General features: G+C 42.6%; 1 protein-coding gene across 2 annotated transcripts; it reads right to left on the bottom strand.

The window, feature by feature from the left end:
- Positions 1-50,703: 50,703 nt before the first annotated feature.
- SLCO2A1 (solute carrier organic anion transporter family member 2A1) lies at positions 50,704-137,690 on the bottom strand. 2 transcript variants are annotated; one of them, XM_073625528.1, is made up of 14 exons: positions 137,386-137,690; positions 94,413-94,550; positions 91,421-91,583; positions 86,214-86,441; positions 86,032-86,130; positions 85,277-85,410; positions 79,638-79,716; positions 68,217-68,381; positions 67,181-67,367; positions 63,295-63,424; positions 59,625-59,794; positions 56,976-57,040; positions 56,570-56,693; positions 50,704-54,517 (listed from the first exon to the last, which is right to left on the bottom strand). In XM_073625528.1, the coding sequence occupies exons 1-14, from the start codon at positions 137,464-137,466 to the stop codon at positions 54,397-54,399; spliced, it is 1,884 nt and encodes a 627-aa protein (XP_073481629.1). In that variant the 5' UTR covers positions 137,467-137,690; the 3' UTR covers positions 50,704-54,396. The 2 variants fall into 2 exon arrangements, with proteins under 2 accessions (XP_073481629.1, XP_073481631.1); XM_073625530.1 differs by having other exon boundaries at positions 79,638-79,713.
- Positions 137,691-144,179: the final 6,489 nt, after the last annotated feature.

The following is a 144,179-nucleotide window of genomic DNA, read 5'->3' as shown; positions in this document are numbered from 1 at the left end:
TGCAAGGCCTCGTCAAGGCACCCTGTATTACTTGCAGTCCTAACACTAAATTTATAAGTGTCTCCACAGTGGAAGCACATGCATTGAATGGATAGGTGTGAGACAGGTGAGCCAGGAGGCCGCCCTAGCCCCCTTAAAGGGACAGGACACACACTGGACACCCAGCAATAGCAGCAGAGGCGTCCAGTGTGTCCCCGACCCAAATATACAAACGGTAACAAGACACTGGTCACCGCCCACACCCATAACTGGCCTTCACAGTAAGGAGCACATGGAGGGCATATACATACAAGAAAAAGACAATTCCATAGCTCAACTCACCAACCAGTCTGCTGACCAACCAAATTTACCTGTCTAACCGTATGTTAAAAGCAGGGGTTTAGTTAGCACACATTTGCAAACGCATGTGAAAGCTGCAAGGCCTCGTCAAGGCACCCTGTATTACTTGCAGTCCTAACACTAAATTTATAAGTGTCTCCACAGTGGAAGCACATGCATTGAATGGATAGGTGTGAGACAGGTGAGCCAGGAGGCCGCCCTAGCCCCCTTAAAGGGACAGGACACACACTGGACACCCAGCAATAGCAGCAGAGGCGTCCAGTGTGTCCCCGACCCAAATATACAAACGGTAACAAGCACACATTTGCAAACGCATGTGAAAGCTGCAAGGCCTCGTCAAGGCACCCTGTATTACTTGCAGTCCTAACACTAAATTTATAAGTGTCTCCACAGTGGAAGCACATGCATTGAATGGATAGGTGTGAGACAGGTGAGCCAGGAGGCCGCCCTAGCCCCCTTAAAGGGACAGGACACACACTGGACACCCAGCAATAGCAGCAGAGGTGTCCAGTGTGTCCCCGACCCAAATATACAAACGGTAACAAGACACTGGTCACCGCCCACACCCATAACTGGCCTTCACAGTAAGGAGCACATGGAGGGCATATACATACAAGAGTCGGGGACACACTGGACGCCTCTGCTGCTATTGCTGGGTGTCCAGTGTGTGTCCTGTCCCTTTAAGGGGGCTAGGGCGGCCTCCTGGCTCACCTGTCTCACACCTATCCATTCAATGCATGTGCTTCCACTGTGGAGACACTTATAAATTTAGTGTTAGGACTGCAAGTAATACAGGGTGCCTTGACGAGGCCTTGCAGCTTTCACATGCGTTTGCAAATGTGTGCTAACTAAACCCCTGCTTTTAACATACGGTTAGACAGGTAAATTTGGTTGGTCAGCAGACTGGTTGGTGAGTTGAGCTATGGAATTGTCTTTTTCTTGTATGTATATGCCCTCCATGTGCTCCTTACTGTGAAGGCCAGTTATGGGTGTGGGCGGTGACCAATGTATTTTGTCAGCTCCATTGTAGTGCTTACCCTAAGCACCCCCTAAAATGTGTCCAAATGTTATTGTTGTCCTTAAATTCAGGCAGAGTGCAAGAGACTTTTTTTTTAGGCCAAAACTTATTTGGAACCCCCCCCTCCCCAACCTCTAAGTCCCGATACCAATACTCTATCTGCTGACTTTGCCAAACCCATACACTATACCTACCTCTTTTGTGTTCATATTTATGGATGAATTCACCAAAGCATATAGTGCAAGTGCCTGCCTGAATACTTTCAAATGGTACTGTTTAAAGTTTTGTTCTCCTATTATTTTGATAGGTAATTGCAAAATATAAAAATGTGCTTCAATTTGGACAGTGTGTATTCATATTTTTTGATTATGACACTTCTTTCCTGTCTAGTGGGCTGCCAATAGTGTAAGTAAGGAGGGGCTGGCCAAAGTAACACACATTATTTATGCATTCAGCTCTCAATGAAGTGGAGAGGGTTACCTGTCCAAAACATCTCCGCCCCACCACCATACAATTTTTACATTGGGCCATCAGAGGGGGTGAGGAATCTGATAAGTGGACCTTATAATTTTGTCTTTAAATACTCATTTCAATAAATGTTATACTTATGTTGGCCAAGAATGTTTGTCTAATCTGCTTGCAATGTTATGTGCAAAAGTACTAATTTTTGTTTTCTTGTTTGACTCCACAGTTTCCTTCCAACCCACAGGAATGGCAGACTGTGGCCTCCCAATTTGTCCAGCATCGCCCCACCCCCCCAACTTGGCGTCATACTATTATAACTATAAGGGGTAAAGTAGTATTGTGTTGTTGGCGGTGGTATTGGCGACTTACGAATTCCTCTATGTGGACGAGGGGAAGAATGGCCGGATGTCGGATGGTGAAGTCATTGCCCAGACGGAATTTTACAGACGGCTCCAGAATGGCAGCTTGGGCTTGCCACCTCCAGAAGACAATGTGGCGGGCCTCCCATTCGTCTTTGTAGCAGATGAAGCATTTGCGCTGGGGGACCATCTTATGCGGCCATTCCCCATTCCCTATGAGGACCCTCACCCCGGACCAGAGGGTTTTTAACTACCAGCTGGCCAGAGCCAGAAGAGTGGTTGAAAATGCCTTTGGCATATTGGCCAGCCGGTTACACCTATTCATTACTGCAATAAACATGGCAGAATATAAACTAAATCACATTGTTCTTTGCTGCTGCATTTTGCACAACTTTTTAAGAAAAAATGCAGCCAACTATCTGGCCTCAGTTGCGACTGAGGCCGGCTCACCGGACCCAAATATGATGGCACTTGAACCTGGCCGTCCTGGCTTGCCCCCCCCCCCCAAAGTACCCGTGAAGTATTGCAAAGCTATCTGGAGTACTTTGTGGGTAGGGGGACATTTGATATGGCAGATAAAGTTTGAAACCTCTTATAAATACATTTTTTGAGAAAAAATGAACTCCTATTTCATTTGCTTTACTGCTTGTGTTTTTTTTATCTGTCTCCTAGGTTCTCCAATGGCCTTTTCTTTTTGGCCATTTTCTTCAATAGTGGAAACGTAACTTATTTGATACATGAGGTGACAATCTCTTCTTCAGCTAACTATTATGTTGTGCTGTGGGTCTGCTACACACACACACACACACACACAATGTTTTTGTTGTTAATGTATGTAATGCATTAATATAAAAATAATCATCCTTTTCAACTCCATGAATTAATTGCTTGGAGTCCCTAAAATGGCATGATTCTGGCAAATTTTAGAGCACTGTGGGGGTTATTTACTGAAGGCAAATCCACTTTGCACTACAAGTGCACTGCAAGTGCACTTTATAGTGCACTGAAACTGCACTGAAAGTGCTCTTGTAGTGCAAAGTGGATTTGCCTTTAGTAAATAACCCCCATTGTCACTGTAACTACACCAACCTACTTCAAAAACTGGTATTGAGCATTGAAAGAAGAAGCCACACATTGTTGAGTAGAAAACATTTTACTCCAAGCACATTCACATGTGCTTTTTTAAAGCGGGTTTTTTAACAAACCAACATCTTTGGTGTATAAAATGTATGTGTGACAGTATATAGCCTTTTTTGTGGCTAAACAGGCATGTTTAAAACCATAAAACATACACATCCCCAACTCAGGAACTTACAAAGTTAAACTTTGAGAAAGTGAGGGCAATATGAGACATTAGTATGTCAAAACTGTGTTGATTTTTGCCTTCATCAGATGGGGTGATCTCCCCCCTGTAAAAGCCAAATTTTGAAGATGCACACAGTGTGTCAACATGTGCTATCTGCCATAATGGGATATCAATGTACGCATTTTGAGGGTGCAACCCCTTCCTCGCAAATAAAGTAGGTGAGAGGAAGGGATTGCATCCCCGAAATACGTCCATTGATCCCCCATGATGGGAGCTAGCACATGTTGACACACTGGGCCTTATTTCAGAAAGGACAATCCACTTTGCCCTACAAGTGCACTTGCATTGCACTTGTAGTACAAAGTTGTTTTGCTTTTTTGAAATAAGCCACAGTGTGTCAACATGTGCCAGCTCCCTTCATGGGGGATCAATGGACGTGTTTCTGGGGTGCAACCCCTTCCTCTCACCTACTTTATTTGCGAGGAAGGGGTTGCACCCTCAAAATGCGTACATTGATATCCCATTATGGCAGATAGCACATGTTGACACACTGTGTGCATTTTCAAATTGTGGCTTTGCAATTACTTTAAAACTTTTAAAACACAAAAAACACTAATGGCAACATTTAAATTTTTTGTTGGTTCTAGATTTTGGCTAAAACATCAATGATGTTGGTCAGTCTTTTTTCAACATCATTGTTGTTTTCCTTGACCTTCTCTAAATCCCGATTGCACACCATTATTTCACTTATAAGGACTTGTGCACTTGCACTGTTGAAGTGAGTTTCTTCTTCCACAACATCCACATCACCTAAAAATAAAAAAAAACACCATGTATTATAAATATGCAGGCATACATCTATTACCTGAAGCTGTGGTGTCAGACACTGACCTGTTGTGGTCACCATTTCGACCACTTTCTGAACCTCGGAATCCACATCCTTGGGTTGTGGTGTGGTGACTTCCCCTTCTTCTGGAGGTGTGGGGTTCCTGGTGTCCTCACATGTCCTGATTCTTTTCTCCCCTATGTGAATACAAAAAAGGTATACTTAGCAGACAGATATTTGTCGGATAAGTGTTGTCAAATTGTCTGTTTTGGCAGAGTTCCAAGCTGAAGACATGATTTTTTTCCCTTTCAAAAGCTGGAATACTTACCGGTTTTGTTCAAGTTTCACATATGGAGAGACCCCTAGTATCCACTGTAGCATCTGCGTGGGACACCATCAAAAGGTTGTTCTGGTGTCCCACACTAATGCTCCTGCGTCCAGATGTGTAAACAGCTGCTGAGTGTCCTCTCCTTACACTGAATAAAATTTGCATTTCATTATAGTTACAAACACATCTAGACAACAATGTACTTATTTTAATACAAATAGGCATGAACAAATGTAGTTAACCTGCATATGCCAAAAACGCCGTATTAGTGGTCGAACGAATGATGATTACTACGAACGATTACTGTGCCCACGAACCTCAAACTTGCCATTTTAAACTGTACAACAGTAAAGAAAAGCACATGGAGCAGCACTAAAGTAATAATAATGATAGGAACACAGGACAAATACTTTTTAGAAGCACTTTCTTGATCCTTCTATACTGATCATGCTCCCTCAATTTCAGGTCTGACCAGCGTTTCCTCAATTGCTCCTTGGATCGTCGTACCCCAAAATTCCTGTGCAGACTTCTCACAACTTTATTCATGATCTTGGCCTTTCTCACATTTGGGTTGCTGTACGGTCCATACTTCCTATCATAGTCTGCCCTCTTCAAGATATCCACCATCTCTACCATCTCTACAAAGGACATATTTGAGGCCGTATATCTCCTCCTGGATCTGGACGTTTCTTGCTCTGGGCTTTCCTCGTCGTTGCTGCTCTCTGCACACACCTGCTGTGTCTCTGCCATGTGCTCTTTCCCTGCCCCGAAAGAGAAGGGGCGGGGAATACATTAGAAAGTAGGTCGGGGCAGAGTTTCACGCATGCATAGTGTATATAAAGCATAACACGCATGCGTCGTACGTACGATCTGTGAGCGAAGGACGGAGGATTGTAAGCACCTATCGTGCAAACGAAGATACAATTTTAACTTTGGGCATCAGTGGTTAGTGGCCTATACTGCTTATAGATTGAGGTCTATATTGGGGCAAGATTAGGAGAGTTTAGCCTGACATTAGGGTTTGTCTTGTGTGTCTTGCGTGGAAAATGGATACATTTACAGACCCAGACATATTGATCAAATTCCTGGATATGTACAGGGAGCTGCCATGTCTGTGGCAAGTGAGCTGCAGAAATTACTCGAACAAGCTAAACAGGGAGGCAGCGCTGGAGGAACTGTAGGAATTGGTGAAGCCGGTGACTCCCACGGCAGACATCTGTAATGATATCATGTACGGGACATGAAAAGCTGTAGCTAGCTGCCATCTTGTGTGGAAGTAGCCATGACAGTTTGGCTAACCATGTAACATTACAGAGAAATCTGAACTCCCTCCTCCCTTGTCTTAGGAATTCAAAGCTTTTTAAGTTAAACAGAAAAGGTTATCTCAACAGAGAAAACAGAACCAGGCTAGGTCAGTAAAAAACTGCGTGTTGAAAGGGCAGAGTGTTCAGGCCTGTCATAAAACTGTCACCCACTCCATTCAGAGACTTAACAGGCCCAGGTTGTAAATTGTCTGAATACACCTCAGTGGGATAAGTATGAAATTTCAGCATGTTTCATAACTACTGACTTAGTAATAGCACAGCCATAATATGGACATATTTAGTTTCCTCAGATAATTGGTAACATTTCAAGTCCAGACACCACTATGTCAGGTCATATGGGAAACCACTGGTACCACTTATTCCTCCTAAGCAGGCTATACATTATAGATATGGCATGTTTATACTTGTTTTGAAGGAAATCTCACGCTGAATAATAATATGGATATTTGCAGTCTGTAAACACTATAGATGCAGATATATGAATATGTATCACAAAATCTACCTGGGAAGTGGTCATGAGTGTAGACACCTCCCAGCAACCAACCCCTAAACAAGATGACCAGACGATTGGTCACTGGTCGCTGTCAACACCCCCTTTGATTTGACAGAAAAGAGGAGATGCCAAGACAATAGTGAGTTCTCCTTTTACCATCCAAGAAGAAACATCTGCCAAGTCGAGAACCGATTACCTAGCTCATCGATCGAACTCTGATCAACCCTCGGATATTAATTGCAAGTATTCTTTCTTCCCAATTCTACCTTATTGCTTTGTGGCTGTATATTGTCTTTATTTTTTTTGAACATCTTTTTTTCTGTAAATGTTGTATGTGCATCAACTTTGACATTTTCATAATAAAACCTTATGTTGAAAAGTGTTAACCTTGTTTCTAAAGCTCTTAATGCAAGCTATAACAAACCTGCCTCTTGAAGGGCGCTACTGTTGTAGATTAAGACTCTGAGCAGACCTGTCTGTGGTGGCAGTGTGTGTGGCAGACGCTTATTCTAAAATTATAATTGGTATTGCTAAAATTACGAGTCTCCCCCGGCTCGGTCTTTTAAACAGGGGTGGTGGCAGTTAAAGGGTTAATTATGTAATTAGCCCAGTGACAATCACTCTCAGGCTGCTCGCACCTAGTTTGTGGTCCTGCAACCTGGAAAATCTTTGTGCTGGGCGCAGCTGAGAGTGGCATTGTTACGTAAGTGACAGCGTGGTGTGAGGTTGGCCGGTCCTTCGTTGCAAGTTAGCGAGGAGGGCAGGGATCTGATACCCGCGTTCATCACATATTGGCTGGCAGCGTAGCGGGATAGTTTCGCATTAAGAGCATTCAGTGCATTCTTAGGAATTAGCTCTGCACTGAAGGATTGTAACCTTTGTGGAAACAGTCCTTAGAGACAAGCTGGTGCATATTTTTTTTTATTTATTTTTTTTGTTCAAGAGAGACATACAGCAACAGCTCCTTCCTACACCTTCTTCCTATCTCTTCTTTCTGTTCTATCTTTTCTGCTTGCAAAATTTCTGGGTTATCAGCATATAAAAAGATGAGCAAGAATGAACTGGCTGTTGAGTGCACAGGAAGAGGAATTGATGTCGGTGGCAAAAATCGTGAAGGCTTGATACATGCCTTACAGGAGTTTGATACCTGTGCAGACCAGAACCTGGGGGAAACTGGACCAGAAAGGGTTTCCGCTACTCCAGAGCCCAGTGGTTCAGAGGCGGCCTCACCAGATGGGCAAGCAGGGACTGACACTGGAATACCACGGATTGTTACCTCCAAGCCACCACAAGAGCAGGCCAGCATCAGATTGCCTGAAACCATCATAGACTCTCTTCAAATGCAAGAAACTCTACAAAACCTCAGGGAGACGGATCCTTTGGTGTACTTGCAGTTTCTGGAACGCCAGGCCGAGCGAGAGGACCGCAGGACTGAGAGGGAGGCTGATCGTCAGCACGAATTGGAAATGGCTAGGCTCCAGCAGCAGCGACAGGCTCAGAACCTCAGATCCCTAGAGCACAGGGATGCCTCTCTGCCAGTGACCCCGGCAGCCAAATTTCCAGTTATGGAAAAGGACAGTGACATTGACGTGTATCTACTGTTGTTTGAAAAAAACTTGCCGTCAGTACCATCTGCCCCCAGCCCAATGGGCCCGGTACCTGATGCCAGGGCTACGAGGCAAGGCCCTGGATGCTTATGTCGAACTGTCAGAAGAGCAGTGCGACGATTATGAGGCCCTAAAGGACTTAACCCCGTTTTAGGTCCTTGCAAAAGGGGCCTGGGGACTCATACATGGATGTGGTAAGTCGCTTACGCACCACATTCCGGCAGTGGACTAAAGGCTTGAAAACCGATTCTTTTGAATCCCTGGAAGATCTTATGATTGAAGATCAACTTTTGCACATCTGTCCTACAGACATCAGACAGTTTGTGCTGGAGCGAAAGCCAACCTCTGCCAAAGCAGCAGCAGAACTGGCAGATACCTATATCCACTCTCGGGTATCTGACCATCGCAAGGCTCCTCCGAATGGCTTTAAAGGAGGGAAATCACACACGGCAACCCCTCCTCCGCCTACCAACCAAGTTCCTCAGCGGCCGGAACCTGCAGTTCCTGGAGCCAAGGCCTTCCTGACTAACAACCGCAAATGCTACAACTGTGGGGAAGCCGGACATCTCAGGACGCAGTGCCCTGAGCAGAAGAAGACGACATCACCTGGCCATCCGGCCAGCAACCCTTCTTCCGTGTTGTTCGTCCGCAGGAAAACTCGGGTAACCACTGCCAACTTGCAGCCAGTCACCGTGGGCCACCAGATCGTTACTGGTTTCCGTGACACAGGAGCTGAAGTCACTTTGGTCAGACCAGAGGTGATAGAAAGAAGGGACATCATCCCTGGAAAGTTTTTTACCCTCACCGGAGTCGGGGGGACCCGCTCACGAGTACCCCGTGCCTATGTTTTCATTGATTGGGGTGCCGGAAGTGGGATGAGAGAAGTGGAAGTCTCGGAGGAGATCCCCACTGCGGTGTTGTTGGGTGCTGATTTAGGTACCCTTGTTTCTTACTATGCCCCTGCTAAAAGCACCCAGGATGCTCCCACTGAACTCTCTGGACCTACCAAGGTACTGTTTACAGATGTTGGGGTAATATCTGGGCAACCTGTGGATGGACAGAGGGAGGGGGAGGGTGGAGTGGAGGTACAGGGGTCTTCTTCACCTACAGAAGGAGAGGAGGCCCCCTTGCATGTGCCGATATCAAATGCTTGTGTAGCTGATGTTAAGAATGTAATTACTGAATGTAATGATGTTATGTCTTTGTTGGAGGTCACCCACAATGCTGGGAGGGTGGAGAAGATAGAGTCTCTGGTGGCAGAGCCCAGGAGTGGCCCAGGTGGCCCCATTCCTGACTCTGACCCAGAGTATTCTGCCTTGACTACACCCCAGCAGTTGTCCTTGTGTGTCACAGGACGGCTGGTTGGTACTTGTAGTCCCATGCCTCAGCCAGCACTGCTGAGAGACAAAGGCTTTGCAGTGTTCAGCAGGCCAGCTGTTAGCTCCCCTGCTGAGAAAAATAAACAAAAGCGTGACAGGGACAGTGGGCAGAGAGGCTGTACTGGTCTACAGGCAGGAGGCCTGGAGACTGAAAGGGTTAAACAGTTGCTCACTGTGTTCAGTCAGCCTAAGGGGAATGTGTTGAAGGTGTCACCTGATATGGTCTGTGAAGGTCCAGGTGAAATCAGGAAGGCTAGGGCTGGAGTGAAACACAATGGTTTGTGGCCTAGCTTGATGTTCACACAATGTCCCAGCACAGCGCCTGTCATTAGCAGAGACCGTATACCTGAACGGAAAGAGTTAGGTGCCCTGCTAGAAGTGATAGCTGACACACAGGGAGTGGGCTTAGGCCTTCAGTCCCACTCACTTTTCCTTCCCCTCCAGGCACCCATGATGCTGGCAGTGCTTACAGCATGCCGTGTTTGGGTCATGGGAAACCCTGGGAGGGCACCCCATGGCGTCCACAAGGTGGGCGGCCGGGTGTATCCTCCCCTCACCCTTGCAGCCCACCTTGCTTTGCAGGAGGCACAGACAGGCGGGGCAAAGGAGACTGAGGAAATTATGCAGTTAGGGGTCATTCAGGGAGCTCGGACAGCCTGGGCGCCACTGGTAGTCCTGGCCCCCAAAAGGGATCAGACGACCAGGCTTCCAGGAGCCCCTGAAGGGCTGAATGCCAGCCCTGTTGTTGTGGCCTTCCCCATGCCCAGGAACCATGAGGGGTCAGAGCAGCTGGTAGGTGCCCGCTGTCTCACCATCATTGACCTGAGCAGGGGGCATGGACCAACCCCCCTAACACGGAAGGCTCAGGACGAGTCAGCCTTCACCACCCCATGTGGCTTGTCTGCATGTAAGGCAATGCTAGTTGGGGTTGAGAACGCGCCAGCCACTTCTCCGGGGGTCATTGATGACCTACGAGGAGGGGTGGAACCTTGTGAAATAGTCGGCTCAAGAAGCCCTGGAGTGATTGGCTCTGTCTGGGAAGAACACCTGGTGCACCTGTCACAGGTCTTGGACCAACCGACAGCTGCCTATCTGACTGTCAAACCCAGTAAGTGTCAGATTGGCATGACTGATGTGCAGTGCTTGGGACACCAGGTAGGAGGAGGTACCCTGAAACCCGAGACAGGGAAGGTTGAGACCATCCTGGCCTACCCCCCAAACCAAAAAGCAGGTTATGTCTTTCTTGGGGACCGCTGGCATTTCAGGCCTTGAAGGAGGCGCTGGCCAGCGCACCTGTGCTGCAGGCTCCAGACTTCACCCGCCGTTTCCTAGTGCAGACGGATGCCTCTGCCTATGGATTGGGTGCAGTCCTGAGCCAGGTGGACGAGGCCGGAGAGGAGCATCCCATCCTCTACCTGAGCAGGAAGCTGCTTCCCAGGGAAGTAGCATATGTCACGATTGAAAAGGAGTGTCTTGCGATCGTGTCGGCTCTCCAGAAGTTACAAATGTACCTTTATGGACGGCACTTCACTGTGATCACAGATTACAATCCCTTAAGCTGGCTAAATCATGTGGCTGGGGAGAATGGCAAACTACTTAGATGGAGCCTAATTCTGCAGCAATACGATTTCACCATCCAGCATAAGAAAGGCAGCACCCATGGCAATGCTGATGGGATGTCACGACAAGCTGAGCCCACACGAGTCGGTTTCGTCAGGAGGGAAATTGTAGTTCCCTCCCATGCAACCACCTAAGGGGGAGGTGTAATGATATCACGTACGGGACATGAAAAGCAGTAGATAGCTGCCATCTTGTGTGGAAGTAGCCATGACAATTTGGCTAACCATGTAACATTACAGAGAAATCTGAACTCCCTCCTCCCTTGTCTTAGGAATTCAAAGCTTTTTAAGTTCAACAGAAAAGGTTATCTCAACAGAGAAAACAGAACCAGGCTAGGTCAGTAAAAAACTGCGTATTGAAAGGGCAGAGTGTTCAGGCCTGTCGTAAAACTGTCACCCACTCCATACAGAGACCTAACAGGCCCCGGTTGTAAATTGTCTGAATACACCTCAGTGGGATAAGTATGAAATTTCAGCATGTTTCATAACTTCTGACTTAGTAATAGCACAGCCATAATATGGACATATTTAGTTTCCTCAGATAATTGGTAACATTTCAAGTCCAGACACCCCTATGTCAGGTCATATGGGAAACCACTGGTACCACTTATTCCTCCTAAGCAGGCTATACATTATAGATATGGCATGTTTATACTTGTTTTGAAGGAAATCTCACGCTGAATAATAATATGGATATTTGCAGTCTGTAAACACTATAGATGCAGATATATGAATATGTATCAAAAAATCTACCTGGGAAGTGGTCATGAGTGTAGACACCTCCCAGCAACCAACCCCTAAACAAGATGACCAGACGATTGGTCACTGGTCGCTGTCAACACCCCCTTTGATTTGACAGAAAAGAGGAGATGCCAAGACAATAGTGAGTTCTCCTTTTACCATCCAAGAAGAAACATCTGCCAAGTCGAGAACCGATTACCTAGCTCATCGATCGAACTCTGATCAACCCTCGGACATTAATTGCAAGTATTCTTTCTTCCCAATTCTACCTTATTGCTTTGTGGCTGTATATTGTCTTTATCTTTTTGAAACATCTTTTTTCTGTAAATGTTTTATGTGCATCAACTTTGACCTTTTCATAATAAACCCTTATGTTGAAAAGTGTTAACCTTGTCTCTAAAGCTCTTAATGCAAGCTATAACGAACCTGCCTCTTGAAGGGCGCTACTGTTGTAGAGTAAGACTCTGAGCAGACCTGTCTGTGGTGGCAGTGTGTGTGGCAGACGCTTATGCTAAAATTCTAATTGGTATTACTAAAATTACGAGTCTCCTCCGGCTCGGTCTTTTAAATGGGGGTGGTGGCAGTTAAAGGGTTAATTGTGTAATTAGCCCAGTGACAATCACTCTCAGGCTGCTCGCACCTAGATTGTGGTCCCGCAAGCTGGAAAATCTTTGTGCTGGGCGCAGCTGAGAGTGGCATTGTTACGTAAGTGACAGCGTGGTGTGAGGTTGGCCGGTCCTTCGTTGCAAGTTAGCGAGGAGGGCAGGGATCTGACACCCGCGTTTGTCACAACATCAACTATTTGAAGGCCAAAATTGGTAGCCTGAGGAGCACATATAATAGGGAGCACAAAAAGGTCAAGGATTCCATGAGATCAGGACCAGCAAAAGATGACGTATATGTACCCAGGCTGTGGTACTACGACAGACTGTGTTTTTGTCAGACCAGAGTGAACCCAGGCCATCGCTCTCAACCCTTCCTTCCACACTTCCTTCCACATCAGATGAGGCTCCTGAAGTCCAACCTGGGCCTTCCACCTAGGAAGATGTATAGCCAGGTATAGCATTTTTCTACATATTTCTTGTCAAAAATGTAATGATGTTAACTAGATGCTATTATTGATCACTAATTTCTGATTTAACAAAGTGGTTTACATATCAATAGACAGTAGTAGCCAAAAATGATTGGGACAAGAATGAAAAATGCTGTAGTCAGAATGATAGTCTTTTCTATTTGTTAACATTCAAATTGCAACAGTCAGTTCTAAATTGTGTGTGATTGATGACCAAAAAAATAAAACTATGTACCATTTTCATACACAGGAAAGTCTCAGCCAGGAGGTGGCCGTGGCAAGCAGCCTGACGGATTCCCAGGTTCCTCCCTTCCGCCTTTCAACCAAAAGGACCAGGAAGGTGAGGAACCTGGAGGAGTCAGCGACTGCTTTAATTCGCCAGGCTACTGCAGCACTGACAGCGACCCCTGATGTCCATGAGTCATTTGGCTGTGTGACAGCCAGTAAACTGGAACGAATGGAGGAGGGCCAACGCCTCATCTGTGAGGAGGTCATTCTTATTGCTCTTAACAAGGGGATGAGGGGCCAAAATCACGACTAAAAGCCACGTGTGTGTAAGTCGGACCATCCTACTCCTCCACCACCTCCAGCAACACCACCAACAGAGCCACCCAACCAACCACAGCAGCCTGGAAGGAAGCGTGGAAGGAAGTGTTGAGAGTGATGGCCTGGGTTTGGTGTGGTCTGGCAAAAGACGCAGGCTGTGGTATGACCACAGCCTCAGGACATATATGTCATCTGCTGCTACTCCCGATCTCTTGGAGTCCTGGATCGGATTGTGCTCCCTATTAAATGGACTCCTCAGGTTACCAATTTTGCCTGTCAAATAATTGATGTCTGCCCTGGGGTACAAAGGCTTCACCAATTCCAACTGTTTCTCCGGCGTTGCCTTCCTCTTTATTTTGTTATGACCCCTATTAAATTTATAATTTTTGTTTTGACAAATACTTGGCTATGTGTTTTACTTCAAAAAAGACAATTTGTTTGTGAGTGGGCAGGTACATTTTAAAAATACAATGTACAATTAAAAAGGGACACCAACATAGTTGAATTTTGAGTTTAAAAAATACAAGATAATAATGGTTGTGGTAACTTGACACATAAAATGCCAAAAAATATTATGGAGATCACTATAAAAAAACAGGAAATCTTGACAAAAAAAAAAAAATAAAACAATATTCTGGAGATCTGGAGAAAAAAAATGAGATCACTAGAAAAAAAAATTCTGAAGATCTTGAGAAAAAAAAAAAAATTTTTATTCTGGAGATCACAAGAAAAAAACCCAAGAAAAACAAAGATTATTCAGGAGATCACGAGAAATAATAAAAAATCCGTTTGACAGAACTCTGTGAATATCAGCAGCAAAGCAACTTCATTATTATAGCATTATAAAGAAGAAGAAAATGCGCTGCAATTAGAGATTTCAAAATTTGCAGCGTAACGATTGTGCTATCTCCATTCCGAACGCTAGTTTTACTAGACCGAGCGCTTCAGTCTCGTACTTGATTCCGAGCATGCGTGAACTTTTGTGCGCGGATTGTGTACACACGCTCGGACTTTCTGACAACAAAGTTTTGTTGGCGGAAAATTTGAGAACCTGCTCTCAAACATTTGTTGGCGGAAAGTCAATTCAAAGGGATAGCTTAACTTCACTTAGAAGGATTTGAGAATCAAGTCAAACAAAAGCTAATAGAAGGGCAGAAGAACCTTCAAAAGAACTCATATGGATCTTAAAAGCATCTCAAATCATTCTCTGATTACCAAAAGCATGCTTCACCTGCTCAGCTTCTCAAACCCTGTAGTGTGTGAAGAATCACTGGCAAAAAGGAAAAAAAAAAGGAAAAAGGACAGCATTCTCAGATAAACTTTTAGTTTTTTTCAGTGGCAAAAGTTTTTCATATGAGACAGAGTTATGCCGCGTACACACGGTCGGACTTTTCGTCTACAAAAGTCCGACAGCCTGTCCGACATACTTCCGACGTACCTTCGGCGGACTTGCGGCAGACTTTCTTACGAACGGACTTGCCTACACACGACCACACAAAAGTACGACAGCCTAGTACGCGGTGACGTACACCAAGTCCGACGAGACTATAAAACGGAAGTTCAATAGCCCGTACGACACCCTTTGGGCTCCTTCTGCTAATCTCGTGTTTATCTCGTGTTAGTAGAAGTTTGGTGAGAGACGATTCGCGCTTGTGAGACTCGTATTTTTCAGTTCGTTTTAACTGTTGTTCAGTCTGTGCTTGTGAGGTTTGTATCTGCTTTTCAGTGCGTTTGGTCAGTTGGCATTGAGAAATCTTTGTTTTATTGGCCGCTCGTTCCTGATTTTCAGGTCGTTCTTCACAGGCCTTGCTGTTCTTCAGTGCGTTCTGTTTAGTGCGTTCTGACCAGCCGACCGTTTTGAAGCCATGTTACCTGTACGTACTCGTCGTAGAGCTCGTGCATTGTATGTGCTTGGTGCTGTAGTTTATTCTTCAGCCCAAGACCAGTCCATGAACAGGGCGAGGAGGAGTTCATGGACCAAGAATTGGTTGCTTCAGCGTGACCAGTTCTGTCACATGCCTTTGCTCCGTGAGATCCGTGAGAATAATCCTGAGGATTTCAGGAACTTTCTCCGGATGACGGACCCCGTTTTTGACCGTTTGTTGGCTTTGCTGACCCCCTATATCAGCAGGCAGGATACCTGCATGAGGCAAGCCATCACTCCGGAGCAGAGGCTGGTCGCTACCTTGCGGTATTTGGCCACAGGGAGAAGCCTGCAGGACCTTAAGTTCTCGACAGGCATCTCCCCCCAGGCTCTGGGGATCATTATCCCAGAGACCTGTTCTGCCATCATACAGGTCCTGCAGAAGGACTATATTAAGGTAAGATATTTTTCTTTTATTAGCATCACATGTTCTTTTATGTAATCTTTGATAATGTAATGTATTTCTTGCTTCAAACACTACTTACCATCATTGCAATATAGTGTGAATGTCCCCTTTTTATCCTCACACATGCTGGAATTTTTTCCTGTTATTTTTTGTCATGCATGTATATTTTCCTTCAATAACCTTCCCAGCATGAAGTGATGGGAACATATCCACCTAGTCTACTCATTTTGAATGTATTTTGTTTGAGTGTATTTAGTGTGCTTATAATTAGCAATTATCTAGATTTCACAACTCCCCCACCCCCCCCACCTAAACTCACTCCAAATAGTGTGCTGCTAATGAGCAATTATCTAGATTTCACAACCCCCCCCCACCTAAACTCACTCCAAATAGTGTGCTGCTAATGAGCAATTATCTAGATTTCACAACCCCCCCACCCCCCCCACCTAAACTCACTCCAAATAGTGTGCTGCTAATGAGCAATTATCTAGATTTCACAACCCCCCCACCCCCCCCCCCACCTAAACTCACTCCAAATAGTGTGCTGCTAATGAGCAATTATCTAGATTTCACAACCCCCCCACCCCCCCCCACCTAAACTCACTCCAAATAGTGTGCTGCTAATGAGCAATTATCTAGATTTCACAACCCCCCCACCCCCCCCCCCACCTAAACTCACTCCAAATAGTGTGCTGCTAATGAGCAATTATCTAGATTTCACAACCCCCCCACCCCCCCCCCACCTAAACTCACTCCAAATAGTGTGGTGCTAATGAGCAATTATCTAGATTTCACAACCCCCCCCCCCCCACCCCCGTTAAAATTTGCTTGAATGTTCTGTGGTGTTGATTTGTCTAAAGCAAATATATGTTGCAGTTTGCAAAATGCATGTGCACTCTACAAGTGCATTTGTTCCAGTGCTTTAGTAAATGAGCAGAAGCTCTGCTGATTTCCATCATCAAATCATATGCAAGCCTCAAAGTGTTTTCATTAATTGCCCTTGCCTGTGATTGTGTACTCCTTGCAACATGAATGCCTTTTTACATTACCTCATTTACTGTAAGCTGGTTAGCAACTGCACCTGCAGAGTGCGACAACTGCAGTCTTGTAGCCTTTTTAGTCCCTAAATTCCTGCGTGTCCTAAAAGTAATCTTTTTTAGGGATTTCACAACCCCCTAAAATGTAATCAATGTTCCATCAGAGGGGTGAGCAATCTGATAAGTGTGCCTTTCCATATTAGTTATTCCAGAAGAATTAAATTATTTAATGTTATACTGATGCTGGGGAATAATGTTTTTAATTGTCTAATTTTCTTGCAATGTTAGCTTCCAAATTAATTGATTTTGGTTTTCTTGTTTGATTCCCCAGTTTCCTTCAACGCCACAGGAATGGCAGACTGTGGCATCCCATTTTGCCAGCCGTTGGGACTTTCCCAATTGTGGAGGGGCTATAGGTGGGAAACATGTCCACATTGTGCCACCACCCCATTCGGGGTCATATTATTTTAATTATAAGGGGTTCCACAGTATTGTTTTAATGGCGGTGGTGTCGGCACACTATGATTTTTTATATGTGGACGTGGGGAAGAATGGCCGGATGTCGGATGGAGGAGTATTTGCCCAGACGGAGTTCTGCCAGCGTCTCCAGAGTGGTGGCCTGGGATTGCCACCTGATGAGGATAACGTGGAAGGACTCCCCTTTGTCTTCATTGCCGATGAAGCCTTCGCTCTCAGCAAGCACCTCATGAGGCCATTCCCCCAAAGAACCCTCACCCCGGAGAGGAGGGTTTTTAATTACCGGCTGGCCAGAGCTAGAAGAGTGGTTGAGAATGCGTTTGGAATTCTGGCCAGCCGGTTCCGCCTGTTTCAAACAGCCATTAATTTGGCGGAATACAAACTTAATTTTATCATTTTATCGTGCTGCATTCTGCACAACTTTTTAAACAAGCATTCTCCCAATTATATAGGCACAGTTGGGCCTGAGGCCGGACAAATAGAAGCCAACCTTACAGGCCTGGATACTGTCCGTACTGGCTTGGCCCCCCAAAGTGCCCGTCAAGTTAGACAGCAATATGTTAATTATTTTATGGGTAGGGGGGCCATTGCAATGGGCCAGGATATATAATTTTTTACAATAAAAAAAATATTGAGGAAATCTTGCATTATATTTATTGCTTGCCTTTCTTTTGGGCTGTCTCCTAGGTTATGGTCGAGCAGTTGTAGTGCCAACTGTATTTTAATTTTAAATGTCTAAATAAGCTCCATTGCCACTGTAAACAACTTTTTTACAATTATAACCAAACTGATACTGAGCCTTGAAATAACAAACCACACATTTATTTAATTCCTATAAGGAGATGTTTTTATTAATGGTTGTTATGCATTCAGTTCTGCATTTAGTATAAAATGTTCATAGACAAAAATATAATGATATCTTAATAATGTAGAAAAATATAATTATATTTAAATATTTCTACCTAATCCACAAAAAATATTTTTGGCTTTTTGATTTTCGCAAACAGGCTTTTTTATTTTTTTTTGGGAAAATCAAGTTTTGTTGTTTTTTTTTGTTTTTTTGAAAATCAAGTTTTGTTGTTTTTTTTTTTTTTTTGAAATCAAGTTTTTTTTAGTTTTTTTTGGTTTTTTAAAATCAAGTTTTTTTAGTTTTTTTTGGTTTTTTAAAATCAAGTTTTTTAGTTTTTTTTGGTTTTTTAAAATCAAGTTTTTTTTAGTTTTTTTTGGTTTTTTAAAATCTATTTTTTTAGTTTTTTTTGGTTTTTTAAAATCAAGTTTTTTAGTTTTTTTTGGTTTTTTAAAATCAAGTTTTTTTAGTTTTTTTTTGGTTTTTTAAAATCAAGTTTTTTAGTTTTTTTTGGTTTTTTAAAATCAAGTTTTTTTTAGTTTTTTTTTGGTTTTTTAAAATCTATTTTTTTAGTTTTTTTTGGTTTTTTAAAATCAAGTTTTTTTAGTTTTTTTTGGTTTTTTAAAATCAAGTTTTTTTTATTTTTTTTGGTTTTTTAAAATCAAGTTTTTTAGTATTTTTTGGTTTTTTAAAATCAAGTTTTATTTTTTTGTGGATTTTTGAGGTATTTACGAGAAACAGCCCTCCTTTTTTACATTAGGTTAAACAGCCATTTATGTTCTGCCAAAAAAAGAAAGAGAAGGCCCAGAATGGGGTCAGCAAAACAGGAAATGAAGGACATGATTGATGTTTTGGGGTTTAAAAAAGGGCATTTAGATTCGACCCAAAACATCAGTCATGTCCTTCATTTCCTGCTGCATACGATCCAGCCGATTACGCATTTCATCGATGTCTTTATTCCAGGCCATTATTTGACCAATTAGCCGTTGGGCACTTTCAGAGGTGAAATAGTCACTTCTTGTTGTACCTAAAGTGGAATGAAACCAAAAAATGTCTTTAGAAATATGCACACATACATAGTTTACCTTACCATAAATAAAGCTGTTGTCTCAGACACTGACCTGGTGGGGTGCCCATGTAGCCTAATTCCTCCACATCCTCGGGGGTGGCACTGTTGCTTGAATGAAGCACAACCAGATCCCCTAAAATAGAGTAGACAAATTACATTAAACAAAAGGCAGCCATGAATAGATTAACGTAAGCTGGTGTGTCAGACACTCACCTGGTGGGGTGCCCATGTCGCCCACCTCTCCTTCCTCCACATCCTCAGTGGGACTTGGGCTGATTTCCCAATCATGTTTTGCTTGGGGTGGACTGTCTTCTTGTTGGCTGAGTGATTTTTCCCCTATGTGAAACAAAAAATTATTAATCTACTTAGCACACAGATATTTTAGTACATAGTAATTTTGCAACATTTGTAGTGAAGTGGTTTGTGTAGAGTTCCTATTTTACCTCAATATTTAAAATTATAAAGACATATCGGATAGATAGATATCAATATCTCAAAATATAGTTAATAATCTTTTGATCTCTCTCTATATCTGGAACAAAATCTCTAAATATCTAACTAAATGTAAAGAAAAAAAATTAAGATAACTTAAAATATTCCAAAAGAATGTTTTACATTTCTATATCTATCTATCTACCTATCTCTATATTTCTCTCTCTCTATATATTTCTCTCTCTCTCTCTCTATATCTATATCTATATCTATAGATATAGATATAGATATAGATATAGATATAGATATCTATATATATAGATCTATCTATAGATATGTAACGAGGTTTATTAAAAGATCGTTTAAAACGATGAACAAAAAATCGTATAGGAAGGAAAAGCACATGGAGCAGTATACAAGGTAATAAACACAAGAGAAAAACACGACAAGTACTTACTTTTTTTAAGAACTTTCCGGATACGTCGGTATTGATCCGGCTCCCTGAGTTTCAGGTCAGACCATCTTTTTCTCAATTGATCTTTGGAGCGCTGGACCCCAAAAGATGCCTGCAAAGTCTCCACGACCTTCGCCATTATTTTGGCCTTGCGCAAATTTGGCCGTGCGTACGGCCCATAATTCCCATCATAGTCGTCTTTGTGAAGAATGGCCACCATCTCCACCATCTCTTTAAAACTCATATTAGAGGCCTTAAATCTAGGCCTCATAGATTTAGTTGACGTTCCAGCCTCCGGGCTGTCTCCACTACCTGAGGTCGTCAACATTTCAGGTGTCTCCGCCATTCTTTAACTCCACTACGCGCCGTAACAAAAAATGGGCGGAGAACATGAGTTAAAATCGAACGTCAGGGGCGGGCGACGCAGGCGGAGTTTCACACATGCGTAGTGTATAAAGAGGGGCCTTGCGCACGTGTCGTACGTACGTTCTGTGCGTCGAATTAGGGGGCGGAGAACATGAGTTAATTTCGAACGTCAGGGGCGGGCGACGCAGGCGGAGTTTCACACATGCGTAGTGTATAAAGAGCCTTGCGCACGTGTCGTACGTACGTTCTGTGCGTCGAATTAGGGGGCGGAGAACATGAGTTAATTTCGAACGTCAGGGGCGGGCGACGCAGGCGGAGTTTCACACATGCGTAGTGTATAAAGAGCCTTGCGCACGTGTCGTACGTACGTTCTGTGCGTCGAATTAGGGGGCGGAGAACATGAGTTAATTTCGAACGTCAGGGGTGGGCGACGCAGGCGGAGTTTCACACATGCGTAGTGTATAAAGAGGGGCCTTGCGCACGTGTCGTACGTACGTTCTGTGGTAGGTGATAGTGGACCAGGACGTTACAAAACGAAGGTAATTTTAGATATATATTTTTTTGGGTTTTATGGTCATGACTTTGTAGCAAGCGGCCTATATGGCTTGATAGATTGATGAGGCCTACATAGGGAGAAGATGATGAGGGGTTAGCAGAAACCTATAATAAAAGTGTTTTTTGTCTTGTGACTTCATCTTTTCCAGATATAATGAATCCCCTATTTAAGGATCCAGAGTTCCTTACAGCTTTTATTTCGAAATATCGAGAGATGAGGAATTTGTGGGAGGTGAAACACCCTCAGTATTATGCAAAGCATGTGAGGAAGTCAACGCTGGAGAGACTTCTGGCCTTTGTCCAGGCGACCATCCCGGAAGCAACAATGGAGACATTGCTCAAGAAAATTGGGGTCTTGAGGAACATGTATAAGAGGGAGCATAAGAAGATCCAGGAATCAAGGAGATCAGGAGCATCAGCAGATGATGTTTATGTACCCAGGCTGTGGTACTACAATCAACTCCGTTTTCTGGATGACCAGAATGAAGCCAGGCCATCACTTTCAACCCTTCCCTCCACCCTTCCCTCCACCCTTCCCTCCACCCCAGCAGAGGCTGATGAGGAGCAAGCTGGGTCTTCCATCCTGCATGAACCAGATATGACCATCTGGAGTCAGGTAAATTATTTTAACAAATATTTACTGTACTAATATTAATGATGTTAACTGGATGTTATAATTGTCTAAAATAATTTTGCACTCAAAATTGTGTATACATATCAATTGACAGTAGTGGCTAAATATGTTTGGCACCTGCTTGAAATAATTAGGGTGTCTGATTAGACTCTTTTATTAAAGAGATGTATTCACATTGAATTTGCTATTCATGAGAAGCAAACTGTGTGTCATTGATGAACCCAAAAAAATATACTCAAACTATTGTCCTTTTTTTATACACAGGATGAGTCCATCCAGGAGGAATGTGGGGAAAGTGGCAGGCAGGAGGAGACCGGGCCCATGGACAGCCTGGAGGAGGCCGGATTCACCATCATCCTGGAGGAGGTTGGGCCCAGTGTCAGGCAGGAGGTGGCTGCTCCCAGTGAGGTGGCTGCTCCCAGTGAGGTGGCTGGGCCAAGTGAGGTGGCTGGGCCAAGTGAGGTGGCTGGGCCCAGTAGGAGCCTGACCGAATCCCAAGTGCCTCCCCTCCACCTTCCCAAAAAAAGGGCCAGGAAGGGGATGGTCACACAGGACGCATCCCTGCGCCTCATGCAAGAGGCCACCCGTTTTTTAAGGAGCCCCCCCCCGAAGCGGAAGAATCCTATGGCTGCTACTTAGCCAGCAGGCTTCTTCAGATGGATTGGGAGCAGCGCCTCATTTGTGAGCGCCTATTTGGGGAAACAATCCATAAGGGGCTGCAGGGCACGCTAACACAAAACACCCAACTACATGAGGCAGCCCCCCCTCCTCCTCCTCCTCCTCCTCCTCCTGCCACAACTGAAACACCAGAGCCACAGCCTCAAAAGAAGGCTACAGGGAAGGCTGCAGGGCAGCGTGGAGGAAAGGCTGCAGGGAAGAGAAGAAAGTGATGACCTGGGTTCAGTCTGGTCTGACAGAAGACGCAGGCTGTTGTAGGACCACAGTCTGGGGACATCTAGATCATCTGCTGGTGCTGTTGATCTCTGGGATTCTTGGACCAGATTGTGCTCCCTCTTATATGGACTCCGCAAGATCCCAATTTTCTGGTACACCGACTTTTTCCAGCGTTGACTTCCTCTTTATTTTATTTTGACCATGAATAAATGGATCTTTTTTGAGTTTAGCAAAAGACTTTATGTGTTTTCTTTGAAATTATTGATTTTACACACAATGTTAAATTAACAAGGAACAACAATCTCATTGAGTTTGGAAAAAACACACCAAAAATACATTACTAATGTTAATAATGTTCAAGTGGTAAGTCTGGAAAATAAAAAAATTTACATAACCAAAAACGGTGCTTTGGGTTAACTTTATCTAAAAACTAAAAAATAATCACTATAAAAAAAAAAAAGAATAATGGGTTCTTTGTGGTAACTTTACAAACCTAAAAAAAAAAAAAAAAAAAAGGGGAAAAAGTATTATTAGTATGGAAACATTGTTTTTAAAATGCATACTATATCATTCATGAGATCAAAGAGAAAAAGAATCCAGAAATCAGTTTGGGAGAACTCTGATTATGAACAGCAAAACACCTTCGTTCTTTAGAGCACTCGTAAAGAAGAAATAAAATGCGCTGCATTCAACGATCACAGATTTTGCAGCGTGATGAATGTGCTACCTACAATACGAACACTAGTTTTACTAGACCGAGTGCTTCCGTTTAGTTTTTGCTTATGAGCATGCGTCGTTTTTTTGTCCGTCGGACTAGCATACAGACGAGCGGACTTCGGGGTCCGTCGTAGTTACGACGTAAAGATTTGAAGCATGCTTCAAATCTAAAGTCCGTCGGATTTGAGGCTAAAAAAGTACGTTGAAAGTCCGGAGAAGCCCACACACGATCGGATTACCAGCCAGCTTTAGTCCGTCAGCGTCCGTTGGACTTTTGTAGACGAAAAGTCCGACCGTGTGTACGCGGCATTAGTTCTCTGAATTATTTGTAGATTCTGAGTAGGGGGATAACCATGCTTTTTTTAACGTTCTTTTGGAAATCTCAGTTGATTTTAGGGTCTTGGTGTGCCTAGACGCGCTCCTAACGGAGCGCATTCGGCGCAATACAAATCCCATATCAAATCAAATGCTACTTTGTGCTGCTTTGCTGCTTAGTGTTGATTCAGCTTCTGTAACTGTGTATTTAGGCATAAGGAACTCTCCTTAAAAAGTAAAAGCTAGTGAGAACTTGGTGGGTTTCCTAACATCTGGGTACCTAATCTAACACGTGGGTCCATGAGAATATATGTGAAAGTTTAATAAGTGAAGACTATTTTTGAACGAGTCAATAATACAGTATGTTCCAAAGCGGCTAGGGTACAAGTCCAGAGTAATATTGAAAATTGTATAGTAGTGTAGGAGTATATGGTTTTGTCTGGCAGAAACCTTATGCGTCGGCCTATGTGAAAAACAAGCTCATGTGCAAATGCTAGCCCCCACTAACATCGGCCAGCAGAACCATCCTGAAACACATGTGCACACACACACATATAGAAGCACAGGTTTGGTGGTTTTGTGGAGACAAAGTGATAGATTTTCTTTTTCTTTTTTAATGCATCTCCACCATCCTTTACTAAGGATGCATGTGTATCTGTGTTTTTAAACCTAATATCTGTGTCAACCTTTGACCCTCTTGTAAGGGGAGGTAGGTAGTAGGCTGATGACACTTCCTTCATGTTCCCCTCCTCGTTGGGTGCCAAGTGTGGGCTCTTCTGGGCTATGCTAGGCACCTTCAGGGTCACTGCCTTACACATTTAAGTACCTTTGCTTGAATGGATGACTGCATGCTAGTTAACTCTCTTGATGTTAATACACACCACTGCGGTCACTGTTGCATTTAGGAGGGGCACACAGAGCCAATACCCTCTCCACCTGTCCAGCGTATTACCCCACTCAGTCTTTTAGGACTCGAGCATCAAATAACCACCACCATAAACTGTGTCTGCCCGCACCTGTTGGGCGACATTACCCCAATAAAGTTAGAGCCACGACAAGGGGAGGGAGGGGAGATGACAGTTTGATTAAAGATTCAGACTGTTGTGCCAGACCACAGATGCTGGCACCTATAAAGGAACAAACTTTGTCCCCATCGGTTGCTTGCTTTACTTTCAACTTTCACTCTAGGCATTTATTTTTTTGTCAGGATCAAAGCAGGGGTGATCTTTTGGCAATAGCGCTCTTCTGTTCCTTCTTATCAGTGACCAGGATGTGAGGTGGAGGGGGCCAGCAGAAGGATTCTGTACCTTTTATTGTCCTAATTCAATGAAAGCTGTGAACCATGACAGAACAATACAGGAAGGAAAATAAGAGATGGTTTTAGGGGGTGACAAGTCCCATGGGGGCACTTGGTTAGCCTTGTGTCCCTAGCATTCCCGATAACATTAGTAACAGTCTTTACCTAACATCCCTAGTCCCAAAATAGGCTTGATAGCTAACCCAGCATACCTGCACATATCTGCACATTAACTGTAACCCTCCTGGCTGGGGCAGCATAAAACTCAATCTGCTTACACTCTGTTGAGTCCTTGCCCTCTGTGCCCATAGAGTCTAACCCATTTTTCCCACACCTAGCTAATTCTCCTCTTCCTTGACTAGTTCTTTTTTCATATCTACTTTATATTGGCTTTCTTTTTGCTAACTCTTGCATGTGCCCTTCATTCTCATCTCCCCCTCCCCTTATTTTTACTCTCTCTTTGTTCTTTTCTCTCCTCTTTCTTTTTTAGATAACTCATGACATTCTAGTCATATCTACCTAAAATGATACCTCATTAAATTTGAATAGTCTGTACGTACCAGAAAAACAACAATCTCTGGAGGATGATATCACATACTGCCTATCCAGAAGACACACTTCAACTTTCCAACTATCATTACTTTACAGTTACCATCGTTTGTCTGATTCCAGGTCCCAGAAAGTAGGTATGTTCATCTTAAGTCAACCAACTGGCAGATACTAGATTCAAGGACTGACACAGAAAGCCAATTCATTTTTTGAAAGGAAACATCCTTTCACAATGGCAAAAATCTATTTCTTGAACACACACCAGGCTATTTTCTTGAAAAATACATTATACCTTTTGCAGGAGTTAAAAATAAGGTACGTACTATTTAAGATGGAAATTTACTTTTTTCATACAATATTTCCAAAAAGTTGTCACAATATTCTTTCAAAAGAATTAAAAAGCTCCTTGAATGTCAGTTCATTGACATTTGGTACATCCTAATGTCAGAGAGTATACATTTTACACAGCAGCCAGGTTTCCATTTATTAGCTCTCTTGGGCGATAGGGCAGTAAGGTTAGAGGGGGCACCACTAAGCTTCAAAATGTACAGCTTGGGATAACTCTTTCATTATTTTTCTTCCCTTTTCTGGCCATCCCTGACCATTTGAGTCTACAGTAAATAGAATAGAAGAACTGTGAGTGGATAATTGGACATTTGTGTCTGAATTCAGCAAGGAAGCTGTAAGCTGTTAAGTTGAGCCAGACGTCTCCTGGTAAAGAAACATGAAGCCATCTATCCTCTCTCTTGCTTGATGAGATGTATGGTTGATAAAGCTGTACAGCATATAAAGCCAACAGTAGTACATTTGGAAGGCTATTGTCAACTCATAACAAAAAATGCCTGACTGCTGCAGATTTAAAGGTAGAACACTACATTTTAAATTTGCTTGTTTACGTTATATGAGATTTTTTTTGATGGGCTTTACCTCTCAACATTGGTTTCACCAAACTGGTTCACAAACAATTTTTTTGAGAGTATTATCCATCTCAATATAATGATATAAATCTTAAAGTGTTTGATACTCCAACATTTCATATGTTATTTGTATTACTTCCTTTGTGTGAAATCCCTGGTAATCCTGACAGTCCCTCTGCTTCCACTTGTTTATGTTGTATGAGATTTTTTTAATGGGTTTTGAACCTTCTTTACCCCTCCACATTAGTTTCCCCAAACTGATTCACAAACAAATACTTTTTTGGAAAGTATTATCAATCTCAACATAATGATATATCTTACTCAGGATTACGGGCGCTCTCTTATGAAAGCAAAAATGTACTCATCAGGCCTTTCTTCTTTGCTGCCAAAAGAGCATACATAGCTGGAGTCCCTTGTTAGGTAGAGCAGTGGTCTCCAAACTTTTTAAACAAAGGGCTAGTTTACTGTCCTTTAGATTTTGAGGGGGCCGGGCTGTGGCCAGAGTGAGTAGAAAATGCCCTGGCGTCAATGGGAGTAAACGATGCCCATCATTAGTATTTACAGGAGGAATATTGCTCATTGTTGGTAGCGGGGAAGGAAGGGTGCCCCTTCATCTGTGTCAGTGGGAAGAATAGTGCCCTGCCATTGGTGTCAGTGAGAGGAATAGTGCCCTATTGTTGGTATCAGTGACAGGAACTATACCCCGTTGTTGGTATCAGTGGGAGGAAAAATGCCCTAAGGGCCAGATAAAGGTAATCAAAGGGCCACATCCAGCTAATGAGCTGCATTTTGGAGGCCACTGATGTAGAGTGTTGCTTAGTTGTTTCAAACTCCCAGACATCAGGGACGAAATGGCTTATCTTAATCCAATTACAAAACTTGTATCTACCTTGGTCCTCACTGTATTACCTATCCGAAAGACACACTGGGGTTGATTTACTAAAACTAGAGAGTGCAAAATCTGGTGCAGTTGTGCATGGTAGCCAATCAGCTTCTAACGTCAGCTTGTTCAATTAAGCTTTGACAAAAAAAAAAAAAAACACTGAAAGCTGATTGGTTTATATGCAGAGCTGCAACCTGTTTATGCACTCTCCAGTTATAGTAAATTAACCCCACTGCATTCTCACACCATATTATTACCTGAAGAAAGGCACACCGTTTATCGTGTTTCGGCTACTATACAATTTCTTTGCTCAATAGTGTAGATACATTTACAAAAGTATTGCAGAGTGATCACATCATTTAAGCTTAACTGCAACTATCCAGAAAATGTCATAATGCATCTGAATTAGCTGCAGGATCTTTGCCCTAAAGTGTCATTAACATTATTTCTTTTATTTGTTATTTTCTTTAGCAGAATCCAGCAAGAAATGATAAGAAAAAATATAGGTAATCAGCCCATTAAAAGATAAAATAAGAAAACCAGCTTTCGCTTCAATATTCATCTTTAAAGTGATTGTAAGCCTTAGATTTTTTTTTTTTTGATAACAAACATATCATACTTACCTCCATTGTGCAGCTCGTTTTGCACATAGTGGCCCCCGAACATCGTCTTCTGGGGTCCCCCGGCGGCTCTCACGGTTCCTACCCACATCAGATAACCCCCTAGGAGAAGCGCTCTCCCGAGGGGGTTGCCTTGCGGGCGCGCTCCCGAGTCCAGCATTTGGCGTCCATAGCCGCCGAATGTTTGGCTCAGCCCCGCCCCCCCGGCGCCCATGTCATTGGATTTGATTGACAGCAGCAGGAGCCAATGGCTGCGCTGCTATCAATCTATCGAATCAAGAGCCGAGAACCCCGGGCGGAGAGACAGCGTGTCCCCGCCGGTCAAGTTCCAGGGCTCAGGTAAGTAAAACGGGGGGAACGGGGGGCCAGTTACTGCCAGGTGTTTTTTCACTTTAATGCATAGGATGCATTAAGGTGAAAAAACATGAGAGTTTACAACCCCTTTAATGCAGAAATTTTCCCCCAAAAGTACTTTTTTCTGCCACTTGATGTTCTTATTCTGATGGCCTGGATCGTTAAACTCACTTCCTCTGATCTCAGGTCATCCTAGACCCACCCCAGCATGTTAATGGACAGTGAAGAAGAATCAACACAATGAAGAGCTCATCTACCTATCACTTTGCTTTGAATAGCATGAATAGATTGACTCCTTTCACTGCGTCTTCCTCTCACACTAAAACCCTGCTCCAATTTAGAAGCTTACAGTTTACACTAAGAAAATACATGTAGCAATGCATAAATATGTGAATGTACATATTCTTTTGCTGCCATGTTGACATTTACAGTTTTTTTTACTCTATTGTTCGTTCATGTGACCAGCTCTATTTCACATGTTCTTCTAGATAGTGGGGGGGGGGGGGGCAGTCTATTACAATACACAAATATAAATAAAGGACATAAGCCCAGGAGCAGCCATGCATCTCCATGGACTTAACTCAGAGCGTGCCTGCACTTTTTATAAAGTGGCTGAATTCCTGGAATTACATAGTTACATAGTAGGTGAGGCTGAAAAAAGACACAAGTCCATCAAGTCCAACCTATGTGTGTGATTATATGTCAGTATTACATTGTATATCCCTGTATGTTGTGGTCATTCAGGTGCTTATCTAATAGGTTTTTAAAACTATCGATGCCCCCCGCTGAGACCACCGCCTGTGGAAGGGAATTCCACAATCTTGCCACTCTTACAATAAAGAACTGTAACGAGCCCCTTGCTCGCTCGGTTCCACTCTCCCGACACTCCTCTGCAGCTATAGAATCAGACTGCAGATCGCACCATCTGATTGTTCGGTCATCTGATGCTCCAGGATTAGAACTACAGCTATGCAGTGGCGTCACTAGGGTTGGTGTCACCCGGTGCCGAAAAAATTGGTGTCACCCCCTCCTCCACCAACTACCTCAGTACAGACCCCCCTCCCACTAACTACAGACCCCACTCCATCAATATAGCCCCCCTTCCTCAGTACAGACCCCCTTCCATCAATATAGCCCCCCGCTCAGTGCAGACCACCTTTCCTCAGTATAGACCCCCACTAAGTACTGACCCCCTCCCTCAGTACAGACTCCCCTCCCTTATTGCAGACCCCCCCATCAGTACAGACACCCTCCCTCAGTGCAGAGTCTGCAGACCCCCCTCCATCAGTATCAACCTCCCACCTCAGTGCAGACCCCACCATCAGTACATACACCCCCCCTCAGTGCTGACCCCCATCAGTATAGAATCCCTCTCTCAGTGCAGAGCCCCCATTAGTATAGAATCCCCCCTCAGTGCAGAGCCCCCATTAGTATAGAATCCCCCCTCAGTGCAGAGCCCCCCATTAGTATAGAATCCCCCCTCAGGTCAGAGCCCCAATTAGTATAGAATCCCCCCTCAGTGCAGAGCCCCCCATTAGTATAGACACCCCCCCTCAGTGCAGAGCCCCCATTAGTATAGACACCCCCTCAGTGCAGAGCCCCCCATTAGTATAGACATCCCCCTCAGTGCAGAGCCCCCATTAGTATAGACACCCCCCTCTCAGTGCAGAGCCCCCATTAGTATAGACACCCCCCTCAGTGCAGAGCCCCCATTAGTATAGACACCCCCCCTCAGTGCAGAGCCCCCCATTAGTATAGACATCCCCCCTCAGTGCAGAGCCCCCATTAGTATAGACACCCCCCTCAGTGCAAAGCCCCCATTAGTATAGACACCCCCCTCAGTGCAGAGCCCCCATTAGTATAGATACCCCCCCCCTCAGTGCAGAGCCCCCATTAGTATAGAATCCCCCCCTCAGTACAGAGCCCCCATTAGTATAGACACCCCTCTCAGTGCAGAGCCCCCATTAGTATAGACACCCCCCCTCAGTGCAGAGCCCCCCATTAGTATAGACACCCCCCTCAGTGTAGAGCCCCCATTAGTATAGACACCCCCTCAGTGCAGAGCCCCCATTAGTATAGACACCCCCCTCAGTGCAGAGCCCCCCCATTAGTATAGACACCCCACCTCAGTGCAGAGCCCCCCATTAGTATAGACACCCCCGTCAGTGCAGAGCCCCCCATTAGTATAGACACCCCCCTCAGTACAGAGCCCCCCATTAGTATAGACACCCCCTGCACCCACATATACATAGAGTTTACAGACCTCAGAACAGCGCGGATGATACACACAGCCGTGTGTGTCCCTCGGGCTCCTCCTCCTCCTGTGTGGATGTAAACAGAGAGGAGGGGGAGGCGGCTTCAGTCAGCTGTGCTGAGGGACACAGCGCAAGTCCCGTGGAGCAGATCAGGGCAGCGGGCAGTGTTAGCGGTGCGTGCCGCTACCTACGGGTGTCACCCCTCTGGCAGGTGTCACCCGGGTGCGGTCCGCACCCCCCGCACCCACCTAACAATGCCACCCCAGCTATGTGCCGTTCTAACCCAGTTGTGATACTCAGAACAAACACCAGGCAGGCTGTATGTAAGTTCAACCAGGAATCTTCCTTTATTGACAGGAATACAGTCTCTTTTATACAATAAAAGAGGAGGTGCTGCTCATATTACTCTAACAATACACCTGTAACCTAATTAACCTAATTAACATGAGCGAATTAACTAATTCCTTTAGACAACCTAGATGACTCAGACATGACCTTTAGGCCAGACTGGCCATCTTGTAGCTCAGAAAACCCAATCAACATTATCACAATAGCAGAGTTAATTAACACAAACAACAATGGGGATCTAATGACTCTTAGATCCCATACTAGAGACTTATTTACAATACACATTTTAGCAGACAACAGACAGGTAGCTGGAATTGATGACATTAGCATTTAACAGTAGGAGTCTCAACGGTATGAATCAGTCACTATTCCAATATGGCAAATCCAGGGTCCCCAGAGTCTGTGTGTCCTGGGGGACCAGGACCCGCATCCACAGTAATACCACCTCAAGGGTCCCCAGGCATACAGCTCACAAAGAGCACCGTTCCCCCAAATGCCAGGGCCCACGATCGATCGCCAAGAGGCTAGCATTCAGTCCCCTCCAAAAGTCTCTCTCCTGGCTAGGTCTGTCACAAGAACCCTCTACATAGTTTAACGTTAAACCTCCTTTCTTCTAATTTTAATGAGTGGCCACGTATCTTGTTAAACTCCCTTCCGCGAAAAAGTTTTATCCCTATTGTGGGGTCACCAGTACGATATTTGAAAAATTTAAATCATATCCCCTCTCAAGCGTCTCTTCTCCAGAGAGAATAAGTTCAGTGCTCGCAACCTTCCTGCATAACTTATGTCCTCCAGACCCTTTATTAGCTTTGTTGCACTTCTCTATACTTGCTCCATTTCCAATACATCCTTCTTAAGGACTGGTGCCCAGAACTGGACAGCATACTCCAGGTGCGGCCAGACCAGAGTCTTGACCTGTGATCGCTGTTTCCTAAATTTCCCCGTATTTCCACATCTGTGATCAGGTCTGTATTGTTGGTAATCAATAGATCTAGTAACGCTTTATTTCTAGTTGGTGCGTCTACCATCTGACCCATGAAATTGTCCTGCAAGACATTTAGGAACTGGCGAGCCTTATGCCCCGCACGGTCGGATTTTCCAACGGAAAATGTGTGATAGGACCTTGTTGTCGGAAATTCCGACCGTGTGTAGGCTCCATCACACATTTTCCATTGGATTTTCCGACACACAAAGTTTGAGAGCAGGATATAAAATTTTCCGACAACAAAATCCATTGTCGGAAATTCCGATCGCGTGTACACAAATCCGACGGATGCCTATAGCATACTCCCAGTATTTTCCCCTTAGCTTCTTAGCTTCATCCCTTTGGAGCTCTACCCATAAGGATTCCACCTCCTCCCTAGCTCCCTTAGTGATGTCATCTCTCACATTCACTTGTACATTATTCTTGATATACAGGCATACCCCTCCCCCATTTTTCCCCTCTGTATCCCTGCAATAAAGGGTATACCCTTGAATGGTTGCCAGCCAATCATGAGAGCTGTTGAACCAAGTCTCTGAAATTCCCACAAAATCCAAATCCTCCTCGTACAACAGTATCTCTTGTTCGCCCATCTTCCGCCAGGCTCCTGGCATTGGTGAACATGCCATGTAGTTTAGACCAGTTGCATACTATCCTCTTATTGGGTGTTCTGAGATTGCAACTAGGACTTGTTACTATACTTACCTTGGGTTTATGTGCTTTAGTCAACCTACCACTAATGCCCCCAATACTACCCTCTGGACTATGTTCCGCGCTGACTATCTCTACCTCTGGAACCTCCCCCCGTCGCCTACTTTAAAAACCCCTCTTTTTGGCCATTTTTACTCCCAGCACATCTGCACCCTCTTCATTTAGGTGCAGTCCGTCCCTTCTATAGTACTGGTGACCAACTGAGAAGTCAGCCCAGTCCTCCAGGAACCCAATCTCCTCCTTACTACACCAGCTCCTCAGCCACTTGTTTACTTCCCTAATCTCCCCCTGCCTTTCTGGTATGGCTCGATGTACCGCTAGTATTCCTGAGAATACTACCTTGGAGGTCCTTTTCCTCAATTTAGCTCCCATGTCCCTAAAATCGTTCTTTAGGACACTCCATCTTCCTCTGACTTTGTCATTGGTGCCAACATGCACCATGACAGCCAGGTCTTCCCCAGCCCCTCCCAGTAATCTGTCCATCAGATCCGTAATGTGCCGAACCCGAGTGCCCGGTAGACAGCATACAGTTCGACGCTTCAGGTCTTTGTCACAGATTGCCCTCTCTGTCCTTATGCCGCGTACACGCGCTCAGAATTTCTGACAACAAATGTTCAATGGGAGCTTGTTGTCGGAAATTCCAACCGTGTGTAGGCTCCATCGGACATTTGTTGTCGGGATTTCCGACAACAAAAATTTCAGAGCTGGATCTCAAATTTTCCGATAACAAAACCCGTTGTCGGAAATTCCGAGCGTGTGTAGACAATTCCGACGCACAAATTTCAACGCATGCTAGGAATCAAGCAGAAGAGCCGCACTGGCTATTGAACTTAATTTTTCTCATCTCGTCGCACGTGTTGTACATCACCACATTTTTTACGTTCGGAATTTCCGACAACATTTGTGTGACCGTGTGTATGCAAGACAAGTTTGAGCCAACATCCGTCGGAAAAAAATACAGGATTTTGATGTCGGAATGTCCGAGTGTGTGTACGCAACATAAGAATTGAGTCCCCTACCACCTGAAACTGTCTATCCTTTCCCTTCGCTTCCCCCCCCCCCACTCTCACTGGAGGAGTTCTTCCCCTAGCAGCTAGGAGAGTCCCTCAGCTCTAGCAGTGCTGGTCCTTGACTGTTTCACTAATGTCACTCAATGGAGTGTACTTATTGGGATGCTCCAGCCCAGGATCGGCCCCCCTGTCCCTTTCCCCTCTATCCTTCCTGACTGTCACCCATCTACTCTTTTCTGGTGCCTGCACCTCTTTGTCTCCATCGCCTCTGTACAGACCCATGTGCACTCGCAGCCCATGTGCAGTCCCAGCCTATGTGCACTCACAAAACACAGGTACACACCATACACAAGTATACACAATACACAGGTACTAATGATCCACACACTACTCACACTACACAGGTACTTTGAATCTGTTATAACCTCCTGTTTTCAACTCTGGTTTTTAACTCACCACTTAGTCCAGTTCCACTTTTTAAAGACTACAATTTGAAATATACACATATGTGAACACACTTAAGAACAAATATACAACGTATATTTAGGGTAACATACACTTTAATCATTACAAAGTTTATTTTATGTCTGTCTGGAGGTCAGATTTACTGGTTTCAGACAGTTTATGTTGAAGAATTGAATCCTGGATTTTTATATTGACTGATGAAATCACAATAGATTCTACAAGTTTGAAAATATTGGAATAATTTATATTGTTGGGTGTTTTTCCCCTAAATATATTTTTTTATCAGAGAAATTATAGGTTTGATGTATAACGTTTTAAAGGGTTAGTTCAGCTTTTCAGAAAAAAATGTACTATACTTATCTCCGTGGGTAATGAGCTGTCAGTGTCCATGCAGCCAGTGTAGCAGTCCAGGGATTTGTAATCCCTGATTCCCCCCACCCCCTTCTTTCTGCAGGGCTTCCAGGATGGATCAGGATGATTCTCTGTGCTGGTGCTGACCAATCAGAATTGTTCTGATCTGTCCTGGAAGTCCTGTAAAAAGAAGAGGGAGAAGAGCTGGGGTTTCAAATCCCCAGACCGATACACTGGCTGCATGGACACTGACAGCTCATCACCGATGAAGGTAAGTACAGTGGGGACCAGAAGGGTGGAGAGAGTGTAGGGTGTAAGTTCACATTTTCATTTTTTCTAAAAAGTTTTGGTGTTGTGATTATATGTGGGTCGGTTTTTATAGTTTTTTATTTTTCTGCTTTGTTGTGTGATATTTGTCTATTATGGAAATTTGAAAACACATAAAACATGAATTAAAAGAAAGAATTTGATCCAGCCAAGCTGTTTATCTGCAGAGTGGTAATAAAGGGTCTGATCTGAGGCAGAAAACACACTGGTCATGATCTGCCCACTCAGCAACACCCTCTACAGGCTCTGCAAATATAATGTTGCTGCGGATGGGAGATAGGTGGTGCTGGTGGCTACTGAGAGTGACCATCAGGCTATTCTTAGTAGTCAGTGGATTAGAAGGCTTTGTATAGGCGGGTACCCCTAACCCTGGGGATTTTGACTTCATTGGCTGCGCTCGCCTGGCATGTTTTCTCTGTGGAGGGGAGGTGGAATAATCATTGGTCTTTCTCGGTGTAGTCAACTAGATGTAGCAGCATTCAGTCTCATCCTGTACAAAGATTTTCCAACTCGCTGACAACAATCTATGTACCAGAGACATAGTGATCATCACTAGGGCTGGTAAACTCTGCAGTTAACACTTTATGCACACAAACAATAGCTACCAGTGTTTTTCCAGAAACATACATCATTTACAGCATCTGCTTTAACAATTCTGACTTTAAAGTGGATGTAAACCCTCACATATACCCAGTGAAGTGAACAGGCACAGATGATACGCAGAGACAAAACAAATCCTCCTACATAAGTTTTACATGTATATCTGCCGTCTTCAGCTTTCTATATCCTTTAGAAAGTGCACATTGTGTTAGAAATGTTTCTTCATGTTCCAGCAGGGGGAGGGGAGTCTGGGCATACACTATGTGACAGCTGATTGAAGGAAAGGCACACCCCCCCCCCCACCCCATAGGCAGAGGAAGAAAGAAACATGCAGAGCTGTGTTGTGAATAGACAAGCTCTCTGCTAATCTATTCCTAGCAGCCACCCCGACCCAAATTTTCAGCTGCTTTTATCTCCCATGTCGGAGAACTTGTCAGAAGTTATCATGCTGATAACAGAAGAACAGAGCACAAGAACACATGCCACTTAGGACTTTGGAGAGAGATAGGAAAACACTAAGGATATATGTGCCTAGGTCAAATTTCATGAATCAGATTTACATCCAATTTAAAGCAGAACTAAAGGTACCACTTTTTTTTTTTTTGATAGAATAAGCACTGTTTCACACTGCAGCGTACCCACGGTTTTCAGGTGGATACCCATGGCTTCCCATAGACTTATATTATATCCTGGGTTTTTGACGCGTTTTCTGAAAGTACACCAAAAATGCAGCATGCAGGACTTTTGATGCGCTTTCAGAAAAAAGTGACAAAAACGAAGGACATAATAGAAGTCCGTGGGAAACAACGCAGACAACTGCGGGTAACCCGCACAAAAACCCCGCAGGTATACCGTGCTGCAGTGTGAAAGTGGCCTAAAGGATGATTATAAGCCCAGTAAGGTTATTTTTGCCATCTTGTCAACTTGTCATGCGATTTGACGGTCCCAAATCACATGACAAATCGCACCCTATTGTCGACAATGAAACCATTCAAATCTGTGCGACTCCAACTTTGTGGTGTCCCACTGATTTGAAAAAAAGGTTCCTGCACTATTTTTTGTGATTTCAGGTGCGACTTGCATAGACATCTGTGCATGAAGTGACACAGATGTCAGCCAAGTAGCACCTAAAATCGCGCTGACCTGCTACTTTGAAATCACGATACTTCAAGTGATGTAGCAGGATTTAAAAGCAGCATCAACGAGCGCTAAAGGCTCTTTTCACATGACCGTTCCAATTGGTGCTCCTGTCAGTTTTTCAGGTGGACCTGATGGAATGGTCCATTCATCCCTATGGACCAGCGTGTGTAAACGGACTTGTGTATGCTTACACCCGCCTACCTCTGGTCCGGTCCGCTAAAAACAAATGCTAAAAACAGTTAGAAGCTGATTGGTTACCATGTACAGTTGCACTATATTCAGAGTGCTCCAGTTTTAGTAAATCTCCCCACAATGTGTTTAGTATGACCCATTTGCCTTTATTCAGCTTGGAGTTCATCAGACCACAGTGTCGTTACATTGACTACACCAAAAGAGTGTATCACAAGAGTTTGTAAGACCCATTTAAGGAGCTGTGGTGAAAGGTACGTGCAGAAAAGCATCTGAAGAGGAACACCAAACCTGCCACGGCATAACTGACACTAGAGACCATCATCATGACCATCACCTTTGTGAACTGCATATGATATGAACTATACCACCACTTCAGCCCCTTTCCTGACTAGGCCATTTTTTGCGATAAGGTACTGCGTCGTTTTAACTGACAATTGCGTGGTCATGCGACGCTGTACCCAAACAAAATTTATTTCCTTTTTCCCACAAATAGAGCTTTCTTTTGGTGATATTTGATCACCTCTGCGGTTTTTATTTTTTGCGCTATAAACAAAAAAAGACCGACAATTTTGAAAAAAAAAAAACAATATTTTTTATTTCCTACTATAAAACACCCAATACAAAAATGTGAAAAATCGAATTTCTTCAATTTAGGCTAATTTGTATTCTGCTACATAACATATTTTTGGTAATAAAAACCCTAATCATCATATATTGATTGGTTTGCGCAAAAGGGTATAAAATAGCGGATAAAATTATGGCATTTTTATTTATTTATTTATTTTTTATTAGTAATGACGGTGATCTGCGATTTTTAGCGGGACTGCGACATTGCGGCGGACAGATCAGACTCCTAACTGACATTTTTGACACTTTTTTGGGAACCAGTGACATTATTACAGTGACCAGTGCTAAAAATATGCACTGACATTGTACTAATGGCACTGGCAGGGAAAAGGTTAACATCAAGGGGTTAAATGTGTTCCCTCACTGCGTGTTCTAACTGTATGGGGGATGGGCTGCCTGGAACGACACACATATCCATCTTCCTGCATAACAGAAAACAGGATCTCTCTGTTAGAATGGAGATCTGCCTTGTTTACTGTGGCGGATCCCCGGTCTGTCACAGCGGGGAATGATTGCGGGCGGGCGGCGGACATCGAGTCTGCCGCACTTGCTGATTGGCTCCCCTGCTGGCCAATGGGCACACGCAGACCACAGATCAACGTGTATGAGCCTGATGTACACCTACAGCGATTTGCGTAACCGAGCCAACCTGCCACAGTATAAATGAGGTGGCTAGTCGGCAAGCGGTTAAAGTGATATAATCACTACAGCCAGTTGAAAAGTTGACTTTATCTCTTGGTATCTATGTTGTATCAATATCTAAAAGAGGAACCACTGTAAAAGTAAGTGTGACAGATAGATTGATTCAACTGCCAGTTTAGAAAAAGGACTGAAGCAAGTTGCGCTCCCAAGGACAAATATAAAGTTAAATCCAGCCCCTTCTAATAAATTTTAATTATATTCAAAAGCCTTTCCAGCTGTAGGGTAAAAATAATTTAAATGAAATAGCAACAAAAAACATAGAGCCTGGATAAAAATGACAGCATAAGTGCTCGATTTTTGCCACAGGAGGGCAGCATCTTTTTAGAAATACCATAGAATCACTATATACAATAGTAAATAAAGCCAAGAACAGACAGATTTCTAAACAGTTATGATAGCAGAGTGGAAATCAACCTGTCCTCCATGGAACAGCAAAACCTGCAAAAAATGTTTTATCTGGCCTAGGCAACCTTTTAATAAAGCATAGCCCTGGTCAATGAAAAGAGTAAGCCTTGGTTATCTCTTAGATTTTAAACATTCTACAAAATCCTGTGTGAATTGTACAAATCCTATTCTCCTATTCTCCTATTTGTCCAGATTCCTGCTCTTGACCATCAGATTACTTTTCAAATTAGTAAACAGATACGTGAATAGAAGGCACCTATGTAGCATAGATTATGTTAGATTCTTGAGATAAGACCCTCCATTAGGGCTATTGCATTAAGGTTGCTGGTTGACTAATGGTATATTGACTACAGGAATACCTTAAATTCTTTTGTTTGTGACAATTAGAGGCCTATGGGACCAACAAGAGTGCTTTAATATTTTTATTTTTTTAATTTTTGTTTCAAATGAGGAAGTATAATCAGACTGATTATGGTAAGATGGACCCTAAAGTTAATTGTACAGCCATTTTTTAAAGTTTAGATTGGAGTGTAGAAGTGTTAATATTTATCTCTGGTTCATATTTCCATCATCAGGACAGGTTGGCACCATAAATCATTGTCAGACCATGCAAGCCTTCCTCAATCTACTCTATACAGGAATGCAGGCACTGCTTACTGCTTTGTTGTACTGCACAATGACTGCTTCACTGCACCTCTCTCACCCTCACAGTAATGCAGAGGCATGCATAGAGATACAGTTGTGGCAGAGGTGTGTGTGAGGGGTATAATAATGAATAATGAACTAGTATCCCCACTCGAAAATTTGAGGGCAGGTCTTAAACAGCAAGGGGTGTGGCCTTGACAGGAAAGGGGGGGTCATAATTAAATTAGGGGGGGCATAAGTTTAGTCAGTCCTAGGGCAACACAAAACCTAAATACACTACTGGGTGGCAGAGGTATGCAGAGGGGTACAGTGGTGACAGAGGTATGTGGAGGGGTGTAGTGGTGGCAGAGGTATGCAGAGGAGTACAGTGGTGACAGAGGTATGTGAAAGGGTGCAGTGGTGGCAGAGGTATGCAGAGGGGTACAGTGGTGGCAGAAGTATGCAGAGGAGTACAGTGGTGGCAGAGGTATGCGGAGGGGTAAAGTGGTGACAAAGATGTGCTTACAATGCAGTGATAGAAGAGGTGTCCAAGGGAAGCAGTGGTGAAAGAGGTGTTCAGGGATGCTGGCGGTGCAAAGAGGGGTGCGGGGCTGCTGACCTCTGCATTTGTGTGCAAGGGGATCAACAGTCATGTGTATGTAACATGCAGCACAGCATAGTGAGTGCAGCAGTCAGAATGTACAGTGGTGGCCGAGGTATGCAGAGGGGTGCAGTGGTGGCTGAGGTATGTGGAGAGGTGCAGTGGTGGCAGAGATATGCGGAGGGGTACAGTGGTGGCAGAGGTATGCAGAGGGGTAGAGTGGTGGCAGAGGTATATGGGGTATGCAGTGGTGACAGAGATATGTGAAGGGGTACAGTAGTGTCAGAGGTATGCGGAAGGATGCAGTGGTGGCAGAGGTATGTGGAGGGGTGCAGTGGTGGCAGAGGTATGCAGGGGGTACAGTGGTGGCAGAGGTATGTGGAGGGGTACAGTGGTGGCAGAGGTATGCAGAGGGGTGCAGTGGCAGCAGAGGCATGCAGGGGTGCAGCGGTGGCAGAGGTATGTGGAGGGGTGCAGTGGTGGCAGAGGTATGCAGAGGGCTGCAGTGGTGGCAAAGGTATGCGGAGGGGTGCAGTGGTGGCAGAGGAATGCAGAGGGGTGCAGTGGTGGGAGAGGTATGTGAAGGGGTGCAGTGGTGGCAGAGGTATGCAGAGGGGTGCAGTGGTGGCAGAGGTATGCGAAGGGCTGCAGTGGTGGCAGAGGTATGCAGAGGGGTGCAGTGCTGGCAGAGATATGCGGAGGGGTGCAGTGGTGGCAGAGGTATGCAGAGGGGTGCAGTGGTGGCAGAGGTATGCAGAGGGGTGCAGTGGTGGCAGAGGGGTGCAGTGGTGGCAGAGGTATGCAGAGGGATACAGTGGTGGCAAAGGTATGCAGAGGAGTACAGTGGTGGCAGAGATATGCGGAGGGGTAAAGTGGTGGCAGAGGTATGCAGAGGGGTGCAGTGGTGGCAAAGGTATGGAGAGGAGTACAGTGGTGGCAGAGATATGCGGAGGGGTAAAGTGGTGACAAAGATGTGCTTACGATGCAGTGATAGAAGAGGTGTCCAGGGGAAGCAGTAGTGAAAGAGGTGTCCAGGCATGCTGGTGGTACAAAGAGGGGTGTGTCAACAGTTGTATGTATGTATGTAACATGCACCACAGCATAGAGAGTGCAGCAGTCAGAATTATGGAATGTAAATTACATATATATGTAGCGCTGGTAGATTTGCGATCTACCATCTGATAGGTAAATTTAGTAAATTGCTCGTTAGGGGAAGTTAGATTTGCCTCTGTTCCAGCTTGGCTGACGTTGCATGTGTTTCCATACTGGGCCGGTGGGTGTCGTTGTTACTATCGGCTAGTGTTGGAAAGGCAACGTGTCAAAGTAGTACGGTGGAGGTGGTCCTCCGAGTTGCATTCTGGGAGAGGGTATTTATGGGACAGACGCCATGTTTTAGGGTCGTTTTACAGCCACCTGCTGGCCCTCCTGGCCGACGGGTATGCGTTAGAGTGCTATCTCGCGGTCCTCTGTTCTGGAGGGCTGCGTCGCTGCGGCGTGTGGGTGAGCCCAGAACCCTGTCTGGGGCCTACCACAGCAGCAGAGGAATGATCCTGAGCTGTCTATCCAGAGTGAAGAAGCTGGACAACCGAGGAGATCCCAGGGAAGGACCCGTCATGGAAGGATCATGCAGAGTGCTGGTCTGGAGAGGGGCCTGGTGACTCAGTTGGAGGACGTATCCTAAAGTAACTTTACAGCATAGTGTTGCCGGGTTTGGCTTAAAGGTTCAAGCACTGTGACTGACATTCACCACAAAACCAATACATCCTGTGGCAGAGGATTGTACGGGTGCATCCCAAGCAAGTCTGTGGCAGAGACTTTTGTTCGTGCTACGTACTGGCTGCTAGGCAAGTGAGAGTGGCCTATCCAGGCGAGCAAAGAGTGTGTCCCACAAGGGGAGCGCATTCTACTGTAATATTCAACTCTAAAGGACATTTGTCAAGAATCCTACAGAGAGGTATTTGAGCTTCCCTGCAGCTTCCCTTCTGCCTCTTTCCTGCTACTTCCTTTGTTAATTGTTCAATAAAGCATTGAAAACGTACTCAAGTGTTGGTGCTTGTATCGTCCGGAGGTAAACTCAAGGGAACCCTAGACCCGGTGAAACAGAGGGAAGGAGAGTGAAGGTAACAAGCCCGTTTAAACCAGCAGCTCTGCCGAGAGTTATTGCTACATGTGGGCGTGTCGTCCGGGATTTGTTGACCGTCAATTCTCGCAACCCAGAGAAGTGTTTCACCGGGAGTTTACGGTGAGAGCTGGACTTTGTCAAAATTTTGCAGGAAGAGAAGGGGTTAAAGCTGCAGGACTTTATTTCTGAGTGCGTAGGCGGCGGGCGCCAGTGAAAGCCCGGGAGCTACGTGATCAGAGGAACAAGTGGGAGGAGCCTACCCTACTTGATACCGCGTGGGACGCGTGTATGTGTTTGGCGCCAGAAAAAAAGAGAAGCCTCGTGATCGTGCTGAGAAGATCAGAGTGTGGCTATGCCTTTTCCGGCGATGCAGCCAATTATGGGACCGAGAATGTTCCCTGCAAGCACCGTGTTGAATACTGTGCTGACCGGAACCCTGCTTAGGGATACTGGAGTTCGTTTGAAGCCGCATGGGGAGGTTTGTTCTGTATACCTCAGGAGATATTGAGAGACTGGGCATGATCTGCCATCGATGTGAAGGACTGGCCTTGCATCTTTGTCCGTTTGGCCGATGTCCGCAATGTGGAGAGTACTTGTTTGTGGTGGAGCAACCTACCACGTCGCCCCATGCTTATCGGATGGATTGGCCAACAGGTATCGCCACAGTAGAAGCTGCTACTACTACAGAGAGAGAACGGCAGGCTACCACTTTGCCTGTTGTTACTGAGAATGTTCTGGAGAGAGACACTGCTGTTGCCGTCTCATCAGGGGACATTACTGTGATTTTTGTGTCCACTACACCTACTCCTGTTGTACCTGTTCAGAGGAAGGTGGGATATGTGAAGGCTTCCGTGGCCGTGGTCGAGGCCTACCTCAGAGGTTACCTGAACCGGAGTTACCAAAGTCCACATCAGGAACGGGTAAGCCACTGAAGGGGAATGTATCTGGGACTGTAAATAAGTATCTGCCAGCGGAAGAGTTGGGAGATTCGGAAATAGAATCCATGTCGGATCTTTACGGTGATGATGACTTATTTGAGACTATGTCACAAGAACTGTTGTGGTCACAAGGCGAAGACATCGCCTCTGCTATGACTTTCCCTGAATGGACAGCCCTGAGTTCTGGGAAGACGTCACCCTGTGTGAAGCCGCACAGTACTGTTACTTTGTCAAAGTTGCTAGTTCACTACAGACACCGGCTGGGTCTATGGTGAGCAAATCATTGGATTCCTGTGTGCCTCCTGGTATAGGGAAAGACAGATCTTTGCCCAAACGTGCACGTTTGCAGAGAATGTTAAACAAGCGTGTGGCTGCAGAGTATGGTTTGGAATTCCCCTATGTGCCCCAGGATATAATACAAGTGATTGAACTTAACCGGGAACTTTGGTACAGTGAAGCTGTTTGGGACTATTTGTCTGTGCCTAAGCCTTTCCGAAAGACTGGATGTTCTGTTAAAATGGATGAACGTTTTAGTGGATGTTTTATGCACTGGAACTTCGGTCGGCACATCTATGCTGACAAAGTGGTCATCTACAGGCCCGGAAAAGATGACGTTGTCTATTTCATTACCACAGTGGATAAAACGGGAAAGACACTGACCTTGCCAGATCCCCGGTTTTATTGGTGATTATGGACAAAAGAACTTTGAAGTTAGATAGTTAGTTAGTGTCAGTATAAAGAGATCGTCGTGGTCAAGATCTACATATTCTGTTCAGTGTTTCAAATCCCAGGACTTCTTTTTGCTAGCCGGATTTCCTTCATTTAAAGAAATTATTATACAGGGATGGACTCCTTAAGATTATTTTGATGTAGGTAAAAAGGAAGAGAGGCTCATTTAAAAAAAAAAAAGATGAGGCTTTGCTCCTGATATTGTACAGTATATGTGTGTGTTTAATATGTTTTCCTTTTCAGGAACTATTGGATCTCCTATCAGGCTGGGAGGCTTTTCAGCTAGATAGATAGTGAGGTTATGTACAGTCATAGGATGGTTTTGTATAAAGAGATCGTCATGGTCAAGATCTGCATATTCTGTTCAGTGTTTCAAATCCCAGGACTTCTTTTTGCTAGCCGGATTTACTTCATTTAAAGAAATTATTATACAGGGATGGACTCCTTAAGATTATTTTGATGTAGGTAAAAAAGGAAGAGAGGCTCATTTAAAAAAAAAAAGATGAGGCTTTGCTCCTGATATTGTACAGTATATGTGTGTGTTTAATATGTTTTCCTTTTCAGGAACTATTGGATCTCCTATCAGGCTGGGAGGCTTTTCAGCTAGATAGATAGTGAGGTTATGTACAGTCATAGGATGGTTTTGTAGATGTAAGTCTTATAATGTCTTTCCACTGTCTTTCTTCTTTGTCTATCCAAGTTATTAAAAGCTCAAATACCTACTCCCAGGCTTGGGAGTTACTGTCATTGTTTTTGGACAGACGTTGGGGACAACGTCTACTGTAGTGGGGGGAGTATGTAGCACTGGTAGATTTGCAATCTAACATCTGATAGGTACATTTTGTAAATTGCTCATTAGGGGAAGTTAGATTTGCCTCTGTTCCAGCTTGGCTGACGTTGCATGTGTTTCCATACTGGGCCGGTGGGTTTTGTTGTTACTATCGGCTAGTGTTGGAAAGGCAACGTGTCAAAGTGTATGGATGCTTTTCTGTCCCGACAGACGCCATGTTTTAGGGTCATTTTACAGCCACCTGCTGGCCCTCCTGGCCGACAGGTATGCGTTAGAGTGCTACCTCGTGGTCCTCCGTTCCGGAGACCCGCGTCGCTGCGGCACATGGGTGGGCCCAGAAGCTTGTCTGGGGCCTACCACAGCAGCCGAGGAATGGTCCTGAGCTGTCTATCCAGAGTGAAGAAGCTGGACAACGGAGGAGATCCCAGGGGGGGACCCATCATGGAAGGATCATGCAGAGTGCTGGTCTGGAGAGGGGCCTGGTGACTTGGTTGGAGGACGTATCCTAAAGTAACTTTACAGCATAGTGTTGCCGGGTTTGGCTTAAATGTTCAAGCACTGTGACTGACATTCACCGCAAAACCAATACATCTTGTGGCAGAGGATCGTACGGGTTCATTACAAGCAAGTCTGTGGCAGAGACTTTTGTTCGTGCTACGTACTGGCTGCTAGGCAAGTGAGAGAGGCCTATCCAGGCGAGCAAAGAGTGTGTCCCACAAGGGGAGCGCATTCTACTGTAATATTCAACTCTAAAGGACATTTGTCAAGAATCCTACAGAGAGGTATTTGAGCTTCCCGGCAGTTTCCCTTCTGCCTCTTTCCTGCTACTTCCTTCGTTAATTGTTCAATAAAGCATTGAAAACGTACTCAAGTGTTGGTGCTTGTATCGTCCGGAGGTAAACTCAACGGAACCCTAGACCCGGTGCCGGTGAAACAGAGGGAAGGAGAGTGAAGGTAACAAGCCCGCTTAAACCAGCAGCTCCGCCGAGAGTTATTGCTACATATATAACTGCTATACATACCCCTTACTGTTGTATGTTACATACTGTGCATATGGCAAGTGCACTCTATGTTACATAATCCTGACTGCCACCCTTTGTACACTGGTCTGTACATAACATTTTCCTGACCACTACACTTAGTAAATTACATACTCCAGACCCCTGCATTCTATATGCTAGATTGTAATTATATACTCCAGACCAAAGTGTTTATTGTCTCAACAGTTGCAGTTGCTTAGTAGTCACGGACTATTTTAATGAAATTCTTTAAAGTGGATGTAAACCCTCACATATACCCAGTGAAGTGAATAGCCTCAAATGATACACAAGGGCGAAACAAATCCTCCTACATAAGTTTTACTTGTATATCTGCTGTTCTCAGCTTTATATCTTGTTTAGAAAGTTCGGATTGTGTTCCTATTCAACACTGCAGTGAAGCCTGGTGCACCCAGAATCTAGTGTAGCTGTGCATAGTAACCAATCAGCTTCCAATTTTAGCTTGTTTAATTAAAGTGATTGTAAAGTCTGTTTTTTGTTTTCTTAAAAATAACAAACATGTTATACTTACCTGCACTGTGCAGTGGTTTTTCACAGAGCAGCCCAGATCCTCCTCTTTGCGGGTCCCTCTTTGGCTTTACTGGCCCCTTCCTCCTGTTGAGTGCCCCCACAGCAAGCATCTTGCTATGGGGGTATGAGGGCATCCGAGCCGAGCCACAGCTCCGTGTGTCCATTCTGACACCGAGCCCCGCCTAGGCCCGCCCCTCTCTCTCCTCATTGGCTCACTGACTTTGATTAAGAGCCGTGGGAGCCAATGCTGCCTCAGCCAATGGGGAGGAGAGTCTTGGGCAGTATGAGGGGGCTGAGGGGGGGCTGCTTCACACGTAAGGTTTTTATCCTAAAGCAGAGATTGCATTAAGATAAAAAAAACCTCCTGCCTTTACAATCACTTAATGCTTTGACAATAAAAACTGGGAGCTGATTGGCTTGACTGTGCAGAGCTGCACCAGATTCTGTGTGCACCAGCTTTAGCAAATCTTCCCCAATGTGCTAATTCAATACCTATATTCTGTATGCAGAAAAGCACATACATTTCAATTTATAAAGAGTATGTCAATCCAAAAACTTTAGTCGAGTTTGGATAAAGAGGGGAAGAACTGAGTTAGCAATACATAAATCAAATATTAAATAAATGCCTCCAACCCTAAGTGCATTTTTCCTGGAAATTCTTTTGAAATGTTGGCAGCTATCCAGACTCAGGGTAGCCATCAGAAATTTTGGGCCACTTACACAGCTTTAGGCCTGGGCCCCCCTCCCCCCCCAGCCTGACCACCAACATTACCCAGAGTCCATAGTTTAAGACCCCTTTCACACTGGGGCGGTGCACTTGCAGGACATTAGAAAAAGTCCTGCAAGCAGCATCTTTTGGGCAATGCGGGAGTGTTGTATACACCGCTGCTCCACCGCCCGTCATTGAAATCAATTGGCTTTGCTGCCGATGCACCTTCAAAGCACTTCGGCAGTGGCACTTTGCGGGCGCTTTTAACCCTTTCCTCAGCCACTAGCGGGTGCTAAAAGCGCCCTGCTAGCGGCCGAAAAGTGCCGCTATAACAGTGGTAAAGCGCTGCTAAAATTAGCAGCACTTTACTGCTAACGACCCCCCCCCGCCCCAGTGAAAGTAGCCTAATGCCTCGTTTCCACTGAGCGGATCGGTTCGGGTCGGTACAGTTTGAATGGCCTAGAATGGTCTGGTCTATTCTGGTGAGCGTTTCCACTGCAAGTGGGACCACAAGGGGCCATAGAGGGTTTAGATAAAAATGCCTCAGCATAGCACAGCAGAGGGTTTTCTGTCAGCCAATCAGTGGAATGTATCGTAGCTCCGCCCTAACCGAACCAGTCCATTTTCTATGGCCCCACATCTGAAGCAGGACCCTGAATGGAGCGGTATGGTTCAGTTGTATGGGCCGCTTTCATAATGGACACACCCAAAATAGCGTACCATACCGAACCAAACCAAACAGATCTGCTCAGTGGAAACAAGGCATAAGACCCCTTTCACACTGGGGTGCTTTGTGCCTGCAAAGCGCCCTGAAAGAGCCGCTGCTGTCTCTCCGATGTGAAAGCCCCTAGGGCTTTCACACTGGAGCGGTGCTCTGGCAAGATGCTAAAAGAGTCCTGCTAGCAGCATCTTTGGAGTGGTGTAATCAATGGGCACCGCAGCTATACTGCCGGCAAAGCGCTGCTGCAGCAGCTCTTTGCAGGTGGTTTTAACCCATTTTTGGCTGCTAGCGGGGGAATACCCCTGCAAATACGACTAAAACTGCTGCCTGCTTGTAATCTGTACCAAAGAGACAGGAACTCAGCTTCACAACACTCGGACTTACCGCTGAAGAAGATCTACGAGCCGGCTCCTCCTGTGTGTCTTTGCTGGCTCTGGACTGCAGGCTCTGTGTCACCGCTCCTTGAATGCCGGCTGATGATTGGTCCCCTGTCCCCCATGGGGTTGGGATCTCTGCAGCTCTGGAACTCAAGTCTGTTTCCAGACTTTGTCCGCGCTGTGGGGGAAGTGAAAGGAGGATTCTTTCTCTATAGCAGCTGGCCGCCGCGCAGGCTTGCAGCGGCACAACAAGAAAGTTAATTCCAAGGAAGACCACAAGAGAGGGGACCTCCCTGGAAAAAAAAGACAGCTACTGTGGATAAAGTGGGCAATAATAGAAGAGTGAGTAAAAAAATGAATACAAAGTTTATTAGTATATCAAAAGCTACAAAAGTAAAACAATTTGCTTCAACAAAGAATCTGCATGAAGCTGGTCCTACAAACAGAGGCATACCAGATGTAGCAAGGCATGTGGTACGCCCTTGGAACCGATGCACAGACGATAGACAAACAATAACATACAGATAACAAACGGTGCAGGCGCCTAAGTTACCACATATGCATAGAAACCCTGCAGGCAAAACGCCAATAGAGGGGTAAAAAACCAATGCAGGTATCTACAGAGGGAAACTATGCATGTGTGGCGGCCGGGGTGGCGGAAAGACTAATGGAGGTGATGCTGCCAAAGAATTGCTGCTAATCAAGGGATTGCCTGTCTGTAGAGTCTCTAAAAAATGCTGGTAAATAGTTCTTACTGAATGGGCTGAAAGAGATTCAAGATATATAATTGCATGCGCATGCTCAAAATATTTCATTCAAAAATGTCCATTCCAGAAGATAGTTTATAATCACAATGGAGTTCGAATAACTCTAGCAGGAAATATTGATAGTGAGGATCAATACATGATCAGGGGATGCTATGATGACATCTGCCAAATGACAATAGCCTTGATCGGGATGAAGTAGATAATGGTAATTTAGATCTGCCTTTAGCCATCAATGAAACACAGCTAGCAATGGCTCAGTGTCTATCACAGCGGGCTAACCCGGGATCTACATTCATTCCCTGGCCGTGCAGATCATATATTGCAGGGGATCTGTGCCAAAATGCAAGTTTGAATATGTGGTAGTTTTTATTACGTTACCGCCTTCTTTCCTGGTATCGGAATGCTGGCCTAGATCTCCTGCACTTCCACAGCGGCAAATCAGATCCGTTGCCTCCCCGTCTGTCACGGGAGGATTGAGCCACAAGTGTTAATGAGTATAACGTGTAGTGTGTTTGCTGACACTTAATTCATTATTCAGTCACACTGTGGCAGTATCTTTAGGCCGGTCACAGCCTCACTGGTAGCAGCTTCATCTATATGGATTAGATTTTTTTCTTTCAAAAAGTCCTCGCCTCCCATTTGGATTGGGAGATCACTGTAACGGCGTCTGCTGACCGTGGTTACGTTGATGCGTTTCGCAACGTCATGTCGCGTAGCTTCAACTGGACGACTTTTTTTTTTTTTTTCAGGGAGGTCCCCTCTCTTTTGGTCTTTCTTGGAATTAACTTTCTTGTATGCTGTTTTTTGGCTACGGATATAGCCTCCTAATTTGAGGAGTGGCACCGGGTGAGAAATTACCATCACATAGGTGGCACGAGGTGTAAAGGTGGTCATCCTTTTGGTTTCTTGCACAAAAGGTCATAGATTTCATGTGCTGCTGTAGGTGGAGCGGGCCCTGGCCAGCCGGGCCCCTTAGGATGCTCGAGCCCCTCACTTGAGTACTGTCTGTACCCCCCTGATGGCGGCCCAGTCCAGACTGGAATTGAGCAATTGAAGAAACCAGGTGCAAAAATCAGCTGCAGTCACTGTACGGGTATCCTGACAGCCAAAGATGCTGGCTATCAAAATACAATAATCGACAGCAGATGAATCATCCATTCAGCATTGATGGGGGAATCTATTCATTTACATATATGGCCAGCTTAAAGCGGTTGTATACCCGCTGTCTTTTTTTTTTTTTACACCTGCAAGGGAAAAGGCATAATGAGCTAGTATGCACCACATACTAGCTCATTATGAGATACTTACCTTAGAACGAGGCGCCGGCATCTCACCCTGTCCACGCCGAGGGAGCTGACATCTCCCCTCAGCGTGTCTTTCGGGTATCGCGGCTCCGCCGCTGTGAGTGGCCGGAGCCGCGATGTCGTCACTCCCGCGGATGCGCGCAGGAGACTTCTGCCCGGCAAGCTCCGGAGTTTGCCGGGCTGTCAGCCGAGAGTCCCCTGTGCGCATGCGCCGCTGCAGTCAGCGGCTCATTGCGAGGGGAATATCTATCTATAAGCCTTATTATAGGCTTACCTGTAGGTAAAAGTTACAAATAAAGGTATACAACCACTTTAACAATCTCCATTATACAGAGGTCAAATAAAAGGAGCATTTACATAAAAAATGATCAAAATCTGTAATAGCATGCAAGCATGTCAAATCTCAAAGTTACTTTAAGATAAATGTTACAATAACAATTGTAGTTACTAAAATGCCTTATAGCTTCCGTTAAGAGTGATGGTTTGAAGAGCATAATGTAGAATGTAGCTGCATTGTGTATGTTGGCTACTAACAGGATTTTTCTCCTCCTACAGGCCACAAAACAAACATGGTTCCTACCTACCTACCTTTTTTTTCTCTACCTAATTAATCTTTTGGAAAGCAATAGTAAAGTGCTTTCAGTTCACTTTTGTATTAGGAATCATTCAGACAATTGATTAAGCCCATCCTCTGTGGCTGGCAGATGCATGTGCATCCACCTCTGGAGCTGCGTGCAGGAAGCCCATGGAAGTGGGTGCACATGCAATGGCTGCACACGCAATAGCTGCACGGACAAAATCACTTGTCTAATTTTGACATGCGGGCAGGAGCGGGTGCACCCGCTCCTACCTGCACGTCAAACTTTGTCATTGCAATTGTGTCTGTGCAGCCCCTAAGTATGCATCTTCTTCTATGGGCTGCCTGCACGCAGCTCCGAGGTGGATGCATGCGCATCTGCCAGTGGCTGTGTATAGAGGATAGGGGGCTGTTCGCCCATCTGAATGAGCCCCTATAGCTTTTTTTATTATGTCTGACAAGCCTCATTGAAACAAATGTATGTAGCAAAGCTAGCCCTTGCTTCTTCAAGAAAACCTCTGCACTGTACCTGATATGGTTGGTGAAAACAGTGAAATTTTTGCAAATGAATAAAAAGACAAAGAAAAGCAATTAGGTACTTCATTATAAATGTTTATATATAATTTACATAACAAACATATAAACAGTTTACCAGTGTTAGGTTAACAGTGTACAATATTGTATCATAGGAAAAGAATGCCCAAGTAGGAGTAGGCTATGGGAACAAGAGAAGGCCTTCATAATGCCTGACTTTACATAGGAAACAAGTCTGTGTGTAATGCCAATGCATATTTGGCTACCTATAATTCTCTTCTCAAGTTCCTTTCAAACATACATTTATAAGGTTTAGTTTACATGGACGTAGAGCCCTGTACAGCGTGAAAAGACATTTCTTTACCTTTTAGATCTTTGGGCAGGAAGTCTATATAAGTGAATAGAGATGCAGCAGCTGTACAGACTCACCCACACAGCCAAGTTCAACAGGTACGCCAGGACTGGTGTACAGACCTAAATGCAGACAGTGTGCATTGGCGGTCATGCACCCGTCCCTGAGTACCTGTTAAACTCGGCTCTGCGGGTGAGTCTGTACAGCCACTGCCTCTCCATTCACTTATATAGGCTTCCTGCTTACATCTCCTCCAATGAAGCCAAATAAGGAAATAGAAGTAAGGCAGGTAAACTGCTGCCATCATTACAAGTTCACCTATGTCTTGTCTTCCTGTGGTAATATCACAACAGCTGTACACATTACCCAAACAAATAATAGATATGGGCCTAGGAGTGTATTTTGTGCCCAAAGGCCTCAGTACAGCAGTTACTATCCAGTACAATGGCATCCTTACATAGGTGTGCGCAGCCTATTTTATTAGGGTGTGCACCCCAAAGCTCCAACACATATGAGTTTGACATATTTACCGGCCTCTTCCCCACTCTCCATCCTGAAACAATGGGAGGAAGGGGGAGCCAGGGAGCACACAGGGGGACCCGGACAACAGAAAGAAAAGTAACAGGGATAGAAGGGGTGGTGGGGGTGGCATATATTGGTACCGATTCCTTGTATTTTCCTCCTGTGGCAGCTGAATGTCGACGAGAGGGAGAGGAGGAGAAGCCTACTTTCAGCTGCTGCAGGAGGAAAATACAGATCGGTTCCACTAAATTCCACCCCCACCACTTTTCCTGTCCAGTTTGAGGGTTGGCAAGGAAGGATTGCGTTTTAGCTGTCACCTGCTCACCATTGATGGGTTGCCAACTGCAGGATTAGGGTGTGCCCAGGCACACCTGGCACACCCCTTGTGCACGCCTATGCATCCTTACATGATGTCTTTGTGCAATCCATGGGAAGGCACTGCTTGTTGTGCTTGTGAATGAGGGAAATTTAGAACAGTTCTGCTCATGGCAAGGGGTTCCAACCCCACCCAAGCCATTCATAGACATAGACTGAGTGTATGTTGAAACCTGAAAGCAATCACAGACATTTTGGTTGTCACCTAAATGCCACAATTGTCTGGAAGAGCATAATCTAATGCAGCACTGGGCCAATCAGTTTGATTTTTAACGCACCAAATACAGTCTCTGACTTCTTGGAAGGGATCTACAAAACATTATTTATTTATTTTCTTGGCAATATTGGAAACTGTATTGTTCAACCATAATTATTAATCAACCTGTATTTTGTGTGGTAGAAAACCTTCAAACCAGTAGACAGTACTGGTACTGCTAATAAGTGGGGAGTAAATCCCATGAATATGTAGAAGACAGTGCTGTTACAGGTCTGCTTAGGTAAAGGGAGAGAGTAAAAACAATCTTTAACACATATCTTTTTTTATGATTCATGTCACCAATGGAATTTTAGAGGGTAACATGATGCAAAAGGCTGCAATTGATCTATTGATTGTTGGTAATTTTATTTTCTTCTTGCAATCAGCAGCCTATGACAGCAAGAAAGCTTCAGTGATGCTACATTGAATTGCCTGCATAGCATTCCATATCTGTGTGAAAACACTCATTCTTCATTTTAATTACAAAACCTCAATACAGGCCAGTGGAGCACCATATCTCATGAATAAAATACTGTGTATATTAAATTATAGCTTGGTAGATTTTATAGGCTCAGTTCACAAGCTTTCAAGCGGATCTAAACTCACCTTCCCTGGCTCCCTCACTGCCACCAAATGTTTACCCGGGTTCAAGATTCCTGGCCATCCTGAGTGGCTGGGCCAGGATGATGTAGCATCTGTGCATGCTAGTTAATGCATTCTGGCACCGATGTGTGTCCAGAGTATACACTAAGTTGCCCATGTGCAGCTTGGTGTACTTCATGAAGGAAACAGCGAACAAGCAGGTAAAACACTCTAATTTCAGCTGTATTATGCCCTGTACACACGATAGGATTTTCCAACAACAAAATCCATGGGATTTTTTCCGACGGATGTTGGCTCAAACTTGTCTTGCATACACATGGTCACACAAAGTTGGTCGGAAATTCCAAATGTCAAGAACGCGGTGACATACAACACGTACAACGAGCCGAGGAAAATGAAATTCAATAGCCAGTACTGCTCTTCTGCTTGATTCCGAGCATGCGTGACACTTTGTGCGTCGGAATTGTGTACACACGATCGGAATTTCCAACAACGGATTTTGTTGTCGGAAAATTTTATAGCCAGCTCTCAAACTTTGTGTGTCAGAAATTCCTATAGAAAATGTGTGATGGAGCCTACACACGGTCGGAATTTCCGACAACAAGGTCCTATCACATATTTTCCATTGGAAAATCATATCGTGTGTCCAGGGCATAACTGTTATTTTCAAATTTCACTGAACTGAAAAAAAAATCTGTTAAATTTCTCAAAATAAGGATTCTTATGCTGGTGTGTTAACCTTGTAAACTGAGCCTTATGTATCAGCACTTAAATGATACATAGAAATTCTGCTTATAATAACGTTACAAAAAGTTTTAGAAATATCAGTTTGTGCTGTTAAATTCTCAGATTAGATTGTGAATTGTTAAAAAAAAGTATAAATATCTTCTAATTTGAAAATCCCAGTAGACATAAATGGATGCTTGTGATTACGGCTTGGGTTCCTAATGCAGACAAATGCATACACCACTACTCAGAACTTTAGTTCTAGGCCAACAGGGTAAGAGTGGGCAGCACCAGAGAACAATGCTTACAGCTTGCTTCGTGTGTTTTCTTCAGTTCTGTGTCCTCTGAACACCTTTTCAAACTTGTAGATGAATCAGCAGCATAAATCAAAGCAACTGCCAAGTGAAGCCAAAAGATTCTTCGTAGCTCAGACAATAAGCAGAATCTATTTCTTTGCAGCATTTTGGTAGATGATACTCTCCGTACAAATGAGAAAGCTTGCTGTCTTTAACAACACCTTCTGGTTTCATTTTGTGATATTGTGTAACATTAGTGAGAAAATGGCAGGGCCTGTAGAAAAGGGCGTCGTCATTCATGGTTTTAGGGCAGCATGAATAATAAATATAGTTTTTTGGCCCTTCGTGGGAATATTAAGTGTAACTTTAGTTTCTTTTAGTCCCTCCATAGATACAATGTTGATTTGCAGTTTGCACTTTCATCTCCAGGCACTTTTTTTCTGTTTCTGAAGTTGGACACTTTATATTGTTCTCAGTCCTGTCCTGCTGACTATAGAATCAGTCTTGTTATATGCATTGTTAGGAGGGGTCCTGGCAGTGGTAGCAGTGTCTGGCCCTGAGGAATACAAAGTCTCGGGGAGTGGCAGAAGGATGTAGTCCAGAAGTCTATGAGCTATGAGCTATGCCACGCCACATTCTTTTTCTTGCAAGTTATATTCTCGACTCCTTTTCACCTTCCAAGCAGTTAAAGCCAGTAACAAGATTCCCAAGGTCTTATATCCTATCTGGAGACCAAGGTACCTATGGAGAAAAAGAGGTTTGTAAAAGAAAAAATGGTAACCAACAACTACCTTCTGTTTTTGCCACCAAAAAATGTAGACTAACTATAACCTAGCTGTCTCAAGATGGCCTATTTGGCTTTTTGTTTTTTTTTAGATTAGAAAAGCCATGATTTTACCAGTCAGGAGTCAATACACGTCTGTGATGTTATGAATATTTGTTATCTTGCTAATATGCAAGTGCATGCAGTAGCCATGCCTCTGTCTTCATGTGGCAGTGGAAGTCATAATTGCAGACTGGGAAACCAAAAAATATACTGTACATATGGTCTTGACTACCTTCATGAGCAGAAACATTTACATATAAAAAGAGAAACACCTTTATTATAAAAGAAGCAACTATAACTAGGTAAATTTAACAGAGACAAAGTTAACAATAAACCATTGTGCTAATAAGAATTAGTGAAGAGACTATAATATGTCAAATATTACAGAAATAAGTCCCCTTCAAATGCACAGTATTTGTGCTGTAGCACAGAGAATCATTAGTACAGATCAGTGGTCTCCAAACTGCAACCCGGGGGCCAGATGCGGCTGTTTGCTTGCTTTTATCTGGCCCTTGAGGTACTATTTCATCCACTGATACAAATAATTGGGCATATTTCCTCCCAATGGCACCAACGATGGGGCACAATTCCTCCCAATGATGAGATAAAATTTCTCCCAATGACACCAAAAATGGGACACAATTCCTCCCAATGACACCAGTGATGGGGTGTAATTTTGCCCAATGATGGGGCACAATTTCTCCCAACAATGGGGCCCACTTACACCATTGATTGGACACAATTTCTCCCAAAGGCACCAATGATGGAACATAATTCCTTCTAATGGTATTTAAGAAGGGGTGCAATTCCTTCCACTAACACCAATGATTGGGCACAATTCCTCCTACTGACACAAACAATGGGGCATTGTTTTTTTCCACATACACCGGGACCTTTTCTACTTCCAATGTGGCCACAGTCCGGCCCTCCAAAAGTCTGAGGGACAGTAAACTGGCCCTTTGTTTAGAAAGTTTGGAGACCCCTGGTATAGATAAACACTCAAAAATGTACTGCTTTAAAATAAATTACTCAAAAATAGATTTCTGCTCCCCAACCCTTCATGAATGGATAAAAACACCAATCACATGCTAAAACCAAAAAAAAAAAAATATTTATCAACATAAAGGAACTTTAGGTAACTGTAATCGTGTTTGGGTGCAATGGTTAGATGCACCAGGCTTTAGTCCTAATACCAAGGCAGTACTGAGCAGATTTAAACAAATTTTATTTACTTTGGATTGGAAACCAACTTCTAAGTGGAAAAGTCCTGGGGCATGCAAAGGAGTAATAATAGTAAAAAATTGAGGATTGTAATGCATACAAAATGTGTAATTAATTGCTGAAGTAATCTATGGTACAACAGGTTACTGAATATCTGGCCAGCACAGTGGCTAAGTGGTTAGCACCTTTGAATAGCAGCACTAGGGTTGTCGTTTAAAACCCAACCACGACACTACCTGCCTGGAGTTTGCAATTTCTCCCTGTGACCGTGTGGGTTTCTTCTGGGTACTCCTGTTTCCTCCCACACTCCAAAGACATGCTGATAGGTTAATTCACTACTGTCTAAACTGGTCCTAGTATGTGTATATATGAATGTGAGTTAGGGACCTTAAATTGTAAGATCCTGGAGGGCAGGGACTTATGCAAATGTATAATATATGTAAAGTACTATGTATATTGATGGCCCTATATATAAGTACCTCAAATAACTAAATAAATAATAAATATCTGTTGGGGTTGGAGGGCAAAAAAGACGACACTTGCCACTCCTGTATTTCTCCAACTTCAATATAATGTTTGCTTTTACCGATCAAACTATATCTGAAATATCCAGGTAGATGTGTTGTTGGGGAGGTTTGCGTTGAAAAGCAGGGATGCTGTGGTGGTGTGTTTTGCTGTAACTTTTTAATGTTTTGTAAAATGAAGCTGCATACATAAAAAAAATAACGATTTATAGATTACAATACCTGTTTCGCAGCAGATCATTATCATAATATCGACATGCTCCTTTCTTCTGGTGACATGATGAAGCCCACCGAATACAGGCAGAATCTATAACAAGTCCAAAGAGTGCTGGGGCAGGCAACCAAGCTGGGAAACAGAATATGAGTGAGGAGTTAACTAAAATACTAGATTTAGGCATATAATAGGTAGTTCTCTTAAATAGACTCTGTTACCACAACATGGGTAGTGGTTCACTTTGGTTGTTTACTCATTGAAAAAGTATCTTATTACTAATAACAGGAAAACATAGGAGGCAGCAGCTTTCCCAGCAATCTGACACTATCACGCTTTTCCTAGAGACGTATTTCTGTGCTCATTATAGATTGCTCCCTGCAACTAGCAGTTAACCGCTTTTTTTTTTACACTCACCGAGAAGCCTCATAAGAAGAAACTGGACTCCAATAGCAAATGATTTTTCATCCTGTGGTACCACCCTGAAATACAGTGAAATAGACTGTTAGAAAAAAAAAAGATAGGCTTCCATAACTTTGAAATTAGCAATTATGGTGTCCAAGGGACTTTGTTCAAGATAGGCAACCATTCCATGCATATTTTAGGTTTAGCACAGAAGTGGTGCTTGGGACTGACTGTGAATTGGAACTCTATATTCAAGTTTCCATTTAGGCCAAGCATATACTGGCTGATATTAACAAAATGTATACATTGCAAGGAGAAAATAACAAATGTAGGGAAGAAGAGAACAATCATTTTCAATTATTTCTAGCTTAATCCTACTAAAGCAGTAGTAAATGCAGCTTGAGCACTTGTAGCTATAGGTAAGCTTATAATAAAGCTTACCAATAGGTACAAGGAATATCTCCAGTTTAGGAGGTATTCGCTGTTTCTGCAGCCGGTGACGTCACCAGTGTATACGTTCTGAATATGGTTGCCACCTCATCCCTTTAAACCCAAACACATATTAATTACACAGGTTCTGTGGCTGATTAAGGTGGTAATTAAACTCACTTGGTGCCTTATCTGCATTTAATTAGCCTCAGAACCTGTGTAATTCAAAGGTGTTCGGGTTTAAAGGGATGAGGTGGCAACTCTAGTTCTGAAGGAACGGCATACTCGTGCCATTGCCATCCCTTCAGAGCTCTGTGCCATGTCTCCATGGCTCGGCCATTCAAACGGCCAGAGTCCACAAACCCAAGGGGGAGACCAGGTGAAGATGGAAGCCCCGTCAGTGGTGACAGCGCACCGCTGGAGGGATTAATTTTAAGGTAAGCCTTTTATAATGTGCTAGTATGCCTTTAACTTGCAGGGAGAAGCTTTTGTTTTTAATTTTTGCTACAGTTTACTACCGCTTTAATCTGAACAATCTTGAAGTTTGTAAACTTGTGAAGATCCCCACAAAGGTTCTTCCAAAAATTCTGAGACACAAATCAATCATCTGCCTGTCCTCCATTCAGAGATCCTGTTTCCTTAATAGAAGCTGTAGTATGGCTTCTATAATTGGAACAGCTGGGTTGAAAGGGCAGGCTCCCTTAATGCTAGCCTGTGACAGCTTAGTTGTATTAACTCCTGCCGCACTGGAAGATTAAGGCAGCGGGGTTGGGGGTGGGCATGGAAAGAGGAGATGTTCTACTGACAGGAGAGGAATCAGTACAAGGGACACATCCTACTGATTGTAAGTTACAACCCTTGTGCTGATTTTTCTGTTTTTTTATTTTAGCTGCACTTAGTTCCATAGTTGCTACACTTAAACCTTAATGTGCACGTAAACCCCAAATCTGTTTTTCAATAGGTTTGGAATCATGCCTGCCTGCATATAGTTTACTTAAAGAGTATGTAAACCCAACATTTCATATTCCTGATATGTGCCTGCTGTGCCATGTACTTGTATGAGAAAGTAACCTGTTCTCTTTTTATTGCTTCCTTTATGTGAAATCCCTGGTGATCCTGCTAGTCCTTTTGCTTTCCTATTAAAAACTGACCACACTAAGCAGGAGAACACACCGTGGTCAGTTCTCTAGCTATGGCTGCTTTACATCAGTGATCAGACTTGTCCTGACCCCCCCCCCCCCCCAACACAGCCATTTACTGGGAAGCTCAGTGTACTGTTGCTTCTCCTCCCCCAGCTCTTACAGTATGCAGCTGAGAACAGAGAATATGAGATCACTTATAAAAAAAGGAAAAAAAGTCTTTATAATTTTTTTTACACACAAATGTTTTCCCTTTCATTTCTATTTTAAACTGAATGGGTTGTTTTACAAGGTGATTGATTATAATCCCTTTAAGCAGATCTTTTTTATGGACCTGTTGCAAAGCTTCTAACCTGGGGATCCTGCCTGTTGCAGGCTGAAAATGTTAAGCCGCTGCTTACTAATTAGCAGTATTAGTGTCAACCTGTGATGTTTGCCCCATAAGTTGCCTGTCGGACTGACAATCAGGTCTACAGCAGATAACTGAAGGAGCTAATAAAGCAGGCTAACAATGCCACTGCTAATTGCTAGGCAGTGGGTTAGTCTTCTCAGCCTGCAACAAGAAGTGTGGTTACTGGCAGGATCTGCAGGCAATAAACTTTGCAGCAAATTCACGAAAAACAACTTGACTAAGAAAACTGTATACAGTGAGGTATGATTCCAAGCATTCCTGAAAATAGATTTAACACATTAGAAAAACTTTGTGTCATCAGAAGGTCATCAATAATGTTCTCTGTATAAAATTGTACAGTATTTGCTGTTAAAGACAAAAAATGGCACCTGGGTGTAAGCATTTTCCACATTTGCTGTCCACAACTGAGCAATGACTAGGGGACCACATTTTTGATGTGAAAGCCCAAACATTCGGTAACTCAAAGGTCATCAAAAGTCTTGTTGCAGGGAGGTATTAAGAGGATGATCCCAGTGTGCACATGTACTGATTTCATTTTGACGTAAAGATGTGATCACTTGGCAGACGTAATCATCAGATTACAGCCATGGAGTGCTCTTTGTATTTTCATATAAATGTTTGTGGTGATTAGAAAACTTGGTGGGTTCAACATCACAGAAAATACATACTGGTAGTACTTACCTTAAAACCATCATGTACAGAGGATTATGGGAAAGACAGGCAATGAGCGAAGCAAATGAGAGGAGGAACATGACAGGCAGTAGACGGTGGGCACAGCTGACAGGGCAGGATCCTGATTTTGCTGTTCCCATAAGTGAACCTGATCTGATACATGAACAGTTCATATATGACTGGAATAAAAAGACAATACAAAGGATGGTTATAAAAAAAATAAAGTACACAACAATATGACAATTAGTGGTATGTTTCATCATGATCTGAGTGTACTACAAGCTTAATCTCTTAAAGTGGTTGAAACCCCTAAAAGAAAAACATTTAAACCTCCCTAATAATGTTTATCATTTCACCTTGGTTTTTTATAAATAAAGTGATTGTAAAGTCATAAGGTTTTTTATCTTAATGCATTCTATGCATTAAGATAAAAAGCCTTCTGTGTGCAGCAACCCTTGTCAGCCCCCCTAATACTTATCTGAGCCCCCTCTAGATCCAGCGATGTTGCATGAGACAATCGGCTGTCCGGGACTCCCCTCCTCATTGGCTGAGACAGCAGCGTGGCGCCATTGGCTCCCGCTGCTGTCAATCAAAGTCAGTCAGCCAATGAGGAGAGAAAAGGGGGTGGGGCCGGATTGTTGCTTCGGGTCTGAATGGACTCAGGGAGCTGTGGCTTGACTCGGGTGCCCCCACAGCAAGCTGCTTGCTATGGGGGCACTCAACAGGAGGGAGGGGCCAGGAGCACAGAAGAGGGACCCAAGAAGAGGAGGATCCTGACTGCTCTGTGCAAATCCACTGCAACAAGGCAGGTAAGTATAACATGTTTGTTATTTTTACCTAAAAAAAAAAAGAGATTTCACAATCAATTTAACCACTTCAGGCCCCTTCCTGACCAGGCCATTTTTTGCGATATGGCACTAAGTCGCTTTAATTGACAATTGCGCAGTCGTGCGACGTACCCAAACAAAATTTATGTCCTTTTTTCCCCACAAATAAAGCTTTCTTTTGGTGGTATTTGATCACCTCTGCAGATTTTATTTTTTGTGTTTTTAAAAAAAAACTTTTTCCTCAGTTTAGACCGATATGTATTCTTCTACATGTTTTTGGTAAAAAAAAATTGCAATAAGTGTATATTGATTGGTTTGCGCAAAAGTTATAGTGTCTATAAAATAGGGGATATATTTAAGTCATTTTTATTATAATTTTTTTTTTTTTACTAGTAATGGCGGCGATCTGCCATTTTTATCAGGACTGCGACATTGCGGCGGACAGAAGGGACGCTTTTGACACTATTTTGGGACCATTGACATTTATACAGCGATCAGAGCTAAAAATCGCCATTGATTACTGTATAAACATCACTGGCAGGGAAGGGGTTAACACTAGGGAGTGATCAAGGGGTTTACTGTGTTCCCTTGGTGTGTTCTAACTGTAGGGGGGTGGGACTGACTAGGGCAGGAGGCAGATCATGTGTTCATACTGAGAGAACCGAGATTTGTGTGTTTACACACACAGATCCTGGTTCTCGCTCTGTCACGAGCGATCGCGGGTGCACGGCGGTAATCGCACCCGCCGGGCACGTGCATTGGCTCTGGGGACACACGGCTGTGACATCTTAAAGGAGCGATGTACAGCTACGGCGGTTTGCGCAGCCGTGCCAACCTGCTGCAGTATAACTGCAGCGGCTGGTCGGCTAGTGGTTAAAGGCCAAGTTCACCTTTGTTTACTTTTTTTTTTTTCTAAATTCCAGCTGTTTTATGTATGTACCATAAAACAGCTTTCCATTAATTCTACACAGGCTTACCTCACTCTCTTTATAGCTTACTGCCTTTGAATGACAATTGCGCAGTCATGCAACACTGGACCCAAATGAAATTTTTATAATTTTTTTCACACAAATAGAGCTTTCTTTTGGTGGTATTAAATCACTGCTGGGTTGTTTTGTTTTTTTTTTTTTTGCTAAAATTTTGAAAAACCCCCTCCCCATTACATAGTTTGTTATAAAATTTTGAAAACAAGTAATTTTTCTTTCATTGATGTGTGCTGATGAGGCTGCACTGATGGGCACTGATGGGTACTGATAGGTGGCACTGATGAGTGGCACTGGTAGGTGACACTGATGGGCAGCACTGATGATGAGGCACTGATGGGCACTGATAGGTAGCACTGATGGGGATTAGTAGGTGGCACTGGTGGGCACTGATAGGCAGCACTGATTTGCACTGGTAGGTGGCACTGTTGGGCACTGTATAGCAGCAGTGGCTCTCCCTGTTCGGGACCGATGTCCCTCTGACAAAAGCCGGTGATCTACTTTTTTTCTCTTCCTCCTCACGCTCTCAGCATGAGGAAAAAAAAGACAATTACTGATCTTACAGCTGTCATTGGCTGACAGTTGATCGCGTGGTAAGGGGCCAGGATCGGCCCGTTACTCCAATCTGCGATCAGCCAAGTCTCATTGACTCGATGATCACAGAGTGCGCCGGGCATGCAGGCAGCGCAATCTCAGGAGGATGTACATGGACGCCCTCCCGGCAATTAAGGCCTGCGCTGTAGCCGTCTTTCAGCTATAGCACAGGCAGGAGGTGGTTAAACACACTGCTCGATTACTTCTGCCTTACTTCCTGGTCAGACTTTAGGTCATGACACAGGAAGGAGTTGACCAGCTGATCTCATTAGCACACACCTTGCATCATCCGCCCTCAGCTGGTCATTTCCTTCCTGTGTCATGACTTAAAGTCTGTACAGGAAGTAAGGCAGATGTAATCGAGTAGTGTGTTTAAACAGCTATGAAGAGAGTGAGGTAAGCCTTTGTAGAATTAATGGAAAGATGTTTTATTTTTGCAAAATAAATACATCAATGCTATATTGGTACATAGGGGAGCTGTAATATAAAAAAAAAGATGAACAAAGGTGAACTTAGCCTTTAAGCTCTCCTGTTATGGAATTTACTGTATCTGTTGATCCCGCCATTCATTTAGACTTCCTCCTTCTCGGTGGCGATGATCTGCACACTCATAGATCCTCGGCAGCATTGCCATAACAGTGTGCATGCTTCCCTTCTAGTAAGTAAAGCTAGCCATACATTTATCAGTTTTTTTCAATCAGCCAGTGGGCTGATCAGAAAACTGAACAGATTCCCCCATCCACAAGGAAACCTCCTTATATCGACTCCTTTCGAACAGCCATAGATGGCTCAAAATTCGGCTGGTTCAGCATTGATTCCAGTCCACCTAAGGCCAGCTTAAGTTGTGTTTTACTTACTGGACACAGCTTACTGCTTGAGGCACATAACCACTTATTTTCCCCTATAGCTCAACAATGCTTGGGTTGGGGGATGGGCAAAGACTCACATCACATGTTAATGGCGTGATGCTTTGCCATGTAGCCCAGCCTCCGAGCAGTTCATTGCTGGGCTGTAGGGGAAAAAAAATCAGTCACGTGAGATCTAAGAAACGAGAATAAAAACATGGTATTTATAAATTTATTTCTTTAAATTTGTTTTTTAAAACGAATGGCTGGTGGAACGCCCTATGCATAAAAAGCATGATAAATATCTGGGATTACAACCACTTTAGTGAGTCTACTCATTTAGATTTGAGAGTGGAGAGTATTCACACACAAATACAGTATCAGAGGAAGATATCTCAGGAATTGGAACTATGTGAAGAATTGTACTTACTTTAGTGGAGATGTTAGAACTACTGCAGCCAGCCTGGCATGGTGTCAGGTATTCCACTCCATCAGACCCACACACCGGATGAAAAGCATGTTCTGAGCAACCACATCTTTGGATACAAGTCATATTGGTACTGTAAGGCGACATAAATCTTCAGTTATTACACATTTCTACTCTTTATTCATGAACTTCATTCACTTCTGTTCTTATATAAAAGTGCTCTTGACCTACTCCAGCAGTAGACCACGCATGGTTAATGGCAAGCAAAGATTACATTTTACAAACCTTTTTTGCTTAATTTAAAGCAGCCTTCACCTCTAGCATCTGGATAACTAGAGTTCATAGTTTATCGGTCAATGCTTGTGTCTTGTGTTGTATGTTGGCAGCCATAATGGAAAATTCACTGTATATTACCTAACTTTAAAGTGTGAGTTCAGGTTCAGGAAGATTTTCCCAAAATTTCCCATATGCAATTCTATAGTCTTGGAATAGTACATACTAGTGCTCCTCCTGTTGTAAATGGTGCATTCGTAGTGTTACAACATCAAGTGTCATATTCACGCATTAAGAATGCTGACTATGCCTGCCCTTCCCGCCCTGCTCTTCTATTCATAGAAACTGAATATATGAATGGAGGATGGATAAATGAATGAAAGGTCTGCCTACTTTGTTCAAAGATCATTTTTTGTTCAAAGAAGTTATACTAAATTCATTAAATGGAATAGAATGGAGAACACAAGGATAGTCCGGACCCTAGTAGATGGCAGACTTCCACAACTGCCTGACATGGGGCCTGAACATAAAATTAAATGGATACAATATCACCAATTAAATACATACATAGAATCAAAGATACTACCATTTTTGACTAATAGACCAGTAACTAGTTTTGAACAATTGTTAATAGAGGAGCGAAAACCGATCCAAAAATTGTTTATTGTATATAAACTGTTGCTCCCCTCCGGACCTCTCAATGAATTAGCATGCATGAGAAAATTGGAGAATGAAATAGAGAGTCTGATTACATTATTGGAATTGGATAAGACACTTTCAGTAATACATAAAGCATCGGTAGCGGTTAAACATCAAGAAAGAAACTATAATGCTGCATACACACGGTCGGAATTTCCATCAAAAAAAGTGTGATGGGAGCTTTTGGTTGGATATTTCGACCGTGTGTATGCTCCATCTAACTTTTTCTGTCTGAATTTCCGCCAGCAAAAGATTGAGAGCTGGTTCTCTATTTTTCCGACGGAAAAAGTTCTTGACGGAAATTCCATTCGTCTGTATGCAATTCCGACACGCAAAAAAAACGCATGCCCGGAAACAATTTGACGCATGATCGGAAGTATTGAACTTCACTTTCTCGGCTCATCGTAGTGTTGTACGTCACTGCCTTCTTGACGGTCGAAAGTTCAGAGAACTTTTGTGTGACTGTGTGTATGCAAGCCAAGCTTGAGCGGAATTCTGTCGGAAAAACCATCCAAGATTTTTCCGACGGAAATTCCAATCGTGTGTACGGGGCATAAGATTATGATGAGATTGTACTGAAGTCCAGTGGCCCTAAATAAAATAAATAAAGATAATACAGAGATCTGTTGGAGATGTCTTAAGGATAGGGGAACGATGACACATATCTGGTATGGATGTCATAGGGTGAGGGATTTCTGGAACAGGATATTTGAAATATATCAGAAAGTATCAGGTATTGAAATACAACCAAACGTAAATGTATTATCTATAATACCAGGGTAAAAAAAATCAATAAAAACAGATATCCTTCACCATATGACAACAGCTGCCATAGGGTGAGGGATTTCTGGAACAGGATATTTGAAATATATCAGAAAGTATCAGGTATTGAAATACAACCAAACGTAAATGTATTATCTATAATACCAGGGTAAAAAAAATCAATAAAAACAGATATCCTTCACCATATGACAACAGCTGCCAGAACAGTATTAGCCCGAAGATGGCCAAAAACAAAAAGTCCTACAATAGTGGAGTGGGTTTGTGAATTGAACAAAATACAATATATGGAAGAACAAATAAGTAGAGAAAAGAACACAAGGATTCAAAGGTCGAAAATGTGGCAACAATGGGAGGAATTTCGGTCCTCAGCATATATGATGCAACATTTATGAAAGGGAATACACCAGGGAGAGATAGGTGTTTTGTTTTTGTTTTGTTTTTTTGTGATATGTGGTATTTTGAGTTAATGTTGTCGGATGATTGGAATAGAGGATAATAATGAGGTCCTGTGTAAAGGACAAGGAAAAAGGCATAGAAAAGGAAGATAGATCTAAATAATAGAAAGTATGGTCCTTTGTCAGGGATACAGGATAACATGTATAACTATAGTAGTAAAGCATGTGAATGTATTTGTATTTGTATAAATTGTTTATAAAATTAATAAAAATGGATTGAAAACAAAGACGTTATAGTACAGATTCTATGAAGTGCATATGTCAGGTCCCTTGGCTCTATAAAAACTCTTTGTTCCCCTAGAAGATTATGGCAACAGGGGTGGGGGGTATGAAAGGAGAAAGATTTCAACTAAAGAGGAGCCAACAACACAAGGGACACATTTCATTAATGTAAGTAATGTCCCCTGTGCTTTTTTTTTAACAAAGCTTAGACTCCACTGATGAGGGGCCCCTTTCAAGTTGTGGTATGTACAGCTTCCAGGGTTCTTGATTTCATTAAAATCATGTTGTTCCATTCTCCCATTTTCTTCAATGTTCTATCTTCAACCACTGATATTTTAGCTTCGGAGTCTGTACAGCAATATATCACATGTTTGCTGTTTGCAAGTCTTGTATTTATTTTTTCACTTGAAATATGAGCTGATGACACCCCAACTCTATGTCTTTGATAAATCACTGCTGACAATGTCATGATGAAGCCAATCGAATGAAAGAGCCCAGCAAACCCCCCACCAGCATTTGCACATTGTTTCCATTTGTGGAGTCTTATTTAATATTGCTTAAATTTTCGAAATGTTATATCATAAAAACATTCTATTACAGGGAATGAAATGTAATGTATTATCCCATGTATTCTCTTCATTATTTTGGTTGTAATGCTGCCAAATACCGAGGTGTGTTCGGCATTTAGATAAGAACAATAATACAAACATTGCATAAATATAGTTTATAGAGTTTTGACATAGGAAAGTAATCATTGCACAGTCTTTTATCTTTAGTAGATATATGAATATGCTATTGGTTTAGATACAGTCCTCTAACAACAAGCCTCATCCTAGAAAAGTAGAAAAGGTGGAAATGTTGATCTTATCTATAGCAACAGATTCCTTTAATTTTCTAATCTGCTTTAGAAAAATTACAGCTTAAAATTGATTTGATTGTCACAAACAACATGCTATATAGTTGTTGTCCAGTCATATTCCCTGTTTTATTTTCCATTGCAAACTAAAGAAAACCTTGACTGGCTGCAGTGAGAAACATGGCTATTCCTGGCATTGCTAGGTATGGGCACCTGAGGCTGTTGCCATCAGTATCTTGAGACAAACTTGGTCTCAAATGTAAATACAGACTTGAAAAACAGTTTCATAACATATTCAGCTAATCAGTGAATTGTTGCATCCTCAAGACCTACTGTATGTTGGTCTTGCCTTTAAAATACATGTCTGCCCATATATTTGTATACATACTAAAGTCATGAAGTGAAGGCATTAACATGCTATTTTGCTGTCACTGAGCAGGCACAATCTGCACAATGCCTTGAATTTGCAAGAGTCAACAAATCAGTGAGACCAGGAGGGAAGTGGTGGGGTCTGTTTTAATGTTGTCTCATCTTTTAACCCCATTCTGTTTTCAGTTTCATTCTGTTAGATAACATGCAAAAAAAAAAAAAATTCTTATACCTTCCATTGCTGTCCCCAAGTTCTTGTGTTGAGCATCCCATGAAGAACAGAGGCACACAAAGCAGGACAGAGAAAAGAAGGACGGTCAGAGCAAAACGGGGAATCACTTTAACTGAAATACAGAACTTCTTCATGATGATTCCTCCAATCAGCATCCCCAGAGCCGCAGATGGCAGATTGACAGCGCCTGCATACACAAGATATAAAAGAGATAAACGGTGTCACTGAAGGTCTGTCTACTATAGGTCCTGAGAGTGAACAGTAAGAAATTATTGGTTTATAGTAGCAAATTATATTCTTTATGGTAATAACAACAAGCAAGAATTCAGAGGAAGCAAATAAAATGGTTTAGCAGCTTATTAAAACTGCAAGATTTTTCTGATTACTGGAAGTCTGTGAGCTGAAGTCTGTGAAAGGGTTCCTTATGTAGGCTGGTGACATTAGTTGAAGGCCAATTCAAGCTGAAAAAGAGTTTTATATAGTTGCTGCCAAACTGAATCTTATCCCCTTTTGGCATCTCTGATGAAATGTTCCACCAACATATGCAAACATTACAAACTCAAATCATGGTGGAAAATGCCCTGATGGATTTCCTGTACTGATAATCAAACAGAGGAGGCAGCTGTGAGAAAGTGTGGTTTTATAGAGGGGTAGGGACAAACATTTCTGTGATGAATTCTTTTGAATTCTTTTTCTCACCATTGGAAACATACACCTACATGAAGCCAATGGCTGATTCAACCCAACAATACTCATCCAAATGTAAAACTATCTGTTGTTGGTGCAGGGAGAATTTTTCACCTATCCTTTTTCTGCCCTTTTCTGTACATTCTTCCAGATAAAACATAAAGATTAGTTCTAATGGCATTTCTGAGTTGTAAGCCTGTCCAATTCTAACTTAACATCATTTCTCAAATTATCTGAAATAAGAGCTGTCTGTGGTTCTTGTATGATAGACGAATGCAGCTACACTACTAACTGTGCATTCATTAACAGCTATGAGCAAGAGGAACCTCATAGAGGAGGAGGCACTGACCGATGAGGAAATTGGCATATGAGGTACTGGATCCATACTGCTTCTCTAAAAACTTGTTGAGGAAGGTAGACAGAGCTGCGATGACTGAGGAAAAGCTGCACTGTGACAACACCAGGATCAGGAAGAGTGGATTCATGAGCAGGCGAGCAAAGTATCGTGGGAACTCTGAAAGTACACAACAGAAATGTTTAAATATCTTCTTTTAATTTATAAGCAAAGCATATAGAAACAAACCCTGTATCTGTAGAAATAACTGTGGCAATTAATATGCTGCCAAATTGTACATATATATATATACATTTATGTGGTCTATACAGGGTTGGAGCAGTGTTTACACTGAGTATACTCTGAGGGAGGAGGGAGGGGGTTGTTATAAAGTAATGGCCAGCCTAACACAGGCCTGTTCTTCATCTTCTTCTCAGAGTACGCTGTCCACCTTTTGTGATACTCATTATTTTGAGTCTCAGGGTTAGCTGCCTATCTTTTGTCATACCCATTATTCTAGGTCTGGGAATAAGATGCCTACCCTTTGATACCCATTATTCTGGATCTTGGAGTTAGCTGCCCACCCTTTGAGATAGACATTATTCTAGGTCTCAGAGTTAGCTGCCCACCCTTTGTGATACTCATTATTTTAGGTCTCGGAGTTAGGTGTCCATCGTTTCGGATACTTATTATCCTAGGTCTCGGAGTTTGCTACCCATCCTTTGTGATGATTATTATTCTAGATCTCCGAGTTAGCTGCCCACCCTTTGTCATACCCTTTATTCTAGATCTCCGAGTTAGCTACCCACCCTTTGTTTTACACTTTATTCTGGGTCTCCAAGTTAGCTAACTATCCTGTTTGATACCTATTATACTAGTCATAAATACACACATGCATATGTATATTTAAAGTTTAGCTGTGCTTATTAAGGATGAGCTTTCTGTTCGAGTCGAACATGAGTTCGACTCGAACATCGGCTGTTTGATGAAGATCGAACATTATGGGGCGTTTGCGCCAAATTTGAGCGGCGCGTCACGCCCCATAATGCACTGCGTCATCGCAGTGCATTGCTGGCTGATGACTGGCCATCTATGACCCGCATGCTTTGGCCAATCACAGCGCCGTCAGCAAACAGAGGCATAATTGGCCAAAGGCAGGGTGCCTTTGGCCAATTATGGCTCAGGGGTTAAGTTCACACCCCGCACTATATAAGGCCGCCTGCACGTCGGCCTTTTGTAGTGTGTTCTTGGTGGAGAGAGAGAGAGATAGAGGGAGGGAGAGTGTCATTTCATTTACTTTAAGCAGGCAGTTTATTCAGTTAGCTGCAGTGTATTTAGTATACATATACATCCCGGCTTTGTATATATGTATATATATATATATATATATATATATATATATATATATATATATATATATACACTGTATCCAGTTTAGCTAGATCTCACTACAGACCGTTCCTAGTGTACTCTTTCTAATACATATATATATACAGTCAGTCTCATGTGTATATATATATATATATATATATATATATATATATATATATATATATATCCACTGTATCCACTGCAGTGTATTTAAAATAAATATACAGTCTCGTGTATATATATATATATATATATATATATATATATATATATATATATATATCTCCACTGTATCCAGTTTAGCTATATCTCACTGCAGTCCGTTCCTGGTGTACTCTTTCTAATATACTTCAGGCAGGCAGGTGATTCAGTTAGCTGCAGTGTATTTAGTATTTATATTCATATATACTTCCCGGCTTTGTGTATATATATATATATATATATATATATATATATATATATATATATATATATATATATATATATATATACACACACACACTGTATCCTGTGTAGCTAGATCTGACTGCAGGCTATTCCTGTTGTACTATTCAAATACACTTTCAGGCAGGCAGGTTATTCAGTGGTCTACAGTGCATAAAATATATATACAGTCTCCAACATATATATATCCACTGCATTCTAGTCTAGCCAAGCCTATATCTGACTGCAGGCCATTGCTGGTGTACATTTTCAAATACACTTTCAGGCAAGCAAGTGATTCAGTGATCTGCAGTGCATTAAATATATATACAGTCTCCAAAATATATATATCCACTGCATTCTAGTCTAGCCAAGCCTATATCTGACTGCAGGCCATTGCTGGTGTACGTTTTCCAAATACACTTTCAGGCAGGCAGGCAAGTGATTCAGTGATCTGCAGTGCATTAAATATATATACAGTCTCCAACATATATATATCCACTGCATTCCAGTCTAGCCAAGCCTATATCTGACTGCAGGCCATTCCTGGTGTACGTTTTCAAATACACTTGCAGGCAAGCAGTTGATTCAGTGATCTGCAGTGCATAAAATATATATACTGTCTCCTACATATATATTCACTGCATTCTAGTGTAGCCAAGCCTATACCTGACTACAGGCCATTCCTGGTGTACGTTTTCAAGGACACTTTCAGGCAGGCAGGCAGGTGATTCAGTGATCTGCAGTACATAAAGATATATATACAGTCACCTACATATATATCCACTGCATTCTAGTCTAGCCAAGCCTATACCTGAGTGCAGTCCATTCCTGGTGTAATTTTTCTAGTAAACTTCAGTCGGTGTTTTGCTAATCCAATTTTACAGCATGTCTGGAAGGCCACCAAGGGAAGGCAGATGCTCACAGGCCATTAAAAGAGGGCAAGCAGGCTCTGTGTCTACAGCCAACAGTGCTGGTCGTAGACACGGTGCATCCTTAGCATGTGGCCGTGGGGCACGATTGTCCTTTTTTTCAACAACTGGCCGTGTTGAGCCACAACATGCAGAAGAGTTGGTAGAGTGGATCACAAAGCCGTCCTCATCCTCCTCATCCTCTGTCACCCAGGCTAAGAGAAGTTTGGCTGCCAATGCAGTTGCCAAAGCGGCCTATTCCATTGGCTCAATGGCATCAGTCACTCCTTCCCTATGAAGGCAGTAACGTGAGCCCAAAAATAGGGATTTGTCCAAGAAGGACAAGAACCTGGCAGTCATGTTCCCCCAGCTGCAGCATACTGCCAGATTTGCTCCAGTGTCGAGGAGGGAGGGGATGATGAGGTCACTGACTGTATGTGGTTGCCTGATAGAAGAGAGGAGGCACATTTCCGATGAGGCAGGATGCCCTCCAGGGGCCAGCTTAAGGACAGCCAACCGACTGCATCACACCACAGAGCTCCGCATGTGCAGGGCGCTGCTGACTCCGCATGTTTTTTCAAAAGTTCTTTGGTGTGGGCCTTTTTTGAGACGTGTGCAGCAGATCGTACCAACATAAGTGTGCAGCAGATCGTGCAACATAAGTCTGAAGCGTATCAAGCATGGACAAAACAGCAGCTGCTTGGGCACCACATGCTTGACCAGACATATGTCGAGCTCCCATGCAGTCCGTTGGCAACAGTACTTAAAAGACCCACACCAAAGAACAAGGCAGACCTCTCCTTGCTCCTCATCAGCTGGGACCTCCAACCCCACTATACCTTCAGTCCTCTCAGAGACCTGCACTGAGAGGAATGAAGGTGTAGAATTAGGTGTACCAAGCACTTGCGGGCAATCTGCTAGCGGTAAACCTAAATCCGATAGTAGCAGACAAATTTTCCTACCCCAGTTGCTAAACCGTCGAAAGAAATTTGGTCCCAGCCATTCACATGCTCAGCGGCTGAATGCTAAATTGCTAGCACTCCAACTGCTGCCTTTTCAGCTGGTAGACTCTGCCCCCTTTCGAGAATTTGTGGAATGTGCAGTACCTCAGTGGCAGGTTCCCAAACGCCATTTTTTTTTCTCGAAAGGCCATTTAGGCTCTCTACCGGCATGTGGAAGGCAATGTCTTGGCCTCGTTGGACAGGGCGGTCAGCGGTAAGGTGCATATTACCGCTGACTCGTGGTCCAGCAGGCATGGACAGGGAGGTTACCTTTCTTTCACGGCGCACTGGGTAACTCTGCTGGCAGCTGGGAAGGATGCAGGACAGGGTGCAGTAATGTTGGAGCTTGTTCCGCCACCATGCCTCCAAAATGCTGGTAGTGGTGATTCTGCCACACCTCTCTTCTCGACCCCCTCCTCTTCTTCTTCCTCTATGGCCTCTTCCTGTGCAGATTTGTCCTCGGAACCAGCGGTGCTCCGTAGACGTTCTAGGGGCTACACAAGCACTCAGGCAAAAAGATGCCATGCGGTGCTTGAGTTGGTCTGCTTAGGGGACAGGAGCCGCACTGGGGCAGAGATTCTGGCAGCTCTGCAGGGTCAGGTTCAGAGGTGGTTGACGCCACGCCAGCTTCAGCCAGGAATGGTGGTTTGCGACAATGGCACCAACCTCCTCTCCGCCCTCCAATGGGGAAACTTGACTAATGTTCCCTGTTTGGCTCACAATTAATGAGGTGGTGGTGCAGTGGTTCTTGTGCAGGTACCCAGGCTTACAGAATCTCCTGAGGCAGGCCAGGAAAGTCTGTGGACATTTCCGCCGGTTATATAATGCCAGTGCTTGGCTGGCTGACCTTCAAAAGGAATGTAACCTGCCCAAGAACCGCCTCATTTGTGACATGCCCACCAGGTGGAACTCAACATTGGCAATGCTGCAGCGGCTGCACACGCAGCAGAGGGCCATCAATGAGTACCTGTGCAAGTATGGCACCAGGACAGGGTCAGGGGAGCTTGGCTTTTTTTTTGCCACGCCAGTGGCTAATGATCAAGGATGCATGCACTGTCCTGTCACCATTTGAGGAGGCCACGAGGATGGTGAGCAGTGACAGTGCATGCATCAGTGATACTGTCCTTCTTGTCTTCCTGTTGGAGCACACGCTGCATGGAATAATGGACAGGGCACTTGAGGCAGAACAGAGGGAGGAAGAGGAGGACTTCCTTACCTCTAAAGGCCCCCTTTGTCCAGACAGTATTCCTGTAGGCCCGCCTATCACACAGGAAGAAGAGGAGGAGGATTGTGTCAGCATGGAGGTGGAGCCTGGCACTCAGCATCAGCAGCAGTCTTCAAGGGATCGTTTTCAGTCCCCAGAAACCCATGGACTTGTACGTGGCTGGGAGGAGGTGGCTGCGGATCATGTCGTCCTTAGTGACCCAGAGGACTCCGGACCGAATGCCTCAGCAAACCTACACTGCGGCCTCCCTGATCCTGCAAAGCCTGCAAAAGTGCACATGTTGCTGAGGCTTCGGTCAGTCACAGAAGGAGCGGTGGAGAAGGAGGCCGTCTGACCGATGCGTGCAGAAAATTTTTTAGTCCACAGCCCCAAGGTCTGATTGGTTCCAGCAACCATTGCCAGCGTCTGATTTACATGGTGCAGGAATACCTTGGGGCAAGATCAGACTTGGAGACCTTTTCAATCGAAAATCCACTGGGTTACTGGGTCTTGAGGATGGATCACTGGCCAGAGCTTGCACAGTATGCAATTGAGCTACTGGCCTGTCCTGCATCCAGCGTTCTATCTGAACGCACATTCAGTGCTTCTGGAGGCATTGTAACCGATCACAGAGTGCGCCGGTCCACAGACTCGGTTGATCGGCTCTCCTTCATAAAAATTAATCTTGGATCACCGGCTACCAAGCACCTGATGCTGATGTAACCAATTAATTTTTTATGAATGTGAGATCCCTTGAAGACTGCCTATGCTGAGTGACTATCCTGTTATGCTGAGTGACTATCCTATTCCTCAATGTTCATGTTGATAGCTTCTAAGAACTTTTTTGGTTCTGGGCACCACCACCAGTGCCTAAAGCCCAGTCTTTCTGCCCCTGTTTAACAGGGGCATGTAATTACAATTTTTGCTGTAATATTTCATAGCAGGATACATTCCAGCGCTCAACTAGAGTATCTGTGAGGGGTTGTAATGTTGTGGCACCAGCACCAGTGCCTAAAGCCCAATTTCTCTGCACCTGTTTAACAGGGGCATGTAATTACAATTTTTGCTATAATATTTCGCAGCAGTTCCCGTTCCTGCGCTCAACAAGAGTATCTGTGAGGCTTTACAGTGTTGTGTCACCACCACCACCGCCACCTAAGGCCCAATTTTTCTACCCCTGTTTAAGAGGGGGGCGTAATTACAATTTTTGACCTAATATTTCACAGCAGGGCTCGTTCCTGCACTCACCGAGAGTAACTGTGAGGGCTTACAGTGTTGTGGCAACACAACCACCAAAGGCCCAATTTTTCTCACCCTGTTCTACAAGAGCATGTAATTACAATTCTTGATATAATATTTCACAGCAGGGCCCGTTCCAGCGCCCACCAAGAGTAAATGTGAGGGCTTACAGTGTTGTGGCACCACCACCACCAAAGGCAGGTGGTATATACAGGCGGTCCCCTACTTTCAATTATCCGACTTACAAACGACTCCTACTTACAAACGGAGGGAGACAACAGGAAGTGAGAGGAAATCTACCCCTAGGAAGGGAAATTCTCTCCTGTAAAAATATGTGAAAAATGTGTCTCCACTGATGCTTTATCACCAATCCTTGTTTCCCTAAAAACCCCAAATTTTCAAAATCCAATTGTCATTGGAACAGAAAGTGAGGTAAAATCTTCTGAACAGGGGAGCACACAGCAAAACAAATGTTACAGGGGTGATGATAACCCTTCCCTATGTTATCCAAAAAGCTTAAAAATAGATTTTTTGGCTGGAGCTACACTTAAAAAATGTACCTGTTCCAAATTACAAACAGATTCAACATAAGAACAAACCTACAGTCCCTACCTTGTTTGTAACCCGGGGACCGCCTGTATACTGCAGTTCAGAGTATATAGGGCCTGGGGGCCCCACGCCTTTTCTTTTTTTAATTTGGGTGCAGGGTTCCCCTTAATATCCATACAAGACCCAAAGGGCCTGGTAATGGACTGGGGGGGGTACCCATGCCGTTTTTCTCAATTTTCATCCATATTGCCGGGACCCGACATTACATTACAGCCGCAAGCAGTTTTAAAAGACTTTTATTCCTTTAGAAATGTCATTTTGTGCAGGGACAGTTCTAAACACGCGCCACTTTACAGACATACTATAGACACCCCCAGGTACGATATTTAAAGGAATATTTAATTTTTATTTTTTCACTTTAAGCATCATTAAAAGGGCCGTGGCTGGGAGGAGGTGGCTGCGGATCATGTCCCGGGTCCCCAAACCCTTTTTAGGACAATAACTTGCATATTAGCCTTTAAAATTCACACTTTTGATTTTTCACGTTCGAGGTCCCATAGATTTTAACGGCGCTCGAATGTTCACGCGAACTTTCGGTCCGCTCGCATGTTATGGATGCGAAGCGAACCTGGGGGTGTTCGGCTCATCCCTAGTGCTTATCATGGTGGTAGTTAGTCAAATTCAACTGGACTTGTTCTGTACTGTTGAAGACGTTTTGTAGCTTATCTAAGTCACTTTTTCTGGTTTAATGAGTGTCAGGAAGATATCCCTTATGTATGTCAGGAACATACCACCCATTAAAACTGAAGAAGTGGTTTGGATAAGCTATGAAACATCTTTAAACATTACAGAACAAGTCCAGATGAATGTGACTAACCAATACTAGATATAGCATGAGCTGGATAAATGAAAATCTTCACAGACTTATCACAGCCTTGCACTTTTAAAGTATCTGCTAGTGTTAAGAAATTTTATTATAGTCAGTTTACAATATTTCGCACTTAGTTGTTTATGTGCTTTTTTATCTATGTAAGTTTACTATGTCTTGTTTAAATTGAAAACCAAGCACATAATGAAATCAATCATTTGTATTTTTCAGTGAAGAAATAGATCAGTTAATTCATCTGGAAATGATTATTTTGATTAGAAGTTATTTACAATAAAAAAAAAGAAAAAGAACAAGTCTTTGCCATGCAACCAAACGATGCTGGATGGTTGTCAGCACATTTTTACCGCTTATGCCAAAATGACAATAGAAAACATGCAGAATTCTCTTGGCAAAATCTTTCTTGTTGATGTTCCCAAACCGTTGTGCTGGAGACTAGTAGAGAATCATGTGTGCTTTGGAAACAATTCGGTCACCACAGCGCTCAACAGGGAGTTTTGTATGTGTATATTATTAGTACAAATTGACAGTTTGTGGTCAAACATGACACCTCTGCTGCACTACTAATCTATTTCACAATCTGTAAAGTCATCCGAGGCAACACATTACTTTTAATGAATAGGTACTTTAGAAACAAACAATATACTACCATTATCTGGGCAAATACCTGCTTTGAAGCACTTATATAACATCTAATGCTAATGTTTCCCTGTAAATTGACAGAAATTCTAAAGGGAAAGTTGTTACGTGTTTGATCCTGTTAAGAAAGGATCACTAAAGTTAATATGATAATTCACTATTGTAGTCAGAATGAGGTCTACTTTTTATAAAGAAATGCATCTTAACTGTAAAGACCACCAAGAAAAAGCATAGTATTATGTTCCTAAACTTTAAAGTGTTGCTAAAGGCAATATTTTGTTTTTAAATAAAATAATACATATATTATACTCACCTGCTCTGTGCAATGGTTTTGAACAGAGCAGCATAAAACCTTTTCTTCTGGGGTCCACCACCAGCGATCTTGGCTCCTCCTTTTCTTAGTGTGCCCCCATAGCAAACATCTCCTGAATGTGTCTGAGGAGCCACCCTCCATAGACACATATAAAGCGCTTGGCTTGGCCCCGTCCCCTCTTCCTCCTCACAGCATATGATTGACAGCCCAAGTCCCTGTGTGAAGAGGAAGAGAGGAGAGCATAGCGCTGGATCGATTCAGGACTTAGGTAAGTATTTTGGGAGGTGGGAGAGGACAGCAAGCTTTGAATTAATTTTTTTCCTTAATGTAGGGAATGCATTGAAGTGATACTAAAGTCTCTCTTTTTTTTTTTTTGGTAAAATTAAGAAACATGTTATACTTACCTCCTATGTGCAGCGGATTTGCACAGAGCAGCCCTGATCTACCTCGGGTCCCTCTTCTGTGCTCCTGGCTCCTTCCTCCTGTTGAGTGCCCCCACAGTAAGCAGCTTGCTATGGGGCAGCCAAGCAGCAGCTCCCTGTGTCCATTCAGACTCTGAACCGGTCCTGACCGATTTCTCTCCTCATTGGCTCACTGACTTTGATTGACAGCAGCGAGAGCCATTGGCACCGCGCTGCTGTCTCATCTAATGAGGAGGGGAGTCCCAGACAGCTGAGTCTCTCATGCAACAGATCTAGATGGACCTCAGATAAGTATTAGGGGGGCTGCTGCACACAGAAGGTTTTTTAAAACACTTCTGACTTTTCAACCACTTTAAGATAAAAATCTTTAGAACCACTTTAAAGAGTCTTGTGACTCCTATTAACCTCCCCTGCACTCCCTTTCCCTTACTGTCCTTTTACTGAATTTAGCTACAAAGGCCCAGTGGTGATCAGGTGAGGGAAACAAAATAGAAAAATGATCACAATTTGTAGATTTTTGTAGATTTTTAAGCGTGGTTGCTTTTACTAAGAAGAATGTATTTTACTAATGGAAACAAAGAAGAATGGTGGCACATCCAGAAGTAAAATCTAATCAAGTCTATAAAATCAAGCGAACATGACAAACATAAATCCAAAAAAGGTGCTAAGTGGACGCGTTTCACATAGACGTGCTTACTCATCACTTGAGTGATGAGCAAGATTGTCTATGTGAAACGCGTCCACTGAGCACCTTTTTTGGATTGATGTTTGTCACGTTCGCTTATTTTTATGGACTTTCAATAAATTCTTTTGATTTTACTTCCGGATGTAATGCCATTCTTCTTTGTTTAAATTGAATTTCCCTGGCTGAGGACCAGGCAGGCATCCGAATCTCTTCGGCAGCTCATCAGATCCTCACAGGTGGCTTTGAGCGGTGTGTTCCCAGCTCTTTCTCTCAATGTATTTTACTGTAAGCTTGGTGTATCAAGTGAATCTCACTTTGGGAGTCAAGCCATGCAACTCTATAGATTAACCAGCCTTGTGCTGCAAAGGGACAGTATGCAAGGGAAATTCAAGTGCAACTGTAGTTTCACACACATTAACCTTCGGGGTTGAGACACACTACTAGGGATGGTAGCCAGTCTGCATGTGGAGGCAAATGACTTGGCGGGTGAGGGTAACCCCTGTTGGGGGTGGGAGGACAGATGGGAGAACAGGTGCGCTTTATGTCCCTCACCTCGCAGCTGGACATCCTATACTGGAATCTGTTGCAGCAAAGGGGTCACCTAATGACCAGGCCTGGGTTGTCACAGAGCAAAGGCCTTGCAACAAGTGTAAAGCGGTGGCTTCCTGCAATACGTGTAGATGGTGAAATGAATTCAGTACACAGGTGTTTATGGAGTTCAAGTAACAAGTGTCTGCTTAGAGGCATGAGAAACTCACAAGGCATGGGGTGTGCTCTGCGCCCCCATCCTGTAAGAGGTTATTTACCTGAAAGAAGAAAGGGAGGAAGATGAGCAAGGCCTTGCAACTAGTGTGGCTTTCTCCAATTTGTGTAGATGTAGAGATGAATTCAGTAAACAAGTGCTTATGAAGTTCAGGTGACAAGTGTCTGTGTAGAGGCACAAGAAACTGGCAAGGCATGGGGTGTGCTCTGCGCCCCCATCCTATAACAGGTTTTTCACCTGGTAAAACAATGGGAGGAAGAGCATATTACAGTGTCTGCTGGTTCCAGGAGGGAACCGAAGTGTGAAGAGTTAATGAAGTGCCTGTTGGACTTGGACCTCAAAGGGACGAACTCCCAGTCTCAAGTGGGTATTGATCGCCCATACGCCAACATGCATGAAGATTTAAAACACTAACTTGTGGCTTGGAGTGAGGATAAGGTATATAAAGTGGTCGCCTACATCAGTGGTCATCCACCCTGTCCTCGGGGCCATCTAACAGGCCAGTTTTGCAAGATAACTGAAATACATAACAGGTGATTTCATTTTCTGCTCAGTGTCTAGTCTGCATCTCCCCAAGGTAGTACATAAAACCTGGCCTGATAGTGGGCCCTGAGGACAGGGTTGATGACCACTGGCCTACATGATTACAATATTTGTAACTTTCCTTTTTATTTTTAGGGGTTTCAGGATAAGATTGTATAAATGTAAATAAAAGAAAATGGCCAAACTTTGATAAAGTACTTTTCAATTATAGACCATCCCTGTTTATGTTAAAATCTTTCTGTAACCTCATTGTAAATTTCCTTAACACAAGGAACACAGCCTGTGATATCTGGGCACTGATCATCACATTAGCCGTCATAAGGTTTCTGTTATCATTTGGAAAAGAATAACGCACTTCAGGAATGAAATGTGCAGCGTAAGCAATTGGTAATGTCAGGATTATTATTATGCTTATGAGGAATGAGTTTTGCTCAGCCCTTCCTGTGATATGACTGACTCGGGTACCCCTGTGGTGCTGTCTCCTTACTTTTAATAAATCCGGACAGAGAGCCTTCCTCGCTAGTAGCATCCGGCATCTTTCTCAGAATGTTCTTCTCTGCTGACTTCTAGAACACAAAACAGGAAGAAGTTAGGGAGCATAACACAAATATTTTTATCCTTTTAACCACTTCGCCTCTCACACCTGTTCACCCCCTATGGACCACAGCAATTTTTACATTTCTGCTATGGACCTGTTTATTCAGCAATATCTTTTCACATTACTTAGGATAACAAGGTAATACATATATTGTTTTTGTAAGGACAAACGAGGCTTTCTTTTCATGATATTGTCTTGCAACAGTGATTTTGTTAGCAATCCTTCAACAATAAAACTCAACAAGAAGGTGGAATAATACTGTGCAAAACTATAAACCAAGTATAACAGCTGCTACACTAAATGTGACAAAATTCAATACAAGAGGTGTGGAAAAATGTAGCGCTAACAAAATATGTGCACAAATGATAAGTGCAATAAAATGAAGAAAAATGTATAAAGTCCAACATATAAATGAAAAACTATGTGCACAAATAATAAGTGCAATAAATAAAAAATATGTGTAAAGTCCAACATAAACAATGGTGTAAAAGTGAGTCTCTGGACCCAAATCCTAGCTGGGAAATGGGAAAACAAACAAGTGGAAATCTTCAAACAATGAAGTGTAAATCTTCTTGAGGTGCAAGGAATAATGTGAGACATCCACAATGGTGAATCCGAAAAGTGATACAAATGGGTACTCCTTACCAGAGCAGATGGACCCGGATGTCAGCGACACTGAAAAATAAAGGCTTAAAGATCGAATCTGTGGCACTCTCTGGAAGTGGAGGTCTGGGGTCTTCTACGGGTAGCTCCAAGGGATCTCAATGACCTCGACCCGACCAGGAAGCCGCCACCTCGAAAGGAACCTCCGCAGCAACTCTCATAAAAAAAACAGTGTATATAAAAGAAGAGGGGGTGGCTCCAATAGTGTGGATCCATCTGAGAGTGCCACAGATTTGATCTTTAAGCCCTTATGATTCGGTGTCGCTGACATCCAGGTCCACCTGCTCTGGTAAGAGTACCCATTTGTTTCACTTTTTGGATTCACCATTGTGGATGTCTCACACTATTCCTTGCACCCCAAGAAGATTTACACTTCATTGTTTGAAGATTTCCACTTGTTTGTTTTCCCATTTCCCAGCTAGGATTTGGATCCAGAGACTCACTTTTACACCATTGTTTATGTTGGACTTTACACATATTTTTTATTTATTGCACTTATTATTTGTGCACATAGTTTTTCATTTATATGTTGGACTTTATACATATTTCTTCATTTTATTGCACATATTTAATAAAACTCAATAAAACTAAACAAAACACACTTTTCCTTTTTTTGTTTCAAAATAAATAGTGTTACTGCGTTTAAAATTACACCAAAATTATGATTCTGGTACAAAGCATTGCAAAGTTTTTTACAAATGAAATCAAGTGTTTTTTTTTTCTTTTTTTTCAATTTTGTGCATCGTTAAATGGGAAACGTGTAAATTTATGTAAAATGTGTGAAAATATTAACAAATAATACAAACACAAAAATGTTTAAATATTAATAGTTAATAAAAAAGAAACAAACCAAAAAAATCAGGAATATAATAGTTGAAGGGAGAAGAAGAATAAGAGTTAAAAGTGGTTAAACGTCGAAACATTTTATTGAAAAGAAAAAACAAAAACTTTTTTTCTTGTTTGGTTGCTTTACCTGATATCATTTGCAGATCTAAGTTCATTCCTTTGATCTGCAGCTGAACGAACAGAAAGATACAAAAGTAGCATTATGTTAAATGAGGTTGATTTACTAAAACTGGAAAGTGCAAAATCTGGTGCAGCTGTGCGTGGTAGCAAATGAGCTTCTAACTTCAGTTTGTTCAATTAAAGGGGTTGTAAAGGTAAAAATTTTTTCACCTTAATGCATTCTATGCATTAAGGTGAAAAAACTTTTGACAGTACCGCCGCCCCCAGGCCCCCCGTTTTACTTACCTGACGCCTCGAATCTTCGCTGCTCGTCCTCGTCACCTTCATTGCAGCTCAGCCTGGTCGCTGATTGGCTGCAGTGGATGGATTGAAAGCAGCGCAGCCATTGGCTCGCGCTGCTGTCAATCACATCCGTTGACGCGGCGCGCCGGGGGGCGGGGCCGAGTGATACAGCGAGCGGCTATAGCCGCCGGCTGTATCACTGGAGCGCGCCCGCAAGCACTCACCACCATGCGAGGGAGCTCGCATTAAGGTGGTAAATGCTTGCGGGGAGGAGCTGAAACAGCCGCCGAGGGACCCCAGAAGACCAGGTTCGGGGCCACTCTGTGCAGAACGAGCTGCACAGTGAAGGTAAGTATAACATGTTTGTTATTTTTAAAAAAAAAAAAAATTACCTTTACAACCCCTTTAAGTTTTGACGAAAAAAACTCAGAAGCTGATTGGTTTCTATGCAGAGCTGCACCAGATTTTGCACTCTCCAGCTTTAATAAATTAATCCCATTGCATCTTTCTATATTCCGTCCGAGTCAGACTGCTTTTTTGACAGCTGAAGCTGCAGACACCTTCCTAGAGTGTACAGTGATCCTGGCTTCGAATAATCAAAGCCAGCAATTACTGTATACTGGGAGGTGGGTCCCAGAAGCAGGGAAGAGAGACTGGACATGCCACACCCGTCTTTTGTACAATGATGACATTTTTTGGGCATGTGCAGCATACCCAAAGTCTGGAACTAGTTACCCACTTGCTGACGTGCTAAATCTGAATGACAGCTACAGCTCTGGTGTCCTTCCAGAACCTCGCCCCCCCACGTGTCCTCGGAGCATGCATCGGGCGCAGGTATAGTGCCAATGACAGCGGCCCTTTACTGTGTGATAAGCTGTGTCCAATAACAGCTCCTAGATTGTAAGCTTTAATGAGCAGGGCTCCCTGATTCCTCCTGTATTGAATTGTATTGTAACGGTACTGTCATATTGTAAAGCATAAAAACTGTTGGCACTATATAAATTCTGTATATTAATAATAAAAATAATCACATGTAAGTAAATGCCTGTTACTGGCATTTCCTTTCCTCAGCACTGTCACTATCTGAGGAAAGGAAAGCCGGTAACTGGTAATCCTGTGACAGGCCACACTTAAACTGATCATCAGTGCCCTGATTATCAGTGCAGCCCCATAAGTTTCCATCAGTGCATCATATCAGTGCCCATAAGTGCTGCCTATCAGTGCCACCTATCAGAGCTTATCAGTGCCCATTAGTACACATCAGAGCAGTGGCATCAGTGCTCTTCAGTGCAGCCTATCAGTACCCATCAGCGCAGCCTCATCGTTGCACATCAGTGAAGAAGAAAAATCACAGATTTGCAATATTTTATAACAGAAACAAAGAAAAACTTCTGAAAAATGTTTTCTTTTTTTATTTGTTTGGCAAAAAATGAAAAATAAAACAGTGGTGATTAAATACCACCAAAAGAATGCTCTATCTGTCTCAAAAAAAGATAAAACTTTTAGCTAGGTACAGTGTTGCATGACCACGCAATTGTCATTTAAAGTGTAACAACACAGAAAGCTGAAAATTGGCCTGGGCAGGAAGGGGATGAAAGTACTTAGTAGGCAAGTGGTTATAGACCTTGTCATCAAAACTGCAAGTAAAAGCACAGAAAAAGAGTATTTTAAATGCTTACTTGCAGCATTTTTCCTCTCCATAAACTGTTTACACTTTGGTCCTCTACCCCAGTGTTTCTCAACTCTAGTCCTCAAGGCGCCCCAACAGGTCATGTTTTCAGGATTTCCCTCAGATGAAACAGCTGTGGTAATTACTAAGGCAGTTAAACTAAGCAAATCGCCTGTGCAAAATAATGGGAAGCCTGAAAACATGACCTTTTGGGGCGCCTTGAGGACTGGAGTTGAGAAACAATGCTCTACCCCTAGACTTAACAAGCATTTAACCCTTGCATTGCAAAGGATCATTTTTTTCTGCCTGGAGTGGGGCTTTAATTGCAGTGCTGGCCAGGATTAACAAAAGCTCGGAAGACAAGAAACCTAATAAGAATTGAAACAAGATCCCCTGGTGGCGGACTTTTGAGGCACAAAGATAGTAAAGAATATTCTAATATGAAAGATATTTATTAAAATATGAAAAGTACACAACATTTAATAAAAAGCATATTTAAAGTGGACATTCCAGTGTTGTTATACAAAACAGAATACATATAGCGAGTCTTGGGCTGGATGCTGGAGCGAGCGGTCACAATATCTCATCAGGGTCTTTTCCTGCTTTCCGGCCCCAGTGGGTCCTCTGGTTTCCCTTCCTCCGGGTTGGTGTTGTGTGGGTGTGGGGGAGCTGGACCAGCACTTATGGGCCTGTTCCTGAGGTATGCCTTTATGTTGAACTCTCTGGCTCAAGCAATTTGGAAACAACCTTTCTTGGCACCTCCATGTTTTTAATCGGCAATAAGTGTCATTCCAGTCTATAATACTGATTATCTTGTTTAAACTATACCCCTGAAGAAGGAGAACTATACTCTCACTCTGAAACGCGTTGGGTACAAGAAATATTAGCTCGCTATATGTATTCTGTTTTGTATGACAACACTGGAATGTCCACTTTAAATATGCTTTTTATTAAATGTGTATTTTTCATATTTCAATAAATATTTTTCATATTAGAATATTCTTTACTATCTTTGTGCCTCAAAAGTCCGCCACCAGGGGATCTTGTTTCAATTTTTGCAAATACTGGATGTGGCACAACTATATGCCCAATCATAAACCGACTCACCCTCGCTATAAATCTAATAAGAGCTACACAAATTCTTATTACTGCACAGCCTGCAAAGTGCATCTGCAACTAATGACAACCATTCTGAAGTCTCCTCCTGTACATCTGACTTCAGCTCTTGGAATTGTCACAGGGGGTACAGGGTCATTTACAACATCTACCTCTGCAATCTTTAAAAATACAGTGATGGATATGTGTTAAAATAATTTGCACACAGATTTTTTATGTTTAATTTCTCCATGACTTTTCACAGCAGTCACATGATCAGGAGCCTATCCTGCTGGCTCACATACTCTTTTTGAGTCTACTATAAACATATTTTTATCTTTTTCCTACTGTAACAGATTCAGTAAAAGATCTCTACTAAACCTATGACCTATCTCTACTAAACATATGACATGTAGATTTGTGTGCCTGGAACATTGCTTATGATGTCTTTTCTGAATAAAAAATGAGTTGCAATAAAAAAGGAAGCTCTAACACATCCTCCATCCTCCACCAAGGGTTATTCCCTTAAAACCACAGTGCAGGTCATTGAGTCCAGCCCTCTTGTTACTTTAGTACATTGTGGACCCAAATGATTAAAGTTTCAGAAAGAAAGGTTGCCCATGCTGAAATAAGGGTATTATCTATTTAAAATTCAAGTGAACAATTTTGATCAGGCTTAGGGTTTAAAGTGGAACTCCGTCATTTTTTAATGTTCTTATGGGAAAGGGTTAGACCTTTTATCTGTATTTTAGAGAACCTCCGTTAAACTGAAAGCAGAAAATATAAACACTCTCTCTTTCTAAAACGAAACCCAAACATATGCACGTGATTAAAGATTTTGCAGGCCATTTACCTGGCTTGTCGTCATTTGTTTTGGAAAGAAAAAATAAGGGATGGAGGTTACCACCAAGCATCCACATGCAATGAGAAGGCCGAGCCACCAGGCCCCTATCCACCGAGGATCACTTGGGTTGATCTCCACATCCTCTAAAATCAAAAAGCACAACAGTTGGCATAGCAGATGTAAACAGCAGACAAAAAAAAGATGAACCTGGCATTTCTGAAACATTTCCTTTCATTAAACGATTGCAAAACATGTTTAATCTGCTTCCACATCTAGATGTGTAGACAGGGTGATTTACTAAAGGATTCATTGTACGTTATTCCAGAACACTCAAATTAAACAAGGGTGAATTATAGTAGATTTACCTACCACAGGATTGGGTGTTTCAAAACAACTTTCCTAGGCAGAACACTTAAATAAACCTCCGTAATAACATCTCCATTCTTCTATCTTATTGTTATAAATATTTGTACATCTTCCCCTGATATTCTGTATATTTGCAACTGCTGAAAATCTGTAGTACCATTGTCTGATCTTTGCCAGGTGACAGTAATGGCAAAAGCAGTGTTTTAACAGCAGTACGTTAATATAAAAATCTGCATCTCTAGCCATAGTTATGACAAAAAAATAGAGCAGGTTGTTTTATGGCTTTTTACTTTACAAATTTAGAAAAGAAGAAAAAACATTCTGGGTGGAATTTTCTGATCAGTAAAACCTCAAAGCTGTTATTCAAGCATTAGACATGTTGCTTAATTTCCACTTACCGGGCCTAACTCTACCGATGTCAACAAACATTCTCAAGACCATGGAGCTCAGAAGATAACCAAAAGCCGGACCAAACACAGATATCGCAAACAAAATGGCTGGAAGGAAATCGGTAAAATAAAATTAGACGATTTAAAATTTGGTAAAGTGAAACATTATTACTTTATTTAAAATTCCTTACCTATATACAATGGAGAATTATTTGGTTCAGCAAAATCATCTATGTAGGAAATGCCAAATGGCTGGATGGGGACAGTGCCAATGCCAGCCAAGAGTTGTCCTACAACCATGATGGCCCACATACTGGTGGCTTCCATGGTTTTTGTCTGTGGTGTTTTATGGCCTTGTGATCTTGAACAATATGATGTCTGGTTTTTCCCAGTGCATAACTCCTGAATTGAGGTATTTCCTGTCCAGAGAAAAAAAAACACAATAAAAGAATAAGATATACATATATATATATATATATATATATATATATATATATATATATATATATACACACACACACAGTAAAACCTTGGATTGAGAGCATAATTCGTTCCGGAAACATGCTTGTAATCCAAAGCACTCTTATAGCAAAGCAAATTTCCCCATAAGAAATAATGGAAACTCAGATGATTCGTTTGACAACCATTTATTTATAGGTCTTTCAGTTTATAGTTCATATAAAAACATTTTAGCAATGCGATAGGTTGTGTAACCATATAATGTCCATCCACAAATGGCAGCCTCCACAAGGGGATTAGAAGCAACATCCAGCAGGAGCTACCAAGTATAAAAGAGAAGAGTGGCACCTCTAAGTGTAGCAATATGGTTACATTTAATCAAGGTACAAAATTTAGCAACTCACACGGTTGACGATTAAAGAAGGCACATCTAAGTATGCAGGTATCCGGGGCAAAGCTGTCCACATAGACCATCCTCCGCACCACGGGCTGTCACCGCTGTCAGTCTGCAATCGTGACAGGGAGGACTACCCTGCAGTAGAGTGATTTGAAAGCGAAGCGCTCGTGGAGCACAGCATGGAAGGGATGACATCGATGGCGGTACGGAGGACTGTCTATGTGGACAGCTTTACCCCGGATGCCTGAATACTTAGATGTGCCTGTTTTAATCATCAACCATGTGAGTTGCTAAATGTTGTACCTTCATTATTATTATTATTATTATTATTATTATTATTATTCAGGATTTATATAGCGCCAACAGTTTACGCAGCGCTTTACAATATAAAAGGGAGACAATACAGTTATAATATAATACAATACAATAGGATTAAGAGGGCCCTGCTCATTAAATTTAACCTTATTTTTCTTCACTTAGAGGCGCCGCTCTTCTCTTTTATACCCAGTTAATACTTGACGCTACTTGTATATCAAGACATCTCTTGTTTATCAAGTCAAAATGTATTTAAAAATTTTGCTTATCTTGCAAAACGCTCTCAAACCAAGTTACTCTCAAACCAAGGCAAAACACCTGCTTTACAAAAATTATCTCACAAAATAATAGATATGTGTAGCCAAATCCATCCCAAATGATCTTTCTTATGCCTGGTACACACGATGAGATTATCGGACGAATGATCATCCATTTATTTTTTTTGCATGCATGCTAGTCTCATATCGAAAATAAAATAGGTTACTAACGGAAATTCTTGTACAACAGAATACAAATTTGGAAGTGAAGTACTGTGTTGTAGTGTATTTGTATTGTATTTTCGGAACAACAACTGCACTGATTAAACGAAAATCGTCCGATCTGGTATCATACGAGAAAAATTTTCATGCTTGTCCCATCGAATAATATCGGATGAACTGTCGTGATCGGCTCTCGAAAGCTGTTTACTAACGATCCGATTATTGTAGGATTCCTTCGAAAGCGGTATTTTTCGTACGATTTTCTGATCATGTGTACAGGGCATCAGGAGCAAAAAGTAATTTGGCCCACACTGGATGTTTCCTGCTGTTTGAAGCTCTCTAAAGGTGTTGCCAAAATTGGCAGGTTGAGGCATTTATCAATAAATTAATATTTAGAAGCGTACCTGTAAAATATGAGGACAATTAGATCACTGGACAACTGAGCAGAAGCCTTTTGTCCTCTAATTTCAGCACTGGTATTTGTCTATGTGCAACTTTTATGATGGCCAGATGCTTTCAGAGCAAGTTAGGGATCCATCTATATTTCATGTACTAGTTTATGCAACAGTTTAGTGTTTGGGCAAAACATTTTTAGTTTTGCATGGAGTGGTCTGCATCCCCGCTGAAGATATTTTAATTCTCGGTGATCACTTTCACAAAGACAGAAAGAGAGAAGAAACCTAAATTTTAGTTATTATGGGAGCAAGAGAAAAGGCTAAACCTTTCAACGGGGACAAATGTTCTGGTGACAACAGTCTAAGATGAGAATTTGCAGAGATTTTCTCTCATTTCCTGTTGTGTCTGCAAGGCAGTAAGTGAGGGAAAATCTCCCCAGCAGCACACTAACAGCAACAAATAACCTCAAAGGGGTTTTAGCTCTTCCCTATCCCATCCAAAACCATAACTAGAGGTCGACCGATATATCGGCCGGCCGATATATCGGCCGATATTTGGCTTTTTTTACTTAATCGGCATCGGCCGATTGTGCTGATAAAAAAAGCCGATTATAACTTCAGCGGGACTTGCAAATGACTTCTGTAATAGAAGTCAACTGCAAGTTGTCTGAAGTTTTCTTCTCTCCTCCTCTGGGCAGCCTGCCAAATCTGATAACAAGATACATTTGTATCTCTTCAGGTTCTTTTATCAATAGACTGAACTCCTTGTGTAGAATTTCTCAGTTTAACCATTTAAAGACTAAATCTTTTTTGACATTTGTTGCTTACAAGTAAAAATCCTGTATTTTCTGCTAGAAAATCACTTAGAACCCCCAAACATTATATATATATTTTTTTTAGCAGAGACCCTAGGGAATAAAATAGCGGTTGTTGCAATATTTTATGTCACACGGTATTTGCGCAGCGGTCTTTCAAACGAAATTTTTTTTAAAAAATACACTAATTAAAAAAAAAAATAAGCAGTAAAGTTAGCCCATTTTTTTCGTCCAAAAGTTTTGATTACCTGTTTTTGTGTATTTAATATTTAAGATATCGTTATTTTTTTGTATTCTAAATTATACATACAAGTGAACTGATTGGAGGTTTGTTTTGTTCAATAAATGTTTAAATGTAAAAAATTTTCTGTATCACTTATTACTTAAGGTTGCTTGCACACTGGAGCAGGCATGCGTTGACGGTAAAACGCTGTTAGTTTTAGCGGCGCTTTACCGTCATTTTAGCGGCGCTATTTGGCCAGCTAGCGGCCGAGGAAGGGGTTAAATGCGCCCCTGAAGTGCTGCTGCCGAAACGCTTTGCAGGCGCTTCGGCAGCGGTGCGCATTCATTTCAATGGGCAGGAGTGGTGGAGGAGTGGTATACACCGCTCCAAAGATGCCGCATGCAGGACTTTTTTTTACATCCTGCCAGCGCATCGCCTCAGTGTGAAAGCACTCGGGATATCACACTGAGACTGTAGGGAAGCTGTTTCACAGGCACTTTACAGGCGCTATTTTTAGCCCAAAAGCGCCTAAAAAAACGCCCCAGCGTGAAAGGGGTCTAACTGTTAGATTTTATGAGATGAAGGGGGAAAAAAAAGAAAAAAAAAAATCGGCATCATATATCGGCCCAAAAAAATCGGCATCATATATCGGCCATCGGCCACCGCGATTTCTAAATATCGGCATCGGCCAGAGAAAAACCCATATCGGTCGACCTCTAACCATAACATAAAGTTTTCAATTCACATACACTTAAAACAGAATTTTAGAAGCCTAAATACACGCGTAAAATACATACACAGTCTTTTACCTGTCAATCCATTTAGTTCTAAAATTTACACAGACCAGTTGGTGACTTGACTTTTCTCTAATGCCGTTCATAAATGCAGGTACTTTCACTAGCTTTTTTTTACTATTAATGGTTTTTGATGAATTCTTGTGTCTGGATTTCTGTTTTACCTTCAGCAGTGAGATACGCCTAAGTGTTATGCCCCGTACACACGGTCGGACTTTGTTCGAACATTCCAACAACAAAATCCTAGGATTTTTTCCGACGGATGTTGGCTCAAACTTGTCTTACATACACACGGTCACACAAAGTTGTTGGAAAATCCGATCATTCTGAACGCGGTGACGTAAAACACGTACGTCGGGACTATAAACGGGGCAGTGGCCAATAGCTTTCATCTCTTTATTTATTCTGAGCATGCGTGACACTTTGTCTGTCGGAATTTCCGACAACGGATTTTGTTGTCAGAAAATTTTATATCCTGCTCTCAAACTTTGTGTGTCGGAAAATCCGATGGAAAATGTCCGATGGAGCCCACACATGGTCGGAATTTCCGACAACACGCTCCGATCGGACATTTTCCATCGGAAAATCCGACCGTGTGTACGGGGATTTGGGATGAGATTACTTGTTAGGTGTTCATTTTTAGCAATAGTTTAGGAAGGGGTAGGTTAAAGTGGTTGTTAACCCACTTTTACTTAATGATGCCATCCACACTGTACCACTATAACAAGTTTCCCTGTGCCTGTGTTCTGTAAAAAAAACAGGAGGAGAGAGAGAAAAAGCCACACGTCAGCTGAGCGGCGGGAGCGGAGCTCATACAGGTACAGATGGGGAAGATTTTTTACAGAAGACAAGCACAGGGAAACTTCTTCTAATGGTACAGAGCAGACGGCACCATTTAATAGCAGATTTGCAATCAGCAGGAGCGGGGGACAGGCACAGGTACAACCAGGGAGGGGAGGGGGAAGGAGGACAGAGGACACAGAAACAGGGAAAGTTGCAGACAGGAGAGCTGCGGCTGAAGGAATCACGCAAACAGACCACGATGCCATGGTCAGCAGCCATGATTATCGCGGTCTGTTTGCAGAGGGGAGGCATAGCCAGGCAGGATCAGACAGCTATTTTAGGGTATACATGGGGGCCAAATTACACAGCACAAGTGCTGTGCTGTATGACATGCTTTAAAGGAACAAGATCAGGATTTTTTTTTTGGGGGTTAACAAACGCTTTAAGTGTTAAGGTAAGTTTTAACGGTCTGGTTGATAAAGTTATGGGGTTAGACGGTTACCGGTTACTGGTTAGGGTAATGATGGCTGTCAGAAATGGGTGATGGGGAAGGAGGTTCAAATTCTGCCCTCAAAAGTAACCTATTAAAATAAATATCCTTAAAATATCTCTACAGCTAGAAATCCAATCGCTTTCCTACTTTTTAAGAATTGCACGACACATCATATCCCACAAGCTTCTGGTGGACAGTATGACATGGTCTTTACAAGCTCAGCAGTCTATCAAACATAAACATACCATTTTCCAGTGATGTGTACTGATATTTCTCAGAAAGGAAGTGCGGCACTGTCAGAAGGAATGTCCCCGAAGCTAGCAACAGGCCACCAATACCAATAATACGCGGCCGGTGTAGGCGGCTTCCAAAATAGCTGATGAAGATTATAAGCACAGCGTTGCTGATCTAAAACACGAAAGAGCAAAAAGGTCAGGACAGAAACATAGCAGAGAGATCACAGAATGTATATTATTATTGGTTACAGATAGAAGCATGTGTTGCTCAGAGTAGAAAAGGCTGTAATTTTTTATCCTGGTGAATATGAACATATGTTAAACATAAAAGGAGAGATAACATTTCCAGGAATTTAGAATAGAAGTAACCTTATTTCTAGATTTGACTGTTTTTAAGGGTATTAGAAACAGAATATGCATTAAGACACATTTTATTGAGACTGATTGCAATAGTTTTATAATTGTTTCCAGCTGCCATCATCCTAACTGGTTCATAATGGTCCTAAAAGGACAGCTAGTGAGATTTGGACCTAACTGTCAACCACTGGATGCTTACAGGGATCAAGCTACAACGCTAATTGATAGATTCAAGCAGAAAGGATATCATAGGGGTACTTTAGAGAAAACTTGTCAAAAGATAGAAAATCTGGGCAGGGACTGCCTTTTATTAGACAAACCAAAAAAAGCACTTCCTGTACTTTTGATTTTGCTATGCAATTTATTCACTCTAGGGAGTGTTGATTCCTTAGCAAAGCCACAGCCCCCTCCCTCCTGCTATGGAATAGCCTTCTCCTCTTCTGGAAGTGTCTAATCATTCTCTGTGCTGACCAGTGGCGGCCCGTCCATAGGGGGCGCATGGGCGCCGCCCCCCCTCCAGGCAGTCACAAAAAAAAAAATGTAAAAAAAAAATTATAATACTGGCCCGCACTGTGTTCGGATGCTTGCAGCGCTTTTCAAAGCGCCGAGTAGCTTCCGCCCGGCGCTCGTAGTATCTATTACTATGCCCGGGCGGTTTGATTGTCACTTCCTGTTTTCTCTCTCCCATTGCGCCCGGAAGAGAGGAAACAGGAATTATGGGAGGAGTGGATTCCTCCATCGCTGCTGCCAGTGCCCACACAGTAGGAGAGGACACCACACAGCAAGTTAAGTACTGCTGTGCTCCCATGGAGAACAGGGGGTGGAAGGGGGGGCTCGATGTGACAAAGGAAAGGCTGCATTTGGTGGACACAGGCTGCATTTGGTGGGACACAGGCTGAATTTGGTGAGACACAGGCTGCATTTGGTGAGACACAGGCTGCATTTGGTGGACACAGGCAAGCTGCATTTGATGGGACACAGGCTGCATTTGGTGGACACAGGTTGTATTTGGTGGACACAGGCAAGGCTGCATTTGGTGGACACGGGCTGCATTTGGTGGGACACAGGCTGCATTTGGTGGGACACAGGCTGCATTTGGTGGGACACAGGCTGCATTTGGTGGGACACAGGCTGCATTTGGTGAGACACAGGCTGCATTTGGTGGACACAGGCTGCATTTGGTGGACACAGGCTGCATTTGGTAGACACAGGCTGGCTGCATTTGGTGGGACACAGGCTCCATTTGGTGGACACAGGCTGGCTGCATTTGGTGGGACACAGGCTGCATTTGGTGGACACAGGCTGCATTTGGTGGGACACAGGCTGCATTTTGTGGGACACAGGCTGCATTTTGTGGGACACAGACTGCATTTGGTGGGCCACAGACTGCATTTGGTGGGACACAGGCTGCATTTTGTGTGACACAGGCTGCATTTTATGGGACATACGCTGCAAGTAAGGACGGACTCCGCTGGGGACACCTGATGGCATCTGGTGGCAGGCGACACCTGATGGCATCTGGTGGCAGGCGACATGGCTAGTGACATGCTCAGGGCTCCCACTGATTCTGCATTATGGTGAGTTGAATGATTTCATTTTATATTACAATGTAATACTAGAAATAATGCGCTTCAATCATCCTGACACCATAACAACCATGGTGCCGGGATGATTGGAGTGCTAACACCAGGTGTTTGGAGTATCTTTATCTACTGATTGTTAAACTTTCTAGAATACACATATTTTTATTGATGTGTAGGATCTGGGCCTGCTGTCCCTCCATCCCTCTCTCCCTCCATCCCTCGTTCATCTCAGACGCTAACCACACCACCTTAGAGCCACGCCCACTATTACGCTGAAGTCATGCCCATTTTCACCAAGTGGGAGGGGTCAAAAAGGAAGGGCCGAGTCTGGCGTCCCCCCATACTAAAACTTCACCAGCCGCCACTGGTGCTGACCCACCTACTTCTACCCTTTTTTCACCTCCTTACATTATATTTTATGTGGCTTCTTAGGGACCAGCAAGGGGGAATACTTTAGAGTGTCATTTTTGAGTCTGCTAAGGCTGTTGACCTTACATTCAAAATAGTGGTGCCCAGCAGCAGTCTCAGACTATTTAGATGTCTACTCAAGGGAGGTTTTTAAAGGTAAATAACAAATATAAATTAATATAAAATACAGTAAATGCACATACAATTTTATGGGAAGTTGTTTAAATGAATGATCTGGCATCAGGGTCTTTTTACAGAAAAGAGGAAATGGCTACCTATTATGTATGTTACTGAGAGTCTCCTACACTTCCACTCTCAACTGAAGTTACTCACGAGAAGGCCATGCAAAGCAAACATAAAAGCAGATGTACACACAAATTATGTTTTGTGGTACTCATTCTTTCCTGCATACCTGATATACAAACCCACTTGGACCTTATAGTAAGTACAGTCCCATCTACTGATGATGTCTACTGAGAGAAAAAAGGCAATGGTGCCCCAAAAATGCATGTGGATTCAAGCTATAATTTTCTTGGTGCACATTAGTTAATGAAAGCTCACGCCTGACTGATAGCTTTCGGGAGTCCCTTCACTTGTCCTTTCATTCAATTTTTATAGAAAAAAATGCCACAGGGTCAGAATGTTCTACTTACTTCATGGATACTGGACAGGAGACCAGAAGAGGAACTTGAAAGACCAAATCTCTTTTCAATTGTAGTTAGGCTGCTCTTGAAGTATGCACTGTACAGGAGCTGAGAGAGCTGGAGAAGCGCATGGCAAAATACAAACACCTGAGAGGTAAAAACAGAGATTATCAGTTAGCTCTCCATTGTAATATTGTGCTCACTTATAGCGGCGTCTGTGTGCTCATAATACAAGAATATTGTGAGACTCACAACTGAATACCAATAAATGTATCATTTTGATTTATCTATGTCTCCTTCTGAATTTTTATAAAGTGATATGAAAGTGGATTCAAACCTAAAAACACAAATTCATATCTGACAACTTATCAATTCTTAGATGGGGTTGCTGCATTCATTTTTTTATGAGCTTTTTTTGCTTTATTTTTGCCTGGTGATCCTAAAACATATTCCAGTCCTAGGATGACAACACTCATTTGCCCTTTTGTATTTACTTGATAACAGTCGGCACAGGCAAAGAGCACAGGAAATCATCAGCTTACAAAATTTTCAGGTAAGACCAACAGGTTTTTTTTAACTTATCAAACAGAAATAACAAAACACTTTCAATGTATATAACAAACCAAAAAGGACCCAATAACAGACGTTGACTGTACAGTTTGTCTTTTACTTCTTCCATTTGCTTTGTTTAATCACTTCTGTACAAGTCAATTTAGCAGCAGATCTAAGGCAAGAGCCCACAGACTCTTGATTAGTGGACTGTATACAATAGTAAGAGCTCAGCATATAGAATAGTTACGATCTTCTATAGTGCAATCTGGTTTATATTTAGCTTTAATATTTGCATAATATTGTGAGTAAAAAGAGGCGGAGGAGAAATGGCGTTATCAGTCATGTGTGCCTAGGGCTGATTGATCTTTAAATATTATCCTGCAGACCTTTAGTAACCACTTGTGACGTATAGTGTGGTATCAAAGTTCCCTGCCTGTACATGACATCCTTGTAGTCTCGGTCTGTAATTGTGGTCTATTCAATTACTCACCAACCACAAAGGCCCATATTAAATAAAGAGCTTAAAGGAAGTATGACTATTTTATATAAACTGGGTTGTACAATAGACTAAATACTAATATGTGTGTCACCAGAGAAGAGAAACGTTGCTTAAAGCTATGGATTTACTGTAGTTTATCATTCAGTAATTTATTCCTGGCTCAGTCCTGAGGCTAAATTAATCATTTTCGGGTTAATATCAAGGTGCTAACACTGTTATAGAGACCCTGTCACCAACTTAAAGTGGTTATAAACCCAAAAAAGTATGCATCGCATACTAGCTCATTATGAAATACTTACCTTTGATTGAAGCTGTTGCAGCAGCCCCGCACACCGCTGTGACCGGGGACATATCTCCCGGAGTTATTTCCAGGTTCGCGGGCTACGGCGCTGTGATTGGCCGGAGCTACAATGACGTCACTCCAGCGCATGCACGCAGGAGCCGCCGGTCACGGCACGGCTGCTGAAGAAATGGCACAAGTGGCCCGTTTCTTCAGTGCGCATGTGCTGATGACATAGACGCAAGCGTATATGGTAAATATCTCCTAAACCGTGCAGGTTTAGGAGATATTTACAGTACCTACAGGTAAGCCTTATTATAGGCTTACCTGTAGGTATAACTGGTGTAACAGGGTTTACAACCACTTTAACACTCTTTTAGAGACCCTGGCACCAACTTAACACTGTTATAGAGACCCTGTCACCAACTTAACACTGTTTTAAAGACCCTGGCACCAACGTAACATTGTTATAGAGACCCTGGAACCAACATAACACTGTTATAGAGACCATGGCATCAACTTAACATTGTTATAGAGACCCTGGCACCAACATAACACTGTTATAGAGACCCTGGCACCAACTTAACACTTTTATAGAGACCCTGGAACCAACATAACACTGTTATAGAGATCCTGGCACCAATATAACACTGTTATAGAGACCCTGTCACCAACTTAAAGCAAACCTTCACTTAAAATGACATCTTGTGCTGCCCTGCCTTCTCCCCCATCCTCACTTACCAATGGACTTTTTTTTACAATATACTTTATTCATGCTGAAATCTAGAATACAGAATACTTTATTAATCCCAAAGAGAAATTGGGAAATTGTTGTGACACAGCCACACTCAACAAAGACAACACAAGATCACCACAATGAACAGAACAAGATACAAAGACACAACAAAATTACCAATAACAGCCATTGGCACCAAATAAAACTGAAACCACACTCTAATAAACCATCCATACAATTAAAATACAACATAGAATAAATAACGCAGATTAAAAAAAACAGAAAATCTAACTATCAAATGCAACTAATACACCACTTTCTTTAATATTACCCCAAATAATAATTAACATAATACCAACATACTATAAAAACAACATACAGTGGGGACGGAAAGTATTCAGACCCCGTTAAATTTTTCACTCTTTGTTATATTGTAGCCATTTGCTAAAATCATTTAGGGTCATTTTTTTCCTCATTAATGTACACACAGCACCCCATATTGACAGAAAAACACAGAATTATTGACATTTTTGCAGATTTATTAAAAAAGAAAAACTGAAATATCACATGGTCCTAAGTATTCAGACCCTTTGCTCAGTATTTAGTAGAAGCACCCTTTTGATCTAATACAGCCATGAATCTTTTTGGGAAAGATGCAACAAGTTTTTCACACCTGGATTTGGGGATCCTCTGCCATTCCTCCTTGCAGATCCTCTCCAGTTCTGTCAGGTTGGATGGCAAACATTGGTGGACAGCCATTTTTAGGCCTCTCCAGAGATGCTCAATTGGGTTTAAGTCAGGGCTCCGCCTGGGCCATTCGAGAACAGTCACAGAGTTGTTGTGAAGCCACTCCTTCGTTATTTTAGCTGTGTGCTTAGGGTCATTGTCTTGTTGGAAGGTAAACCTTCAGCCCAGTCTGAGGTCCTGAGCACTCTGGAGAAGGTTTTCATCCAGGATATCCCTGTACATGGCAGCATTCATCTTTCCCTCGATTGCAACCAGTCATCCTGTCCCTGCAGCTGAAAAACACCCCCACAGCATGATGCTGCCACCACCATGCTTCACTGTTGGGACTGTATTGGACAGGTGATGAGCAGTGCCTGGTTTTCTCCACACATACCGCTTAGAATTAAGGCCAAAAAGTTCTATCTTGGTCTCATCAGACCAGAGAATCTTATTTCTCACCATCTTGGAGTCCTTCAGGTGTTTTTTAGCAAACTCTGGCCACTCTGCCATAAAGCCCCGACTGGTGGAGGGCTGCAGTGATGGTTGACTTTCTACAACTTCCTCCCATCTCTCGACTGCATCTCTGGAGCTCAGCCACAGTGATCTTTGGGTTCTTCTTTACCTCTCTCACCAAGGCTCTTCTCCCCCCAATAGCTCAGTTTGGCCGGACGGCCAACTCTAGGAAGGGTTTTGGTCGTCCCAAATGTCTTCCATTTAAGGATTACGGAGGCCACTGTGCTCTTAGGAACCTTGAGTGCAGCAAAAATTTTTTTGTAACCTTGGCCAGATCTGTGCCTTGCCACAATTTTGTCCCTGAGCTCTTCAGGCAGTTCCTTTGACCTCATGATTCTCATTTGCTTTGACATGCATCAAACACAGCTGGACTCAAATGAAGGTGTAGAACCATCTCAAGGATGATCAGAAGAAATGGTCAGCACCTGAGTTAAATGTATGAGTGTCACAGCAAAGGGTCTGAATACTTAGGACCATGTGATATTTCAGTTTTTCTTTTTTAATAAATTTGCAAAAATGTCAACAATTCTGTGTTTTTATGTCAATATGGGGTGCTGTGTGTACATTAATGAGGAAAAAAAATGAACTTAAATGATTTTAGCAAATGGCTGCAATATAACAGAGAGTGAAAAATGTAAGGGGGTCTGAATACTTTCCATCCCCACTGTAAAATCCTGATCATAAATCAGAATTAAAGGAGTTGTAAAGGCAGAAGGTTTTTTTTATCTTAATGCATTCTATGCCTATGCATTAAGATAAAAAACCTTGTTTGTGTGTTTAGCAGCCTCCCCAGCACCCCCTAATTACTTACCTGAGCCCCATCTCTCTTCATCTATGTGCATGAGTCTCTTAGTCGTCTGGAACTCTCCTTCTGATTGGCTGAGACACAGCAGGGGCGCCATTGGCTCCCGTGGCTGTCAATCAAAGTCAGTTAGCTAATCAGGGGAGAGAGGGGGGGACAGGTCAGGGCTCCATGTCTGAATAGACACATGGAGCTGTGACTTGGCTCGGGTGCCCCCATAGCAAGCTGGTGGCTGTGTGGGCACTCGTCAGGAGGGAGGGGCCAGGAGCAGCAAAGAGGGACCCGAGAAGAGGAGGATCTGGGCTGCTCTGTGCAAAACCAACTGCACAAAAGATTAGCAACAGGGAAGTCTGAAATCTTCCCTGTCTTTGCATGTGCATGGAAACCCCCTTGCATGTGCGCAGATGTGACGACGGGCTCTGCCAGGATCCAAAGGTCCTGTGCAAGCACAGTAATGACTTTCTGAGTCACTGTTTTGGAACAAGTATTAATGTCTTGTAAGGGAAATTAAAGCCTAACTCCAAGTTTTAGCAAACTTTAAATAGTTTGTTTGGACCAGCTTGGAGAGATGGATGGATGATGGCACAATCTCCACCTCAGCCAATCAGAAGAAGCTTGTATTCATTCAGAAAATACAAAGCTTCCTGTAAACGACTGAGCAGCACTCAGCCCGGCTCATTTTTGTTCTGGAAGTGGTCCAGGAGGTCCCTGTATCTCTGCTGGAGCACAGTGCTGTATACTGTATGTAGGTGATGCTACATACATTTTATACTGTGAACACAACTTCTGCATGTGTTTGGTGAAGGAAATAGTTTGTTTGGACCAGCATGGTCAAAAAACTATTTAAAGCTTGCTTAAACTTGGAGTTAGGCTTTTTGTGGGAGTTAAGTCCTTAGCTGCACACTTGTTCTGGATTACTAGCTCAGAGTATTAAAACCAGAGGATCAACATGACAGACTGGCAATCAGTATCTGTAGAATAGCAAAAATTAATAATGAAGCATCCATGTTTTATTAGAAAAGGCTTTAAGATTTTAAGTAATTCTGAATGAATGGAAATTGTGTTTCAGCTGCATTGTATTTAGAGCTATTCCATTTTAAAGAACATTTGTTTGTTGCTGTTTGAAGGTTGTCTTCTGGGAAGATTTTCACTTCCTGTGTGGCTACCAGGACAGGAAGGGAGCAGAATGTCTCCAAAGGTGACAGTAGAAGAAGGGTTGAGTGGGAAAGAGTTATAACATCTGCCTGGTTTTTATCATCATCATATTGTAGAAGTTCTACTCACCTTTTATGTGGTCTCCAGGACAAATAGTAAGGGGTTGTGTCCTCAACATACAGAAATAAAAACATGACTGAGGTCTAACCTTTTCCATTCTAGTCAAAACAAAACCCAAAAAACTTGAATTTGGTTATAAAGCTGTATTTTTTTAAAAAAAACTGTAAAACTTGTAATACCACTACATTATATTCATGTTACAAAAGATATTAATAAACATTGTCTGTGTATTTATGTCTCTTATAAATAAAACATTTTCTTGGATAAAAGAATACTATTATTACCATCTGCCTTTATGCATGTAAATGATTTCACGACAGACAATACACTTTACAGCATATTTGCATTTGCTAGGAAGTTAAATGCAGCATATTGCATATTGTTCCATGGTATTAGCCATCTTTAGTCAAATCAGACTTAGTACAAGCAGCCTCTGTTTTAATATGGTTCTTTAGTGAACAAAGCTGGCTTATGTAGGCAAAAAGTAGCAATCCTGACAATATATGATCAACAAATTGACAATCTTTACAATATGTGGGCAACAAATAAGCAATTCTTTCAATAGCACAGCAATGACCATAGCAGTGACAGTACAGGAACCCAGTATGCCTATCACCACCAACATCAAACCCTCACTTTATTACAGGCATCTAATAACATGCAACATGTATCCTCCATGGCCAAAAGGGAGAGCTGGAGGAGAAAGCCGAGCTCATACTTCCTCCCGGGTCTCTCCTTCTTACCAGTGCCAGTTTGTGGCTCCAGCCTCTTGCTGACAGGAATACTGACACTACTGGTGGCTCCGAGTTCCAGTATTTAAACTCATCACTGGATTTCTTGTAAATGAATGAAGCTGGCTTAAAAATATGTAGGCAAAAAAAGCAATCCTGACAATATAGGAGCAACAAATTGGTGACCTTTAAAATACGTGGGCAGCAAATAGGCAATTGTGACAATACATGGGCAATGATGATAATGGTGAGACTACAGGAGCCTGGTATTCTCTCCTTCTCACCAATGCAAGTTTGTGGCTCCGGCCTCTTGATGACAGGAATACTGACACTACTGGTGGCTCCAAGTTCCAGTGATCAAACTGATTAATGGATTTCCTGTTAATAAATGAAGCTGGCTTAAAAATATGTAGGCAAAAATAGCAATCCTGACAATATATGAGCAACAAATGGGCGACCTTTAAAATACGTGGGCAGCAAATAGGAAATTGTGACAATACATGGTCAATGATGATAACGGTGGGACTACAGGAGCCCGGTAGTCTCTCCTCACCAGCACCAGTTTACGGCTCCTGCCAATGGCTAACAGGAATAGTGACACTACTGTCAGCCTTGAGATCCAGTAATCAAACCAATTAGTCAAAGTCTCCAGGTAAAAGCCGGAGAGGTCCCAGCTATAGTGATTTTTTTTAAATCTGGGCAAATCATCAGTACACTATGTAAGAAAATGTCTCTATCAGAACTCTCAATTTATTCCCTATCAAATAACCTCATGGGACTTTTATATATTTACATATCTTCTTTAAATAGCATTGTAAAAGACTGGAGGCTTGTTTAAAGGCCAATTACAGCCAAGATGTTTTAGCTTGTTTTGCAATGAGTTGTGAAGGGCTGAGACCTCTAATGGAGACACAGACAAAAAAGACATATTTAATAGAATGAGGAAGGGTTACATCTGACAATGTATAGATTGCGGTCTCTGCCTTCCTGTCCTGGTAAGAACTACTCCCTAAATTTCTTGTCCATGTGTCTCAGGGACAGAAAGTGGGGGAAGTATCCATGATGTGGGCACAGACAAGAATAGAAGCCTGGCAGAAACTCCTAACACTCTATCAATAGTGAAAAAGTATTGGCTGTGCGCTGCAAATTACGCTTTGACATGCATTGCCTTATGGTATATTAAACAGCCCATTCGAAATGAAAGAGCTAAAATGCACCCAACACACGTGAAAACAGGGCTGGCTGAATGTTCTTTCAGCGAAATGCACAGGATACCATGTGTTATGTTGCAGTGCACATGCAGTTTGGAGATTCCTTGGGGTGCTCTTCAGAATGAAAGGCACAGCAGCACACCAATGGGATCCTAAAGGAAAAAGGTTATTAATTACTATTTATAATAATTATGGGTGAACCATGTTTTTGCATTTGAATTGACCACTTTTATTCAACATTTAGCATCACAAGTTCATGTCTACTTGTTGGGACATATCAACTGCGTGCCGCACATCTTGGGAAATGTTTTATTTAGCCATACTCTGTTAGATTTATTTTGTTCAGCCTAAGGCTGAATGAAAAAGAACATCGATAGCTGGGTACATATGCATAGTTTTGTTTTATTTCTTTGTTCAGCTAGTGAGCTAAATGAAAAAAACAAAACAAATGGATTCCCCCATCCACACATGCAAGGTAGATGACATTGTATTCTGACACTGAGACTCCTTCTCTGTCAAAATACAATGATCGAGGGGTACAGCCGCTGAAGGAATGAAAGATTTCCTGTGTGGCCGTTTGACAAAAGTCAATATACTGATCGACTCCTCTTGAACAGGGAGCGACAAACACAGATCAAAATTTTGATCCATCTGTACCCACCTCCATCCATACTAAATAGCATGGAAGGGTTCCCCCGGCTGGGCTGTGCACTTTGACACCCAAAGAGCAACTACATCTGATTGAATGCAGCCACTGTTTAGCTGAAAAATTTCCAGCAGATTTGTTCAACAAAAGTCAATCAAATGATCAGCTTTTGTAAAACAGAGCAGGGCAGGCAGAGCTGAATTGAGCGAATTTGGGTCGGTCAATCGGAAATGCATATGGCCAGCTTTACTCTCTCTTTTTTTATAGGTTACTGCTCTCTGTACTGAGTACCTACGTACTAGTGTGTGGTGTAAGGTGGTCAGAAAGTTCCTCAGAAATTCTAGTGCAGGAGGAAATGAGTCAGTAAAGCAAAAGAAAGTGTCTTCCCTGAAACATCAGGGGGGTTTGATTTCACAGAACACGGATCTCTTCTGCGGGTGATTTCAGGCAACGGGAGAGAAACCACAGATATAGCAAAACAAACCAGACATTTGGTAAGAAAACCACAGGAAGTATATTTTGTGAATAGCTATTTATATTGCTACATTGATATAGCTCTTAAGTGTTTCTTTTCTAGATATTTATTTCTGTATTATACTTTTCTCCCATTTTATGCCTTTAATTTAAAAATAGTAAAAAAAAAAATCTAGCAATTGTAAATAGCCATCCTGAATGTTTTTTTTTTTTTTGACATAGTAGATCTGGCTGCAGAAAATGAAGTTGTAGGTTGCACATAAAAGGATATAACATTTTTTAATGTTCACTATATAAGGTGTATTTCTACGCAATTTTCATAGCTATTTGTCCATCTTAGAAGTGGTACATTCATTTTGTGCAGACGGGGCAAAATATTCCCATGTTATTTCCTCAACCGGTCAAATGTTATTCATTATGGCCAGTAAATGGAGCTGAAGGTCATAAGAAATATTATTATTATTATTATATTTATTTCCTATGATCCTCAGCTTCATCTAATGGCCATAATAAGGTATTCTCCTGAACCACTCAATTTTTTATGAATGAACAACATTCAACCTGTAGAGGAACTAGAATGACAATATTTGATTTTGTCCTATTTGTACTGCACAGATGTATCAGCAGTTTCGCTGGACTAATAGGTATGCAATTTTTTACCAAAATCTTTACTTTTCATTTTACAAAATAACACTCTTGCCACAAATGATAGAAAAGAAAAAAGAGAAGGTATAGCTCTTTAGACCAGGGGTCTCCAAACTTTCTAAACATTATATTTTATTGTATTTAAGTCATTAGGGGGACCGGATTGTGGCCAGTGGGAGCGGAAATTTTCCTGGCATTAGTGGGAGAAAACATCACTACATTTGTATTATGGGTAGGAAAAGTGCTCCATCATTGTTATCATTGGAAGCAATACTGCCCCATTGTTGGTGTCAGTGGGAGAAATGGTGCCCCAATTTTGGTATCACTGGGAGAAAGAGTGCCCCATTGTCGGTGTCAGTTGAAGAAATGGTGCCCCATTGTTGGTGTCAGTTGGCAGAATAGTGTCTTGAATCAGGGTCAGGAATAATGCCCCAAGGGCCAGATAAAGGCAAGCAAGGGGCCATGTCCGGCCCCTGGGCTGCAGTTTAGAAACAATTGCTTTAGACTACTCCACTACAGCCATAATAAGCGAAGCAACATTGGTGTGAGCACAAACTCCCTACCCATGGTATATCTTTAATAGATTGTCCCTGGCTATGTAATTTAGTGTTATAAATACACTCCTGTGCATGTGTGCATAATACTACAAGTTTTGCCCTGTGTCAGCAGCACTAGAGAGAGCTTGACTGGGCTTTTACACAGAGAGGTCCAACATGCCCCTTACACACTAATCCCAGTAACAATGCTGCCCAGGGAACAGGGGATAATGCCATGTTCTTTACTTGTTATGCAGCTGGATTGCATAACAAATAAAAATGTAATACTTCACTTTAGCTTTACAAAAAACGAATTATGAAAAAGAATGTAGTGCCATAATAGTTGTTGATTTCCTGACATTTTGTAGAATGTTCTGAAAAGGCCTCACCTAATAAGTCATACAGTATATCAGGTGTCTGGTATTATACTGTGTAAACAGTTTGACTGTGAAAAACACATTCATTTTTTGTGTCACCTTCTGGGAGCTATTCAGATTGCTGGAAGACTGCTGATTATACTTCTAATGATTCTGCTTGATTGTTCACAGAAAACAATATGAAGGTCTTACCTTGTTTTATAATACATGGAGCCTATGTAGATGTACCCAGAAGGTTTGTGCCTTCACCACAGAATTTTTAACACAATAGCCCATATCAGAACAGTTATATCCATTATTATTATTATTATTATTATTATTATTATACAGGATTTATATAGCGCCAACAGTTTACGCAGCGCTTTACAACATGGGCAGACAGTACAAGTACAATACAATTCAATACAGGAGGAATCAGAGGGCCCTGCTCGTTAGAGCTTACAATTGTATCATGCTGGTTCTACATATATATACCATACCATATATATATACCAAGACAGTATAAATGATAGTAAAAATAAGGACCTAATTCAGCCATTTTCAACTTGGGCTCCTCCGCAGGTTGCTTGGGACTCCTTGAGCTGTGGCTGATTGACATTCAATTGTGCCTGCATAGTTCTGGAGCCAACACCACTTGGCTGAGCCAATGCAAGGTACAAATAATATTTTTAACTGTCTGTAAGGGTGATATACTGACCACCACTATCTGGGGGGGCATTATTCCTCCTGTCCACCAATGAAAGGTGCATTTTTTCCACTGATCCCTAATTGGTTTTAGTGGGGGTTCCGCAAGACCTGAAAATGATTTCAAGGGTTCCTCTGGGGTAAAGAAGTTGACAAATGCTGAGGAATTTATTAACCAGAATTTACATTTTTATAGGGCACTTATGGGCCCGGGGCAGGACAGTTAGAGAGGGCAGCGCCAAACAACAACATTTACAATTTGTGAAATCTGTCCTCCTTTGAACACTGGGCTTCAATTGGGCAAGATCTGTGGGGTAAAAGAATGCAAGGGGTGGTAAGAAGAAGGCTCTCTATTGTTCAGAAGATATGAAAAAAATCGCTCCTTACTCTTAGTTGTTGGCTTGTACAGTAGTCGTTTTTGGGCCAAGGTCACTGGTGCTGCTTCCCTCACCTAATTACACCACTAGCTAATTCTATAAGAGACTGGGCCACGCAAGTCCAAGCTTAAAAGAAGAGTATTGTCAAAGCTTGTTTGGCCATAATTCTCTTTTTGGTCACAGAAATGCAATTAGTTGTTCTCCTCTGTAACCCAGAATCAACCAACAGCGGGCTAAAGTCCACTGTTGGCTGACATCACAGAGCCACTCCAGGCTCTCGAAGGTTCCTGATCATAACGTCGGGATCCACCTAAATTTCTGAGTGGCTGCTAGCTCTGCCTCTCCCCAGCCTGGCACTCCAATGAGTGCTTGAGGGGCAGAGAGCAGTGACTGATAGTCACTGCTCTCTGCTCAGAGCAGACTGAGAACTGAAGGATCAGCAGTCATGTGATTAGCCGGAAATATGGACCAAATCTCAGCCAGTTCAACAGGGACCGGCTGGGATTCAATACATCTATGGGCAGGTACAACCAGGCTATCATATTTTTTTTTTCATGCGATCACTGTGTTCTGCCTGCAGTGAAGGCTCCCAGGCAGCAGAACACAATGGCGATGCAGGAGGAATTCTTCCATCAACACTGTGACTGTGTTGATGGGGGAATCAAGCAATTTTCTTTTTTCCACCTGTAGGGAGGGAGGTGAGTATAGTCTGCTTTTTTCACTACCCCAAACTTCTCCATTAAATCAGACTGGCCATCCGGATCTTGGGATAATATTTAAAAATTTCTAAAAATAAGGTGTATATTGCTCTAATAAGCCAGATTTTGTCTTATTTTTTTTAGTTCTGTATTGTTTTGGTTGTATACACACTCCCTTTCAGGCATTTCATGATTGAGACCCATTATGACATAAAGAATAAGAATGCTAATTTAATGCCACATAATGATAACAATGATAGCAGCCAGGCTTTATCTTATCTATGATTGGGCCATACTCATGGCAGCCCCCAGCTGTCTAAAGGAGAATGGATGCGGTCTGGCTTTTTTTCTGCAAAGGCTGTGCAGCAGTGGGCAGGTCCACACAGCAGCACTGAAGGCACATATGTAAGCACTGAGGGAGGCGAGGGGGAACATTTGATGACCTTTAATGGGTTGTACACAGTTTAGTAACCCATATCAACCAGTCCGATTTCAATTTACGCTAGTGATATCAGTGAAAAATAAATTTTTATTGGTTACTACTTTTTGTACATAGTGAACTACATAAAATACCTGTGAATATGTTCAGTGATCAGTAATTATAGTTGTCATTTTAAGCTCTAATGGTTTCAACCTCAAACTTTTTCATATGGCTGGACAAAGCTCTGTGCACTGTTCACATCACAAATCAGCTACTGTACATACCACAGCTGCATCTCACATAGCTACATAACCTCATTTTGACCTACAAACCTTTTTCTGTCATTCCCACACCATGTAGAGGTAAAATAATTACTTCTCCTCAACATCTCATACCTAAGTAGGTAGGTCTGAACTGGAAAAAAATGCTCAGCTTCTTGAAGCAATGTAATGTGTACTGATTTGTTGGGTGTAAGCTGTGCTGTCAGTCAACATCATGCAATGAAGCGGTGAGGCGCATTTAATTTTTAAGTTTGTCAGGTAAAGGGTGGCTAATTACCTGTTCTTCCATTTCAAGGGGAATGTGTAGGTGTTAATAGACAGTGGGTTTTAACAGTTTTGTAATGAAAAAAATCTCAGCCATTTATTTGACCTGAAAATCAAATCACTCAAGTAAAATAAATGTGCTTAAACCAGAATGTTGACCTTATTTAGGGAACCATTTCAGGTAACAAGTAAACTGCCAAGGCTAACCAGGAAACACTGCAGTTATCTTTAAATCAGAAAGCTCATTAAATTTACCGTAAAGCCCACCTCCATACAAAACTTAAACCCCTCTCAAACCATTCACCATTTTTTTCTTTTTTTCTTTTTATTGTATTCAATACCAGGAACACTTTAATTCTCACCATGCCTCCTACTGGTGCCATTTCCAGGTGATGGAGACTGGTAATCCAGGGCTTTAGATGTGCTTAGAGTGGCCGGTCCCCTCACACTGACATCATCACTTCAATTCATCTTCTGGATTCTGACAGGCCTCACTACTGGACAGTCAATAGGAAGTAGGACCTATTATATATTGTAGGACCCCTCCTCTTGTGCATGGAAGAAGAGAGAAGACTCGGAACTGGAACATTACATAACCACAGATTTAGGTGAGTAAAAAGGGCATTTAGACTTTTTATTCCAGAGATTAGTTACAGGTAGGTGTTGTGCAGGGCAGCCCAGACAGATCTTTGCTCAGTGTGATTGAATGTAATGCAGCTCTTACCGCCACTTTGAGTTTAGCTTTTTTTTTTGTGCTGATTTTTTTTACATCAGTCTCCCTGTATTTGAGAGCAGTAGAAAGCCTAACTGTCAGAGAAGTTACCCGATTGGGCGTCGTCGCGCGCTGGGGCGCGTTGGTGCACGCGTTCCTGCAGCTGGCCGTGGCGGACGCGGTGGTGCCCGGGCACGTACGCGCGTTCGCGTTAGCACGCGTTCGCCTGTGGGTGCTACTATGCATTTGTCTGGTGGTGCTGGTGTGTGCGCCACTGTCCGGGGGCACGCTCGGGCGTGCGGGGGTGCGCAGGCGCCTGTGCGTAACAGCGCAAGCACGGACGCGGCGTTTGGCGCCAATCAGCCTATTTAGGCTTTCCTCTCCCTCTGATCAGTGCTGCCTGATCAACAGCTCCGTGCCTAGTTCCTGTTTCCTGTTCCTAGTTCCTGTGTTCCTGATCTGTTGACAACCCGGCTTGCCTTTTGGACTCTTCTGACCTCCGCCTGCATCTGACCCCGGCTTGTTTGACCTCGCTTCTGTCTGCTCCTCCTGTACCTCCGCTGCCCGCCTGTTGCCGAACCCAGCTTGTGCTTTGACCTGTCTTTAGCTCCTGCTCAGCATTCTTTGCCTGTGCCTCTGACTATCATCTGCTGTTTGAAGACTGCTAGCTTCCAGAATACGGACTCCTGCACAGGCTCTCATACCACTCCGCACTCGTGTGCTTCCTGTCTGCTCTACCAGGGGCCGCAAGTCGGATACGTAAGGGAGCCTACCCTCTGCCCTAGTGGACTCTCCGGTCTGGTAAGTGAGAGACCTGACACTAACAATTGTTGTGTTTTGGAACTCTCTTATAGTGTTCCAAACAAGGATACTCAAATAATCAAGTTGCTGACAAAACTAAACTAATACTGAGCATGTAGACAGCTCTTCTTGTATGCATATCAAGGCTTAAGTTTAGCATTATGACCAAAGTGCATCTTATAGCAGCTGAGACGGTACTTACAATGAATAAAAAGTGTCCCATGTGCTGGTGGCTGCTGTGTTGCTTGAAATCTTCAGTTTTCTGCCACCTGGATACTCTCGCAGCAGTGATCTTTTGATGGTTTAGGTAATTTAATATGGGTAGCTGCTCTATTACTGAAGAAGATGGACTTTTCATTTGCCATCCTCTACTCATAAAGCATTTTTAATTGAGGGAACTGATATTATGGCTTACATTTATGAAGCAGAGGGTGCAAGGGACAGGCTTGATCGGCACATGTGACAAGTGTCACAGGTGCAGCCACTTATATTAAGCAGCATCGGAAGATCACAGATGCCGGGGTATCTGGGAGGTAGAGGACTAAAGAGATAGAGCAGGGGTAGGCAACCTCGGCTCTCCAGCTGTGGTGAAACTACAAGTCCCAAGAGACATTGCAAGACCCTGACAATCACAGGCATAAGGCAGAGGCATGATGAGATTTGTAGTTTCACCACAGCTGGAGTGCCGAGGTTGCCTACCCCTGACATAGAGCAACACATTACCACCAGCACAAGGGACACCCTTTATTCATTATAAATACTGTCCCTGGTGCTGATTGAAAAAAAATACCTAAACTCAGGCTTTAAGAGCAAACCTGTACCTCTCCCCATTCAAGGCCATAGTAACAGGTATATTTTAATATACCTATAATATAGTTAACTATTTTTGCTCCTCTGACACTTCCTTCAATGCCAGAAGCTGAAAGAACTACATGGTAATTTTAGGTATGGAGGATCGTGTAAGTGCTTACACTGGGCTCTCTTGTTTTCACCTAGAAGACGAGCAGTATAATAGGGGGTGAAAGAAAGGTAGGTATGTGGGTCTGGAGTTAAAGTCTGTGTTAGGTCCCTTTCACACTTATAAGACTTCAAAGTCGACTTCGCGGCCGCAATTTTGCCGCAATTTGGGACCAGTACTACTTTGTACGACTTTGCCACAACTTTGGCATTAACAAATGAAAACATACATGGTGTGAGGCTTGTGCTTACAGCTTGTGCTTACAAAGTCATACTGAAATCGTGTCTATATTATTCAGGTACGATCTGCATGCTACTTGAGGGTTTAACATTGAGGTCTATGGAGTACAACTCGCATGGAAGTTGGACCAAAGTAGTGCAGGGACTACTTTGAAGTCGGCACGACTTAAAGTCGTGGCAGTATGAATGGTAGTTATTGAAAATCATGGAGAATGACTTGTCATACGATTTTGCAGTACAAAATCGTGGGACAAGTCATATAAGTGTGAAAGGGGCCTTAAACAGAACCCGTTGCTTTGCTCTGCGTGGGCAAAACACAAATTGATTGATTTTTAGATTTTCCATTGTTCTACGTAATCCACGGCAGACTAACTGAAGTGAACCATTAACATTTTTGATCAATGCAGGCTCAACACAAGGAACACATGGTGTGCACCACATAAAAATGTTGCATGTCACTGCAGCGCAAAACAAAGTGATGTGTTGCATAGTGTTGAATAAAATGTAATTTTGTGACATTTCAATGTTACTCAGACCAGTGTTTAGAATAACATGGGACCCCATCAATAATTAGGAGCTACAATAACAGCCAGGGGAGTAGTGAATACTGGGGAGACATTTATAAAAGTTATGGAAATGAACAATCCCAGTGAAGGCCCCTCATAACATGAGTTTGTTATTCACACACACACACACACTGATGAGCTTTCCCTAGTGATGATTCTGCTACAGCTGGCAAATAATCCAACCAGCAAGTATAGAGAAAGACCTCCCTAATAACAACTGGGCCAAGAACTAGAATCATTAAACAAACAGATACAGGGAAAATTAATACCCCTTGAACAAAATGTTCAGTTTGGACACTAATATTTGTCTCCCCTCCCTTTATTTGAATTAACTTTTTTGTTCTGGCAGAGTGATTTAGTTAACCAAATATTGGAATTCTTGCTGATGTTTTATAATAACACTTAAACTAAAGCTTGCATCATATATATATAATAAAGGAATAAGGAAATCTACCTTTCCACTGTGAACAGTGACTGTAATGGGATGCAGTCGTTGTTCAGCTGATAATTTTCCACCCGAAACCAACAGTCGATTTTTAAACTGACTCTTGTTGAGCTGGATGGTGCCACAAGGTGCAACCATAGCTTGAATGTCAGCAGATTCAGTAGGTATTGTCCAAAATTCAAATCTTATATGGCCAGCTTAACCACTTAAGGACTGGAAGAATTTCCCCCTTAATGACCAGGCCATTTTTTGTGATACGGCACTGCGTCGTTTTAACTGACAATTACGTTGTCATGCGACGCTGTACCAATACAAAAATGATGTCCTTTTTTTTTCCACAAATAGAACTTTCTCTTGGTGGTATTTGATCACCTCTGCAGTTTTTATTTTTTGCACTATAAACAAAAAAAGAGTGACAATTTAAAAAAAAAAACAAAACAATATTTTATACTTTTTTGCTATAATAAATGTACAAAAAAAAAAAAAGAATTTCTTCATCAGTTTAGGCCGATATATATTCTTCTACATATTTTTGGTAAAAAAAATCGCAACAAGCGTATATTGATTGGTTTGCGCAAAAGTTATTGTGTCTACAAAATAGGGAATAGATTTATGGTAAATGCCACTGGTAGGGAAGGGTTAACACAATGGGTTAAATGTGTTCCCTCATGTGTGTTTCTAATGCCTCGTACACACGAGCGGACTTTCCAGCAGACTTGGTCCGACAGTCTTTCCGCCGGACTTTCTGGCGGACTACCTGAACGGACGGACTTGCCTACACACGACTGGACACGACCGGACTTTCCAGCAGGCTAGGTCCGCCCGTCTTTCCGACGGACTTTCGCCGGAGTTACGGAGGACTTTCAGAATGAACGGACTTGCCCACACACGGACAAGTCCGTTCATTTTGAACGTGACATGCTGGGACTGTGCCGTTTTAGGGGGCGTGGTCGTTAAGCATGCCCAGGGACTGTGACGGCATAAGGGGGCGGGGTCTCCGCCTATATAAGTCACATCGGAGCGCTCAGAGAGCATTCCAGCCAGAGAGACCTTCGTGTCAACATCGGAAGAAGAGAAGAAGAGAAGAAGCCAAGAAGCGAAGAAGCCCAGAAGTCCGGGCCTCCGCTGGCAAAAAAGCGGCATGAAGACAGCGGAGGAGCCGGCAGAAGAACTGGAACACTGGGAGAAGAGGCCAGAGAGAGCAGAGAAGAACCAACTGGACGCCGGGAGAAGAGGAACCGGAGAGACCCCCGAAGTCGGAAGAAGACCCCTGAAGCCGGAAGAAGACCCCTCCCGGAGCTGTCTAATAAATTACTTTAAAAACCTGTGTAGTGTGTTTTATTATTGACACTTTTTCCCTAGGTGGATGGGTAGGGGTACCATGTACCCCATACTCATTCACATAGGGTGGGGGGCCGAGATCTGGGGGCCCTCTTATTATAGGGGGCTCCCGGATTCCGATAAGCCCCCTGCCCGCAGACCCCGACAACCAACAGCCAGGGTTGTCGGGAAGAGGCCCTTGTCCTCATCAACATGGGGACAAGGTGCTTTGTGGTGGGGGGTCCCGCAGGGCCCCCTCCCCCAAAGCACACACACCCCCATGTTGAGGGCATGTGGCCTGGCACGGTTCAGGAGGAGGGGGCGCTCCCTTGTCCCCACCCCCTTTCCTGTCCGACCGGGCTGCATGCTCGGATCAGGGTCTGGTATGGATTCTAGGGGCGACCCCACGCCGTTTTTTCGGCATAGGGGGTTCCCTTTTAAAATTCATACCAGACCTAAGGGCCTGGTATGCCCCGCGCTCGCCGAAATAGGAAAATTTGTTTTTCCTATTGCAGCGAGATGCAATACCCTGCCCTTGCATCGTATCTGGTCCGTCGGACCAGCATACAGACGACCGGGCTTTCCGTCGGACCAGTATACAGACGAACGGGCTTTCCGTCAGGAACTGAGTCCGACAGTAAGATTTAAAACATGTTTCAAATCTAGGTCCGGCGGCCTTTTGGGAAAAAAAGTCCGCCGAAGCCTACACACGAACGGATTGTCCGGCGGACTCTGGTCCACCGGACCAAGTATGCCGGAAAGTCCGCTCGTGTGTACGTGGCATAACTGTATGGGGATGGGACTGACTAGAGGAGGAGACAGATCGCTGTTCCTAATTACTAGGAACAGACGATCTGTCTCTCCTCTCCTGACAGAATGGGAATGTGTGTTTACACACACACATCCCCGTTCTGGCTCTCGTTCCCGTGATCGAGCATGGCCGGCAGACATCGCGGCCGCCAGCCACGCGCATCTGGTCCCCCGCCGTGCAGTGGGCACACACACATGCCCGCTAGAGATGTTTAAAGGGGCGATGCACAGCTACAGCTATTTGCTTGAACGATCCGACCTGCCGCAGTATAATGACTGGCGGCGGTTGGTCAGCAAGTGGTTAAACTGGATTTGAGAAAACCTTTCCCAAGAGACACATGGACGCAGCCATTCTAGATGTCTCATTGTTTCAGTGCTAGTTGCTATGCTGACCCTCTGGATTCAGGGCTTAGAGTCAATTACCTAGAAGTATGCAGACAAGGTCATCTAAGTTTAAGTTGACTGTGCTGATACATATACAGGATCAGTGACTGAAAGCAAAATGTCAGAAGGTTTGGTTAACAGCGAGGCATCCAGCATTTTTAGTATTAGCTCCCATAGCTTCCTTATTGCTCTTGAATTTGTAAAGTTTTGCAGTTTATCTGTCCTTAGATTTATTGCCTTCATTACTTTTCTTTTTTCTGTCTAAGTACATTTTTAACAAGTACAGAAAAAATACCTGTTGCACTGAATTGAAATCTCAGCCAATGCTTACAGTTTTCCAAGCTATCTTCTGTAAACTGCAAAACCCCCACCTCCCTATGTAATTGAGGTTAGGAGAGGGGAGATGTTTGTTGTCCAAACCAGGAGAATAGCCTAGGGTGACAAAACTACTCTTGTACAGATACAGTAAACTAATTGAGTGTGGTCATCCTAGGACAGAAATACATTATTCTCAGGATCACTGGTTAAAAATAACTTTACAACATAACGCTGAGTACATTTTTTTTATGTTTAGTTGAATTATATATGTATTTAAAATTTAAAAAATGACAAAATTATTTTGATATGGAATTAAATCGTACATTCTTTTGTCTCCCCTCAAACGAAATATTACCTTTGATTTCGATTTATGAGAAGCATTTAATTAGAGGGAGGATTTTTGCATTTCAATTATTCAAGGGGGTTGATTTACAAAAACTGGAGAGTGCAAAATCTGGCGCAGCTATGCATGGTGGCCAATCAGCCTCCAACTCAGCTTGTTTAAATTATGCTCAGACTGCTGCGTCGGCAGTAAAGTGGCGCTACTTTTAGCACCGCCGTTTTAACCCCCGTTAGAGGCTGAAAAAGGGTTAAAAACAGGTTTGGCGGCGCTGCAGGGGCGGCGCTTTAGGAACGGTGTATAGAGGATTTTCTCTCAGATTGTATATGGACTATTACATCGGGTGAAAAAAAAAGGGCATTTGTCCAAAGTCCACCAAGAAATGTCCCACCATATGGCCTTAACAGTGAGGCCAGAAAATTAGAGGTGTTTGCAGTTTAGATCCAAAGATTTCCACTGTAGTTATTTTTTTCTATAAGTTATAAGTCTATAATTGCCTTATCAGTCTGAACACAACTGTGCAATATAACTAAAAAAGTATATTTTGTAACATTAAAGTGCAACCACATCTTTAGAGCAGTTACATATATACAGGGGCATTTATAAGGGCGTTTAGGACACTGAAATTCCAACATGCCTTTGCCCAACAAATATTAGTGTGGGCAGGGCCAGAATAACATAGGGGCTATTGGAGCTGCAGCTCCAGTCCCAGGCCCCTTACCTTAAGATAGGCCCATTTGCCCAAAAAAACAAAAAATTCACAAAAAAAAACCCACCAAAAAAAAAAAAAAACGGTCGAGCTTCAAGAGTCGTAGAGACCCTCAAAGAATTTGGTAGGTGCCCCACCACTGGTCAAAATTTGGGTCTCCTAGGACATATGGTTCTGGAGATACGGGGCTCCTTGTGCAGCCTGTCAGAAGCTATATACAGAGCGGACAGTTTAAATACAAGCTGGCAAACTCTGTTTGCAGCAGACAGAGGATGAGCTCACAGTGCCCTAATTACCTAAAAACAATATGTATCATAATTATTTGTATATTACTTACTTATGGTAATTAACCCCTTACCACCCAGTCCAATTTAATGTAAAAGTCATAATTTTTTTGCTATAAAGTTACTCAGAACCCCCAAACATTAAATATATATGTTTTAGCAGACACCCTAGGGAATAAAATGGTGGTCACTGCAACTTTTTATGTCACATGGTATTTAGGCAGCAATTTGTCAAACATGTTTTTTTTTTTTTTTGCAAAGAAACTGTTACATTAATAAAAAAAAAAACACTAAAGTTAGCATGATTTTTTTGTACACTATGAAAGATGATGTTATGCCGAGTAAATAGGTACTTAACATGTCACGCTTTAAAATTGCACACGCTCGTGGAATGGCGCCAAACTTCAGTGCTTAAAAATCTCCATAGGTGACACTTTAAAATTTTGTACTTGTTACATGTTTAGAGTTACAGAGGAGGTCTAGTGTTAGAATTATTGCTCTCGCTCTAACGATCGCGGCATATGTAACCTGTGTGTATCTGGCTGTGATACTAGCCAGTGCCTCACCAGCCACTGTCCTCACCGCACGTCCTTGACCCAAATCTTAAAAATACATTTGGACAGGGCTGTACGAATGACGTAGCTGTGATGCTTTACTTCACAGCTGCAACTTTTTTTTATTTTAATTTTTTTAGCTGCAGCATCTTTAACTCAGCCTGCAGAGTTTGATAGGCAGCACCGGATGTCAAACTCGCCTATTGATTTCAATGGGGCCACTCTACAACTGAAAGTCAAATTCGCTCACAGTAGCAGCATAGTCCAACAATGTAAAACTACCATTCAGCAATGTAAAAAAAAACAAGGAGGTGGCAGTAGTACCTCATGAACACCTGTCAGCTGCTGCTATACCACTCGTTGAAAATACAATCCACCACAGATCACTTTTCGGAGGGCAGTAAGCATTACCGCAAATGTGAAAGAAACTTGAAACACATCATCCATTTCACACTCCCCACCAACCAGGTCACTCCCCAGCCACTTCCCATTTTAGCCACCACCATTCAACTTATATCACAGGTGACCATTTCTCAACCTGCAGATGACAGACCCTACTCCAAAAGATATCACTCCAAGTTACTCCCCCCACCTGCTGATTGATATCCCTCCATGACCACCTCACACCCCCCTGCTGACAGGCCTCTCTTCCCAGCCTGTCCCCTGTCATTCCCGCAGTGTTATTGTGTTCTGCCAGTGGGGAGCCTTCCCTACCCACACATTACAATGATCAGTGTTGCTAACCATAGCTGGCAGCACTGATTGTTTTGGGAAAAACCTGACAGGCTTATTTTACTCAAGTCGATTAATAGATTGACTTGTGTACAACCAGCTAGCCCATACATAGATCGACTATGGCTGGTCTCTGCTTAATTTAAATCCATGTATGGCCCGCTTAACCACTACGCAGTCCCTAAATTCCTTCATCCCCCTCACCTGTACATAGTGCCCGCTGTCATACCCTCCACACTCCTCTCCTGTACATATTGCTCACTGTCATACCCTCCACACTTCTCTCCTATACATAGTGCTCACTTGTCATACCCTCCACACTCCTCTCCTGTACATAGTGCCCGCTGTCATACCCTCCACTCCTGTACATACTGCTCACTTGTCATACCCTCCACACTCCTCTGCTGTACATACGGCCCGCTATCATACTCTCCACACTCCTCTCCTGTATATACCGCCGACTGTCATACCCGCCACACTCCTCTCTAGTACATACTGCCCACTGTCATACCCTCCAAACTCCTCTCCTGTACATACTGCTCACTGTCATACCCTCCACACTTCTCTCCTGGTGTTTCCATCTTCACCCGGTCTTCCTTCTGGATTCTGTGCCTTTGGTCACTTGCCTTGGCCGGGCTGCATTGCTGTCACTCCCATGCATGCTCATGTGCATCCTTTCTCTCTCTCATCCCCCCGCTCTCTCTCATCCTCCCTCCCTTACCCCTCACCCCTCTCTCACCCCCTTTCTCTCTCTCTCTCTCTCTCTCTCTCTCTCTTTCTCATCCTCCCTCTCTCTATTTATTTTCATTTGTTATAACTTGTTTGCATTTTTTTTTATTATTATTTGTAAAAAGCCCTACCAAAACCCTCAGCACCAGGCCCATGATGTTCTTAATCTGGCCCTGAGTGTGGGCGACAGTTCCTTATCACTGTTGTGAGCAGGTACAGGAATCTAGGGCACACACTGCATGCAGAAGCACATTGAGGCTGGAATGTCCATAAAGACACTCTGTCCGCAGTGCAGCTGAGCTTCATCCTATCCGCTGCAGCTGTTAAACTGACAATGCAGCACCCGAGCATTTTAAAAGCTGGGTGTGGGGACACTGATAGAAATTCAGTTCCCCATCAGGTCCATTCCCTTGTGATTGGCAGCAGGTAGTGGGTGGATCCCTAGTACACTATTAGCTAAAGAGTCCACCCACTGCCTGCTGCCAATCACAAGGGAATGGACCTGATGAGAGAGCCGACCTCATGAGACCTCTGAGATATTAACTAATATGCCTTTGTTCTGAGGCTTATTTCCAAAATGTAGACATCTCACATCCTAGTAGTCTCTAACGTGATTCTAGTCACTGGCATGATTATTGTCCCAACAATTGCTCTTGGCCATTGATTTTCTGATTATGTAATATATTATTATAATAAGCCCCTTTCTAACCAATTACACCACAAAGCTCCTAGTTCACTCCCTTGTCATTTCTGGCCTCGACTACTGCAACTCCCTTCTCATTGGATTACCTCTACATAGGCTATCCCCCCTTCAGCCCATTATGAATGCTGCTCCCAGGCTCATCCACCTTACCAACTACTCCGTGTCTGCTACTCCTTTCTGCCAATCCCTCCATTGGCTTCCGCTCACAATTCACAATTCAGTTGCAAAATACCAACCTAATCATTCTCTTTGTTCTTCCCAAGACCTCCTGCTCTCTATTTCCCTCGTCATTGCCTCCCATGCTTGCCTCCAGGACTTTTCCAGAGCCCGTCCCATCCTATGGAACGCCCTACCCCAATCTGTTCTCCAATTATCTCCTACTCTGTTTGCTTTTAGACGATCCCTGAAAACCCTCCTCTTCGGAGAAGCCTATCCTGCCCACACCTAGCAACTGAACTTTGATTTTTTCCGTCATCCCCCACAGTTATTACCTTTTGTATCACTTGACCCTCCTTTCTAGATTGTAAGTTCTAATGAGCAGGGCCCTCTGATTCCTCCTGTGTTTAATTGTATTGTAACTGTACTGTCCCTTATGTTGTAAAGCGCTGTGCAAAACATTGGAATCCTGTATAATAATAATAATATATTGGTTTCTGTTTTTCATGGTTTTTTTTGACTAATTATCTTTTTTAATAGTAGATTGATTTCTGTCTTGATGTGTACTCCATAATCACCATCCTCCAACATACTGCATGATACATACAGCTGGCTATGGGTTTAATGTTACATTAAAAAAAAATACATAGAAAAACATGTTCTACCTTTTTTCTGGCACATCCAGTCTCAGTTTTCTATTAAAGCGGAGTTCCACCCAAATTTTGAACAATATCTGTATGTATTCTCTTCCTTGCCTAGATGCTGACATGCCGTTTAAAAAAATTTAAATCGCCGTAATTACCTTTTATTTTTCTATTCTTCTTTGCACTTCCTGGTTCTCCTCCCGTGGGAGTAGGCGTGTTTCTAGCCTCTCCCAGACTCCTGGGAGCTAGTCTCAGGCTTCCCAGGATGCCACTGAGCATGTGCGGGAACAAGCGGTGAATGCTGGGAGCACAGCATTCACCACATCCAGGAAATAAATGCTTGTGGGCTTCAAATGCCCACAATGAAGATGGAAACCGCCTGCAGTGAATAATATAAGTTATTCCTACCGACGAAATCTGACACAGGCGGACATATTACACACAATATGTGAGTATGTAATGCTGAGAAGAAAAGTTTGTGAATGAACTCAAAAAAAAAAAAAAACGATAGATAGGTGGACCCCCGCTTTAAGTTTGTGTTTTCCATTTAATTCATTTAGGCAAATAGCATCACGAAGTAATGTTTAGTTTTGTGAAAATCCCAGTGGGTACATGTTAACAACTAATGACCCGTATCTGTGTTATTAGTCGGCTTAGTAATTTACCTGGAATTTAAAAATGTCACTGCAATGTTTGACAAGTGAAGGATCCACTTTCAAATGTTGCGTAATTAGTAGATGAAGTACTTAAGAGTTTTTCATTAACCCTTTTGCAAATTTTCTAGGACAACCTGTATTCCTACTTCTTATGCCCCGTACACACGGTCGGATTTTCCGATGGAAAATGTCCGATCGGAGCGTGTTGTCGGAAATTCCGACCGTGTGTGGGCTCCATCGGACATTTTCCATCTGATTTTCCGACACACAAAGTTGGAGAGCAGGAGATAAAATTTTCCGACAACAAAATCCGTTGTCGGAAATTCCTATCGTGTGTACACAAATCCGACGGACAAAGTGCCACGCATGCTCAGAATAAATAAAGAGATGAAAGCTATTAGCCACTGCCCCGTTTATAGTCCCGACGTACGTGTTTTACGTCACCGCGTATAGAACGATCGGATTTTCCGACAACTTTGTGTGACCGTGTGTATGCAAGACAAGTTTGAGCCAACATCCGTCGGAAAAAATCCTAGGATTTTGTTGTCGGAATGTCCGAACAAAGTCCGACCGTGTGTACGGGGCATTAGACTTATATATGGAAAAAAAAATAATGCAATGCTACACATTTATTCATACTCCATGCGTGTTTGTGGCTTGAGCTGATAAGGGTTGCCAACTGTGTACAACTATGTGAGCTTTTATACAGTATATACAAAGTAGATAAATCTCCTGGAACAGAAAAGCCCAGCAGACTCCATCATTAATATTGACTAACATAATGGGTCATGCAAACTTCTGTCACATTGTAGTCCCCACTTTGATCACTGTGACAGCTGCATAAACAGAAGTTTAAAGTGGATGTAAACCCAATGTCATCCTTTCTAAACTACTGCCATAGAGGTTATCTATAAGGATATACATGCCTCCTGCATGTATCTTTACCTGTCAAATGTCTCCCCTCTGTCTGTTATGAGACCTGAAAAACTGCAGATTCTGTGGGTGGGTCTGTTGTCTGGAGCTCGGTGGGTGGAGTCATGATGTCAGTAGACTCCCTGCCCACCTCTACACTCCCCTTGTCAATATGCATTTTCTCCTGTGTATTTCTTACACTGAACTTCTGCTATGCTCTCTAACATCCAGTGAAAAGACAGGAAAGTAACCACATGACTGCAGCATGCCAAATCATGCTGAGGTGTGGAACAGCCAATCCTGGCAGAGCAGCAGAAGAAAGGAGTGGGAGGGAATTAAAAAATAATGCATGTCTTAGGCTAGTGCATGAGATATGTAAATCACCTGTCACTCACAGCAAGGGGGAGTATTTGACAAAGTTTTTCTCTGTTTGTCAAGATTTATCTCACTGAACAATAAAAGAGGATTGCTCAGAGATGGATTAACTCTGTGTGGCAAGACTGGGCTCAAATGATAGGAAATCTTATACTCTATATTATGACATTAAAAAAAAATCGGGTTTACATCCACTTTAATACTTATACTAGCAAATCAATGGTTGCATGTAGGAGTTTCTCCAGAGAATTGGTCTCTCCCACAATCATGTCACAGTCCATGTAGAGCTAAAGCAGACCACATCAACAATGAGAATTAATATAATTCTAAGTTGATAAATTGGCAACCAGGAAATTGCTTCTCTAGCATGACCCTTTGGTTGCAACTGGGGCTCATGACCGAACTCCACCAAACTAAAAAGCTCTACACTAGAGACTGACTGGTGGTTTCTAGGTTTCAAGTACGTAGCACAGAAAAGCCTTCATGAAACATAAGATAGTCACATGTTTCATTCCATCATATATGCCAAAAAGAAGAGGATTATTCCTCATTTCAGGACAGTGGGTAGAACCATGGAAATCATTGCTTTGCATCCCATTGTCCATAACTGCATCCAGAACTGCTGGGATTAAGTGCCAATATAACATATTGTAGAGCCATTTATTTCAAATTGCATACAGCTGTCTCGTGCCATTTAGCCATCATCAGTGCAGTGTATGGAAAACATGTCCACCATGGCTTCTGTGGAGTAAGGTTTCGGACCCAAATGGACAGTGAAGGGGATATACTAAAACTAGAGCGGCTGATGCAGCTCTGCACAGAAACCAGTCAGCTTCCAGGTTTTATTGTCAAAGCTTAATTGAACAAGCTGAAGTTAGAAGCTGATTGGCTACCATGCACAGCTGCACCAGATTCTGAGTGCTCCAGTTTTAGTAAATCTCCCCCATAAAGCCCTAACTCTAATCAGTGCATAGCACAGGAAAACCTTCTTAAAACAAAGGGTTTTCTTATTTCAGATTACAAGTAATAAACTTTATTATCAGTGCCACCTACAATGAAGTGCATGGGTTAACTAAGTTCTTACCAACACAAGGCAGTTCCTACATTTGCCCCATGTTCTCTATGTCCAAATTAGTAAATAGGTGAAGGACTTAGTGGAAAGGGCATGAAGGACTGAACAAATGCTTCTATGTACTCTGCTTGATTGTTCAAGTAAAACTTGGGTTAAAGTTTTTTGTTTTGTTTTTTTTATACATTTTTATACCAAGGTTTGACAACAGATTCCAACAGCACTATGCTCTATCTAAAGAAAAAGCACATCAGTAGATGCCTTTTTTTGAGCTATTGAGCTTGGCATACAGCAGGGTTTTAGCCATGGAAGAGTTAAACAACAGCCTATAAACACATGAAAAGAAGCTGAGAACTCTACACTAGTTAAGAAAAAAGAAAAAAAGAAGAAAGAAAATTATGAAAAAAAATGAATGATTTATTTACAGTATTTACTTATTTGTCTTGAACATATAAACTAATGTATGAAAATATAAACAGTATAAAATTTTGGAGGCTCAGTACTATATACATGCAAGAAACAAAATAGTCTAATACAACCTTCCTTATTTTTTTCTAAGAACACCTTTGTTATACTGGAAGTCTTGGAGGATAGAAAAGATCCATCCTTATATAAGAACAGAAGGAAAGGCAATGAACAGCAGTAATCCACAGGAATCAGGGATATCAGCCAGGAATTCTATAACATGCTCTACACCCACAGACAAACCTGTGTTATTGTTCTCACCAATGTTAAATGTCAAGTTGAAGTTCCTTGACTAATAAAGGCTTTTAATGCACCATAAAACACAAATTAGGAAATACATATATTTTTACAATACAAGTGTGTACTGGTTCCTCCTCCTCTTTCTCATCGTGCCATAGATGAGAGGTTCTAAATCAGGGGACTCCAAACTTTTCAAACAAAGGGCCAACTGACTGTCCTTCACACTTTAGGAGGGCTGAATTGTGGCCAGAAGGGGCAGAAGATGTCCCAGGCAGTGTTAATTTTGGCAGCAAATTTTGATTTCGTTATAGTCTAAAGGCCCGTACACACGATATGTAAATCAGATGGAAAAATACGTACGACGAGCTGTCTGATGATCTTCGGATCATTAGTACGGTGCTTTCGACAGCTGATTTAGCTTTTTATTTAACCATTCCTTTACAATTTCCAAACTCATTATATACTGCTGGAGTTAAAAATCAAATATTTTATTATTTATGGTATTAAGGTTTGATCATGCACTACAGACCAGTGTTAATTTTGACATCAAATTTCTATTGTCTTCTTCATAGTCTTTTGACCAAAATGCCATTTTAGATTTAGTTGTATTTTAGTCATCTCAATTGTTTTAGTTTTAGTCGGATTTTATTCGACTAAAATAGTATTCATTTAGTCGACGAAAATGTTTTTGCCAACAAAATTAACACTCTCAGGCCAGGCATCAGTGAGAATAAATATGGCCCCAGGGTTGGTGGCCAATAGGAGGAGGAGTAGTGCCCCTATTAGTAGGAGGAATAGTATCCCATCATTCGTATCAGTGGAATAAATAGTGCCCTATTGTTGGTTTCAGTGGGAGGAATAGTGCCTCATATCAGTGGAAGGAATAGTGCACCAAGGGCCAGATAAGGGCTAGCAAAGGGCCATATCTGTTTGGAAACTCCTGATCTAAATCATTAAAATGTCAAAAAAGCTTTATTCTAATAAACCAATAGGCAATGAACCAATAACATGTACAGCTTTCTAATAAAAATGTACATTTGCCTTTTTTTTTTTTTTTTAAGATTCCAAAGTCTCTTAGATCTATACTAAAGTTATTCACCGAGGGATGCATAAACATGTACAGGTTCCCGCAGATACTTGATGCCTGTTGTTCATCCATATGTTTGAATTCTACTAACATGTACATGTACTTTTTCCCTAGGTTGAAAAGTTAGAAGTTATGCTTTTAAGCTTTACCAATAAAACAAGTAGGTGATTGTTACAGAATTAGACAGCTCTAATCTGTGGACAAAAAATTGTTATGCTGAAACTCCTCAAAGTTTTTTAGAGCAATCACAGTCTGGGTATTCAGCTTCCGGTCTTTGTGGCTAACAGGATTTGCTTTTATGTTACAACAGCAAAGACCATGCATCTACTACGACTGTATCCAATATGTGCTTCTACTTATGATACAGTGTAACTAAGTAGATGAAAGGTGAGTGCAAACAGATATTGCAGGCAGAAAGATATCTACCAGTAAACCGGAATGCTTGTACTACAGGGGGTGAGCACACAATGCTAGGGAGGACTGGAGGAAGTAAAGGTTAGGTGACCTGACTCACATGCTATTGATAATACTTCTATTTATAGTCTGATACACTGACTATAGCAATGGCTAACAGAAGGAACACCCTACATTTTATCGCTAGAAATTTAGCGCAGTCAGTAAGGCGAGTGACTTTACACCATGATAGGGTACTTGTACAATGGGACTTTATGTATAATAAGTGTACTTAAAAAAAAATTTCCTATAGCATCCACAGCTTGCAACTGTTATTTCTGCAGTGCAAAGCTGAAAACGATACAAGGATTCTAATTAGTTACAATGAGCAACAAGACATTTTCTTGTTACCGTTTTTTTGCACAACATCCAAAGCCCTCATTGATGTCTATGGCCTCGTTTAGACTTGCTTTGCTGTTTGAAGCACAATTCGTATTTGGATCGCTCTTCAGACAGCAATGGACAGGCAATGAGGATACATTGTATCGCCTCCCCACCACCTGTTTTAACCCCCTATTTACCAGGCAACCATGCACTTGAATGGGTCGTACGTGGCGGGCGGTACAATGGGGGGTATAATTCCTGCTGAAGCAAAGCATCGTGGCCACAGCAAGTGTAAACTCCTGGCGACTGCCTCAGCAGAAACAGGGGTAGCAGTTGAGGGACAGTAGAAGCGCAACTCAGCAGTGTCAACCCCTCCCCATCAATTACAAGTGTAAACAAGCCCTATCATGGTGCTCCCAAACCACACCTGCAGCGGCTGTAGGGTGCTCTTTCACCTCTAGCTGTGGTTTGTGTTCACATCCAGACTGTTGTATTCACGGTGGAGCAGCAGAAAGATGAGCGAGGATCAGAGCAAGGGATCAGCAGATATCACACATGGTGTACAGCGGGGGAGCGATACAGCAGGAAGGAAAGTGGGGCCCGCAGCATAAAATCGAAGAGGAAACTAAGTGTCAGAATGAGAGATCAGATCAGCAAAGCAGGATATCAACAGAATGGAGAATCAAAAGGAGATCAGCAAAGTGGAGTAACAGCAGGACAGGGGACCAGCAGAGCGGGGGGGGGGGGGGGGATGTAAGGTAGCATGTGCAGATTACTACTGTGGGGGAAAATACTGCAAAGGGGGGTTGGGTGTGATGTGGATGGGGGGGGGTTGTTTTGGCAATGTACTACTTAGTGGGGGGTGGGAATACTGAGCGGCAGGGAGTACTACCGAGCCAGGAATCTGCTGAGCCAGGAAACTGCAGAGCGGGGGATATACTAGACTGGAGGTACTACTGAGCCAGGGAACTGCTGAGTGGGGGAACTATGGAGCCAGGAAACTGATGAGCTGGGGATCTGCTGAACAGGGGTACTTATGAGCCAGGAATTGAATGGGGGTACTACTAAACCATTTACCTTCAACTATGTAGTGCAAGAGCCTGCCAGATTGCATACAAATTGAAAGGGTTTAGGTTTGACCTCATATTATGTGGTTTTGGTAAATCTAAAGGAAAGTTGAACAAGAAAATTGTATAGTGTATGGCCAGCCTAAGTGAGGGCATTCTGCATATTCAACATTATAGGAAAAAATGCATTGAATGTTTTATTACATACTTACAAGCCGAAATAAAGTTTGAAGACTCCATAAAAGATTGTCATAAAAAAACATCTCAAGGCTATGGTAGTGAAGAATTTTAACAAGGTTTGCAATAAACAGAATTAAAACGCAACTGTAGCTACTTCCCTACTGATAGTCATAATAGAGCTCTTCCTTTACTTCAGTGCTACAGTCCGAAACAAATTTAAAAACAAAGGGTCTAATCCAATGTCATTATGAAACTAAGCACAAAATGGTTGCAGATAATGACTAATTTTATTGCTGATATACAGTATCTCACAAAATTGAGTACACCCTCCACATTTTTGTAAATATTTTATTCTATCTTTTCATGTGACAACACTGAAGAAATGACACTTTGCTACAATGTAAAGTAGTGAGTGTACAGCTTGTATAACAGTGTAAATTTTCTGTCCCCTCAAAATAACTCAACACACAGCCATTAATGTCTAAACCGCTGGCAACAAAAGTGAGTACACCCCTAAGTGAAAATGTCCAAATTGGGCCCAAAGTGTCAATATTTTGTGTGGCCGCCATTATTTTCCAGCACTGCCTTAACCCTCTTGGGCATGTAGTTCACCAGAGCTTCACAGGTTGCCACTGAAGTCCTCTTCCACTCCTCCATGATGACATCATGGAGCTGGTGGATGTTAGAGACCTTGCGCTCCTCCACCTTCCATTTGAGGATACCCCACAGATGCTCAATAGGGTTTAGGTCTGGAGACATGCTTGGCCAGTCCTTCACTTTTACCCTCAGCTACTTTAGCAAGGCAGAGGTTGTCTTGGAGGTGTGTTTGGGATCATTATGTTGTAATACTGCCCTGCAGCCCAGTCTCTGAAGGGAGGGATCATGCTCTGCTTCAGTATGTCACAGTACATGTTGGCATTCATGGTTCTCTCAATGAACTGTAGCTCCCCAGTGTCGGCAGCACTCATGCAGCCCCAGACCATGACACTCCCACCACCATGCTTGACTGTAGGCAAGACACACTTGTCTTTGTACTCCTCACTTGGTTGCCACCACACACACTTGACACCATCTGAACCAAATACGTTTATCTTGGTCTCATCAGATCACAGGACATGGTTCCAGTAATCCATGTCCTTAGTCTGCTTGTCTTCAGCAAACTGTTTATGGGCTTTCTTGTGCATCATCTTTAGAAGAGGCTTCCTTCTGGGACGACAGCCATGCAGACCAATTTGATGCAGTGTGCGGCGTATGGTCTGAGCACTGACAGGCTGACCCCCCATCCCTTCAACCTCTGCAGCAATGCTGGCAGCACTTATACCTCTATTTCGCAAAGACAACCTCTGGATATAAAGTTGAGCATGTGCACTCAACTTTTTTGGTCGACCATGGCGAGGCCTGTTCTGAGGAACCTGTCCTGTTAAACCTCTGTATGATCTTAGCCATCATGCTGCAGCTCAGTTTCAGGATCTTGGCAATCTTCTTATAGCCTATGCCATCTTTATGTAGAGCAACAATTCTTTTTTTCAGATCCTCAGAGAGTTCTTTGCCTTGAGGTGCGATGTTGAACTTCCAGTGACCAGTATGAGAGAGTGAGAGCGATAACACCAAGTTTAACACACCTGCTCCCCATTCACACCTGAGACCTTGTAACACTAACGAGTCCCATGACAGTGGGGAGGGAAAATGGCTAATTTGGCCTAATTTGTAAATTTTCAATTAGGTATGTACTTACTTTTGTTACCAGCGGTTTAGACATTAATGGCTGTGTGTATAATAAAGAAAATTACAAAAATGTGAGGGGTGTACTCACTTTTGTGAGATACTGTAAATACTCGATATAATGAAAAGCCACTAATGTGGTGCTCATTTCATTTTTACAACTTTACACATGCACTGCCACAATATAAAAACTATATAGCGACTGCGCAGTTCATGGCTTGAGGTTTTGCAACTTCATGTGTCACCCTCCCGTCTCAAGCCTGCTTGTTGGACAATAAATTTACTTTACAGATAATGCCACACATTTCTGTTATGCAGGGGATTATAGGTAAGTAATATAAATATATATTATTTCTGTATTCATGTATTTATACTGGAAGTGTTTAAATGTACATATAATGATCTCTGAATAAATACATAACTGCACTGAGAGATCTTTCTTTATATATATTTTTGCTTGGAGAGCATCTCCAAATATATGGGACCCAAATCACTGCAACTCATTTAAAAGTTGTAACAATACTTTCTGTCCTTTACTGACAGTTACAATATGAAAATTATAGTATGAATGGGTCATATTTCAGGACCCTACGTGCGACTGGTGTACTACCCAGATGAGAGGTTTAGGTGAATTCTGGTAATTGTTTTTATGCAGCTGCTATTGCTGATCCCATTCTGAAAGTGCTAGTTTGAATCTCATACTGATCTGGTACTACTCTGTGAGTCCCTGACATAGAACAAGTATGCAGATCAGGAGTTCTGACTTCATACTATTTTCACATGTTGCATACTTCTGCATGGTCAGTGACTCAAAGTATAGAAAGATCAGTATGCTATCGATCAACAGAAGCTAGCTAGGAGGTCAGTAACGGCAGCCTACATATTTGTGAAATTAAGGAATAAGAGCTTCAGAGCCTGACTTTGCATTCATTTTGCCTGATGAAGGAGTTTCCTTATTGGATCTGAAACATCACTTGTGTGTGGTCATGAAAAATGCTTAGGATCTTGGTATGCTGATGGTGAACCACATATGTCCAAATTGATAGTGACAGAACCATTGTTACAGTCATTCCAACGCCTTCTTATTGCACGATCATGTTGCTGTAAAGAGTGCACTAGATATCTCTCATTCCAAGACCATGATTGGCTGAATCTGCTGGTCAATTCTCAGGGGAACATGATCATTGCTAATTGGAGAGCAGTAATTGGAGAGTATTGGACTGTTGGAGACAGACCACTGCTTTTACTCAGAGAGCAGCGGCCCTTATTAGTCTGCTTCCAGTATTCTGACTTTTGGAATAGGGCTGCAGCACAATTAAGGCCTCATGCACACTGTATGCTCTTGATGTTTTTTCTCCTACAGGAGTTTAGCAGCAGCACAAATTCGGTAAAAATCAGCGTTTTGCATTGGCACGTTCACAAGTGTTTCCACATCTGCATCTGCCATTAATCAGAGGGGCATTTAAGTCAAACCAGGACTTTAATTTACAGGTATTAAAAAGGATTCTAGCATGGCGGTACTACACACAGTAGTAAGTGGCAAGTGTGTCCTTTTACTGATAGGCAGCGCACATGTCACACGACAGTCCAGAGAGCGTTAATCAAGATGGCAGACAACAGTGTTAGTGCGTGCATTGAACAGCTCCACCACAGACTCACCACCACCCAAAACATTTTTTGAACCATTGCATCTGCAGGTAAAGTGATGGCAGGTGTTCTACCCCATGGTGCCACTATCAACAGTGAATATTACTGTTGTGTTCTGAGTAATGTGCATACGAGTCTGTGGAAAAAATAGCCTGGTTTGATCACTAATGCCGCGCACACACGACCGGTTTTTCCGTCAGGATGAACTCTGACGGTTTTTTCGATGGAGTTCTGACAGAGTTCCGCTGAAACGGACTTGCCTACACACGCTCACACCAAAGTCTGATCATTTAAAATGCGATGACGTATGACGGGACTAGAAAAAGGAAGTTTAATAGCCAGTAGCCAACAGCTGCCCTTGCGTCGTTTTTGGTCCGTCGGAATAGCATACAGACGAACAGTTTTCCCGGAAAGATTTAAAACATGTTCTATTTCTAGGTCTGTCAGAGTTTTCGAAAGAAAAAGTCAGATTAAGTCCACACATGATCGGAATGTCGATGGAATGATTCCGTCTGACCTTTTGCTGCTGGAAAGTCCGGTCGTGTGCTGTACTGCCTTCTCCAGAAAAATGCACAAGCTCATACTGCTCACCGTCCTACGTGCACATTACAGCAACTCAGCAAGGAAGTATTGCCACATTCCCCTTATAACCAGGACCTCGCTCCGAATGATTTTCATCAGTTTGAACCCCTAAAGGCTTTCCTCGGAGCTTAGCATTTCAGCACTGATGACTAAGTGAAGCAGGCTGTCCTAGAATGGTTCAGGCACACTGACAAATCTTTCTATGCCGAAGCTAGTTAAATGCTGGGATAAGTGTATAAATGTAGCAGGAGAGTATGTCAAAAAATAAGTGCAGTTTCCACTCGTTGAAATGTGTTCTTTTATTATATAAACTCAAATGTCCTGGTTTGACTTGAGTGCCCCTCGTACATTGTATTGGCCAGTATTATGGCCATTGGAATGCATTAACTTGGGAATGTGCATAGCATTAATGTGCATTAAAGAGGAAGTAAACTCCTCTGTTTTGTTTGTACCTATAGGTAAGCCTATAATAAGGCTTACCTGTAGATACTGTAAATATCTCCTAAACTTGCACCGTTTAGGAGATATTTACTGTATAGTGCACCAATTATGTAATCGGTGCATGCTCTCTGAAGAAACGGCACGGGCGGCATGTGCAGGAGTGACATCATTCCTGCGCAGGCCAATCACAGCGCCGGAGACCGCGAACCTGGTAGAAACTCCGGGGAACATGTCGGCCGTGTCAGCGGCATTCTGTCCCTGCTGCAAGGCTTCATTCTAAGGTAAGTGTTTCATAATGAGCTAGTATGCGATGCATACTAGCTCATTATGCCTTTGTTTTTGTTTTTTTTCACAAAGGTTTTACAACCTCTTTAAGGGTTTGAGCACTTTTTATGCTCAAGAGCTCCTCTCCAAAATGTGCAAGTGATTTTATATATATATATATATATATATATATAACTTCTGTGAATGCCTATAGTGTACATGGACACATAGGCTAACATGGAGGGGAGTTTACAGGCGAAGACAAAAAAAGCTCAAATGCCTGAGGAAGCAGTTTTTTTGGGCTGCAAAGTGCATGAGGCTTTAATACACAAACCAACTGATATTATTATATTATTATTATCTTTATACAGGATTTTTATATCGCTAACAGTTTGCTCAGCACTTTATATATAAGGGTAAGTTCCCCTTTGTACACTTTTTTTTTCTAAATTCCAGGTCCCCTATGCACAAATATAGCATTTATGTACTTTTTTTTTTTTTTGCAAAAATATCAAAGCTTTCCATGAAATCTACAGTCACTTACTTTTCTTGTCCTAATCCATGTTTCCAGATGTTGCCATTAGTAATGTCTTCTTCCTGACCAGACTTTAGGTCATGACGCATATATGCGATATCTCAGCGGATGGGCTACGCTGAGAGGCAACATATATGGGGCCCAGTGTAAGCACTTTTCTTTGCTGAGAGCGAATGCTTTGCGAGCTCCCAGCACATTTACCAGTGGGGACCAGAAAGCTCTCGATGCATACTTGCGATCGGGAGCTTTCCAATCATGTAGCCTCTGTGACAGCCAAACACAGCGGTCACATGACCCAAAAAACCCACCTCTGCCTCCTGGCATTTAGAAGCTCTTAAGACCCCTTTCACACTGGGGTAGCAAGTCCGTTAGCGGTAAAGCACTTTACCGCTGCTTGAGCGGAGCTTTTTGGGCGCTAGCGGGGAGCTTTTAACCCCCAATAAGGGGTTAACAATGGGTTAAAACACGAGCGCTTCTGAATCGCTTTTTAGGCGCCTATTCATTCCAATGGGCAGGGGGGAGGGGGTTAGGAGCACTGTATTCAGCGCTCCTACACCGCTCCAAAGATGCTGCTTGCAGGATTTTTTTTCCTGCAAGCACACCGCCCCAGTGTGAATGCACTCGTGCTTTCACACTGGGGTGGCTAGAGAGGCAGTTTTCAGGTGCTTTACAGGTGCTATTTTTAGTGCTAAAATGCCTGAGTGTGAAAGGGGTCTAAAGGGTTGGGAGGCGGCAGGGAGGAAGGGGTTAAATTATTTAGTTGTTCAAGGTCTATGATAAGAATGTTCTATAAACAGTGAGGATACTAAAAAAAGCAATAATAATGATGTTATCAAATGTAATACTTTCACTTTAAAACACATTCACCCCAATCTGTAATATTGCCAACTGGATCTTACATTAATTTTTTCAGGTTACGATTAGAAATTTTGCCTCATGCCAAATCTGTCACCAGCAATGATTCATATCACGTAAGACGTTTGTATGTTGATGTTAAGTAGAGTAAGGTGGTTTGGCGCAGTTGTCTGTGTTTACTGGATACTATTATTGCATAATGCAGTCCTATTTCATAGTAGCTCTCCTGGTTGTGTAATAATAGCCACTATGCTACTAACTTGTTTATTTTTCACGTAGTGGCCTTTTGCAAACAGATATGGTTATATATGCTGGCTATCATTAATGAATTATGCATGTTACAAGAAGGTGAACAGCCTCGGTTCTCATTGGGGTTGTTTTACTAAAAATAGAGAGTGCAAAATCTGGTACAGCTGTGCATGGTAGCGAATTGGCTTCTAACTTCAGCTTGTTCAATTAAAGTGGTTGTAAACCCCCCTGATACATTTTTTACATATAGGTAAGCCTATACTAAAGCTTACATATATGTACTGAAAATATCTCCTAAACGTGCACCGTTCAGGAGATATTTACCTTGTAGTGCGCTGATGAAGTAATTGGCGCATGCGCAGTGAAGAAACGGCCCTCCGTGCCATTTCTTCCCCAGCATGTACCGTGAGTGGCGGCTCTGGCCAGTCACAGAGCTTGAGTCTGCAGCCCCCGGAGGGAAGAGGGGAGAAGATGGATACTTCCAACAGCGGGGACATCGCGGACATAACAGGCTTCGTTTGCAGGTAAGTACCACATAATTGGCTAGTATGGGATGCATACTAGCCCATTATGCTTTTACTTTGCAGGGGAATAAAGAGGAAGTAAAACCCATCAGGGTTTACTTCCTCTTTAAGCTTTGACAAAAAACCTGGAAGCTGTACACTGCAAAGAGGTCCCCAAGTATCTTAAGCCACATAAAGCAATCCCCCCTTTCCTGACACTCTTCAGCATTGTGAGGGCATGGTTATGATAAGTGTATTGATGAGGCTCCAGCTAGAGTTGCCACCTCATCCCTTTAAACCCGAACACATATGAATTACACAGGTTCTGAGGCTAATTAAATGCAGATAAGGCACCAAGTGAGTTTAATTACCATCTTAATCAGCCACAGAACCTGTGTAATTCATATGTGTTCGGGTTTAAAGGGATGAGGTGGCAACCATAGCTCCAGCTGAACTGGGATGTGGCAGGTGTGAAAACAGGTTGATGAGACTACAGGCATACCAATAAAACATGCAAGGATGCACGCTGATGACACTATCATGGATATGCATCCGTGGTTAAGGCTGGTACACATGGGCTGAATATAAGCTGGTATTTAGTCTGTGTGTACATCAGCCTGTCCAAAAGAGGCCGGGCTAACGTTCCGGCTTCTAATGAACGGGTATGCTGCAAAAACAGCAGCTGATCAGCATCTAATTAGCGCTTGCAGCCAGCTGACCGTTGTGTTCTGGTGGTCAGCACAGAACACAATAGCTTAGGAGGGGGAGAAAAAACTGAGGAGCTCACAAGGATCTCTCTGTACTAACTATGCAACATTAGTATAGCGAGATCCCTGCGAGATCCTCCATTTTTTTTTGTTCAACCTGTTGGGTTGAACAAAAAAAAACCTGTCAGTGTGTACTGGGCTTTAGCCTGGTCAGATCTGAACGGGAAGCCCTGTGACATAGAGGAAACTGTCAGGATCGCTGGATATTTAATCTATAATACCATTTACATATGACTAAAAAGCAACAAAATAACAAATAGCATGTAAGGTAGAATGCACATTGGCAGATTTTTGATTTAACATACACTTTAGTATACCTAGAACTTTGTAAATAATAATAATATAATAATATATAATTTTATTATAGCGCGATGCTCTGAAATAACTTGTAGAGAACCAATCACAATTGTGGGCTGTAGGGGTCAGAGTTCATCTTATATCTAACAGTTGCCATTGTAGCCTATCACGACTGCCTGATCTCATGGTGATAACAGTTAAAGCAAGATTGAATAAGCAGAAATACTCAACTGCTGATTTGTCACCAGAAAAAGGAGTGAAAGTAAATCTTCTAATAGGGGCACCCATTATAGGGGAGGAATACCCCTACTTTTGGGGAATTTCCTCTCACTTCCTGTTGCGTTCTGGGACAGGAAATGAAGGTAAATCTCCCAAACTAGACATGGGCAGCAAATATACTGATAGGGATTTTAAAATCATTTGGCTTGACATACTTTTAAAAAGTAGGCAGGAACTACTAGAAATGTTTTTAATGTTGCCAACCAATACCTACTTCTACTGCATTTACCCTGTTGGATTTGTATGCAAGTAAGGGGTTTATAAATCTATCTGCTCTGCCAAAGTGCCCAATAAAGAGATTACTAGAAAGGAAGTCAACCGCATATGGCAAAATAACTCTGAAGTATTTTAAAGTATTTAAAAGTGTCCCAATAACTTCACAATAGCTACTGATGCATGTTACAAATGGACTGAGTTTATTCAATTTAGGTTTCGGCTTTTTTTCACCTTTTGTGTCACAGATAGGAAGTTAAAAGAACTGGAACTAAAAGCAAAAAAATTGTAAAAAAAAAAAATGTCGCATAGAGGAGGGCAGGCCATAGATTTATAAATGTTTTTCATTCAACAAGCAGGTTGAACGAAAAAAAAATTATCCAATTCCCCTATCCACACATTCGATGTGGATGGGGAAATCACTCCTACTATGCTATTGTGTTCTGACAGCAAAGAGACTTCCAGTCGGCCCATACATTCAGCCAGTCCCTGCTGAAACGACAGAATTTTGATTCATGTATGGCCGCCTTAAAGAGGAAGTAAACCTAGTGGGTTTTACTTCCTTTTTTTCCCTCTGCAAAGTAAAAGCATAACGGGCTAATATGCATCGCATAATAGCCCATTATGTTGCACTTATCTGCAAACAAAGCCTGCGATGTCCCCAAGGTCCCAACTGGTGGCTGCGTCCATCTTCACCCCTCTTCCTTCCGGGGCCGTGGACTCCGGCTCTGTGACTGGCCGGAGTCTCGTGACGTCACTCCCGCATATGCGCGTGGGAGCTGACGGTCATGGCACAGGCCCTTTAGAAACAGCACGATCGTGCCCTTTCTTCAGTCCGCATGCGCCGATGGCGTCGGCGCAAGCGTATATGGTAGATATCTCCAAAACAGTGCAGGGTTAGGAGATATTTCCAGTACCTACAGGTAAGCCTTATTATAAGCTTACCTGTAGGGAAAAGTGGTGTGTAAGGGTTTTCAACCACTTTAAGGGATGGTTATAACCCCTGTCAGTTTTGCCATCTGCGTCCCATTTGAGGGGATTTTCCTCCACTTCCTGTCCCATAGCCAATACAGGCAGTAAGAGTTAATCCCTCCAAAGTGAGGGAATGCCTGGTTGTCACCAGAACTAGTGTCCCCACTGGAAGATTCCCTCTCTATTCCTGTTCTGGAGAAATCTTACAATGTGGATACTAGTTCCAGTGACTCAGGTGACGCCCTGGAATTCTCTCACTTTGGAGGAATTTCCTCTCACTCCCTGTTTCAGTTATGGGACAGGAAGTGATAGGAAATTTCCCCAATGAGACACAGATGGCAAAAAATGACAGGGGCTATAACTTCTCTTTAAAAATGAACAGGGGTTATAACTCGCCTTTACCCCATCCAAAATGGAAAAAAAAGCTTTGCCTTTAGTTCTATTTTAAATATAGGATGGTGGGCATGCATATGTATCATTGAGCTCATTAGACATGTTATCACAGAATTGTGTAACTGTAAATATACAGGACTGAAGGAAGGCAGACAATACAGTACAACTACTGTTATAAGAACCTTCAGTGGCTGTAGGGCTGGCTATACATCACCTGATAAAACGATTGGAAAGTACATTCGAGCTGCATATGGTAACAAATCCTTCTGCATGTTGTCATTGAGCATTATTGCACAGAGATTAACCTACATTCTGAGAATTTTCTTTGCCTAGGTACTATGCATCAGCCAGTTTATAAAGCTCATGGCAGGTCCTGACAGCATGAATCAAAAGGACAAAAAATGATTTCACCCGCTGACATTCTTTGGGAAACCTCAGCCCACCTTTGGCGAACCCAACCAAAGTATTATCAGCCATATCAACCTGAACTGACCTCCACTGAAATCTGCCGTGATGTACAATAGTAATGTAAGTTTCAGATGTTTGCACTCAGCATTATCAATATAGGTAGGTCATAGGCTGTGTCCACATGAATGTTTTTGTGGAGAGCTTTCTAGGTAAATGCAAACATTGAAGGGTGTGAAAAATTGTATCTGTTTTTATGCTTCTTCATGCCGAATCATCTGGCATCAGAAAATACATCGACTTGGACATACCAATGGCAGATACATTGATTAAAGGGCCACTGTACATGCATTTTAACTGGATCTATATACCTGGTGTAAAAATAATAATGAATAAACATGTCAAAGACTATAGGTCTTGTTAAAACTTAATTTATAGAAAAGGGAATCAGTGTACTAGACAGCAATACAGCTGACTTACTGCATAGTTGTCTCAATGAAGACAACCATTTTCTGTTAAAGTAAATCTATGAACAAAATGATCATTTCTATATATGATGCAGTCTGTCACTATCATTAAATCAGAACTATACTTACCTCTCCTCCAGTAAAGTGATGTCCACAAGCTCCCTTGCCTGCATCTTCGCTCAGTCTTTTTACGCATTTGGGATCTTTGGTAATCTTAATTTGCTGTGGTGGGATGACGTAACTACTGTGCATGCGCAGGAGTTCATTTGTCTCGGCACATGCCAAAAATGTACACATGTGCAATGCAGCGTACATTATTAAGAAGGTCACAGGCAGGTAAGATTCCTTTATTGAAGAAGAGACCTAGTATGTTTATTCTGCAATGAAAAGCTTTCCTTTTTTATTTGTATTTAAAGTTCTACTTTAACGCTTTCCTTTTTTATTTTTCTGACTCCCTATGTACAATAATTTTATCATTTGTTGATCCCGCTAGTGGATCCCTTACTTTTCCACTTTCTGTAACAGGCCAAGCTGTCCAGTAAAAGTAGCAGTTACTGTTGTTAGGACAAACCATATTACACAGGTGGGGTGGGGTGGGGTGGGGTGGGTCAGCCTTTTTTTTCATGTGTTTTTTAAGTCCCCCACCCCCAGAAAAAAAAAATGTAATACTCACCTCTATGAGCACACTGCATCGCTGTGATGCTGCAGCCGTCCCCTGCTGATTGTAAGCCCAAGAAGTGATCAAATGACCGCTGATCGCTCAGTTCTTGGCCTTACGGCTGTCAACACCAAATTAGCATTTCTGTTTAGGACACCCCAGACAGAGTTGGGAACATCTGGTTTGTTCTCTGTTGTCAGTGCTGAGATATATCATTGCCATGGTTCACAGCCCACTAGACTAGCATGCAGTATGCACTTAGAAGAGTATGTATATACTGGGTGAAAGGGGAACCTTCAAGGATTGTGTTGATTGTGGATGATAAGGGTTTTTCATGCACGGCATGATTCTCCCTAATGATGTAGGCATCCTTAGCATCATATCAGACCTATTCGGGGGTTTACAAGCATGCAACAACAGGCACATTTGGGAAATTCTCTGATGAAATATTCCCTTCTTTAGGAAAAAACAGCCTAAAATCGCTCGCAAATAATTTAAAGTATGCAAATTAGAATAGAAAATCAAAAGTCAGATTGAGAGAACAAATTGGCATGTGCTTGTAAGTGCAAAACCCCACTGAGGAACCATAGACCTTGCCGAACCATCTGCAATTAAAACTGGTGAGCAATCTGCCCATCTATGGGCAACCATAAGCTCTCATATATGCTACAATTACTAGTGATGTTTTGACAGTACATGACGGAGACATACTTGGCACTGAGACATACTTGGCTAAACTGAGGTAACAAAGAAAGGTGAAAATAGCATCTTACCTTAATGTTGCTGAAGATTCCCCTGCAACAGCCTGCTAGAGTTCTGCTCTGGGACTTGTTATCTCCCAGTTTCACTCCCATTTTCAAGCAGATTGTACTGGAGAGATGTGTAAAACAGTCCAGGACCAGTTAGTAGACTTATCTAAGGGGACAGAACTGGACAGAGCAGTCTCTCTTTATGTATGGAAGTCTCTGGAAAGGCTCCGGCAATCTCTCATCTGCATTCTCCAGCACAAGCAGTCTTCTTCTCTGTCTCAGCTCAGGTGTCTGCAGAGGTTTAAGTTAAAGGGGAGGATTTATAACTTTTTCCTCTATGACAGATTCTTTCTCCCTCCCTCCGCCTACTTTTCAAACAATTGGGACAAGAGAGAAAAGCAGGAGCACACAGTGTAATGAAAACAGTCAATGACTTGGGAAATCTATGAGTAAAGCCAGGGAGCAAACTACAAAGTCCTGTAAATGTGAAACAAGTCTCCGCGGTGAATCAGCCACCTTTGGCTTTGTGAATACTGCTTATTGGAAAAAGGAAATAACTATGTTATTTAAAGGAAAGAGAAAGAGAGCGAGAGAGAATGGAAAAAAAAAAAAAAAAAGAAAGAAGAGCATTCATATAGCATTACATACATTTATAGTGCTATTGCTACCAGAACATACTGTATATATATATATAAATATATAGATATATATATACCGTAAAATAGCATTTATCAACCTTTATAACACGAAAGCACCCTTGCAATAACGTTCTGGTCTCAGAGAAATCCCGGTTTATAGTTAATGCCTACAACTCATGGTACATTAGTGTGATGGTCTGTAGAAAGAATGCTCCATACACTTGTGGTCATTGGGAAGATGTAGATAGCTAAAAAATATCATTTGTGTCAGTGGTTACTTATCTAAGTGGCAGAAATTGATCATTGCTCAGGGAACCAGGGCTTTTTTTCAGCAGGAACGCGGGGGAACGCAGTTCCGGCACCTCTTGGGCTGACTGTATGTAATGGCAAGAGGTGCTGGGGTGTGCTGCAGGATATTAATGCTCACTGCTGGGGATCTATTTTTGCAAGGGGGGTCTATTGTTGCTGGGGAGGTCTATTGTTGCTGGCGGGGGACCTATTGTTGCTGGGGGGGGTCAGTTGTTGCTGAAAGAGATCTACTGTTGGGGGAGGGGTCTATTGTTGATGGCAGCCAGACAGACTATTAATGCTGGCTGTGCGGAGATCTGTTGATGCTGCCGGGAGTCTATTGTTGCTGGCGGGGAAATTTTGTTGTGGTTGGTCCATTGTTAGGGGGATCTATTGTTGCTGGCTGCAGGGGATCTATTTTACTGCTTTTCTTGATATCATTATCGAATTCCATACAAATTACTTAGCACCTCAAAATGATACTTGGACTTCTTTTCTGTATTGTCTAAAAGGGACGGTACTGGGAGGTGGGCGGAGAAAAGGGGTGACTCGGAAAGGGGGAGTTCCTGCACCTATTGTCTGAGAAAAAAAGCCCTGCAGGGAACCCTGAGGAATCTCTGGAGGACCCCTAGAGTTTCACTGAACCCTGGTTAAGTATGGCTGCTGTAGAGCATTAGATACAACTTGATACAAGAACATAAGGTAGATTAATTAAAGCTGGTATGTTCATAATCTGGTGCAGCTGTGCATGGTAGCCAATCAGCTTCTGACCTCAGCTTGTTCAATTAAGCTTTAGCAATAAAACCTAGAAGCTGGTTGGTTTCTATGCAGAAGTGAGCCTGATATTGCACTCTCCAGCCCTAGTAAATAAACCCCATGGTGTTAACAGAGGCAGGTGTGGGTATGCAGAGAGCACTGTGCTGGGCATCTGGACACCAGTAAAGACGTGGTCAGGGATTGGTCTATGCCCCTACCCTCCCACAACTTGAATATCCATTTAGACGACATAGCCCTTTGAGCACGTTAAAGGTATGTGTACTTTTTGAGTTTACCAAAGTCCCCCGCCACCTCTATAAAAAAAAGACTGCAGTTAAATAATTTACAGCATACTGGGGGGTTGATTTACTAAAGTCAAATATACTGTGCTCTGCAAATGCAGCTGCTCTAGATTTAAGGGGAAGCTCTGAAATTAGGGAAAGCTCTGCTGATTTCTGTGATCCAATCATGTGCAAGCAAAAATGTTTTTTTTTTCCCTTGCATGTTTCCCATAGATCTACAGCACATGCACTTGCAGTGCACAGACTAATTATTTTTAGTAAATCAACCCCAAAGTGTTCTGTAATAGGGACAGGAGGGGTGGACAAATGGCAGTGCTGCCTTAATGTATGAAGTATTACAGAAATGATAAACACTGGCTGTATTGCCTACCACCCTCTGAGAAGCAATCCACCAGTGGCGGCTGGTAGTATATTTTGGGGAGGGTGGCAAAACCCCCCTTTGGAATCTATGTGTCTGGCGCCCCGCATGTCGATTAGGGGGTCCGACGCATGGATTTGGGGGGGGGGGGGGGGGCGGCGCCCCTGTCCTCTGCATTAGGGGCCACCACTGCAATCTATGCCTGTTTTTACTTTAAAATGGTATACACCTCTTATGATTTAAATATAGATAGGTAGATCGATAGATAGAGTAAGTGGGAGATTAAAATATGTGTACATTTGTTCTATAAAATGTAAACTTTTCTATCATTTAATAATTTCTTTAATATTTTACTTTACAAATAAACACTTATTACAACAGCCATGACAGCATCCTGAGCTTTTTATATGGAAATCTGCCACTATCTTCCTTTCTCACAGACTGTGTTGATTAACTAGTAAAATGTTGCTGCTTGGACTATTTTCAGCATAGCTCTTCTGAAGAAGAGAGTTCACAGAAAGCAGATCTTGTGTAATCACCATTAGTTGGCTGCAATTGGAAAATACGAAGTTTTCATATGCAGTATTTTTTATTTACCTGATTAAAAGAAATAGAAAATATTTTTGACGTTTCTGTTTTATTTAAAACTGAACATAAAAATATATAATAGTAAAACTATAGATTTTCTTTAAAACTGAACTCCAGGATAAGCAGATATTATGTAAATAAAAGAGCCATGTGTAGTCCTACTTGAATCTTGGTATACTTTGTGTATTTCTTCCAGTAATCCAGTGTAAAACTTTACCTCTGTGCAGAGCTTCATGTAATACAGACCACTTACTGCTGCTCTCTCTGCTTGTGCTGGATGACTGGTCTTGTCTCCGCCCCCTCCTGTAGTTTTCTGTAAGCAGCCTGTAGTGGGTGGAGCCTGCTGGGTCCCTCCTACAGTTTTGCACTTTTGGCGTCCCTGCTGAGAGCACAAAGTTATAGCTAGTTTGGCAAATGCATTTGATGTGCACAAAGTGGATTTGTATCCTTTGTAGTTATTTAAGAGTATATTTAAATGAAAGTTTTTGTGATTGTATTTAGTTTTAAAGACCTTTCTTTGGCTGTATAGAAAACACGCACTTGCATTCCCCATGGGCGTTTTGAAATCTGACTCCAGACAGGTATATTAAAGTCTGGCATGTAATATTGATAATTAATATTGTTATAGTACCTTAAAGGCAGATGGTGGGTGCTTCATTTTGACTCCACGTATTACTAAAGCTGAACTCAAGGTGAAAAAACGTTAAATACCTTTTAGATATATTCTATAAATATCACAAAACTTATAAATCAATTTTTAAATACCCTTGTAAAATTATTGGTGACATCACCTCTGTGTGGCACAAGGCTTGTGCAGATAGCATAGCTATGGAAGAGAACCAGCAGGTCCTCCAAATACAAGCTGCCTGGGGAAAACTACATAAAGGGGCAGATACATGACCAGTCACAATGCACAAGGAGAGAGAGCAACAGTGACTGGTCTTTATTACAGAAGAATTGCAGGAGTTGTTCCACGATGATTTACTGCACATATCTGAAAGAACTATACAAAGGACATCACAACTCAAAAATCAGTTAAGGTCTTATTTATTTAAGGCGGCCATACAAGGATTGAAATTTAGCCGGTTCATCAGGGACTTGCCGAATTTTGATCGAGGGTATGGGCAGGCTGGTTGTATGAAAGTCAATCTGTTGATCCACTTCTGTACATCCAGCCTGTTGAGTTTTTCCCAAACAATCAGTGCCACCGGTTATAGCTGGCAACACTGATCATTGTATTCTGGAAGGCTCCCCACAGTCAGAATACAATAGCACAGTGGGAGGGATTCAGCCATCCATATCAAATGTGTGGATGGGGGAATCGGGTCATTTTTTTTGTTTAACTGCTTGCCGACCGCTGGCTGTCAATTGACGGCCAGGCAGTGCAGCTCTCGTTGCGGGAGGGCGTCCTATGACGCCCTCGCTTTCCCAGCCCATCAGGGGGTGCGCACACCGCCGACGGCAATCGCGCACGCCCGCCGTGTCACTGGGCACCCGGTGCACGTGCCCGGCGGCCGCGATGTCCACCATGTCCGCCGGGCACCCGCGATTGCCCGGTAACACAGCAGGACCATGGATCTGTGTGTGTAAACACACAGATCCACGTCCTGTCAGGTGAGAGGAGACCGATGGTGTGTTCCCAGTACAGAGGAACACTGATTGGTCTCCTCCCCTTGTAAGTCCCCTCCCCCTACAGTTAGAAATCCCTAGGAACATAATTAACCCCTTGATCACCCCCTAGTGTTAACCCCTTTCCTGCCAGTTACATTTATACAGTAATCAATTCATTTTTATAGCACGGATCGCTGTATAAATGTAAATGGTCCCAAAAATGTGTCAAAAGTGTCTGATATGTCCGCCGCAATATCGCAGTCACGATAAAAATCGCAGATCGCCGCCATTACTAGTAAAAAAAAAAAATAATAAAAATGCTATAAATCTATCCCCTATTTTGCAGACGCTATAACTTTTGCGCAAACCAATCAATATACGCGTATTGCGATTTATTTTTTTACCAAAAATATGTAGAAGAATACGTATCGGCCTAAACTGAGGGAAAAAATTGTTTTAAAGGAAAAAAATTGGATATTTTATATAGCAAAAAGTAAAAAATATTGTGTTTTTTTTTTCAAACTTGTCACTCTTTTGTTTAAAGCACAAAAAATAAAAAACGCAGAGGTGATCAAATACCACCAAAAGAAAGCTCTATTTGTGGGGAAAAAAATAACAACAATTTCATCTGGGTACAGTGTTGTATGACCGCACAATTGTCATTCAAAGTGTGACAGCGCTGAAAGCTGAAAAATGACTTGGGCAGGAAGGGGGTGAAAATGCCCTGTATTGAAGTGGTTAACCCGCTGGTTGAATGAAAAAAAATATCAATGTATGGTCTGCCTTAAGCCTAGTACACACTACAAGTTTTCGTTTTCGTTCAACCCAGTGGGAGCCGGTCGGCAAACCGTTTTCGATCATGACCCTGTTGGACTGGTCCAACATGGACCATAGACCATAGACCATAGACACGGGCCACATGCCGGGAGACATCGGCCGGTTCAATAGAAACCGGCCAATGTCGCCCAGCATTCGGCCCATGTGTACTAGGCTTTAGACTATAATTAACATAACTATAAAACTAATATAATGTAATTTACTAGTGACTTCATTTTTTCTTTTAAGACTTTGTTCCTTTATTTTACCTGGTGATCCTGCCAGTAACACATTTCCTGTCCTAGGATGACAACATTCACTCAGTGTATTGCGGTGTTGTCACTCTAGGCTGCACAGCAGATTTGGACAATAAAAACCTCATCCTCGCCTCTATTTCATAAGGAGGAAGGGTGGTGTAGTTCACAGAAGATAGCTTGGGAAGCTGAGAACATTGTGTGAGGATTTAGTTCAGTACACAAAAAATTACAAGGATATTAGGTCTGTATCCGGATAAAACAGATATAAGATATAAGATAAATCGAATGCCGCCATTACCTCTAAAGACCGATAAGCTGCAATATATCAGTAATAATTAGTTCAATAAGTTAAGCGCAAAGGAAGTGACAGTGATACCGGATTTGTATCAGGATAAAAAAGTTTTTCCTGTAGTTGCTAAAAATATATTTAGACCAAAAAAAGAAACATCATGAAGGCAATACATCTAAGGATTGGTAAACTGCAAAATATTATAATTTCATTCTTGGGTTTAGATACATTTTAAACTATTATCTGAAAGCAAATAACTATTCCTTTTCTAAGTCTTCTCCATAAACAGAATAACTACTGTAAAATAAAATGCTTTACAAAGCTAAACATATTTTAGGGAAGACATGAGATAATACTTAAAATTAGGTGTAAATGGTAGGTGCTTTAAAATATTATTTTTGGAGTATAAAGTTGTATGTGTTTTATCTAATTTGTAGCTTACATTGCTAGAACAAAAAAACAAAAACAAAAAAAAAAACTCATTTTCCTGTCATTTTTTTTTTTTTTTTTTTTTGCAAAATTTTTTTTGAATTTTCACAATTGTACAAATTAGCCAGAAAGGAAAATAAAGACGAGAAAACTAAAAATTATAGTAATAATAGAATAAACAGCATAAAATACAAAAGAAATAAGTCATTTCATTTTTTTAATAAATTCTGTGATTATTTATAAAATGTTTTCATAAAACAAAAGAAAAAAAATGAAAATAAAAGAGGAAAAAAAAAAAAAGAAGCCAGAAATAAAATAACAAAAAATATTGTTTTATTTTTAATTTTTGACTATTTTTCAATAAAAATCCCATTTAAAATGTCTTAGAGAATACAAAATACCAATATTTTATAGAATTAAACAAAATATTAATGATAAAATGAATGTACTAATGAGAAATAAAAATAGCTCTGCTGTTAAAGTGTG

This window comes from Aquarana catesbeiana, linkage group LG04, assembly GCF_042186555.1.
Source record: "Aquarana catesbeiana isolate 2022-GZ linkage group LG04, ASM4218655v1, whole genome shotgun sequence".
In the NCBI taxonomy this organism is placed as follows: domain Eukaryota; kingdom Metazoa; phylum Chordata; class Amphibia; order Anura; family Ranidae; genus Aquarana; species Aquarana catesbeiana.
The sequence above is the reverse complement of the archived record's forward strand: the minus strand, read 5'-3'. Positions and strand labels throughout refer to the sequence as shown.

Coding starts and splice junctions, on each gene's coding strand:
- SLCO2A1 (XM_073625528.1), bottom strand. CDS start 137,466: ATGGGAGTGAAACTGGGAGATAACAAGTCCCAGAGCAGAACTCTAGCA. Junction 85,411..86,031: donor CATCGGTAGAGTTAGGCCCG/GTAAGTGGAAAT, acceptor TTTTGATTTTAG/AGGATGTGGAGATCAACCCA. Junction 54,518..56,569: donor AATGATCTGCTGCGAAACAG/GTATTGTAATCT, acceptor TTTTCTCCATAG/GTACCTTGGTCTCCAGATAG.